The following is a 136515-nucleotide window of genomic DNA, read 5'->3' as shown; positions in this document are numbered from 1 at the left end:
ACTAAACAGCCTGCTGCAGCACGACTTAAAACAAAAAACTCCCAACGAAAATACAAAAAAAAAAATCTGAAAGGGGGGGTGGGGGGGCTTTATTGAGGTTGCTGGTTTCGGCAGTGCAACCCCTTTTTTATGTGTGAGAAGGGTTCTCTGTCATTTTGTCCCCACCGACACCACCAGAGTGGCTTGTAATAAAACAGGCTTCTATTCTGAGATCCTCTGTAATAGTGGCCTCCTTTAGCTATTACTTCTCATGTTAGAGCCATGTCTTTCTTAGAACCCTTGTCTGGGTGAGGGGTATAGTGAAACAGGTGGCAGATGGATAGAGGGAGGGAGGGAGGGAGGGAGGAAGGGAGGGAGGGAGGGAGGGGAGGGAGGGAGGAGGGAGGGAGGGAGGGAGGGAGGGAGGGAGGGAGGGAGGGAGGGAGGGAGGAGGGAGGGAGGGAGGGAGGGAGGGAGCAGTCATGGCAGTCAAATGTAAACCTCAACTTGAATAAAGCCAAAACAGACACCACTGACTGAGCATTAAGCCTATTGTATGGGTGTTAGATTATGAGCCAAAAAAAAACACGTTTCGAGCCAAGGTCTTCAATGTTGGCAACAACTTTTTAATGACTAATGAATTACAATTCACTAAATATAACCTTTACTGATATGACATCTCTGACCAAAAAGTTCACATACAAAGATCCCTTTGCCCTCAGTCATTTTGTTTCCCTGAAACAGAACGTCTGTATTGTTTAAATGTCCTCTTAATTGGACCTGTTGGTCTGTCTGTCTCTCCTACGTTCAGCCCTTACTTCAGAGTTTGTAAGGGAGCAGGACATTCCAGTGGTGCAGTGCGGTCACTCGCCCCACTCAATAAACCACAGGCTTATTTTCTCCAAACAGGGTTGAAAAAAAAAGGTATTCGGCCCCAAATAGCACCCTATTCCCTATATTCTACAATACACTATAATGCACTACATAGGGAACAGAGTCCCATTTGTGTCGCAGACCCAAGTAAATAAGACGCACTCTTGTTGCATGACAGAATCTCTCCCAACACAAGACTTGTCCTTTAATACCCAGAGCCTTTCATGTGGCTTCTCCACGATTACACGAGGGAAAGGGAAACCACATGGCCCGGGACGCTGTCTATTATATACTGACTGTACAGTGGGTGTATGTTTAACTCTATGTGTTTTCTTGGGAATGCTTGTAGCAGGACATGCAGCAAAACTTTAAATTGAAATGACACATCTTAATTTGTCAACAACCTCCAGGGGGGGAGAATACAGTGACTGCAGATGAACAAACGTATTGTAATCGATTCACAGGATTTTAATCTATGAAACAGTCTATGAACGGGTCTATAAACAGTCTATGAAACAGTCTATGAACGGTCTATGAAACATTGACACGCACACCCTTTCTACCTCTGTCCACATAGCATCCTCTCCTCTCCGTCTCTCCTCTCTGTCTCTCTTCTCTGTCTCTCCTCTCCGTCTCTCCTCTTCACTCTCTTCTCTGTCTGTCTTCTCCTCTCCTCTGTCTCTCCACTCTCCTCTGTCTCTCCTCTCTGTCTCTCCTCTTCACTCTCTTCTCTGTCTGTCTTCTCCTCTCCTCTGTCTCTCCACTCTCCTCTGTCTCTCCTCTCTGTCTCTCCTCTTCACTCTCGTCTCTGTCTCTCCGTCTCTCCTCACTGCCTCTCCTCTCCTCACTGTCTCTCCTCTCCTATACACTAATTTCTGTCTCTCCTTCCAGGTAGCAAGACGCTGAGGCTAGGTGTAGGGCCGGTGTAGAAAGCTAGTGGGCACCAGAGTAGAGTTGAGCCCGGACTGAAGTGCCACCCCATGGTCAAAGTGTTCCCATTCGACTGCCCACTAAATCCGGTCTGCCACGCATGGTTTGTCAGACACTGGAAAGTTAAAAAAGAGGAGTCTAAATGAAGTGCCCTCTCATTCCAGCATTTCATGGTTTGGTTAAAAGCAGGGTGCCAGATGATTCACATTTTATAAGCCCTCTCTTGCGGTCGGCTGCGTCACCCTGGCGCTTAGACTCGCGGTGCCGTTCACTCTCACACCTCCCCCTCTCCTCTCCCCTCTCCTCTCCTCTGCTCTCCCCCTCCTCCTCTGCTCTCCCCCTCTCCTCTGCTCTCCCCTTCTTCTCTCCCCTCTCCTCTGCTCTCCCCCTCTCCTCTGCTCTCCCCCTCTCCTCTCCCCTCTCCTCTGCTCTCCCCCTCTCCTCTGCTCTCCCCTCTCCTCTGCTCTCCCCCTCTCCTCTGCTCTCCCCTCTCCTCCCCCTCTCCTCTGCTCTCCCCTCTCCTCTCCCCTCTCCTCTGCTCTCCCCCTCTCCTCTCCCCTCTCCTCTGCTCTCCCCCTCTCCTCTCCCCTCTCCTCTGCTCTCCCCCTCTCCTCTGCTCTCCCCTCTCCTCTCCCCTCTCCTCTGCTCTCCCCTCTCCTCTGCTCTCCCCCTCTCCTCTGCTCTCCCCCTCTCCTCTCCCCTCTCCTCTGCTCTCCCCTCTCCTCTCCCCTCTCCTCTGCTCTCCCCCTCTCCTCTCCCCTCTCCTCTGCTCTCCCCTCTCCTCTGCTCTCCCCCTCTCCTCTGCTCTCCCCCTCTCCTCTCCCCTCTCCTCTGCTCTCCCCCTCTCCTCTCCCCCTCTCCTCTGCTCTCCCCCTCTCCTCTGCTCTCCCCTCTGCTCTCCCCCTCTCCTCTCCCCTCTCCTCTGCTCTCCCCCTCTCCTCTGCTCTCCCCTCTGCTCTCCCCCTCTCCTCTGCTCTCCCCCTCTCCTCTCCCCTCTCCTCTGCTCTCCCCCTCTCCTCTGCTCTCCCCTTCTTCTCTGCTCTCCCCTTCTCCTCTGCTCTCCCCATCTCAGACTTTACCGTTCACTCTCCCAACCTCTCCTCCTCCCCCTCCTCCTCTCCCTCTTCCTCTCCTTCTATCTCTCTCTCTCTCTTCTCCCCCTATCTGAGCTGCTTGGGGTTAAGACACAGTTTTTTGAGGAAGAGATTAAAAAAATCAAGAGGATCCAAATGGAAATCAAGTAAAGAGAACGACAACAACAGAGAAAGCCTGGATATGATGTAGCCTGGGTGACAACAACAGAGAAAGCCTGGATATGATGTAGCCTGGGTGACAACAACAGAGAAAGCCTGGATATGATGTAGCCTGGGTGACAACAACAGAGAAAGCCTGGATATGATGTAGCCTGGGTGACAACAACAGAGAAAGCCTGGATATGATGTAGCCTGGGTGACAACAACAGAGAAAGCCTGGATATGATGTAGCCTGGGTGACAACAACAGAGAAAGCCTGGATATGATGTAGCCTGGGTGACAACAACAGAGAAAGCCTGGATATGATGTAGCCTGGGTGACAACAACAGAGAAAGCCTGGATATGATGTAGCCTGGGTGACAACAACAGAGAAAGCCTGGATATGATGTAGCCTGGGTGACAACAACAGAGAAAGCCTGGATATGATGTAGCCTGGGTGACAACAACAGAGAAAGCCTGGATATGATGTAGCCTGGGTGACAACAACAGAGAAAGCCTGGATATGATGTAGCCTGGGTGACAACAACAGAGAAAGCCTGGATATGATGTAGCCTGGGTGACAACAACAGAGAAAGCCTGGATATGATGTAGCCTGGGTGACAACAACAGAGAAAGCCTGGATATGATGTAGCCTGGGTGACAACAACAGAGAAAGCCTGGATATGATGTAGCCTGGGTGACAACAACAGAGAAAGCCTGGATATGATGTAGCCTGGGTGACAACAACAGAGAAAGCCTGGATATGATGTAGCCTGGGTGACAGTCTGTTTTTGTTTTCTCTCTTGCAATTGTCTCCTTAAGGAGTTTGTAAGGGAGCAGAAACAGTCTGGCACCCAGGCTACACCGTATCGAGGCTCTCTCTGTTGTTGGCACCCAGGCTAGATATGAACGGGTGTATGACCGTATGATGGTCATTTCCATCGCAGCACAGGAGGGATGGAAACAAGACTAAAATACACCAAACCAAACCCCAAGCCTCTACTACATTCATCCCAGCAGTCCACACTCTATCTGAGACAGTCAGGAGAATAAGAGTAAATGGTAAAAAAAGAGAGAGTGAGAGGACAGAGAAAAAGAAAGAGAGAGAGAGAAAGAGAGAGAAAAGGGAAAATAAAGTTTATGGAATGACATTCCACTAAATGGAGTTGACAGCCAGTGGCATTCTGACCGCTGTCCTTTATTATTTCCTCATCATGGCTTTCACACACACACACACACACACACACACACACACACACACACACACACACACAGGGCCGCCGTGGGCCAGGAAAAACACCATGCTCCGCAGGACAGGGAGACTCCTGGGTAAAGCACATATCTGGGCGAGGTGAGACTGGACATCACAGATGCAGTAAAGAGGTCAGTGGAACTCGACCAAAACAAAGGAATTGCCATGGAAACGCGTGGAACTCTCCTCATTGCCCCCCAAGCAAAATTAGCCTACATTTAGGATATAGTTTAAATGTGTATTTCACACTATGTTGAGGTAAAAATCGGAGTATAATGCTTGTATGGATGTTAATCCCAACACACGTTCATGTCATCGTTACCAGTTAAAAAAACACAACATTCACTACCAACACCAATTTCTGTATGCTAGCTATGCTAACCACCTTATACGAATGGGAGTTAGCGTTTAGCAGAGTCACTTCTTCTAAACCTGAAAAAGGACAACTTCATATTATGCAGTGAAAACAGACAAATATATTCAATTTGGACTTAAGTAACCACGTTGTGGGTCTGTTACAATACATATGTAATGACGGATTTGACGAACATCCACTGTAAATTAAGATTTGTTGAATGTGTGCCAATCTGGTCAATGTAACATCTGAGCATGGGTATGGGAGATTTAGTTTGGACAGTCACAGCGAGGCAGATGAATCTAAATGTTGGGCTGTACTGCCCCCTCTGGTTGGTCCCTCACAGTGCCATGTATTTAGAGATTTGGGACGTTGAGGTTTCTGCGTTATGATGCATTTACATGACACTACAACATTATTTGGCAGCCGTGTTATCACCTCATTAACAACACCAGGGGAATATTTAAACAATGCTATGTGACTAAATGTCTTAGAATAAGAACAATATTTTATTATTTAAAAATTAAAAACTAATCTGAGTATATGTCTCTGGTTCTTTATAAGACGCTTTTTTATTTTCCAACGGTAACTACATAACTACACAAAAAATACACATCGGTCAACAATAAAAACATTTAAAAAATTAAAAATTAAAAAATAGATTGAAATTCAGAATGATTTAATTGGCCATCTGAAACAAATTATATTTGCATAATTTCATTATGTGAGCCATCGTGTTATATGAGCATATTATGTTTCTGACTGTCTGAATTATAGCTGTTTACCACAGCATTCTATGGTCAGACATCTGAAGACATAACTGGAACCAGAGGATGGATAGTGCACTATATAGGGAATAGGGTGCCATTTCAGCCTGAACAGACCTGGTCAAATGTAGTGCACTATATAGGGAATAGGGTGCCATTTCAGCCTGAACAGACCTGGTCAAATGTAGTGCACTATATAGGGAATAGGGTGCAATGGCCTATAACCTGCCTTGCCACTCACTCCTAGAGGAACGTGTGTGTTTGTGTGTATGTGTGTGTACGTGTGTGTGTGTGTGCAGTGAGAGGAAGTATCGTGACCAGCCTGAGGTCAGCAGGAAGAATGGGAAGTATGCTATGCTGAGCTGCTGGTCAGACATAGGGCTTTAGGTTTTCCAGCAACTTAGCACGCCTCCCAAACGGCACCCTATTTCCTACATAGTACACTACTTCTGACCAGAGTCCTATGGGGCAGAGCCTTAAAGTAGTGCACTACGTAGGGAATAGGGTGCCATTTGGAACATATACTTACTGTGGTCCAGACCTCATCCCTCCCATCTCTCTCCTTCCATCTCCCCCCTCAAACCAGTCCTGCTATAAAATGCTTCCTTACTAAATACTGCTCCACCCTTCTCTTAAAACTGAGTGCATAAAAAAAAACCTACAACCCCCACACCACAGAGGAAATAAAACACTCCTTCTCTCCTTGTTAAACCAGCTGAAGGGGAAACCAGTCCCCCTGTTCATTCCACTTGTTCAGGTCCCATGGTTTACACTTTAGAACAGTACGACTAGTATCAAAACCATGAAAAGAATGGCGGAGAACTGGAGGTTGATCAACAAGGTTATTAAGGGCATGAGACAGAGGTTATTTTGTGAATGGGTTACTAGTCAACAAGGTTATTAAGGGCATGAGACAGAGGTTATTTTGTGAATGGGTTACTAGTCAACAAGGTTATTAAGGGCATGAGACAGAGGTTATTTTGTGAATGGGTTACTAGTCAACAAGGTTATTAAGGGCATGAGACAGAGGTTATTTTGTGAATGGGTTACTAGTCAACAAGGTTATTAAGGGCATGAGACAGAGGTTATTTTGTGAATGGGTTACTAGTCAACAAGGTTATTAAGGGCATGAGACAGAGGTTATTTTGTGAATGGGTTACTAGTCAACAAGGTTATTAAGGGCATGAGACAGAGGTTATTTTGTGAATGGGTTACTAGTCAACAAGGTTATTAAGGGCATGAGACAGAGGTTATTTTGTGAATGGGTTACTAGTCAACAAGGTTATTAAGGGCATGAGACAGAGGTTATTTTGTGAATGGGTTACTAGTCAACAAGGTTATTAAGGGCATGAGACAGAGGTTATTTTGTGAATGGGTTACTAGTCAACAAGGTTATTAAGGGCATGAGATAGAGGTTATTTTGTGAATGGGTTACTAGTCGATGATTGAGAGGTCTCCAGAAAAGCCATACGAGAAGACATTTTCCCCTGAAAATAACATAAGGCCTATTGAATATAAACAATGCAGTCAAATTGTGTATTTAACAAGGTGATAGCTGTCATGCTGTATAGCAACTTTGGGATTCTGGCTATATGATTCTGAATTAGAGCAATAGATTAGAAGTCCTGGATGAATATATGACTTGTTGGCAACTGAAGGACCTTTATTTTGAAAGTGGACTTTTATTCCCGCGCTTCCTGAGCTGTTGTCGTGTGATTTATCACATAGAAATATAACGATAAATTACCACTAGATGGAGCTCTAATTCAAATTCAAACTTGACTTTTAATTTTTTTTAACTATGGCTTAATCTCTCGTGGACAGATTCACGTGTAAACGGCAATAAAGTGAACTTTCAAAAGAAATTTACTTCTGGGTAACCGAGATTAGTATGGCTTGACACCAACTAGAGTAGACTACAGTGTCACTGTCGAAATGTTTTACAAAAGTAGCTGTCTAACTAGTTGGCTACAACAAGTACAGAAGAGAATATTTCCTTAGCCAATTCCAGCTAGCTAGATAATTACATTGTGTAGCCTTCCATTCCAATTGTGTTGCTGCAAACCTCATTTTGTAGATACTTTAAATTGATTTGGACATTCAGTTTACGGGACATTGGAACTCAATAGATGCTGGTGTTGGCAATTGATGTTATTCTTCAATAACACAAACTCCAAAGCAAATCAGGGGGAGAAAAATACGTTTATTTGAGAAGGACAAATCAAGATGTTATGCTAGGAGGTAGATGCTCAGATGTTCAAGTCTCCCCTGTCCTCAGCTTTTCTCCACCGAACAAAGGAACAGGATGCTTCATTACCCCCCACCCTAGTCTGGGGTTGACCAATCAGAAGTCCTTGCAGTACAACTGGCTAATGGACCAAATAACAAGTATCCTGCTCCAGACTCAATGTACAGAACGTAGCACATGTAGCTCTTGAGTTTAGGAGTGACATTCCACAGATTCTAACAGCTGTTGAACTGAAACCCAACTCTTATTTACAATTCCCTATTGACCATTAGTACTCTCGTCCTCTGCGTTGTGTATTTATCTTCAAAATATTCTTATACTAGTCAGCCTGAAGTAAACATTGATAAAGGTAAGATATAAAGCATATAGGCTCTATAAAATCTGTGATGCATGCTGAAACAGTTATTTTCAACTTTTTTCCCCTCAAAAAACCTTCCCAATTAAATGTTGAATGCAAAGTAGGCCTGAATTATATCATGATGATTTGTATCAATCGGGTGCACATTTGTTTTGCATACTCTGTCATCACATGAGCAGTACAGAAACACTGCTAGCTACCACAAAAGTTACCTGTTTCAGGAAACTAGGCGAATATTGCGGGCCACTATTTCACAGGAGAGCGGTTTGAACCGCAAACTTATTTTTTTAAACTCAAAATGGGTTTCTTGAAATTTTGGTGCTTCGGCCTCATCAAGCAGCGCTTCAGAAACACTAGAGTGAACACGTTGTCTGAGATTTCTGGTGTTGTGAAGGACTGCACTGTGACAGGGTTGGTTGGACTGGAGGATGGTACACAGCTGGTGGAATGCTATGGCTAGCAACAACACCTGACTCCATACTTCAGGCTGCCACAGATCAAGTAGTACCAGCACTTCAGGTGAATATCATTTTCATTGCATTGTATGAGGTTATTGTTCTTATCTAAACTTGGGAGGTGAATTGATGTTGTGCAAGGTTGTAATGGCTTCTCAATTTCTTTTGCTATTTCCTGTTTTACAGCTTCGATGCTCTGGAGCCTGGTGTTGTTGTTGCCAAGGAGAATTACTTTCCCATTGTTCCTCAAAAATGTAGTGTATGATACACCATTTTGTAGTTCTGAGTCTATACTTTCATTCAATGTAAAAAAAAACACCACTATTTTAAATTTTGCTACATAAGACCGATTGGAGCCGGTGGGTCACAAATAAACTGTGACTAAAACTTGGCTGGGACATGCTTTCAACGGTGCTCTCCAACACCTGACACCAATATAGTGGATTAGGCTTGGAGGGGTTACCCGGACTGGGACTCAAATCCTGGTCCCTGTGACTGTCATTCCAAAACCATTATACTGTCACAATCCTCGCAATATGAGCCATGATACAATTCCTACCAAGTGGGTTAACCCTATTGGCACGATGCATAGGGTGCTTGCCTTTCATGACAATGACCCGGTTTCACTTCCTTGTCCTGCCGTTCGCTACATTGGTTGTCGGAGGTGGGACTACCAAAAGGCTAAAACATCTCTTGGTGAGGTCGCTAGGTGTTGTACAAAGGTTGTTTAGTATTATTACAAGGGGCACAACTTTTATTTTATATTACGAATATTTTTTTATATTTTTTTTACTGGCTTACCTCACAACAACAACAACAAAAAATGGCCTTTGGGAAAATGCAATTATCCCACCTAGACTTGTTTACTTCACCACAATGCAATGAATAATTGAGTTAATGTTTTCAAGTGAGGACAATTTTACTCTGGGCTGTAAGGGCTTGTCAGTAAGCATTTCACGGTAAGGTCTACACTTGTTGTATTAGGCGCGTGTGACAAATTAGGTTTGATTTGATTTTGAAACTGCAGTGAAAATGTCCTTTGATTAATGCCGCTAAAGCCCTGTTATCTGAATCTTTCATTCCAATAATTCCATGTGCATCAGTTGTAGTTCGATTCTTTACAGATTATAAGGTCTAGAAAGACCCAGTACGGGACCGTCTGGATGGACTTTTTACTTCTGATACTGATGCGCTGTCTGTGGCCAATCATCATTTTCCCAAGTCGTCCTATATAGTGTGTCCATAGGCCTATATGTTTCCAGCAGGCCCAGTTATTATTCAGGAAAGCTTAACGTGCGTTCTGCCTCCTTCCCGATCTGATCAGCTATTCCTCGAACCGAATGTTTCAATAATCGCCTAAATATTTTTCATTTCAATTTAAAAAAAAATGTATTACCTTTTATGTGTGGCATAAACACAACCCGTCACAATGCTTTAATCTGATTAGACTACTTCTGTAAGGGCCGGGGATGAGAAGCAGGTACGGGGAGTTGAACATATAATCAGAAACAGACATAAAACAAGACAGGAACAGCGTCAGCACACGGGTATACAAGGACATAAGACAATCAATGTCTGTCTGAAGCAGGGCAGGGAACAGACAGATATAGGGAAGGTAATGACAGAGGTGATTGAGTCCAGGTGAATCCAGTAATTGCTGATGTACGTGATGGGGGAAGGCAGGTGTGCGTAATGATGATGGCAGGAGTGCGTAATGATGATGGCATGAGTGTGTAATGATGGTGACAGGAGTGCGTAATGATGGTGACAGGAGTGCGTAATGATGGTGACAGGAGTGCGTAATGATGGTGACAGGAGTGCGTAATGCTGGGGAGCCTGGCGCTCTCGAGCGCCGGGGGGGGGGGGGTGAGAGTGGGAGCAGGCGTGATGACTTCAAAAGTCCCCTCTAGGCTACCTGAGCATGTTCATCCACTCCGCTGTAATATAATTCCAGCATCCAAACTGGAAAAGCACCGGACATTTGATGAATGGAAAGAGTCATCTGTTACAACACACCGAAAAGTTTCATGACATTCGGAGATTGTCAAACCACGTCTTCAATACTGAGTAGGGAGGAATGTATTTTTTGTTTGTCGAGATTGACATACTCTATTTGATTGTGGCGTTGGAAACACAAACTATGATGAATCACTCGAAGTCGGTAATCAGTATGTTTTGTTTATTGGTTGTGTGGTGTATTGGCACAGAAACCTGTTGGTGGAAATATTACTTGCATAATATGATGAACCACCCTTGCTGTCTTTGCCTGGCCCGGCTCCCCTCTCTCCACTGGGATTCTCTACCTCTGACACTATTTTGGGACATCAAGTCTCTGGCTTGCTAGTGCTCTCCCATGCCGTCCCTAAGGGGTTGCGTCACATCTTGCCAGGCTTTTTTTTGTTGCTATACTCAACTTGAGTGGGTTGCCACTGACATTATCATCCTGTCCGGTCTTGTGCCCCCTCGGGCTCGTGTGGTGGGGGAGATCTTCATTGGTTATACTCCGCCTTGTCTCAGGGTAGAAAATTGGTCTGTTGATATCCCTGTGGTAGTGTGCTTTGGCAAAGTGGGTGGGGTTTTATCCTGCCTGGTTGGCCCTATCTGGCGGTATCGTTGTCCTCCAACCTCTCCCTGTCTCAGCCTCCAGTATCTATGCAGCAATAGTCTATGTGCCGGGGTGTATGGTCTATCTGATGTATTTCTCCTGTTATGTCTGGTGTATTTCTCCTGTTATATCTGGAGTATTTCTCCTGTCTTCTCTGGTGTCCTGTGAGATCTTAATTATGCTCCCTGTAATTCTCTCCTCCCAGAGGACCTGAGCCCTAGGACCATACCTCAGACCTACCTGGTCTGATGACTCCTGGCTGTCCCATCCCCAGTCCACCTGGTTGTGCTGCTGCTCCAGTTTCAACTGTTCAGCCTGCTGCTCAGAACTCTTGATTCAACATGCAGACAGCTGAGCATAAAACTCTTGATTCATCATGCAGCTAGCTGAGCATAGAACTCTTGATTCATCATGCAGACAGCTGAGCATAAAATTCTTGATTCATCATGCAGACAGCTGAGCATAAAAAAACTCTTGATTCATCATGCAGATAGCTGAGCATAAAAAACACTGTAGAGAAACCAAATTTAGACATTGTATATTATTTCCATTTCACGTCATGCTGTTCATAGATGTACATTTCTCGTAGTTACTTATCCTGGCAAACGGGAGTGGGTTTGGACGGTAAATCTCGGTATCTCCGTTCTCTAACAGTGTGAGCTGATTGCAGATATTGCTACAGCAGATATTGCTACAGAGACATCATTAGTGTATTTTCTAATACAGATTTTAGTTCTGGGTTTCCAAGAATAAACCACTTCATATGCATCAAGAAATATAATCTTTATATGATCATGACTTTTTTTTTATGTAACGGGAACATAATCTAACAGGGAATAAAATGATCAGAACACATTTTTATTAAACGTGCTATTAAAATGTCCCTTGCTGTAAGACTCAATCATGGACACTTACTGACAGTTGTGACTGCTTTGCGTGATGTACTGTTGTCTCTACCTTCTTGCCCATTTGTGTTGTTGTCTGTGCCCAACAATGTTTGTACCCTGTTTTGTGCTGCTACCATGTTGTGCTGGTGCCATGTTGTTGTCATGTTGTGTTGCTACGATGCTGTATTTTTGTCTTTAGGTCTCTCTTTATGTAGTGTTGTCTCTCTTGTCGTGATGTGTGTTTTGTCCTATATTTTTGTATTTTATTATATTTTTAATCCCCTGTCCCCGCAGGAGGCCTTTTGGTAGGCCGTCATTGTAAATAGAATTTGTTCTTAACTGACTTGCCTAGTTAAATAAAGGTTAAATTAAAAAAATATATATATAAATAAGCCCGTCTCTTATGTCCTGTGCAGGATGGTGTGGCCTAGGTGGGCTCCAGTGCAGTCACTAACGTCTCTACTGTCAGCATCAACACCACTAACGCCATGCCCATCGTGTCCCCGCCCTCCTTCACTGCCACTGGTCTAGTGCTCTTCAACATCAACCCTCACTTCCTGGATACCGACCCTAACAGCAGGCATGGGGCTGAGTACAGGGTCTGCGTCTGAACATTTTATTGGTTGTCAAATCTTTGCTTCCTCAATCCACAATTCCTCTCAAACGCACAATCGGAATAGAAGAGCTAAGGTCCGCATCTCGGGAACTCCTCCTCCAATGAGCTTTCAGAAGAAGGGCATTGTAAATTATGGGCTAAATTGACATGACATATCCCGTCTGAATTTCATCTCTCACCTGGTGAGTATGAGAGAAAGCTGGGATATATTATTGACCATTATGTATTGATAACTGATTAACTGACAGATGGAAGCTGAGAAATGAAAACTAAAATTGTAGCCTAAATCTATCATTGCTATGTTATGGATTGAGATATCAGCTGATGTATATTTGATTTGATCAGTGATTGTTGTAAATTCTGTCATGTATTGACTGGTATATTGTATTGATTGTTGTCTCGGGGTCTGAGCGAGGGCTCCATGCTGATGGTGGAGACCAGGCTTCTCTACTGGGCACTTGCAAGGCATGACTGTTCGCCACGTACATGGAGCCTAAACAGGTACACGCACGCACGCACGCACGCACGCACGCACGCACGCACGCACGCACGCAGCACACACACACACACACACACACACACACACACACACACACACACACACACACACACACACACACACACACACACACACACCATTTTCTGCATGCATTTTCATGTCTATTTAAAAGGAAAACTCTAACCAAAAACAATATTTTTTGGTATTGGTTTCATCAGTCCGTTGTTGATATAGCCCCAAAAGCCCCAATATTTTCAAGACCGTATAACTTTCAAAATACAGAAATGGAGACGGTATGATGCATTTTGCCTCACATGATGCTGCGTAGTGACCCACGACCCAACCTATCCATATTCAGACAGAACATCCCAATCAGGGATCCACACTAACATTTTCCCCTGGTACCAATAAGCTTTTTCAGTTGGTGGCATCAGCCCATGAATTGGTCGCACCCAATAGAACAAAAAATGAGTCCTATCAAATATCTCAGTTGTAGAATAGTTGCTATTGAGCTCAAAATTGAGAGTTCAGAAATACAAATTATACCTACAGAAAGCTGATAACCATCCAACCTTTATGTCGGATAAAAAAAATGTCACAACAGGCCAAATGTCGACAAAACAAAATACGTTAGATAAGGTGAGATCTTTTTGTGTTGGTAAAATGTGTTACGCGAGAAATTGCAGTGCAAATGCTTTTATGCGCAAATATATATACAGTACATTCGTAAAGTATTCAGACCCCTTGACTTTTTCCAAATTTTGTTACATTACAGCCTTATTCGAAAATTATTATTTTTCCTCATCAATCTAAACACAACATCCCATAATGACATCACTATACCCCATAATGACATCACAATACCCCATAATGACAATGTGAAAACAGGTTTTTAGAAATGTTTGCAAATTTATGAAATATAAAAAACTGAAATACGGTATTTTGCTCTGACATGCACTGTCAACTGTCAGACCTTAAATTGACAGATGTGTGCCTTTCCAAATCATGTCCAATCAATTTAATGTAGCACAGGTGGACTCCAATCAGGTTGTAGAAACATCTCAAGGATGATCAATGGAAACAGGATGCACCTGAGCTCAATTTCAAGTCTCATCGTAAAAGGGTGTGTTTATTTTTAATACATTTGCAAACATTTCTAAAAACCTGTTTTTGCTTTGTCATTATTGGATACTTGATGAGGAAAAACATGTATTTAATCCATTTTATAATAAGGCTGTAACGTAACAAAATGTGGAAAAAGGGAAGGGTCTGAATACTTTCCGAATGCACTGTATATAGTGTATTTATGTCTGTAATGTCTCTTTCGTTATGTGTCATACCCCAGACAGACTAGCTGTCGTCATGGTCCGTGCAATTGGGATCTTTGGGACGTCCCTACCCCTTTGAAGTTAACATTTAAAATGGTACGGGTAGGGCTTGTTAGTGTTTAGGGTAGGGACGTCCCTAGGATCCCACATAGCTCTGACCCATCCGCTAATGGGGATCCTAATCAAATACAAATCAAATCATATATATAGTTGACTGAGTATGAAGCTAATGAAAAATCAGATGTCATCCCCCATTTCACTACTTTTATTTCATTTAGTATTCAGTTCCCTGCTCTTCGTTCTGTCTGTCTGCAGCCTAAACACTAGCCTATGCACCAAGTTTATCTGATAACGTTATCAGTTCCGTAAAAGGTTCAGGTCAGTTTTCAGTTCCGTAAAGGTTCAGGTCAGTTTTCAGTTCCGTAAAAGGTTCAGTTCCGTAAAGGTTCAGTTCCGTAAAAGGTTCAGGTTAGTTCCGTAAAGGTTCAGTTCCGTAAAGGTTCAGTTCCGTAAAAGGTTCAGGTTAGTTCCGTAAAGGTTCAGTTCCGTAAAAGGTTCAGGTTAGTTCCGTAAAGGTTCAGTTCCGTAAAAGGTTCAGGTTAGTTCCGTAAAGGTTCAGTTCCGTAAAAGGTTCAGGTTCAGTTCCGTAAAAGGTTCAGGTTCAGTTCCGTAAAAGGTTCAGGTTCAGTTCCGTAAAGGTTCAGTTCCGTAAAGGTTCAGTTCCGTAAAAGGTTCAGGTTAGTTCCGTAAAGGTTCAGTTCCATAAAGGTTCAGTTCCGTAAAGGTTCAGGAAAGTTATCAGTTCCGTAAAGGTTCAGTTCCGTAAAAGGTTCAGGTCAGTTATTAGTTCAGATAAATGGCAGATTTTCTCAGACAGCTAAGGTGTGTTAATAAAACAGGATCAAATGTGTATATTTAAACATTTCATTTATGAAAGAATAAGCTCAACCAGAAACATGTTTGTTTCTTGTGGGAAAAGAATACATAATTATCACCATTTTAAAAAATACAACCCAAAGTGAAATATGACCGAGGATGGAAGAGGTGGAAGTCTGAATAGTGGACCGGTCTCCCAGTCCATTCTCTGCTCACAGTGAAGTGTAGCCTGCCACGGAACATCAAACTAAATGAAGATACATAATCAAACCAACAAGTGAGAAGAAACAGGTGTGAAGTAGTGAATAAGTGTTTGATTGGTTAGTGTGACTCCTGTGTTACTGTTTGATTGGTTAGTGTGACCCCTGTGTTACTGTTTGATTGGTTAGTGTGACCCCTGTGTTACTGTTTGATTGGTTAGTGTGACCCCTGTGTTACTGTTTGATTGGTTAGTGTGACCCCTGTGTTACTGTTTGATTGGTTAGTGTGACTGTTTGATTGGTTAGTGTGACTCCTGTGTTACTGTTTGATTGGTTAGTGTGACCCCTGTGTTACTGTTTGATTGGTTAGTGTGACCCCTGTGTTACTGTTTGATTGGTTAGTGTGACCCCTGTGTTACTGTTTGATTGGTTAGTGTGACACCTGTGTTACTGTTTGATTGGTTAGTGTGACCCCTGTGTTACTGCTTGATTGGTTAGTGTGACCCCTGTGTTACTGTTTGATTGGTTAGTGTGACCCCTGTGTTACTGTGACTCTAATATGAACAACAAATGTGATGATCACCCAATATCAGTAAAATCATTCTTGGAAGACATTTTATACAAAACATTTACACAGAGACTTGCGATTTGTCGTACACCTACACACGTAGGAAAATAACATATTACAGTTGAAAACCCTAGTTATATATTAACCGCAATACATTTTTATAGAGCAGAAACAACACATCAATTCATTATTCATCAAAGAATTCATATGAATATACAACCCGTCCCAGAGTATGCCCTGCTATCAACACCTTGCAGTAGCCATACAAAATTATTTTAACACCAATCATGCCGTGTCTTTAAAGATCTTACATTATTATTATTAATAACTATCCCTCTGAGTTACACCACATATCATAATTGCTGTCTCATATTCACATTGTTGCAGCAATTAATTGAACTGAAAGTCTAGTGCACTAAGGCTACGTCTATACAGGTAGCCCAATTCTGATCTTTTGATCAACCACATCAGATCTTTTCACATCAGATGTTTTTCCAGAGCCGATCTGATTGATCCAAAAAGATCAGAATTGGGCTGCCTATGTCGACACAGCTTCTAAGACGCAGAAAAATAAACAGAAGAATAAAAAGGAGAGAGAGAAGAGAGAGAGAGAGAGAGAGAGAAAGAGAGAAGAGAGAATCTGGAAGTCAAAGATTATATACAACAGCACTTAATCAAACCACTATTTTTCACTCCTCTCATCCATAATCGTACAGGAAGTGTCGTCCAGACGCAGCTATATACAGCCAGGTGCCCAGGAGGAGTACTGGTACGGCTGATCCTACATCACCACACTTATTCTGAGATGCTTTGTAAACAGATACAGGACCAGGGCCCCGTATCCACAAAGCATCTCAGAAAAGGTCATAGGAATCCTATTACAACCTGGTTTAAGAACAAAAAACTCCCAGCTCAGAGTAGGTTTTAGGATGTTAAAGACACTGGTCTAGCCATAAATCAACTCAGAAAGTTTATCTCAGCTGGTAATCACGACAGTTAGAGGTTCTGCACAAGGAAAAAGATGGTGCTGACATTGACATGGTTGCAAATGACGGGGGAATTAACCAATAGCGATGAGGCATCGGCCGCTGTGAACTCCACAGCACTCTTCAGACAACCACGGTGAATGTAACTACATCAAATGTTGCAAGGGTAAAACGTTTATCATTTTCATCTGACAATCACTTGACTAATATGTTGGTAAACATAACCCTTTTTACATTATTTTTTTTTTTTTTTTTTACAAATTCAGATATTTTGGATAATGAGATGCATGTGTGCATATTGCAATCATACAGTATGATGGTTGTTAAAATACATATAATGTTACTATCAACACACTGGTCACTCCCAACAATTCTAAACCGCTTTGGCACATTATAGGCATCACGTCACTTGCCGATAATGTTTCCTAACACGTTTGAAAGGTCTATCATTAATCAGCAAACACATTGCCCCTAGATGCTGTCAGCGCCATCTTTAGTTTTTTTAACAACGTGATACGGCGCTCCAAAGGGATGAACTTGAAATAACATGTTGTAGCTGAATGAAATATTCAGAGGAAAAATGTGATTCTTTATTAGCCTAGTGCAGGGCTGCCCAACCCTCTTCCTGGAGATCTACTGTCCTGTAGGTTATCGGTCCAACCCTCTTCCTGAAGATCTACCGTCCTGTAGGTTATCAGTCCAACCCTCTTCCTGGAGATCTACCGTCCTGTAGGTTATCAGTCCAACCCTCTTCCTGGAGATCTACTGTCATGTAGGTTATCAGTCCATCCCTCTTCCTGGAGATCTACTGTCATGTAGGTTATCAGTCCAACCCTCTTCCTGGAGATCTACTGTCATGTAGGTTATCAGTCCAACCCTCTTCCTGGAGATCTACTGTCCTGTAGGTTATCAGTCCATCCCTAATTTAGCGTATCTGATTCAGCTAGTTAAGGTCTTGTTGAGCAGCTAATTAGTCGAATCAGGTGTGTTAAATTAGGGTTGGACTGATAACCTACAGGACAGTAGATCTCCAGGAAGAGGGTTGGACTGATAACCTACAGGACAGTAGATCTCCAGGAAGAGGATTGGACTGAAAACCTACAGGACAGTAGATCTCCAGGAAGAGGGATGGACTGATAACCTACAGGACAGTAGATCTCCAGGAAGAGGGTTGGACTGAAAACCTACAGGACAGTAGATCTCCAGGAAGAGGGTTGGACTGATAACCTACAGGACAGTAGATCTCCAGGAAGAGGGTTGGACTGAAAACCTACAGGACGGTAGATCTCCAGGAAGAGGGTTGGACTGATAACCTACATGACAGTAGATCTCCAGGAAGAGGATTGGACTGATAACCTACAGGACGGTAGATCTCCAGGAAGAGGATTGGACTGATAACCTACAGGACAGTAGATCTCCAGGAAGAGGGTTGGACTGAAAACCTACAGGACGGTAGATCTCCAGGAAGAGGGTTGGACTGTAAACCTACAGGACGGTAGATCTCCAGGAAGAGGGTTGGACTGATAACCTACATGACAGTAGATCTCCAGGAAGAGGGTTGGACTGATAACCTACAGGACGGTAGATCTCCAGGAAGAGGGTTGGGCTGAAAACCTACAGGACGGTAGATCTCCAGGAAGAGGGTTGGGCAGCCCTGGCCTGTTGGCTATAGTTATTTAGTCATATCATGTGAATTAGGCCTCTTGTGAAATCGTTGTCAATAGCGACACATGTAAGTCTAGATTATTTATGGGTTGATCATAGAAATAGTTAAACATTCTTTCAACTCAAAAGCAATTGACTGTCTATGGTGCAGGAAACTGTCTATGGTGCAGGAACCTGTCTATGGTGCAGGAACCACTGACTAAGCTGCCTTTTTCTATTATCAAGACACCAACTGGTAACTGGTTAAGACAGCTCATGAGGTCTCCTAAATATCTGCTGGCTAGATGGGACTTTTTTTTGATTTGCGAAATGTTCTACTCGTAAGATGCTGTGTGGATGCGGGTCCTGGTGTTGCATTGAAGCCTGGATACCTCCAGGGGTTGCTGGAGGTCTCAGGCTTCATTGTTCCTGTCACCGTTCTCCTGCGGTGCCAGCTGTTCCTTCTCCGTGTTGTCCTCCTGAGGGGGGCGTACACGCTTGAAGAAACCCAGCTGGAGGGAGGGGAGGGGAGGGAGGCACAGACAATTAGGATCCTACATCCTCTAATTCTACTAATCACTTATTCAACTTCTATAGCGCTTTTTATTACAGAAGGAATCTCAAAGCGCTGTTATCTGAACAGGCAGATACAGTCTACAAAAGGCCTATCACAACTGCTTAGAAATCCATCCACTCCTTGTCAGGACTTGACAGGTTAAAACAAGAAGGTTCAAAAATGACAATTTCTCTCTCTCAAAAAAAAAACATTTCAAGAAATTACAAAATCATTTGTAAACCCTGTTTGTAAGCTTTTAAATGATATCAATCTCAACCGTTTTATATTTTCCAGTGACGTAAACACTCAACCGTTTTATATTTTCCAGTGACGTAAACACTCAACCGTTTTATATTTTCCAGTGACGTAAACACTCAACCGTTTTATATTTTCCAGTGATGTAAACATGGATGTCTCATGGTACTTTGGGATGTGCAAAAATCAACTTTGAGCCCCTTTATCTCATGAATGTTTTGGCATTCAGGTCCAAAACAAATCACTTTCTGAGCACTTCTACAATGGACAAATACGTTTGGAAGGTTTTCGTTCAAATCGAAAGGTGTGCTGTCAAAAAAATGGATTGAATTCAAAATGGATTTACCCTACAGTGTTTCTAGCTTATGCCTAATTTTCAACACAGGCCACTAGATGGACTTTAATGGAAACAAGAGAGGATAGGAGGCAAGGGAAGGAAAGGTTTAACTCACCTTATACATGATGAAGATAAGTAGAGCCAGCAACAGTAGTCCAGCCAGCACAGCCAGGGCCACCACCCAGCCAGGGACAGGTTCAGGATCAACTTTCACCCAGATCACTGACATACTCACCTGAAAGACACATCACAGGGTTTTACAGCAGAACACATCTCTATTCATCCAATACACAGAGACAATGGAAATGACTTATTTGCTGTGGTAGTAGTCAGCCATAAAGAACCATATAGGATCCTATGGACTCTGGTCAAAACTAGTGGACTATATAGAGACTAGGGTTCCATTTCAGAGGCAGGACCTGGTTCATCTCCATGATGCCTTCATGTGACTCACCGTAATAGCGTTGGAGGGCAGTTCAGACACCAGGTTCTTGTTATAAGGCATCTCTATGACGCTGAAGGAAGCGGAGGATCTCACGGTGAACGATCGGTTCTGGCTCTCAGTCTGGATGAAAGAAACACATCATCACAGCTCGATTTTATTACATCAAAAGGTAGCCAACATACTAGGCTTTTCTTTAAGTTATGGCCCATATAGCTAGCCTGGTGGTGCCAGATGTATTTAAGTTATGGCCCATATAGCTAGCCTGGTGGTGCCAGATGTATTTAAGTTATGGCCCATATAGCTAGCCTGGTGGTGCCAGATGTATTTAAGTTATGGCCCATATAGCTAGCCTGGTGGTGCCAGATGTATTTAAGTTATGGCCCATATAGCTAGCCTGGTGGTGCCAGATGTATTTAAGTTATGGCCCATATAGCTAGCCTGGTGGTGCCAGATGTATTTAAGTTATGGCCCATATAGCTAGCCTGGTGGTGCCAGATGTATTTAAGTTATGGCCCATATAGCTAGCCTGGTGGTGCCAGATGTATTTAAGTTATGGCCCATATAGCTAGCCTGGTGGTGCCAGATGTATTTAAGTTATGGCCCATATAGCTAGCCTGGTGGTGCCAGATTTATTTAAGTTATGGCCCATATAGCTATCCTCAAACAGAGGTGGAGGAGTGCAAGGTCTCTAACATCCACCAGCTCCATGATGTCGTCATGGAGGAGTGGAAGAGGACTCCAGTGGCAACCTGTGAAGCTCTGGTGAACTCCATGCCCAAGAGGGTTAAGGCAGTGCTGGAAAATGATGGTGGCCACGCAAAATATTGACACTTTGGGCCCAATTTGGACATTTTCACTTAGGGGTGTACTCACTTTAGTTGCCAGCGGTTTAGACATTAATGGCTGTGTGTTGAGTTATTTTGAGGGGACAGCAAATTTACACTGTTAAACAAGCTGTACACTCACTACTTTACATTGTAGCAAAGTGTCATTTCTTCAGTGTTGTCACATGAAAAGATATACTCAAATATTTACAAAAATGTGAAGGGTGTACTCACTTTTGTGAGATACTGTATGTACATTTCTGACCCACTGGAATTGTGATTAAGTGAAATAACCTGTCTGTAAACAATTGTTGGAAAAATTACTTGTGTCATGCCAACTTGCCAAAACGATAGTTTGTTAACAAGAAATGTGTGGAGTGGTTGAAAAATGAGATTTAATGACTCCAGCCTAAGTGGTGCCAGATTTATTAAAGTTATGGCCCATATAGCTAGTCTGGTGGTGACAGATTTATTTAAGTTATTTCCCATATAGCTAGTCTGGTGGTGCCAAATCTATTTGAGTTATGGCCCATATAGCTAGTCTGGTGGTGCCAAATCTATTTGAGTTATGGCCCATATAGCTAGTCTGTTGGTGCCAAATCTATTTGAGTTATGGCCCATATAGCTAGCCTGGTGGTGCCAAATCTATTTGAGTTATGGCCCATATAGCTAGTCTGTTGGTGCCAAATCTATTTGAGTTATGGCCCATATAGCTAGCCTGGTGGTGCCAGATCTATTTGTGCAGATCTAGTGTGGTGCGTCAATAGCGAGCTTACCAAGCATACACTATCCTTCAACCAGGTGTACCAGGCTCTTGCTCATTAGGGCACACCAGTGGCGACCCATCATTCAGGGCATTTTGGGTTGCCTGTTGTGCATGTTATTTTGGCATTAATACGTGTCGCATATCAGTTTGCAAACAATGTAAACAAAAAAACCCTAAAAATAATTATAATTGAGTTAATAAACCCTCCATACAAACATGGTCTCTTTTTGTCTCTCTTAATGCAGGTGTTTCAGCCTAGCTCAGTGCTTTCTGTGGTATTGGGGCAGCCAGTGGAAAATACGGAGCGTAAGGGTTAGTAATGTCCTCTTGTTGCGCCGTGATTGGCTCAGTGTTCTGTCACTCATGGGGACTACGTCACTGCCAAATCTAAGGGTAGACCTTGAAAATTCAAGCCCCTTGGGTGCTGCCATAGAGTTACATTAGAAGTGCCCATCCAAGAAGGCTTAAGGTCATTGGCCACAGATAAAATTATCAAATCACGTTATATCTACAGTAGCTTTGATTGGACTGATCATGTCAACAGCATACTTTCAAAATCTTAGCTAGCTAAGCTAGCAGTCATCATCATGAATCAAGTCGACAATCTACTGGCAAATCCTTTTTAGTTCTTGTAATATGAAGAGAAATAATGAAGAGAAATTATAGATAAAACATATTGGTGCTCATTGGCCATAAACATTACACAACAAGTTGGAAATCGCAAATTCAACAATGAGTGGTTTGGAAGGAATCTGTGGCTAACTGAAGATCACTGACGTCATCATGATTCGAACTTGTTTTTTTGCCGAGTTCCCAGTTTTGAAAGCACCATAAATCCAGAGAATGACAGACTTTGATGACAAAAAGGACCGTCGCGCCACCTTCCTGTTCAAGTGAGCACAGCACAACAAGGTGAGTCCAAAAATGTGTTGTACACAGCTGCATAAATTATATAATATGCCAGGTAGATGTGTATACTGTCGATAAGAAAGTAATACTAAGTGTATGTTGTGTAGTAAGCTGTTAGTAGCCCATGTGCCTCACCCTAATAATTTGGTCTATTTACCCCTCTTAATTTCACCTACTGTTCTGACTTGGTGGTGCACATGTAGCGTATAACCTGTTTTAGAGAAATGTAATCATAGAATATTGTAAGAGCTTTCATTGTCTGCTTGTATGCCCCCTTTATTTATCCTACGGTTCTGACTTGGTGTACAGGGAGAACACTGTAAGAACGGCCCATGTTCTGAATTCTGTCGCTGTACATTTGAAAAGTGCTGAACAAATAGTTATATTGACTATGTCCATCCTAGCTCGCTCATTAATATCTTAATCGAAATAACGGATTTCCTCTTATCTGCCTGTCATCCCTTTATGCCATAGTTTGTACATCTCAATTGTCTGTAGAAGCCATATTTGTTTAAGCAAGTCAGCCATATCAGCTATGTTTTTTTAAAGGCAGTAAATGAGTCTGAATGAACTGTTTCGCTGCCAGACAAGGCTCCGCTGATAGCCAGGTGTAGCAGTGGTAAGGTGTTGGGACTGCTGTTCGGACTCTGCTGTTGTGACAGCTTTATGTAGATCCTAACAGTTTGTGGGCACCGATTGTCACTGTTATAGTGCAATTCATGTATTGTTTAGTGTTGTGTTGTGTAGTGGCTTTGCTGGCATGCATCCCCTCCAAAAAATGTTGGTTTGCCCCACCAAGATTTACATGCTAAAATCGCCACTGGGGCACACTGTAGCAACATGTCTTGAAATGGAAATCAGAAACTGCATTTCTCATTGGACAGATAGTACCTCCAATGTTTCAGTCCCGTTTGGTGCCTAATGAACACAACCCTGCTGTATGCTTCAACTACAGTATGTGGGACGTCACATCTGGCGGAAGGTGAGTGGACGTACGAGACAGCACAGCACAAACACATCTGGGACCACCAGGCTAGTATATAACCTCTAGGGCCCTCAAACTAAACTCCATACCTCGAAGCCAGTTCCACTGCGTTTTTTCCCCCCATTGTTCCCCTCTAATCAGGGAGTGATTTAGAGGGTGCAATTAATTATCAGGTAGAAAAGAAAACCAGCAGGCTCCAGACCTCGTACATTAAGAGTTGCTAATCCCTGCTCTAGGGGATAACAAACAGGAGTCTCACCTTGAGGAAGGTGGCCACCCCCAGCCTGGAGTGGATGTAGAGGGTAGTACTCTGACCTCTCTCCAGACGGCCCACCTGACACCGGATCTTCAGGCACTGGGCTTTCGAACAGTCCTGAGTGAGGAGACACACATTCAGAGTGACATTAAACACACACACACACACACACACACACACACACACACACACACACACACACACACACACACACACACACACACACACACACACACACACACACACACACACACACACACACACACACACACACACACAAAATCCATATGGCTAATGCTATCTGTATGATTGCATTAGTACTGTAGCCAACAGAGTTAACGATTCAGGAAGTACATTTCAGACTTGCAAGTTTACTTCCTGAATCAACTGAACTGAAATGGAATTGACCCGAAACCCTGGTATAAATGACAGTACAGCATTAGCCAGGTAATCACGCCATTACCAGAGTTTCCAGGTCTCCCTCCATCTCTTTCTTCGCCAGCTCTCTGCGGTGAACATGGTTCCTGTCCCTCCCCTCTGTATTGTCTCCACTGGTGGAAGCTGAACCATTTGTCTCTCCTGACAGAGGATTCTAGAATGGACAGAGAGAGAGAGGAGAATCCCTTCAATAACTTAGATTATTATGTCACCAATAGCAACGTAGGCTCTATCTATTAACAATCTGTTCCCTCATTGTCTCCCTCCTGTTCATTTGAACTGACAGAAAATGCTGACTGGTGTAACAACGCAGTGGCAGCTTAGTTTATCGCCAGGCTGACGTCCACCTGGGCGCCTGGCTGACGTCCACCTGGTCGCCTGGCTGACGTCCACCTGGTCGCCAGGATAACGTTCACCTGGTCGCCAGGCTGACGTCCACCTGGTCGCCAGGATAACGTTCACCTGGTCGCCAGGATGACGTTCACCTGGTCGCCAGGCTGACGTCCACCTGGTCGCCTGGCTGACGTCCACATGGGCGCCTGGCTGACGTCCACCTGGTCGCCTGGCTGACGTCCACCTGGTCGCCAGGATAACGTTCACCTGGTCGCCAGGCTGACGTCCACCTGGTCGCCAGGATAACGTTCACCTGGTCGCCAGGATGACGTTCACCTGGTCGCCAGGCTGACGTCCACCTGGTCGCCTGGCTGACGTCCACCTGGTCACCAGGATAACGTTCACCTGGTCGCCAGGCTGACGTCCACCTGGTCGCCTGGCTGACGTCCACCTGGTCGCCAGGCTGACGTCCACCTGGTCGCCTGGATGACGTCCACCTGGTCGCCAGGCTGACGTCCACCTGGTCGCCAGGATAACGTTCACCTGGTCACTTCTTTCAGATCAGTGCAATAAACGGGAGGAGCAAAGGAGAGGACAGACTGTTTTCAGACAATTGGAAAAAGAGCCAGTGTCTAGTCTGAATGGAAGTCTGAACGGAAGGGAAAGAATATCACATACTGAGACATTGAGTGGGTTGATCTCCATGTCTGTGCTGCAGTTCATTCCTCCGTCCACCTCTAGTTTAGTGATGTAGAGTAGAGAGCCGTTGTTGAACCTGTAGGGCCACTCGATGTCCAGCATGGCCTTGCTGAAGGTACTGGGACCTCTGTTACGCAACTGGAATAAGACAGATTGTAGTTACCGGTACTGCTCCAGCCTTCAGTGACTTATAATGGTGATTAATGGTATTATGTGAAAGGTCAGCTATGTCCGTTTTTACATTTATCAGTTGAGGGTCTAATGTCACGACACGGCGGGCCTAATGTCACGACACGGCGGGCCTAATGTCACGACACGGCGGGCCTAATGTCACGACACGGCGGGCCTAATGTCACAACGCGGCGGGCCTAATGTCACGACGCGGCGGGCCTAATGTCACGACGCGGCGGGCCTAATGTCACGACGCGGCGGGTCTAATGTCACGACGAGGCGGGCCTAATGTCACGACGCGGCGGGTCTAATGTCACGACGCGGTGGGCCTAATGTCACGACGCGGTGGGCCTAATGTCACGACGCGGAGGGCCTAATGTCACGACGCGGCGGGCCTAATGTCACGACGCGGCGGGCCTAATGTCACGACGCGGCGGGCCTAATGTCACGACGCGGTGGGCCTAATGTCACGACACGGCGGGCCTAATGTCACCACACGGCGGGCCTAATGTCACGACGCGGTGGGCCTAATGTCACGACGCGGTCGGTCTAACGTCATGAAATGGAACCCAATATAGTGCATTATTTTTGACCAGCCTATTTAGGGAATAGGGTGCCATTTGACCAGCCTATATAGGGAAAATGGTGCCATTTCAGACACTGTCATGGTTGACCTCATAGATGTGCAGTATTTGTGGACCGATGTCGTCTCCTACGACAGGTTTCTCTTTGCGCTTCCAGTTAGCGATGGGCAGGAAAACCTGGTCAGGAAGCGCCACCCTACAGCAGAGGGAAGGGGGGAGGGGGAGATTGGGGTTCAACGACTGGGCTATACATATTTATAAAGTACATTCTACATTTCTTCACATTCTGTGACCGTGAATCAGTAAAGTCATTACTATATCAGAGATGGTAGGGGTACATTAGTACTGTCTTTGCTACTAAACCATTTATCAATAATACAAACATTCCATCAAACTAAACCCTTCTGTACCAAACCCTCAGGTCTGAGGCACAGACAGACAAAGCTGAAGGTCCCACCTGGGATTTGAGCCGGCAGATATTTACTAATTACCTGCAAATTATAATATAAATGCAATCTGTTGGTGACCTCCCACCTGCCCATTAGGGTAGGATAAGGTGCAGGAGAATATACTAAAAAAGTGAAGAAGAATTCTTTGCACACTTCAATTAGATGATATTTCTGTACTTAACGGCTAAGCTTTTGTTCAGTAATGGCCTTCATTGGAGAAGAAGACATGTCAACATTACCCTCTGATATCCACATTGGCCAGAACAGCCAGCTTTGTGATGCTGGAGGCCAGACTGCTGGTGCTGTTGAACTGGTTGGAACTGAAAGACAATATTATATTATTAACTTATAAAAAAATAAAAAAAGACCAGATCGTGAAAACATCAGATAAGCAGTGTACACAGTACAGGTTGATGCTAAAACACAAAATGTCCACAGGGTGGAACCATTGCATTGTATTATAACTTTTGTCCATGATTTGAACAGGCTGCTAAAGCCTCATCATTTTGTTTTTTTTTTTAAACCTCCAGACAATTCCACCACAAGACACATGGGCTCTCAACTATATTCTAAACAATTTAACAATGACTTTGATCAACAGAATATGGTTTGTAGAGAGGACCAGCGTGACCTTGGGTTAGCGGGAGACTAAACGAGAGGTTTTCCTTCATAACAACAAAGCCAGACAAAGGATACAGCTACTCTGTCATTTACATGCTCCTTTCAATCCAACCAGGGAAAACAGAAATACCATGTTTTAGGACGCATCCCAAACTTATTCCCTATGTAGTGCACTACATTTGCTCTGGTCAAAGCGGTTCACTATAGGAAGTAGGGTGCAGTTTGGAACACGACTTTAGTCTCACTGTCTGTTACTACAGAGTCAAGATGTGTGTGGAGAAAGTACAGGGAGTCTCTTCTCTAAAATGATTTTAGTTAAATTAGGTCCTAACTTCATGACCATTCGACAATGTGTGAGACACCATTTCATTCCTTTTTATTTATACAGGTTAGGTTCATTAAGATGTAAAAGTCTCGCGAGAGAGACTTGTATACATACCCAGTTGTTTGAAAATAAATCTCAGGAAAAGTAATTTTATTTCCAAAAGCCATACCTATAAGAATGACTGTATTCTGAACCTGTTTTTTTTTGTTACCAGCTCATTACCTCTGTATCTGCAGGTCAAACTGAACCCGTTTTTATTGTTACCAGCTCCTTACCTCTGTATCTGCAGGTCAAACTGAAGCCGTTTTTATTGTTACCAGCTTCTTACCTCTGTATCTGCAGGTCAAACTGAAGCCGTTTTTTTTGTTACCAGCTCATTACCTCTGTATCTGCAGGTCAAACTGAACCCGTTTTTATTGTTACCAGCTCCTTACCTCTGTATCTGCAGGTCAAACTGAAGCCGTTTTTATTGTTACCAGCTCATTACCTCTGTATCTGCAGGTCAAACTGAAGCCGTTTTTATTGTTACCAGCTCATTACCTCTGTATCTGCAGGTCAAACTGAAGCCGTTTTTATTGTTACCAGCTCATTACCTCTGTATCTGCAGGTCAAACTGAAGCCGTTTTTATTGTTACCAGCTCATTACCTCTGTATCTGCAGGTCAAACTGAAGCCGTTTTTATTGTTACCAGCTCATTACCTCTGTATCTGCAGGTCAAACTGAAGCTGTTTTTATTGTTACCAGCTCATTACCTCTGTATCTGCAGGTCAAACTGAAGCCGTTTTTATTGTTACCAGCTCATTACCTCTGTATCTGCAGGTCAAACTGAAGCCGTTTTTATTGTTACCAGCTCATTACCTCTGTATCTGCAGGTCAAACTGAAGCCGTTTTTATTGTTACCAGCTCATTACCTCTGTATCTGCAGGTCAAACTGAACCCGTTTTTATTGTTACCAGCTCCTTACCTCTGTATCTGCAGGTCAAACTGAAGCCGTTTTTATTGTTACCAGCTCATTACCTCTGTATCTGCAGGTCAAACTGAAGCCGTTTTTTTTGTTACCAGCTCCTTACCTCTGTATCTGCAGGTCAAACTTAACAAACGTGTCCTGCTCCGAGAGCTGATGAACACTGAAACGGAGTCCGGCCAGCACCTGAAGACGACATCACACCAGAGCATCGGGATCATCACCATTCTGATTGTTAAATCTCGTAACTCTTATACAGGCAGCACAATTCTGAAACGTTTTCCAAAAATTGTTTGACTTTTGACCAATCAGATCTGATTTTTTTTAAAATATTTTTTGCCAATAAATGATCAGATTTGTGGCAGCCTGTGTAAACTGATCAGAATCATAAAACATCTTTATTCACATGTACCAGGAATTTGAACTGGGGAAATGGTGCTGACTAGGTGTCTAGTCAACACCAACATAGAAATAGAATCCCTAGAACAGACATCCCCCATTCAGGTCAACGGGACGGATACCATCTGCACGCTCCATCCACTCACTTTAATTCCTCCTTTCATGGGGTTCCCCAGGTCACACACCACCACCCTGGTCTGGTTCTCTGTCTTGTAGGCACAGGACAATCTAGACAGAGTCTGCAAGGGAGAAACCGACAAAATGCATGATACTATGTTATGTTGATAGCTAGTCACTTTAACTATACCTACATGTACATATTACCTCAATTACCTCGACTAACCTGTGGCCGCGCACATTGACTCTGTACCGTAACACCCTGTATATAGCCTCCACATTGACTCTGTACCGTAATACCCTGTATATAGCCTCCACATTGACTCTGTACTGTAATACCCTGTATATAGCCTCCACATTGACTCTGTACCGGTACCCCCTGTATATAGCCTCCACATTGACTCTGTACCGTAATACCCTGTATATAGCCTCCACATTGACTCTGTACCGTAATACCCTGTATATAGCCTCCACATTGACTCTGTACCGTAACTCAATACTAGGAAGGTGTTCCTAATGTGTAATTTACACTGAGTGAAGCTGATGTTAGCTGGTTGGTTAAGTTTCCACCTGACATGGCAGAAAAATCGATTCCATGTTTATATATTCCCATAGACACAGTATGTGTACAGTGCCTGTTAGATATTGGGAGCATCCTGGGATGTGCTTTTGTACGTTATCGCTGTAAGAGAACGTGTTAGCTAGCATGCTCTAATAGTATGTTATCGCTGTAAGAGAACAAGTTAGCTAGCATGCTCTATTTGTACGTTATCGCTGTAAGAGAACGAGTTATCTTGCATGCTCTAATAGTATGTTATCGCTGTAAGAGAACGAGTTAACTAGTATTCTCTAATAGTATGTTATCGCTATAAGAGAACGAGTTAGCTAGCATTCTCTATTTGTAATGGTCGCATTAGCTCCCACTTGCTAATTCAGTTATTTCCCTGCTAAAAGACGAATCACGAATCTACAGCCATCGATATATACTGTTGTCCTGCACATCTAATCTGCTTCCTTGTGTCTATTTTCAGAATAAACACCAATCAACTGAGATCACTGGCTGGACAGTACTTTGGTTTAAAAACACAATGCAAGAGAGTTACGAAGTACGATCACATCTGTTACACCTGGTGCCCGAGACCAGTCTAGTTGTCTTCACTGGCCTCTATTTTATTTTACCTCACTGTTGCGTACGACCCCGGTGAAGTCAGCCTGGGGAGGAAGGAAGACATGTAGCTCTGCCTCGTACGCCCCCTCTCCTCTGTTCTCCGCCGTCACCTCCAGGGTCAAGGGGTTATCATCTCCTATGTAGATCTGCTTCTGGTCACTGGGGAGGTCAGAGATCAGATTAACAGAATGATCTGCTTCTGGTCACTGGGGAGGTCAGAGATCAGATTAACAGAATGATCTGCTTCTGGTCACTGGGGAGGTCAGAGATCAGATTAACAGAATGATCTGCTTCTGGTCACTGGGGAGGTCAGAGATCAGATTAACAGAATGATCTGCTTCTGGTCACTGGGGAGGTCAGAGATCAGATTAACAGAATGATCTGCTTCTGGTCACTGGGGAGGTCAGAGATCAGATTAACAGAATGATCTGCTTCTGGTCACTGGGGAGGTCAGAGATCAGATTAACAGAATGATCTGCTTCTGGTCACTGGGGAGGTCAGATTAACAGAATGATCTGCTTCTGGTCACTGGGGAGGTCAGAGATCAGATTAACAGAATGATCTGCTTCTGGTCACTGGGGAGGTCAGAGATCAGATTAACAGAATGATCTGCTTCTGGTCACTGGGGAGGTCAGAGATCAGATTAACAGAATGATCTGCTTCTGGTCACTGGGGAGGTCAGAGATCAGATTAACAGAATGATCTGCTTCTGGTCACTGGGGAGGTCAGATTAACAGAATGATCTGCTTCTGGTCACTGGGGAGGTCAGAGATCAGATTAACAGAATGATCTGCTTCTGGTCACTGGGGAGGTCAGAGATCAGATTAACAGAATGATCTGCTTCTGGTCACTGGGGAGATCAGAGATTAGTTTGACAGAATGATCTGCTTCTGGTCACTGGGGAGGTCAGAGATCAGATTGACAGAATGGAGTTAGACTATGGGAAAGTTTCCATAATTTTTCTATGCCAAAATTCCTAGGTTTGTCAGAAATCCTGGTCGGAGGATTGCCTCCCTGGTTATGCTCGCCTGATTATGGGAATCCTCCAACTAGGATTTCAGAAAACCCTGGGACGATTTCTGGGATTTTCTAACGTTACTCAGTCAGGAAAATCTCCTTCTGGTCACTGGTAGTAGAAAGAAAACGAATGGAAAAGTTAGGACCATCTCACTGATGCCTGATTCACACTAGATGGTCAACCAGAACCTTACTGTGCTGGCTGGCTACATCACTTTGTCTTTTCCAGCATGGTTTCAACAACAACGGTGGATGTGTAACCAGACCAAAACAGCTTGACTTGGCTAGCTATGGTAGGAATTAATGAATGTGGCATGAGATCCTGGAAGAGGAGGTAACTTAACAAGTGACAGACCACTCACCTCACTACAGACAGCTTGAGGTCTGGCTTGCAGATGTTGTCATCTCCACAGTCCAGTAGGACATGTGCCTGAAAAACATTGTCACAAGCAGACAGTTTGTTTACCCAACAAACCTGACACACCCTCCTACTAACCATGTGACCAACCTCTCCTACTCACCATGTGACCCACCTCTCCTAATCACCATGTGACCCACCTCTCCTACTCACCATGTGACCCACCTCTCCTAACCATGTGACCATGTGACCCACCTCTCCTAACCATGTGACCCAACTCTCCTAACCATGTGACGCCCCTCTCCTACTAACCATGTGACCCACCTCTCCTACTCACCATGTGACCCACCTCTCCTACTCACCATGTGACCCACCTCTCCTAATCACCATGTGACCCACCCCTCCTACTCACCATGTGACCCACCTCTCCTACTCACCATGTGACTCACCTCTCCTAACCATGTGACCATGTGACCCACCTCTCCTAACCATGTGACCCCCCTCTCCTACTAACCATGTGACCCACCTCTCCTAACCATGTGACCCCCCTCTCCTACTAACCATGTGACCCACCTCTCCTACTCACCATGTGACCCCCCTCTCCTACTAACCATGTGACCCACCTCTCCTACTCACCATGTGACCCACCTCTCCTACTCACCATGTGACCCACCTCTCCTAACCATGTGACCCACCTCTCCTAACCATGTGACCCACCTCTCCTAACCATGTGACCCACCTCTCCTAACCATGTGACCCACCTCTCCTACTCACTATGTGTTACTCTGTACCTGATCACAATAGTTACTGTCCTTCCCAAATGGCTCCCTACTCCCTATATGGCACGCTAGTTTTGACCAGAGCCCTGTGCACGATATAGGGAATAGGGTGCCATTTGGGACGTATACTCAGTTAAAGACATATGTGTACTTGTTTGGAGATGTTGGTGGAGGTAGTCTGCTCCAGGATAGGCAGTAGGCCGGTCTTATCTGCAGCTTGCTGATAGTCCAGACTGAACTCCATGAACACAGAGATGGGAGTGATCTTATCCCGGAACTCAGAGTCCTCCTGCAGAGCAGAGAAAGGCTTGGGTTTAGGGATGAGCATTTGAAATATTACACAACTATTCTATTGATTACACAACCTGTAATATCAACTGGTTATATTATATCATATGGAACACCATCTGTAATATCAACTGGTTATATTATATCATATAGAACACCATCTGTAATATCAACTGGTTATATTATATCATATGGAACACCATCTGTAATATCAACTGGTTATATTATATCATATGGAACACCATCTGTAATATCAACTGGTTATATTATATCATATAGAACACCATCTGTAATATCAACTGGTTATATTATATCATATGGGACACCATCTGTAATATCAACTGGTTATATTATATCATATGGGACACCATCTGTAATATCAACTGGTTATATTATATCATATGGAACACCATCTGTAATATCAACTGGTTATATTATATCATATAGAACACCATCTGTATTATCAACTGGTTATATTATATCATATGGGACACCATCTGTAATATCAACTGGTTATATTATATCATATGGAACACCATCTGTAATATCAACTGGTTATATTATATCAACTGGTTATATTATATCATATGGAACACCATCTGTAATATCAACTGGTTATATTATATCATATGGAACACCATCTGTAATATCAACTGGTTATATTATATCATATGGAACACCATCTGTAATATCAACTGGTTATATTATATCATATGGGACACCATCTGTAATATCAACTGGTTATATTATATCATATGGGACACCATCTGTAATATCAACTGGTTATATTATATCATATGGGACACCATCTGTAATATCAACTGGTTATATTATATCATATGGAACACCATCTGTAATATCAACTGGTTATATTATATCATATGGAACACCATCTGTAATATCAACTGGTTATATTATATCATATAGAACACCATCTGTAATATCAACTGGTTATATTATATCATATAGAACACCATCTGTAATATCAACTGGTTATATTATATCATATGGAACACCATCTGTAATATCAACTGGTTATATTATATCATATGGGACACCATCTGTAATATCAACTGGTTATATTATATCAACTGGTTATATTATATCATATAGAACACCATCTGTAATATCAACTGGTTATATTATATCATATAGAACACCATCTGTAATATCAACTGGTTATATTATATCATATGGAACACCATCTGTAATATCAACTGGTTATATTATATCATATAGAACACCATCTGTAATATCAACTGGTTATATTATATCATATAGAAACCATCTGTAATATCAACTGGTTATATTATATCATATGGAACACCATCTGTAATATCAACTGGTTATATTATATCATATAGAACACCATCTGTAATATCAACTGGTTATATTATATCATATAGAACACCATCTGTAATATCAACTGGTTATATTATATCATATAGAACACCATCTGTAATATCAACTGGTTATATTATATCATATGGAACACCATCTGTAATATCAACTGGTTATATTATATCAACTGGTTATATTATATCATATAGAACACCATCTGTAATATCAACTGGTTATATTATATCATATGGAACACCATCTGTAATATCAACTGGTTATATTATATCATATAGAACACCATCTGTAATATCAACTGGTTATATTATATCATATGGGACACCATCTGTAATATCAACTGGTTATATTATATCATATGGGACACCATCTGTAATATCAACTGGTTATATTATATCATATAGAACACCATCTGTAATATCAACTGGTTATATTATATCATATGGGACACCATCTGTAATATCAACTGGTTATATTATATCATATGGAACACCATCTGTAATATCAACTGGTTATATTATATCATATAGAACACCATCTGTAATATCAACTGGTTATATTATATCATATGGAACACCATCTGTAATATCAACTGGTTATATTATATCATATAGAACACCATCTGTAATATCAACTGGTTATATTATATCATATGGAACACCATCTGTAATATCAACTGGTTATATTATATCATATGGGACACCATCTGTAATATCAACTGGTTATATTATATCATATAGAACACCATCTGTATTATCAACTGGTTATATTATATCATATGGAACACCATCTGTAATATCAACTGGTTATATTATATCAACTGGTTATATTATATCATATGGAACACCATCTGTAATATCATATGGAACACCATCTGTAATATCAACTGGTTATATTATATCATATGGAACACCATCTGTAATATCAACTGGTTATATTATATCATATAGAACACCATCTGTAATATCAACTGGTTATATTATATCAACTGGTTATATTATATCATATGGGACACCATCTGTAATATCAACTGGTTATATTATATCATATAGAACACCATCTGTAATATCAACTGGTTATATTATATCAACTGGTTATATTATATCATATGGGACACCATCTGTAATATCAACTGGTTATATTATATCATATAGAACACCACCTGTAATATCAACTGGTTATATTATATCATATAGAACACCATCTGTATTATCAACTGGTTATATTATATCATATGGGACACCATCTGTAATATCAACTGGTTATATTATATCATATAGAACACCATCTGTAATATCAACTGGTTATATTATATCATATAGAACACCATCTGTATTATCAACTGGTTATATTATATCATATGGAACACCATCTGTAATATCAACTGGTTATATTATATCATATGGAACACCATCTGTAATATCAACTGGTTATATTATATCATATGGAACACCATCTGTAATATCAACTGGTTATATTATATCATATAGAACACCATCTGTATTATCAACTGGTTATATTATATCATATGGGACACCATCTGTAATATCAACTGGTTATATTATATCATATAGAACACCATCTGTAATATCAACTGGTTATATTATATCATATAGAACACCATCTGTATTATCAACTGGTTATATTATATCATATGGGACACCATCTGTAATATCAACTGGTTATATTATATCATATAGAACACCATCTGTAATATCAACTGGTTATATTATATCATATAGAACACCATCTGTAATATCAACTGGTTATATTATATCATATGGAACACCATCATAGCCTTGTTTTGTTAATTTAACAGACAAGACACACTTATTTCCTGAGCCCTTATCACAGTCAAGACACACATATTTTATATGTAAAAATAAATAAAATAACATCATGTAATATATCAAAATAAAATAGAACAATATTTGTCCATCTCGTATCTGGAACAGTTACTCTCAGAGTGATCATTTGAAACGGATCGGCAATTTGGCGAGTTGAAAGACAATTTCTTCAGGGTTACAAACCAAAATAAAATAAAAAATGTATAAAGATGTTTAATTTAGTTTATTCGGCGTGTTCTTTGGATTTTTCTAAAATTCTGCCCCAACAGACAGTGAATCACGTGGCCGTGGCTTGCTATATAAACCAGGCACAGGCATTAAGGAATTCAACTGGACAACTGAGGAGTGGAAAAACATCGCCTGGTCCGACGAACCACAGGTCCTGATGCGTCATGCTGATGGCAGAGTCAGGATTTGGCGTAAGCAGCATGAGTCCATGGACCCATCCTGTCTGGTGTCAACGATACAGGCTGGTGGTGGGGGTGGTGTAATGGTGTGAGGAATATTTTCCTGGTGCACGTTAGGTCCCTTGATACCAATTGAGCAACAAATGTTTTCGACAACTTGTAGAATCCATGCCCTGAAGAATTCAGGCTGTCCTGGAGGCAAAGGTGGGTCTGAACCCCCAGTCCATATACAATTTGTGATAAAACGGTCAGAATTTGGCAAGGAATGTAGCTTGTGTATAACATCAGTTAGATTGTTTTCATGGGCATTTATTTCTGTTGGCCTACGGGAGTTTGTGTGCGCACATTGGGCATGCGTGTATAAAGGCAGCGATAGGAACACAGTTGAGTGAGTTAGACATGTATGGGAAAGGAAATTTAAGGATAAGAACTGTGTGATGCTTGGCTTAGTTTCTTTTATTTGTTGTGCGCCGCAAATGCACATGTACAAAAGGAACACTAGAGTCAAAGCAAATTAGCATTGTCTTTAAGAAAGCATTAACAACAACAAAAAATGGGCAGCCACAGATTGGGCAGCCACAAAGCACATTCCAACAAATAGCTTAGAATATCTCTCTGGTTAAAGTATGAATACTCATGATCATCCCTAGTAGGGTTTAGTAAACAGTAAGCAAAGCAGTGAAGTTGTAAACATAGGAGTCATGCCCGACCAGAACCCTACTGTCCTGTCACATTGTGCTCTCCAGTATGGTTAGAGGAACTAGGGGCTATGCCAGGCCAACATAGTACAGCTCGCCTTGGCTCAGCTCAGCACTGTGTAAAGGGTATTAGAGTGCTCAACACATTCCATGAACACATGCACACAGGACAATAAAACAGTGTATTGCTCAGCATCACTCACTAAAAGGAAGACCTAGTGCAGAGGTGTCAATCTCATTCCATGGAGTGCCTAGTGTCTTACTGGTTTTTGGTTTTTCCTTTCAGTGAAGACCTAGACAACTAGGTGAGGGGTGAATTCCTTACTAATCAGTGACCTAAATTCAATCAAGGACAAGGGAGGAGTGAAAAACCCGCAGACACTGGGGCCCTCCGTGGAATGAGTTTGACACCAGTGGCCTAGAGCAATACTTAACAACAGTAACTCACTATGAGGAAGGCTTCTTGCTCCTCGCAGGCCGGTCCTTGGCCGTTGCTGACAGTCATGTTTTTCGTGTACTGGGACGTTTTGCTGTGGAGGAACAGAACTCTCTTTGTCGCCCCCTTGTGTTTGAGTCTATCCAGGACAAGGTAAACCTGGAACTCTGACAAGTACACAGGCAGACGGTAAACATTAGGCCTGGTTAGTGACTAAAACAGTCACTGACAGCTAGTTTTACACTCATGGCACTAGTGTGATATAAGCAATGCTTTCAGGGGAAATACTAATTTTCCCGAAAGACAAATCAAATTTGTCACATGCTTCGTATCAACAGCTGTAGACTAACAGTGAAATACTTACAGGTCCTTCCCAACAATGCAGAGATAAATAAAATAGAGAAATAATAGAAATGTAATAATACAAGTAATATTAAATACACAATGAGTAACGATAACTTGGCTCTATATACATGGGGCACCAGTACCAAGTGGACGTGCAGGAGTATGAGGTAATTATGGTAGATATGTACATATAACTAGGAATAAAGTGACTAGGAAACAGGATAGATAATAAACACTAGCAGTAGCTTATGTGAGTCAAAAACGTTTGTGCAAAAAGGGTCAATGCAGATAGTCAAGGTAGCTATTTGGTTAAAGGGATACTTTGGGATGTTGGCAATGAGGCCCTTTATTCACTTCCCCAGAGTCTCTAACTGGCTGCACTGCTAGCCTGAAGCTATGATCTAACAGGCCGCAGGGCTAGCCTGAAGCTATGATCTAACAGGCTGCACTGCTAGCTTGAAGCTATGATCTAACAGGCTGCACTGCTAGCCTGAAGCTATGATCTAACAGGCCGCAGGGCTAGCCTGAAGCTATGATCTAACAGGCCGTACTGCTAGCCTGAAGCTATGATCTAACAGGCCGCAGGGCTAGCCTGAAGCTATGATCTAACTGGCTGCACTGCTAGCCTGAAGCTATGATCTAACAGGCCGCAGGGCCAGGCTGAAGTTATGATCTAACAGGCCGTACTGCTAGCCTGAAGCTATGATCTAACAGGCTGCACTGCTAGCCTGAAGCTATGATCTAACAGGCCGCAGGGCCAGGCTGAAGTTATGATCTAACAGGCCGTACTGCTAGCCTGAAGCTATGATCTAACAGGCTGAACTGCTAGCCTGAAGCTATGATCTAACTGGCTGCACTGCTAGCCTGAAGCTATGATCTAACAGGCCGCAGGGCCAGGCTGAAGTTATGATCTAACAGGCCGTACTGCTAGCCTGAAGCTATGATCTAACAGGCTGCACTGCTAGCCTGAAGCTATGATCTAACAGGCCGCAGGGCCAGGCTGAAGTTATGATCTAACAGGCCGTACTGCTAGCCTGAAGCTATGATCTAACAGGCTGCACTGCTAGCCTGAAGCTATGATCTAACAGGCTGCACTGCTAGCCTGAAGCTATGATCTAACAGGCCGCAGGGCCAGGCTGAAGCTATGATCTAAAAGCCTGTACTGCTAGCCTGAAGCTATGATCTAACAGGCCGCACTGCTAGCCTGAAGCTATGATCTAACAGGCCGCACTGCTAGCCTGAAGCTATGATCTAACAGGCTGCACTGCTAGCCTGAAGCTATGATCTAACAGGCTGAAATGCTAGCCTGAAGCTATGATCTAACAGGCTGCACTGCTAGCCTGAAGCTATGATCTAACAGGCTGCACTGCTACCCTGAAGCTATGATCTAACAGGCTGCACTGCTAGCCTGAAGCTATGATCTAACAGGCTGCACTGCTAGCCTGAAGCTATGATCTAACAGGCTGCACTGCTAGCCTGAAGCTATGATCTAACAGGCTGCACTGCTAGCCTGAAGCTATGATCTAACAGGCTGCACTGCTAGCCTGAAGCTATGATCTAACAGGCTGAACTGCTAGCCTGAAGCTATGATCTAACAGGCTGCACTGCTAGCCTGAAGCTATGATCTAACAGGCTGCACTGCTAGCCTGAAGCTATGATCTAACAAGCTGTACTGCTAGCCTGAAGCTATGATCTAACAGGCTGCACTGCTAGCCTGAAGCTATGATCTAACAGGCCGCAGGGCTAGCCTGAAGCTATGATCTAACAGGCTGAACTGCTAGCCTGAAGCTATGATCTAACAGGCTGAACTGCTAGCCTGAAGCTATGATCTAACAGGCCGCAGGGCTAGCCTGAAGCTATGATCTAACAGGCTGAACTGCTAGCCTGAAGCTATGATCTAACAGGCTGAACTGCTATCCTGAATCTATGATCTAACAGGCTGAACTGCTAGCCTGAAGCTATGATCTAACAGGCTGCACTGCTAGCCTGAAGCTATGATCTAACAGGCTGAACTGCTAGCCTGAAGCTATGATCTAACAGGATGCACTGCTAGCCTGAAGCTATGATCTAACAGGCTGCACTGCTAGCCTGAAGCTATGATCTAACAGGCTGCACTGCTAGCCTGAAGCTATGATCTAACAAGCTGTACTGCTAGCCTGAAGCTATGATCTAACAGGCTGCACTGCTAGCCTGAAGCTATGATCTAACAGGCCGCAGGGCTAGCCTGAAGCTATGATCTAACAGGATGCACTGCTAGCCTGAAGCTATGATCTAACAGGCTGCACTGCTAGCCTGAAGCTATGATCTAACAGGCTGCACTGCTAGCCTGAAGCTATGATCTAACAGGCTGCACTGCTAGCCTGAAGCTATGATCTAACAAGCTGTACTGCTAGCCTGAAGCTATGATCTAACAGGCTGCACTGCTAGCCTGAAGCTATGATCTAACAGGCCGCAGGGCTAGCCTGAAGCTATGATCTAACAGGCTGAACTGCTAGCCTGAAGCTATGATCTAACAGGCTGGGTACAGCCAGACATGATGTCTCTACAGAAACTCAGAGGTGAGATGTGGTGCTATAGCTACTCTATGCATCCTACATGGCATCTTATAGTGCACTACCCGTTATAGTGCACTACTTTTGACCAGGTTCCACAGGGCTCTGGTCAAAAGTAGTGCACCATGTTGGGAATAAAGGGTGTCCTTTTGGGACATAGGCACTATTTCATAGAAGTAGAAGGACAGACAGCTGTGTTTTGTGCTCTAACAGGAGTTCTCTGATAGAACAGCTTGTCGACAGGAGAGAAGCAAACGCTGTGCTTTAACACTATATCTCAGAGTAGCATTTGTTGAGTTGCAGAGCCCCGTAGGGATCCAATGTAGCGTAGAGTACTAGTAGTAGAAGATATCCTTCAGATACTTACTCAGTGAGGCTGGTGCACCTCTTCCACTCGCTTTGAGACAGTACTTCACTTTGAAACTGAGGGGAGAACAAGATATGACCAAAAACGAATCAGATTGAACTCTAAAACACAGGCTATAGTTTTCTCTAGCACCGAACAGTAACTAGATAAACATGTTGCATGTTCTGACATCAGCTTTGTCTGTCTGACAGATAGACATGACGTTACCAGAGAGGAAGTCTGTTTGACAGATAGACATGACGTTACCAGACAGGAAGTCTGTCTGACAGATAGACAGGACGTTACCAGAGAGGAAGTCTGTCTGACAGTCCAAAAATCACTGTCTTGAAGACACCACCACCCCCCCCACACTGTTCATAACATTTTGGCTCCTCAATGCAGTCCCTGATATGGACCATGTATCACACACAGACATCAATATTTTCTCTATTTAAAAAGTGAACATTAATTATATTACTCACCAGGACACTTTAGTGTCACTGTCAGGCAGCTTGCAGCTCCTTTCCTCTGGGTTGAGGATCTGAGGGCTGATGTCCAGGGTGGTGTTAACACTGATGACAGGCCGGGCCCTGGGGGTGGGGGGGGTCAGAAGTCAGGCCATATGCCATATACAGAATAGTGAGCACAGGGGGGGGGGGGGGGTACCTCATGTCAACATCAGAGAGCTCCAATAGATCTCATTGTGTTGAGGTCAGACCTCACCAGCGACCGGTCGACAATCTGACACCGTACAGGGAGGAGCGTTGATTAAGCTTTTCAATAAAACCAGAGCAATCTGGTGTTTTATGTATTATTATCTTATTGTTGGAAGTCCTCTAGCAGCACAGGTCTCTGCTCTCACAGCCAGTCAGCCAGCGTGAGGAAAAAACTCACTCATCTATATGTGGGTTAGCATTGCTTTCCAGAGGCCATCGGTCACGACCACAACAACAGAGCTTAGCTATAGGCTCAATTCACCAGTTGATACTTTAGAGTTGTACAGTATTGCATGTCAAATCTATACTGTATATGTCTGTGTTGTGGAACGCCTGTATAATATGTACGTTATATTAAGACTTAATGTGGACTTTGTTCACCAAACACATTCACTTTTTAAATGAGAAACCGTTATTAAGGCTTAATGTGCCACTAATTGCATACAAATCATGTGGGATACTTTACATTAAACAGAAACACCTTGGATGGTTCAGGTGGGATGGATCATGAAGTACAGTACATTGAAGGCATGTGGAACATCAAAGGAAACCACAGTACTACTGTACCTGTATAGAATGGCTTTGTCTGCACCAAATACACCAACTATTAAGTCTGTGGTAGAGAAGGGAGAGAGAGAGGTAGAGAAGGGAGAGAGAGAGAGAGGTAGAGAAGGAGAGAGAGAGAGGTAGAGAAGGGGGAGGGGAGAGAGAGAGAAGGGGGAGAGAGGTAGAGAAGAGGGAGGGGGAGAGAGGGAGAGAGAGGTCGAGAGGGAGGGGGAGAGGTAGAGGTAGAGAAGGGAGCGAGAGAGGTAGAGAAGGGGGAGAGGTAGAGAAGGGGGAGAGAGAGATGTAGAGAAGGGGGAGAGAGAGAGAGTTAGAGAAGGGGAGAGAGAGAGAGTTAGAGAAGCGGGAGAGAGAGAGGTAGAGAAGGGGGGGAGAGAGAGTTAGAGAAGGAGGGAGAGAGAGAGTTAGAGAAGCGGGAGAGAGTGTTAGAGAAGGGGGAGGGGGAGAGCGAGGTAGAGAAGGGGGAGAGCGAGGTAGAGAAGGGGGGAGAGCAAGGTAGAGAAGGGGGGAGAGCGAGGTAGAGAAGGGGGGAGAGAGATGTAGAGAAGGGTGGAGAGAGATGTAGAGAAGGGTGGAGAGAGATGTAGAGAAGGGGGGAGAGAGAGGTAGAGAAGGGGGGAGAGAGATGTAGAGAAAGGGGAGAGAGAGGTAGAGAGAGGTAGAAGGGAGAGAGCGAGGAAGAGAAGGGGGAGAGAGAGGTAGAGAAGGGGGAGAGAGAGGTAGAGAGAGGTAGAGAAGGGAGAGAGCGAGGTAGAGAAGGGAGAGAGAGAGGTAGAGAGAGGTAGAGAAGGGGGGAGAGAGGTAGAGAAGGGGGGAGAGGATAGAAACACATCAGTATAATGACAGCAGGTTTACCAAGCAACAAACAAATCCTTTTTTTTTTTTGCTAAGTAAGGGCCAATCGGTAAGCATTCAGGAACCACAAACCCAGGAAAAAACTAGCAGAGCTGGACTATGGTTTTTCAACAACACTCCAACCTCCCGTAAGGAAGCCTCGGTATCCATTCTAGTATCAAACTACCAGGGTATCCATTCTAGTATCAAACTACCTGGGTATCCATTCTAGTATCAAACTACCTGGGTATCCATTCTAGTATCAAACTACCTGGGTATCCATTCTAGTATCAAACTACCTGGGTATCCATTCTAGTATCAAACTACCTGGGTATCCATTCTAGTATCAAACTACCTGGGTATCCATTCTAGTATCAAACTACCAGGGTATCCATTCTAGTATCAAACTACCTGGGTATCCATTCTAGTATCAAACTACCTGGGTATCCATCCTAGTATCAAACTACCAGGGTACCCATTCTAGTATCAAACTACGTGGGTATCCATTCTAGTATCAAACTACCTGGGTATCCATTCTAGTATCAAACTACCTGGGTATCCATTCTAGTATCAAACTACCTGGGTACCCATTCTAGTATCAAACTACCTGGGTATCCATTCTAGTATCAAACTACCTGGGTATGCATTCTAGTATCAATCTACCTGGGTATCCATTCTAGTTTCAAACTACCTGGGTATCCATTTTAGTATCAAACTACCTGGGTATCCATTCTAGTATGAAACTACCTGGGTATCCATTCTAGTATCAAAATACCTGGGTATCCATTCTAGTATGAAAATACCGGGGTGTATGATCTAGTATGAAAATACCTGGGTATCCATTCTAGTATCAAACTACCTGGGTATCCATTCTAGTATCAAACTACCTGGGTATCCATTCTAGTATCAAACTACCTGGGTATCCATTCTAGTATGAAAATACCTGGGTATCATTCTAGTATCAAACTACCTGGGTATCCATTCTAGTATCAAACTACCTGGGTATCCATTCTAGTATCAAACTACCTGGGTATCCATTCTAGTATCAAACTACCTGGGTATCCATTCTAGTATCAAACTACCTGGGTATCCATTCTAGTATCAAACTACCTGGGTATCCATTCTAGTATCAAACTACCTGGGTAACCATTCTAGTATCAAACTACCTGGGTATCCATTCTGGTCAATATCGGTGGCTCCGTGCAGGGAGTATCCAAAGCTGGGGGGCATGTAGGAGGAGGCCCACCTCCCCTCTAGGACCTGAGAAGGCACTAGGTCAGGCCCTGCAGCCCTCCCATTGTGGATGTACACTAGGCCACGGTGCTTCGGCCCGCCGTAGGGTGCAGCTATGGCAATGTCTGGAACACAGAAACATTACATGAAGAGGGAGATCATCAACAAACCTTAATGATGGTTTGGTCAATGTCTTCAAACCAGAGGATCTCCCTGAATAGTATGAGGTATCTTTCCCCCAAAAAGCCACAAAGCTATCTTAAAGGGTCCAGGAATCCTGGTTGGAGCATTCCCAGTTGGGCGACAGGCTTCTTTCCTCATGAATCCAGGAGTTGTCCAACCGGGATTTCTATAAAAAAACCTGTGAACTTTCGGAAAGTTTCTGTTATTTTGCTAAAGAACCAGGCAGCCTGTAGTTGCCTTGCGCATACCGCTGAGGCCTCGCACATACCGCTAAGGCCTCGCGCATACCGCTGAGGCCTCGTATACATACCGCTAAGGCCTCGCACATACCGCTAAGGCCTCGTACATACCGCTAAGGCCTCATATACATACCGCTAAGGCCTCGTACATACCGTTAAGGCCTCATACATACCGCTAAGGCCTCATATACATACCGCTAAGGCCTCGCGCATACCGCTGAGGCCTCGTATACATACCGCTAAGGCCTCGCACATACCGCTAAGGCCTCGTACATACCGTTAAGGCCTCGTACATACCGCTAAGGCCTCGCGCATACCGCTGAGGCCTCATATACATACCGCTAAGGCCTCGTACATACCGTTAAGGCCTCATACATACCGCTAAGGCCACGTACATATCGCTAAGGCCTCGTATATACCGCTAAGGCCTCGCACATACCGCTAAGGCCTCGCACATACCGCTAAGGCCTCGCACATACCGCTAAGGCCTCGCACATACCGCTAAGGCCACGTACATACCGCTAAGGCCACGTACATATCGCTAAGGCCTCGTATATACCGCTAAGGCCTCGCACATACCGCTAAGGCCTCGCACATACCGCTAAGGCCTCATACATACCGCTAAGGCCTCCTACATACCGTTGAAGCCATCCATATCCAGGTCCCCCAGTGTGGCGATAGAACTGCCGAAGCGTGAGTAGATCTCTGTCCCACTCAGTGTGATGGGTGTGTGGAAGGAGAAGCCTCCCTTCCCCAGGAACACAGACACCTGGCCCACCTCCCTCAGCTTCCCATCACTACCACGGTCCATGAACAGAGGGGCCCCCACAAACAGATCCACCAGCCTAAGGAGAGACAGAGGGAGACATACAGTCAGGGCCATAACTATTTGACCATTGACCAAGTTATTATTATTTTAGCTGTCTACCACAGCATATTGGAGTTGAAATTAAATAATGATTATGAGGTTAAAGTGCAGACTTTCAGCTTTAATTGGAGGGTATTTACATCCAAATCGGGTGAACGGTGTAGGAATTACAGCACTTTTTACATGTGCCCCCCCCCCTTTTAAGGGACCAAAAGTAATTGAACAATTGTCTGCTCAGCTACTCCATGGCCAGTTGTGTGTTATTCCCTCATTAGTTCATTTACAAGTAAGCAGATTAAATGTCTAGAGTTGATTTCAAGTGTAGTGTTCGCATTTGGAATGTGTTGCTGTTAACCCTCAAAATGAAGTCCAAAGAGCTGTCACTGCCAGTGAAGCAAGCCATCATTAGGCTGGCAAATCTAAAAAAATATATATACATAAAAAAGATAGTAAAAAACATTAGGTGTGGCCAAATCAACTATTTGGTACATTCCTAAAAAGACAGAACGCACTGGTGAGCTCCGGAACACCAAAAGGCCTGGAACACCAGGGTGGATGACAGAAGAATTCTTTCCCTGGTGAATAAAAACCCCTTCACAACAGTTGGCCAGATCAAGAACACCCTCCAGGAGGTAGGCGTATCTGTGTCAGGCAATAATCAACAGCCGACTTCACCAGAGTAAACACAGACGGTTTACCACAAGATGTAAACCATTGGTAAGCCTCAAAAACAGAAAGACCAGATTAGAGTTTGCCCCCCAAAAAAAACAAATCTAAAAAAGCCTGTACAGTTCTGGAACAACATCCTATGGTCAGATGAGACAAAGATCAAGTTGTACCAGAATGAAGGGAAGAGAAGAGTATGGAGAAGGGAAGGAACTGCTCATGATCCGAAGCATACCACTTCATCTGTGAAGCACGGTGGAGGTTTCCTATTTTATTATTTCATTTAACCTTTATTAAACTAGGCAAGTCAGCTAAGAACATATTCTTATTTACAATGACGGCCTACCCCTGCTAAACCCGGACAACGCTGGGCCAGTTGTGCGCCACCCTATGGGACTCCCAATCACGGCCGGGTTGTGATACAGCCTGGACTCTAACCACGGTCTGTAGTGATGCCTCTAGCACTGAGATGCAGTGCCTTAGACCGCTGCGCCACACGGGAGGTAGTGTTATGGCATGGATATGTATGGCTGCCAATGAAACTGGTTCCCTTTGTATTTAGTGATGATGTGACTGCTGACAAAAGCAGCATGGATGAATTCTGAAGTGTTTAGGGCTATATTATTATCTGCTGAGATTCAGCCAAATGCTTCAAAACTCATTGGACGGCGCTTCACAGTTCAGATGGACAATGACCCTAAGCGTACTGCGAAAGCAACCCAATACTTTTTTAATCGCAAATAAGTGGAATGTTCTGCAATGGCCAAGTCAATCACCTGACCTGAATCCAATTGAGCATGCATTTCACTTTGCTGAAGGCAAAACGCCCCAAGAACAAGCAGGAACTGAAGGCCGCTGCAGTAAAGGCCTGGCAGAGCATCACCAGGGAAGAAACCCAGCTTCAGGCAAAGGATTTGCAACCAAGTATCAAAATTCATAATTTAAATCATGCTTATGTTAGTTTGTTCAATTACTTTTGAGCCCCTAAAACTGTGTGGGGGGGGGGGGGGGCTATGTATAAAAATGGTTGTAATTCCTACACGGTTCATACAATGATTTGGATGGGGGAAAAAAACTTAAATTAAAGATGAAAGTCTACATTTAAAAGCACATCTTGATTGTTTCCTTTCAAATCAATTGTGGTGGCGTTCAATGGAGATCCTCCATTGAAACTACATTTTAGTCCAGGAATAAGGTTAGTCTATGCTCGGGAAACCAACCCTTTGTTCTGTTACAATTTATTTAGGGTTTAATGGACCTGACCTACAGATAATATTCCCTAATGTTAAAGTGATCTATTACCCACTGTAAATGATATAACCCTGGGGTTCTCAAAGTGGGGTCCGTGGACTAACAACAACATATTAAACATATTTTGGCCAAGGGATCCATGGAATATGTTTAGAGGGTGTAATACAATACAATATAATATTATTTTCCTAGAATTTTTTATTCCTGGGCAACTTGGGCCTGGGAGGCTCACAGGGATAATGATATCCACCAATTATACATTTCTCAACTCAATACTACTTGTTTTCCACCCAAAGTTTTTGTTTGATGTATTTTTACATAAATACACTGTAATTTAAGCTTTTTCTGGCAAAATGTGTGGTATTGCAGGATATTAGCTTTTAAGCTGCAACAACAACAAAAAATCTGTCCCATGACAAATGTGTAAAATTGCAGGAAATTTGCTTGAAAACTGCAATATGTTAATCTCCCATGCCAAGAGGCAGGCCTTTAAAATGTCCCTTTCCAGGGCCCGAGACTTGTTTCATCCAGCCATGCATTGCTGAACTCACAGTAAAACTCCTTTTATGCTATTTGAATCCCACTCAAGATGTGTTCTGAATTTGCTATCACAAAAGAGGATCCCCGGGCCACAAAACAAAGTTTGAGAACTCCTGAAATAACCTTCAAAAAAATTTGCCAAGATATTCAACTGCATCTGAAAGCAGTCAGGAGTCTGGAGAGGCTGTATCATTACCCGTCTACGGTCACGACTGTGTCTTCATCTAGAGATTAATTAGCTAGCTCTGCTACCGGATGAGAACATCTATCGCCTTGAGCTGATCCCAACAGTTTGTATAAGTCAGGCCCTCTATTTACCATGAACAAACATCCTCCAGGAGCAACGCGTGTTGACTAAACCGAAGAAAACAAACAAAACAGGGAGTGGCTACCTGAACTTGTCCAATAAGAAACGCTTGCTTTCCTTTTGCACCAATGAACACGACCCTGGATAGACTGTAAAGAGGTCACAAACTACTAAGATAGAGCACAGGTCCCAAATGGTAACCTGTGCCCTACGTAGTGCACTACCATTGACCAGGGTCCATAGGGCTCTGCCCTACATAGTGCACAACTTTTAACCAGGGTCCATAGGGCTCTGCCCTATGTAGTGCACTATATAAGGGATTAGGGTGACATTTGGGACATGGCAGTCAGTGTACCCATCATTACTTACCCATCGTTATTGATGTCGGTCGCTGCCACAGAATGGCCAAAGTAGGCAGCCATCTGAGGAAACAGGGAGAAATACAATGTTCTGTATATTCACCATCACCCCACAGAGAACAATACAGTGCTGAATAAGGTTTACTACAGTTCTACAGGGACCAATAAGGTTTACTACAGTTCCACAGGGACCAATAAGGTTTACTACAGTTCTACAGGGACCAATAAGGTGCTGAATAAGGTTTACTACAGTTCCACAGGGACCAATAAGGTTTACTACAGTTCTACAGGGACCAATAAGGTGCTGAATAAGGTTTACTACAGTTCCACAGGGACCAATAAGGTTTACTACAGTTCTACAGGGACCAATAAGGTGCTGAATAAGGTTTACTACAGTTCCACAGGGACCAATAAGGTTTACTACAGTTCTACAGGGACCAATACGGTGCTGAATAAGATTTACTACAGTTCCACAGGGACCAATAAGGTTTACTACAGTTCTACAGGGACCAATAAGGTGCTGAATAAGGTTTACTACAGTTCTACAGGGACCAATAAGGTTTACTACAGTTCCACAGGGACCAATACGGTGCTGAATAAGGTTTACTACAGTTCTACAGGGACCAATAAGGTTTACTACAGTTCTACAGGGACCAATACGGCGCTGAATAAGGTTTACTACAGTTCTACGGGACCAATAAGGTTTACTACAGTTCTACAGGGACCAATAAGGTTTACTACAGTTCTACAGGGACCAATAAGGTGCTGAATAAGGTTTACTACAGTTCTACAGGGACCAATAAGGTTTACTACAGTTCTACAGAGACCAATAAGGTTTACTACAGTTCCACAGGGACCAATACGGTGCTGAATAAGGTTTACTACAGTTCCACAGGGACCAATAAGGTTTACTACAGTTCTACAGGGACCAATAAGGTTTACTACAGTTCCACAGGGACCAATAAGGTTTACTACAGTTCCACAGGGACCAATACGGTGCTGAATAAGGTTTACTACAGTTCCACAGGGACCAATAAGGTTTACTACAGTTCTACAGGGACCAATACGGCGCTGAATAAGGTTTACTACAGTTCTACAGGGACCAATAAGGTTTACTACAGTTCTACAGGGACCAATACGGCGCTGAATAAGGTTTACTACAGTTCTACAGGGACCAATAAGGTTTACTACAGTTCTACAGGGACCAATACGGCGCTGAATAAGGTTTACTACAGTTCTACAGGGACCAATACGGTGCTGAATAAGGTTTACTACAGTTCTACAGGGACCAATACGGCGCTGAATAAGGTTTACTACAGTTCTACAGGGACCAATAAGGTTTACTACAGTTCTACAGGGACCAATACGGCGCTGAATAAGGTTTACTACAGTTCTACAGGGACCAATACGGCGCTGAATAAGGTTTACTAGTTCTACAGGGACCAATACGGCGCTGAATAAGGTTTACTAGTTCTACAGGGACCAATACGGCACTGAATAAGGTTTACTACAGTTCTACAGGGACCAACACGGTCTGTGTGGACCGTAACGGAGATTCCAAGAGGAACCCTCAAAACAAATCATATAAATTATGTCAACATTCCTTTCATCCTGCTGGCTCAGAGTCGGTATGCACCCACGCACGCAAGCACACACGCACATTCATGTAAAACCACTACCATCTTATACCGTACCTGTGTTCCTGTGAAGTTCAGGACAGACTGCATATTTCTCCCATTGAAGATGTTCACCTACATGGCAAGAGAAAATAACTGACTCGTTTTTCCACCCATAACGACTTACACACTTGACTCTACGTAATAATAGTGAAACTAGTTGATCTAGTCTGTGTGTGTTTTAGCCATCACAATAATAGTTGCCTATAGCACACACAGCATAGATGCAGTAAAGAGATAAATTGAACTGACCAAAACAATGGAAATGCCATGGCAACGCCACTCACGCCCCCCGCCCCTTAAAAATTAGCCTACATTTAAGCTATTGTTTAAATGTGTATTTCACACTATTTGAGGTAAAAATCTGAGTGTAATGCTTGTATGGATGTCAACCCCAACACATGTTTATGTCATCGTCACTAATCAACTGAATTACATTTCAAAATGGCTTCAAGTACCACCACCGATTTCTATATGGCTAGCTATGCTACCAGCGTATATGAACAGAAGTTAGCATTTAGCCGTTATTTTTTATAAACTGAAAATAACTATATCTATATATATCTATTATACAGCGAAATAGATCTAAATTCTGATTTTAGTAACCACATCGTGGGCCAGTTAGAATACAAAAATCATGACGAATATGACGAATATCCACATTGTAAAATCAGAATGTTTGAATATGCGCCAATGATGGAGTCCTTGTTCTTCCCTCACGGTCTGTGTGCCGTCGACCTCTAACACATGTATAAGTACAGCTTTCAAAAATATTTCAGCTCAATGTCGGGAAAGCATTCAGAACCCTTCACTTTGTAGCAAATGTATAGAATAAAAAATTATTTAAAAAACTGAAATTTCACATTTACTTAAGTATTCAAACCCTTTGCTCAGTACTTTGTTGAAGCACCTTTGGAAGTGATTACAGCCGCGAGTCTTCTTGGGTATGACGCTACAAGCTTGGCACACCTGTATTTGGGTAGTTTTTCACATTCTTCTCTGCAGATCCTCTCAAGCACTGTCAGGTTGGATAGGGAGCGTCGTTGCACAGCTATTTTCAGGTCTCTCCAGAGATGTTCGATCGGGTTCAAGTCCGGGCTCTGGCTGGGCCACTCAAGGACATTCAGAGACTTGTCCTGAAGCCACTCCTGCGTTGTCTTGGCTGTGTGCTTAGGGTTGTTGTCTTGTTGGAAGGTGAACCTTCGCCCCAGTCTGAGGTCCTGAGCGCTCTGGAGCAGGTTTTCATCAAGGATCTCTCTGTACTTTGCTCCGTTCATCTTTCCCTCGATCCTGACTAGTCTCCCAGTCCCTCCCGCTGAGAAACATCCCCACAGCATGACGCTGCCACCACCATGCTTCACCGTAGGGATGGTGCCAGGTTGCCTCCAGATGTGACGCTTGGCATTTCGGCCCAAGAGTTCAATCTTGTTTCTCATGGTCTGAGAGTCTTTAGGTGCCTCTTGGCAAATGCCAAGCGGGCTGTCATGTGCCTTTTACTGAGGAGTGGCTTCCGTCTGGCCACTATCATAAAGGCCTGATTGGTCCCGTGTAGCTCAGTTGGTAGAGCATGGTGTTTGCAACGCCACGGTTGTGGGTTCGATTCCCACGGGGGACCAGTACGGAGAAGAAAAAAATGTATGAAATGTATGCATTCACTACTGTAAGTCGCTCTGGATAAGAGCGTCTGCTAAATGACGTAAATGTAATTGTAAATGTGGAGTGCTACAGAGGAACTCTGTCAAGGTAATTATCGGGTTCCTGGTCACCTCCCTGACCAAGGCTCTTCTTCCCCGGTTGCTCAGTTTGGCCGGCCGGGCGGCTAGCTGTAGGAAGAGTCTTTGTGGTTCCAAAATTCTTCCATTTAAGAATGATGGAGGTGTTCTGTGTTCTTGGGGTCCTTCAATGCTGCAGAAATATTTTGGTACCCTTCCCCAGATCTGTGTCTCGACACAATCTTGTCTCGGAGCTCTACGGACAATTCCTTCGACGTCAAGGCTTGGTTTTTGTTGACATGCACTGTCAACTGTGGGACCTTATATAGACAGGTGTGTGCCTTTCCAAATCATGTGCAATCAATTGAATTTACCACAGGTGGACTCCAATCCAGTTGTAGAAACATCTCAAGTATAATCAAAGGAAACAGGATGCACCTGAGCTCAATTTCAAGTCTCATCGTAAAGGGTCTGAATACTTATGTAAATAAGTATTTTTTTTTGTATTTTATACATTTGCAAACATTTCTAAAAACCTGTTTTCGCTTTGTCATTATGGGGTATTGAGCATAGATTGTAGATTTTTTTATTTATTTAATCAATTTTAGAATAAAACATAACAAAATGTGGAAAAATGTAAGGGGTCTGAATACTTTCTGAATGCACTGTAAATAAAGGTTAAATGAAGGTTCATCTCTCGTTGACAGACTACGTAAATATTGAGCATCTGACAAAAATACGCACAATTTTGGTTCTGGGTTAACGAAGATTAAATGAAAGCTAAATAATAAATAAATAAATAATTGTTATATACAAAATTCTGTTTGTATATATGAGCTCATAATACTTACATAGCCCAGAGCTTTGTCTCCCCTGGGTACCCCGGTAATGTAATCTGTACAACAGAAGAGAAATAACAGAAATAAGGTTAGAATGAGATCACCATTGAACTGTTCTATATAGAATGTTAAAGATAGATCACCATTGAACTGTTCTATATAGAATGTTAGAATGAGATCACCATTGAACTGTTCTATATAAAATGTTAAAGATAGATCACCATTGAACTGTTCTATATAGAATGTTAGAATGAGATCACCATTGAACTGTTCTATATAGAATGTTAAAAATAGATCACCATTGAACTGTTCTATATAGAATGTTAGAATGAGATCACCATTGAACTGTTCTATATAGAATGTTAAAAATAGATCACCATTGAACTGTTCTATATAGAATGTTAAAGATAGATCACCATTGAACTGTTCTATATAGAATGTTAAAAATAGATCACCATTGAACTGTTCTATATAGAATGTTAGAATGAGATCACCATTGAACTGTTCTATATAGAATGTTAGAATGAGATCACCATTGAACTGTTCTATATAGAATGTTAGAATGAGATCACCATTGAACTGTTCTATATAGAATGTTAAAAATAGATCACCATTGAACTGTTCTATATAGAATGTTAAAAATAGATCACCATTGAACTGTTCTATATAGAATGTTAAAGATAGATCACCATTGAACTGTTCTATATAGAATGTTAAAGATAGATCACCATTGAACTGTTCTATATAGAATGTTAAAAATAGATCACCATTGAACTGTTCTATATAGAATGTTAAAGATAGATCACCATTGAACTGTTCTATATAGAATGTTAGAATGAGATCACCATTGAACTGTTCTATATAGAATGTTAAAAATAGATCACCATTGAACTGTTCTATATAGAATGTTAGAATGAGATCACCATTGAACTGTTCTATATAGAATGTTAAAAATAGATCACCATTGAACTGTTCTATATAGAATGTTAAAAATAGATCACCATTGAACTGTTCTATATAGAATGTTAAAAATAGATCACCATTGAACTGTTCTATATAGAATGTTAGAATGAGATCACCATTGAACTGTTCTATATAGAATGTTAGAATGAGATCACCATTGAACTGTTCTATATAGAATGTTAAAAATAGATCACCATTGAGCTGTTCTATATAGAATGTTAGAATGAGATCACCATTGAACTGTTCTATATAGAATGTTAGAATGAGATCACCATTGAACTGTTCTATATAGAATGTTAGAATGAGATCACCATTGAACTGTTCTATATAGAATGTTAAAAATAGATCACCATTGAAATGTTCTATATAGAATGTTAAAAATAGATCACCATTGAACTGTTCTATATAGAATGTTAGAATGAGATCACCATTGAACTGTTCTATATAGAATGTTAAAAATAGATCACCATTGAACTGTTCTATATAGAATGTTAAAAATAGATCACCATTGAGCTGTTCTATATAGAATGTTAGAATGAGATCACCATTGAACTGTTCTATATAGAATGTTAGAATGAGATCACCATTGAACTGTTCTATATAGAATGTTAAAAATAGATCACCATTGAACTGTTCTATATAGAATGTTAAAAATAGATCACCATTGAACTGTTCTATATAGAATGTTAAAAATAGATCACCATTGAACTGTTCTATATAGAATGTTAAAAATAGATCACCATTGAACTGTTCTATATAGAATGTTAAAAATAGATCACCATTGAACTGTTCTATATAGAATGTTAGAATGAGATCACCATTGAACTGTTCTATATAGAATGTTAGAATGAGATCACCATTGAACTGTTCTATATAGAATGCTAGAATGAGATCACCATTGAACTGTTCTATATAGAATGTTAAAAATAGATCACCATTGAACTGTTCTATATAGAATGTTAAAGATAGATCACCATTGAACTGTTCTATATAGAATGTTAAAAATAGATCACCATTGAACTGTTCTATATAGAATGTTAGAATGAGATCACCATTGAACTGTTCTATATAGAATGTTAAAAATAGATCACCATTGAACTGTTCTATATAGAATGTTAAAAATAGATCACCATTGAACTGTTCTATATAGAATGTTAAAAATAGATCACCATTGAACTGTTCTATATAGAATGTTAAAGATAGATCACCATTGAACTGTTCTATATAGAATGTTAAAAATAGATCACCATTGAACTGTTCTATATAGAATGTTAGAATGAGATCACCATTGAACTGTTCTATATAGAATGTTAGAATGAGATCACCATTGAACTGTTCTATATAGAATGTTAGAATGAGATCACCATTGAACTGTTCTATATAGAATGTTCAAAATAGATCACCATTGAACTGTTCTATATAGAATGTTACTGTACCAAACCCAGAGATTACAGTATGGATCATCCCACTTTTACAAGAGACAAAATAACATGAGTAGGTGAAAGGCCATGTATGCAGTACTAAACAGAGGAAGGAGTGTAGATGGAGACAGAAGAGACATCAGTAGATGGGAACAGTTTGATGGCCAAGTCTTACCATCTTCTCCATCAGCATTGAAGTCACCGACAGTCACAGAATAACCTGGAAGTAAACATAAAATAAACACCAAACAACCCAGACGATATGGTGCCAGAGGAGTAGAGTACCATTGACGTACTACATTCTACAACAGATCATGCACAGTTTAAGAACATTGCTAAATCATCTGCCACAAAACCCTAAGAGCTCATTAAATTCTTTAACGATAGTTATGAGCCTCTTACAGAGCCAAAACAAGAGCTTCAACACCACTTGAGAAAATGCTAATCAAAATGAACAAACATATAATTATCCAGAAAATGAATATGCCCCACACGGCACTCTATTCCCTATGGGCCCTGGTTAAAAGTAGAGCACTATAGAGGGAATAGGAGGCCGTTTGGGACTCAAGACAACAGGACTTACCTAAATAGCTGTCATCGTACTGAGCACTGGCAGACTTAGTGGTCAGCTGGTTACTGTAAGGAGTGTGATATTGTCTATTGAACCTGGTGATGATCTCAGAAATATCATCACTTATCAGCTGACCTGTGGAAATAACATAGAGCGTCTGCCATATATCACCTTATGTTATTAACAACACGAGGGGTTTCTAGTCCTTAATGACAAAAGGTTATTAAAGCAGGGTCAAGGGGTGAGAGAGGGTTTGTGTAGGTCTAAATTGTGCTTCTGCTTACATTTTTCACAACACAAAAAAATGCTTCAAGGTTCACAGAATGTGAGAATCTAATATATACCGAGTGTACAAAACATTAGGAACACCTTCTACTATTGAGTTGCAGGCTGGCATGGCACCCATACAAATGTTCAAGGTTTTTCAATTCCACCCCTCCCTATTCAAATTCACTCAGTGCCTACCCAGCATAGCAGCAGCCAATGAGCCGCCCCATTACGAACAACTTTGACAGCTTTAAAAAAGGGCTGTATTTGCTCATTTGACTCACAACAGGATGTTACAACTAGCAGCACACCCAAAGGAAAACAACATCTCAGCATTTTCCCTGGGTCAGAGAATCTGTCACAGAATTAAGAGACCACCCAGCTAACAATTCTAGTGAGAGAGAAATGTTTTGTAATGTTACACGGTTCCCATGTTCTCAGAGTACAAGATATTAAATGTCCTAGACACATTTCGTGGGAATGTTGCAAGAACATTCCTGTGTCCAGTTTCCTGAGGGTTAGGAGACAATTCCATCAATGTCCCACCAAACATACACAGAACATGGCTGCTTTGTTCTCAGAACATAAGATATTAATGTTATAGACACATTGCAAGAACATTCCTGTGTCCAGTTGTCAGGACGTCACCTGATGGTCCCAGAGAAAACATCTTGTTACTGTTGCCAAGCCCATCAAGACCCTGATTGGTCAACCACTGTTACCAAGCCCATCAAGGCCCTGATTGGTCAACCACTGTAACTGTTGCCAAGCCCATCAAGGCCCTGATTGGTGAACCACTGTAACTGTTGCCAAGCCCATCAAGGCCCTGATTGGTGAACCACTCTAACTGTTGCCAAGCCCATCAAGGCCCTGATTGGTGAACCACTGTAACTGTTGCCAAGCCCATCAAGGCCCTGATTGGTCAACCATTGTTAACTGTTGCCAAGCCCATCAAGGCTGTGGTGGCCATCAAGACCCTGATTGGTGAACCACTGTAACTGTTGCCAAGCCCATCAAGGCCCTGATTGGTCAACCACTGTAACTGTTGCCAAGCCCATCAAGGCCCTGATTGGTCAACCATTGTTAACTGTTGCCCAGCCCATCAAGGCCCTGATTGGTGAACCACTGTTACTGTTGCCAAGCCCATCAAGGCCCTGATTGGTGAACCACTGTTACTGTTGCCCAGCCCATCAAGGCCCTGATTGGTGAACCACTGTTACTGTTGCCCAGCCCATCAATGCCCTGATTGGTGAACCACTGTTACTGTTGCCAAGCCCATCAAGGCCCTGATTGGTTGGTGAACTTCTTGGTTCACGGCATTCAGATCTACGTCGACATGTCCATCTCAGTTATCAGTTCATTCGAATATTCGAGAGCTTGGGACAATCAAGCATTTTTTTTGGTTATTTACATTTACATTTAAGTCATTTAGCAGACGCTCTTATCCAGAGCGACTTATTGACATCAGCCTTGTTCTGTACAATGTTCTCTCCCTATATAGCAATCTAAATACCACCAATTCATGTTGTTAAGTTCAGAAGAATAGAAGATAATAAGGCAGAGATGCAAAGAAAAAGCCATATCTCAGACTGGCCAATAAAAATAAATGACTAATATGGGCAAAAGAACACAGACACTGGACAGAGGAACTCTGCCTAGAAGGCCAGCATCCTGGAGTCTCCTCTTCACTGTTGACGTTGAGACTGGTGTTTTGCAGGTACTATTTAATGAAGCTGCCAGTTGAGGACTTGTGAGGTGTCTGTTTCTCAAACTAGACACTAATGTACTTGTCCTCTTGCTCGGTTGTGCACCGGGGCCTCCCACTCCTCTTTCTATTCTAGTTAGAGCCAGTTTGCGCTGTTCTGTGAAGGGAGTAGTACACAGCGTTGTATGGGATCTTCAGTTTTTGGGGGAATTTCTCACATGGACTAGCCTTCATTTCTCAGAACAAGAATAGACTGATGGGTTTCAGAAGAAAGGTCTTTGTTTATGGCCATTTTGAGACTGTAATCGAACCCACAAATGCTGATGCTCCAGATACTCAACTAGTCTAAAGAAGGCCAGTTTTATTACTTCTTTAATCAGGACAACAGTTTTCATCTGTGCTAACATAATTGCAAAAGGGTTTTCTAATGATCAGTTAGCCTTTTAAAATGATAAACTTGGATTAGCTAACACAACATGGCATTGGAACACAGGAATGATGGTTGCTGATAGTGGGCCTCTGTACGTCTATATAGATATTCCATTAAAAAAAAAATCAGCCATTTACAGTTTCAATAGTCATTTACAACATTAACAATGTCTACATTGCATTTCTGATCAATTTTAAGTTATTTTAATGGACAAACAAATTTGCTTTTCTTTCAAAAACAAGGACATTTCTAAGTGACCCCACACTTTTGAACGGTAGTGTAGAAGTCTAGGAAGCTGAGCATCTCAAAGATACAGTTGAAGTCAGAAGTTTACAGACACCTAAATAAAATATATTTAAACTCAGTTTTTCACAATTCCTGACATTTAATCCTAGTAAAAATTCCCTGTCTTGGGTCAGTTAAGATCACCACTTTATTTTAAGAATGTGAAATGTTAGAATAATAGTACAGAGAATGATTTATTTCAGCTTTTATTTCTTTCATCACATTCCCAGTGGGTCAGAAATTTACATACACTCAATTAGTATTGGGTAGCATTGCCTTTAAATTGTTTAACTTGGGTCAAACTTTTCATGTAGCCTTCCACAAGCTTCCCACAATAAGTTGGGTGAATTTTGGCCCATTCCTCCTGACAGAGCTGGTGTAACTGAGTCAGGTTTGTAGGCCTCCTTGCTCGCACACGCTTTTTCAGTTCTGCCCACACATTTTCTACAGAATTGAGGTCAGGGCTTTGTGATGGCCACTCCAATACCAAGCCATTTTGCCACAACTTTGGGTCATTGTCCATTTGGAAGATTCATTTGCGACCAAGCTTTAACTTCCTGACTGATGTCTTGAGATGTTGCTTCAATATATCCACATAATTCTCCTTCCTCATGATGCCATCTATTTTGTGAAGTGCACCAGTCCCTCCTACAGCAAAGCACCCACACAACATGATGCTGCCAACCCCGTGCTTCACGGTTGGGATGGTGTTCTTCGGCTTGCAAGCCTCCCCCTTTTTCCTCCAAACATAACGATGGTCATTATGGCGAACAGTTCTATTTTTGCTTCATCTGACCAGAGGACATTTCTCCAAAAAGTACGATCTTTGTCCCCATGTGCATTTGCAAATCATAGTCTGACTTTTTTATGGCGGTTTTGGAGCAGTGGCTTCTTTCTTGCTGAGCGGCCTTTCAGGTTATGTCGACATAGGACTCATTTTACTGTGGATATTGATAGTTTTTACCTGTTTCCTCCAGCATCTTCACAAGGTCCTTTGCTGTTGTTCTGGGATTGATTTGCACTTTTCGCACCAAAGTACGTTCATCTCTAGGAGACAGAACTCGTCTCCTTCCTGAGCGGTATGACGGCTGCGTGGTCCCATGGTGTTTATACTTGCGTACTATTATTTGTACAGATGAACGTGGTACCTTCAGGCGTTTGGAAATTGCTCCCAAGGATGAACCAGACTTGTGGAGGTCTGCAATTTTTGTCTGATTTCTTTTGATTTTCCCATGATGTCAAGCAAATAGGCACTGAGTTTGAAGGTAGGTCTTGAAATACATCCACAGGTACACCTCCAATTGACTCAAATTATGTCAATTAGCTTATCAGAAGCTTCTAAAGCCATGACACCATTTTCTGGAATTCTCCAAGCTGTTTAAAGGCACAGTCAACTTAGTGTATGTAAACTTCTGACCCACTAGTAGATGTCCTAACCAACTTACCAAAACTATAGTTTATTAACAAGAAATTTGTGGAGTGGTTGAAAAAGAGTTTTAATGACTTCAACCTAAGTGTATGAAAACTTCAGACTTCAACTGTAACTCTATCGTCTTCCTGAAATCAACACCACATACTGTTATACCATGTTGAACCACATACTGTTATGCCATGTTGAACCACATACTGTTATGCCATGTTGAACCACATACTGTTATGCCATGTTGAACCACATACTGTTATACCATGTTGAACCACATACTGTTATACCATGTTGAACCACATACTGTTATGCCATGTTGAACCACATACTGTTATACCATGTTGAACCACATACTGTTATGCCATGTTGAACCACATACTGTTATACCATGTTGAACCACATACTGTTATACCATGTTGAACCACATACTGTTATGCCATGTTGAACCACATACTGTTATGCCATGTTGAACCACATACTGTTATGCCATGTTGAACCACATACTGTTATACCATGTTGAACCACATACTGTTATGCCATGTTGAACCACATACTGTTATGCCATGTTGAACCACATACTGTTATACCATGTTGAACCACATACTGTTATACCATGTTGAACCACATACTGTTATGCCATGTTGAACCACATACTGTTATGCCATGTTGAACCACATACTGTTATGCCATGTTGAACCACATACTGTTATGCCATGTTGAACCACATACTGTTATACCATGTTGAACCACATACTGTTATACCATGTTGAACCATGTATTCATGATACAGCACTTCCTTAACCATGTATGTATGTTTGGTGGGACGTTGATGGAATATTCTCCTAACCCCTCAGAAAACTGGACACGTGAATGTTCTTGTAACGTTCCCATGAAACGTGTCTAGAACATTTAATATCATATGTTCTGAGAACATAGCAACCACGTTCTTGGTAAGTTCTATTTGACATTAAGGGAATGGTCTCTGGGAAACATTCCTTGCACATCACAGGAACATATTCCTATGAGACTCTTAAGGGAATGTTCTCTAAAGTTGTGGGAGCGTTTGTTGTTAGCTGGGCAGTCACTCCTGCAAGCCAGTGTCATGATCTCACAGACTACTGCTCACTTGTCAGCCTAAGAGCTGCATTGACCACAGCTAAATTTAGGCAGTCAAAGCATTACTGCATTGACAACAGCTATAGTTAGGCAGTCAAAGCATTACTGCATTGACAACAACTATAGTTAGGGAGTCAAAGCATTACTGCATTGACAACAACTATAGTTAGGGAGTCAAAGCATTACTGCATTGACAACAGCTATAGTTAGGCAGTTAAAGCATTACTGCATTGACAACAGCTATAGTTAGGCAGTTAAAGCATTACTGCATTGACAACAGCTATAGTTAGGGAGTCAACGCATTACTGCATTGACAACATCTATAGTTAGGCAATCAAAGCATCACCACAAATTCCCTGAATCACTACATGCCTCATCTCAGAGGAGAGCCACACAGAGCACAGTGTGTCTGATAATACCCTGGAATAACAGACCTGCTCAGTAAATATATAGAATTACACATCACTTACCTTGACCTGCTCAGTAAATATATAGAATTACACATCACTTACCTTGCCAGTAGAAACTACCAGGGCCTCCAACAACCACCCTGTTATTCTGTTGGAGAGAGAGAGAGAGAGAGAGAGAGAGGAGAGAGAGAGAGAGCCAGAGAGAGAGAGAGAGAGCCAGAGAGAGAGAGAGAGAGCCAGAGAGAGAGAGAGAGAGAGAGAGAGAGAGAGAGAGAGAGAGAGAGAGAGAGAGAGAGAGCCGAGAGAGAGAGAGAGCCAGAGAGAGAGAGAGAGAGAGAGAGAGAGAGAGAGAGAGAGAGAGAGAGAGAGAGAGAGAGAGAGAGAGAGAGAGAGAGAGAGAGAGAGAGAGAGAGAGAGAGCCAGAGAGAGAGAGAGAGAGAAAGAAAAAAACAAAATCGAAAAAGATAAAATAAAGAAAAACAAATGTAAAAAGAAAGAAAGAAAGAAAGAAAGAAAGAAAGAAAGAAAGAAAGGGAGAGGAATAAGTTATGTTATTCTGAAAGAAGAAACCAAGACAATAAGATCTGAAATGGAATCCAAGCACCGGAGAATAATAGTTTATAATAATGTTTTTATTTATCTATTGTTGTATGGAACACTGCAAAGTATGCACCTTGACAAGAGGACACAATACACAATACGCACCTTGACAAAGAGGACACAGTACACAATACGCACCTTGACAAAGAGGACACAATACACAATACGCACCTTGACAAAGTCAATACTGAATCCAGCCTGACAGAAGCCTTGTCCCTCTGGAGAGTTGGCTTCTGTTCAGAGTAACACAAACACAGAACGATTTAATAATCTCTCAATGGTAGACCAGGTGGGGTTATCTCAATCTGCAGTTATTGATATAAACAGATATAGAGCCAGTTTCCCAGACAAGATCTAATCCCAGACTACAATGCACTTTTTAATGAAGAATCTCTAGGCTTAATTTGCTGGGTCGAGAGAAAAAAATTAAATAATTCTCAGTCACTTACTAGATCGGCAAGGAGAGTATTCCACGACTTCTACTCCTTTCTTCAGGAAACATGTTCCAACAGGCTCTCTCTCTGACACGCTGTACGTGCTCCACTGGTAGAGAGGAGCACAGGCCTGAGAGAGACATAACACCTCATGAGTACAGTCAACTACAGCAAGGCCAATCAACAGTCACAGAGACTCAATAGACTAGTGGGTAATATCTCATTACAGACTGTTCGCTAGCTAGCGCGCACAAGATTAGGTTCTGGATTCCAAGATAAGGACATGACCGTCCCCAGGATGTGTTAAAAAATTTAAAATACAACGATATACAATCAATACAACAACAGAAATTAGTGTGTGTTAGAGCAGCATTTCCCAAACTCGGCCCTGACAGAGAATTTAATGTTCATTTCTCTACCATAAGCCGCCTCCAACGTCGTTTTAGAGAATTTGAAAGTCAACCAACCAGCCTCACAACCACAGACATTGTGTAACCACGCCAGCCCAGGACATCCACATCCAGCTTCTTCACCTGCCGAATCGTCTGAGACCAGCCACCCGGACAGAGGACGAAAGTGAGGAATATTTATGTCTGTAATAAAGCCCTTTTGTGGGGAGAAAAACCACTCCAACACCACTCCAGCCGACGGTTGGCATTGCGCATGGTGATCTTAAGCTTGTGTGCGGCTGCTCAGCCATGGAAACCCATTTCATGAAGCTCCCGACTAACAGTTCTTAGTAAGTTCGGTAGTGAGTGTTACAACTGAGGACAGATGATTTTTACACGCTTCAGCACTCACTGGTCCCGTTCTGTGACGTTGTGTGGCCTACCACTTCGCGACTGAGCCGTTGTTGCACTCCTAGACGTTTCCACTTCACAATAACAGCATTTACAGTTGACCGGGGGCAGCTCTAGCAAGGCAGAAATTTGATGAACTGACTTGTTGGAAAGGTGGCATCCTATGGCGGTGCCACGTTGAGTCACTGAGCTCTTCAGTACGGGCCATTCTAATGCCAATGTTTGTCTATTGCAAGGCTATGTGCTCGATTGTATACACCTGTTAGCAACGAGTGTGGCTGAAATTGCCAAATCCACTAATTTGAAGAGGTGTTTACGAACTGTACTTTTGTATGTGTGTGTGTAATGTTGGGTTGAAGCTACGGACCCTGAAGCTTGGCTCTCTCATTCATCTCGGGCTTTTGGGAGGGAAGGTGGACAATGAGCCTGTCGTAGAGGATGTAAGCAATGTTCTCATGCTCTCTGTCAGCTTGAGAGCTGGGATAAATTATTTCCGCCACTGGCACACAGCTTCAGAGAAATCCTTGTTGAGGAAGATGTTGGTTCCTCTCAAATTCTTGGCTCTCTCCAGAACAGCCATCTTGTCCTTAAACCTCAGGAACTTGACCACTATCGGCCTGGGTCTGTCACCTGGGCTAGTGACAGGTTTTCCAGACCTGTGGGCGTGGCTCCACCTGAATCTTCCTCTGATCCATCTGCAGCTTTTCACTGATAATTTTTCTTCCTTTCTCCTCATACTCCGTCCAGTTCTCATGAGAAGTCTCTGGTATGTCATCCACAACGATGTTATTCCTCCTGGATTGTCCCTCTAGATCCGGCTTTCCCATAAACTGGGTCCTGGGGTCTCACCTTGGTGCACGTTTGAGTTTTTTGCTGATTCAAATCATCATAGCTTGATGATGAGCTGGTTATTTTGAATCAGCTGTATAGTGCTAGGGGGTAAAAAACTAAAACGTACACCCAGGAGGGGCCCCAGGACCGAGTTTATGGGAAACCCGGATCTAGATAGTCTGTTTTCCCAGTCTTTTGTAATACTGATTCACAGACAGTGCTGATGTCATCTCATGTCATCTCTAGTTTGTTGCCCTCTTGCTACAAGTCTCTTTCAGGACAACCACGTCTCCCTGGGGAGAACTGCAAACTGCTATTAAGGTCTTGGACAGTCTCTGGTCAGCTCGTCCATTCTTTTGTTAGTTGAATCAAATCAGTACTTGGACAAATCTCTTTAAAATATGTTCCGGTTGTTGTAACAACTGCTAGTAAAACCCTTTTTAGTTATTTTAAAAGATCCTTCACCTGTGATAGAGAAACACTGCCCTTGCCATAACTCCCACCTTTGGATTGGGATGCCATGGTATCAATGTAGGCTAACGCTGATACTCCACACATTTCCAGATAAGGGGTAGGTTGCAGGGCAGATTTAAACATCAACAAAAAGCAGGGATTTAGACAATCTGCTGTCCCAGCCACAAGGGCTAACCGCACCGCGGGCTGTGTTCAAGCCGTCAAGGAAAACTTGCTAGATTGATAGCTAGGTAGCAGCTACGCTAGCTGCTACGCCAAGCAGCTCTTAAAACTTTTCGTTAGCAAGATCCCTGGATAGATATCCACGTCGCGGGATCCAAATTCAAAAAGGTAAGTAAGCAAACTTTTTCAATATAACTCTTTCTCAGAGACTTTCAAAACAAACAAAACGGGCTCTCCATCATTCAACACGTGATCCAACCATGGAGATAAGGTCCCTTTCTATTGTGTTATTGACTGTACTCTTGTTTATTCCATGTGTAACTCTGTGTTGTTGTTTGTGTCGCACTGCTTTGCTTTATCTTGGTCAGGTCGCAGTTGTAAATGAGAACTTGTTCTCAACTAGCTTACCTGGTTAAATAAAGGAGAAATAAATCAAATAAAAAAATGACACTCACCAGGATGTGTTCCCCATGTGACCGTACCGTGGCTCCAAACCACTGGTTGGACTTAAACTCCATCTGGAGCCCCTCGTTATTCTTACGATCATCTGTGAGGGAGAAATCATTGTGGTTTTAAATGAAGAAACACCATCACTTTAGGGGTGCCTGCTTGAAAGAACCTCTACTCTGTGTTTTCATTATGGCACAACTTTCTTTTTTTTTAAATGTACCCCTGTTAAACAAGCATTTATTCTTGTCAAGTCAAGGTACTCCTTCCCTGTTTCAGTCCCTTTTCTTCCATTTGCTGCCTAATGAACATGACCCAGTTTAGGCTGAAAACAACGTTGAATTGCATAGAATTCTTTTGGATTAGGAAAGTTTCCTCTCACGACCTCTACAAACCAGAATGCTATATAAAATTATACTTTACCGGTTGTCCGTGTGGTTGGTCCTTTTGCAGGTAGGAATGTGAGACAAAATGTCCACAGAGTAGTTTTATCAACCCGACCATCAGTATGCTGGTCTGTACATCGTTTTGTATTTCTGGTTTTCATTTTCAATACTGATGACAAACACTTGCACAATATGGCCGAGCCGAACCAAACAGAAAACACTTCCAGCTGATTGTGAGGAAACATGCTTCGATCGACTACATTCGGCAATTGCGTCAACAGATTGAAAATACAAGCGACAGAACCTACCGGCACCGCAAAAAGTCGGGTTAAACAACACTTTCCTGTGGATACTCTATCTCCACCTCCTGCCAAAAGGACCAACAACATGTACAACCGGTAAAGTATAACTTTATATAGCATTCTGTCTTGTAGAGACTATTGTCTTTTTTTTACAGCTACTTCTTCTGGACAGATAATAATGGAGTTACCATGGTAACCGATAAAGGAACAAGGTTGAATCCTATTACACAGGTTCAGACACCTGCCACATATGGCAGGGGTCTACAGTCCATTACGGATTAGAAAGGAAGACCCAACCGTGACCTGCCCAACAATGCCTCTCTACCAGATGAACTCAATACATTTTATCCATGTTTCAACAAAAAAACAACACAGAGCCGTGCATGAGGGCCCCTGCTGACCCAGAGGACTGGGTGATCTCGCTCTCCAAGGCCGACCTGAGTAAGGTTTTTAATCAGGTCAACACTCGTAAAAGCCTCATGGCCGGACGGTATTTCAGGGCATGTTTTCAGAGCATGCTCAGAACAGCTGGCAGATATATACACAGTCATTTCCAACCTATCCTTGTCCCAGTCTGTAATCCCCACATCTCAAGATGACCACCATCATTCCTGTTCCTAAGAACTCTGAGGCCTTATACCACAATGACTAACCACCCTGTATCATTCACATCTGTAATCATGAAGTGCTTTGAGAGGCTGGTTATGGCAACACATTAACTCCATCATCCCAGACACCCTTGAGACCCACTCTAATTTGAATACCGCACCAACAGATCCATAGATGACGCAATCTCAATTGCACTCAACACTGCCCTCACCCACCTAGATAAGAGGAATGCCTATGTGAGAATGCTGTTCATCGACTACAGCTCAGCGTTCAACACCATTGTCCATCTCCAAGATTGTCACCAAGCTTAGGACTCTGGGTCTGAACACCTCCCTCTGCAACTGGATCCTGGGCTTCCTGACGGCCGACCCCAGGTGGTGAGGAGTAGGCAAGGAGCTGATCGTGGACAATAGGAAACGGGGGGGGGGGCGAGCACACCTCCATCCACATCGACGGGGCTGTAGTGGAGCTTCAAGTTCCTTGGTGTCCAAATCACACACACAAAAAGACCTCAGGAGGTGGAAAAAGTTTGGCATGGGCCCTCAAATCCTGAAAAGGTTCTACAGCTGTACCTTTGAAAGCATATTGACTGCCGCACAGCAAGAGGTACCAGTGCATCAAGTCTGACACCAACAGACTCTTGAACAGCTTCTATCCCCAAGCAATACGACTGATTAAATAACTAACAAAATAGCTACACGGACCGAGTTCACCTTGTTTTTTTTATTGATCTTTTATTTCAGTATTTTGAACTGTCTCTATGCACACTCACAGGGCCCTACACACTCACACAAACACTCACTCCATCATCTGATCACTCACACATAATATGCACATAAATGTATACTGACTCTACAAACCCACTCACATACAAGCTGCTGCTGCTACTGTGTTTAACTTACATCCTGTTGTCTAGTCTCCTTACCCCAATACATATCTACCTCCATCACACCAGTATCCCTGTCCCCTTACCCCAATACATATCTACCTCCATCACTCCAGTATCCCTGTCACCTTACCCCAATACATATCTACCTCCATCACACCAGTATCCCTGTCCCCTTACCCCAATACATATTTACCTCCATCACACCAGTATCCCTGTCCCCTTACCCCTATACATATCTACCTCCATCACTCCAGTATCCCTGTCAACTTACCCCTATACATATCTACCTCCATCACTCCAGTATCCCTGTCCCCTTACCCCTATACATATCTACCTCCATCACTCCAGTATCCCTGTCCCCTTACCCCTATACATATCTACCTCCATCACTCCAGTATCCCTGTCCCCTATACATATCTACCTCTATCACTCCAGTATCCCTGTCCCCTATACATATCTACCTCCATCACTCCAGTATCCCTGTCCCCTTCCCCCTATACATATCTACCTCCATCACTCCAGTATCCCTGTCCCCTATACATATCTACCTCTATCACTCCAGTATCCCTGTCCCCTATACATATCTACCTCCATCACACCAGTATCCCTGTCCCCTTACCCCTATACATATCTACCTCCATCACTCCAGTATCCCTGTCCCCTTACCCCAATACATATCTACCTCCATCACTCCAGTATCCCTGTCCCCTTACCCCTATCTACCTCCATCACTCCAGTATCCCTGTCCCCTTACCCCTATACATATCTACCTCCATCACTCCAGTATCCCTGTCCCCTTACCCCGATACATATCTACCTCCATCACTCCGTGTATCCCTGTCCCCTTACCCCTATACATATCTACCTCCATCACTCCAGTATCCCTGTCCCCTTACCCCGATACATATCTACCTCCATCACTCCAGTATCCCTGTCCCCTTACCCCTATACATATCTACCTCCATCACTCCAGTATCCCTGTCCCCTTACCCCAATACATATCTACCTCCATCACTCCAGTATCCCTGTCCCCTTACCCCAATACATATCTACCTCCATCACTCCAGTATCCCTGTCCCCTTACCCCTATACATATCTACCTCCATCACTCCAGTATCCCTGCACATTGTTAATATGGTATTGGAACTGACTTAAATATTTGCTGTATATAGTATGCTTACTTAGTGTATTTCATATTCTTATTTCTCATGTTTTTTTCTAGTAATATATTGTTACTGATTATTGCAATGTTGGATTTGCAAAAAAGGCATTTCACTGTACTTGTCTATGTGACATTAAAACTTGAAAACAGTCTGATGTTTAGGCAAGACACCGAGTACCCACATAACAAATGGACTGGTTGATGTTTGGTATTCCTGAAGGGAGCAGCAGTGATGAGTTTTCATCAGAGCCTGGAGATTAAACTATATTTTCCCAAGAGGAAATGACTCACAACCAACACCCATTAATACACCGTCTAGCCAATGCAATCTCTGACACACATGTTACTCAATGAGGAGGGACATCCATGAGGCAATGTTTCCCCCTAGTGTAATAGAGTCGGTTATGTTTCCACCTAGTGTAATAGAGTCGGTTATGTTTCCACCTAGTGTAATAGAGTCGGTTATGTTTCCACCTAGTGTAATAGAGTCGGTTACGTTTCCACCTAGTGTAATAGAGTCGGTTATGTTTCCACCTAGTGTAATAGAGTCGGTTATGTTTCCACCTAGTGTAATAGAGTCGGTTATGTTTCCACCTAGTGTAATAGAGTCGGTTATGTTTCCACCTAGTGTAATAGAGTCGGTTATGTTTCCCCCTAGTGTAATAGAGTCGGTTATGTTTCCCCCTAGTGTAATAGAGTCGGTTATGTTTCCCCTAGTGTAATAGAGTCGGTTATGTTTCCCCTAGTGTAATAGAGTCGGTTATGTTTCCCCCTAGCGTAATAGAGTCGGTTATGTTTCCACATAGTGTAATAGAGTCGGTTATGTTTCCCCCTAGTGTAATAGAGTCGGTTATGTTTCCCCCTAGTGTAATAGAGTCGGTTACGTTTCCCCCTAGCGTAATAGAGTCGGTTACGTTTCCCCCTAGCGTAAGAGAGTCGGTTACGTTTCCCCCTAGTGTAATAGAGTCGGTTATGTTTCCACCTAGTGTAATAGAGTCGGTTATGTTTCCCCTAGTGTAATACAGTCGGTTATGTTTCCACCTAGTGTAAGAGAGTCGGTTACGTTTCCCCCTAGTGTAATAGAGTCGGTTATGTTTCCCCCTAGTGTAAGAGAGTCGGTTACGTTTCCCCCTAGTGTAATAGAGTCGGTTATGTTTCCACCTAGTGTAATAGAGTCGGTTATGTTTCCACCTAGTGTAATAGAGTCGGTTATGTTTCCACCTAGTGTAATAGAGTCGGTTATGTTTCCACCTAGTGTAATAGAGTCGGTTATGTTTCCACCTAGTGTAATAGAGTCGGGTTATGTTTCCCCTAGTGTAATAGAGTCGGTTATGTTTCCACCTAGTGTAATAGAGTCGGTTATGTTTCCCCTAGTGTAATAGAATTGGTTATGTTTCCCCTAGTGTAATAGAGTCGGTTATGTTTCCCCCTAGTGTAATAGAGTCGGTTATGTTTCCACCTAGTGTAATAGAGTCGGTTATGTTTCCCCTAGTGTAATAGAGTCGGTTATGTTTCCCCTAGTGTAATAGAGTCGGTTATGTTTCCACCTAGTGTAATAGAGTCGGTTATGTTTCCCCCTAGTGTAATAGAGTCGGTTATGTTTCCCCCTAGTGTAATAGAGTCGGTTATGTTTCCCCCTAGTGTAATAGAGTCGGTTATGTTTCCCCCTAGTGTAATAGAGTCGGTTATGTTTCCCCTAGTGTAATAGAGTCGGTTATGTTTCCCCCTAGTGTAATAGAGTCGGTTATGTTTCCCCTAGTGTAATAGAGTCGGTTATGTTTCCACCTAGTGTAATAGAGTCGGTTATGTTTCCCCCTAGTGTAATAGAGTCGGTTATGTTTCCCCCTAGTGTAATAGAGTCGGTTATGTTTCCCCCTAGTGTAATAGAGTCGGTTATGTTTCCACCTAGTGTAATAGAGTCGGTTACGTTTCCACCTAGTGTAATAGAGTCGGTTATGTTTCCACCTAGTGTAATAGAGTCGGTTATGTTTCCACCTAGTGTAATAGAGTCGGTTATGTTTCCCCCCTAGTGTAATAGAGTCGGTTATGTTTCCACCTAGTGTAATAGAGTCGGTTATGTTTCCACCTAGTGTAATAGAGTCGGTTATGTTTCCCCCTAGTGTAATAGAGTCGGTTATGTTTCCCCTAGTGTAATAGAGTCGGTTATGTTTCCACCTAGTGTAATAGAGTCGGTTATGTTTCCCCCTAGTGTAATAGAGTCGGTTATGTTTCCCCCTAGTGTAATAGAGTCGGTTATGTTTCCACTTGCCACTGCAGAAATCGGAAAACATTCAGACCCTTTGGCTTTTTCCCCACCCCAAAAAATGTACGTTACAGCCTTATTCTAAAATGTATTAAATACAATGTTTTTCCTCAATCTACAAACAACACTCCATAATGATGAAGCAAAAACAGGTTTTTAGAAATGTTTGCTAATTTATTACAAATTAAAAAAAACGGAAATATCTTATTTACATAAGTATTCAGACGCTTTGCTATGAGACTCAAAATAGAGCTCAGGTGCATCCTGTTTCCATTAATCATCCTTGAGATGTTTCTACAACTTGATTGGAGTCCACCTGTGGTAAATTCAATTGATTGGACATGATTTGGAAAGGCACACATCTGTCTATATAAGGTCCACAGTTGACAGTGCATGTCAGAGCAAAAACCAAGTCATGAGGTCTAAGGAATTGTCCGTTGCGCTCCGAGACAGGATTGTGTCGAGGCACAGCCGGCCGCGACCAGGAGACCCATGAGGTGGCATGCAATTGGTCCAGCATCGTCCGGATTAGGGGAGGGTTTGGTCGGCCGGGATTTCCTTGTCCCATCGCGCACTAGAGACTCTTTGTGGCAGGCCGGATGCGTGCACGCTGACTTCCGTCGCCAGTTGTACGGTGTTTCCTCCGAAACATTTGTGCCGCTGGCTTCCGGGTTAAGTGAGCAGTGTGTGAAGAAGCAGTGCAACTTGGCGGTGTCGTGTTTTGGAAGACGCATGGCTTTCGACCTTCGACCTCTCCCGAATCCGTACGGGAGTTGTAGCGATGGGACAAGACTGTAACTACCAATTGGATATCACAGAATTGGGGAGAAAAAGTGGTAAAAAATGTTGTTTTTTTTAAATATATATAATTGCAACATTTTTGGGGTGTTATGTACAAATCTGTCGTTCTGCCCCTGAACAGGCAGTTAACCCACTGTTTCTACGCCGTCATCGAAAATAAGAATTTGTTCTTAACTGACTTGCCTAGTTAAATAAAGGTCAAATAAATAAAAATAAAATTGGCTACACTTTCAGATAGGAGGAGATAGTGAACATCAATACTTCCCAGTCTGATATTAACATGAAAACGGTTGGTCACATTCTGAAATAGTGGGGGGGTCCGGTGGCATGCACCCCTGTGAGATTTTGTTTGTAGAACGACTGAGAAAGTCACTTCTGGTGACTTTTTAATAGGACATTCTACTTCCAAATTATCGGCTACCAAACTTCGGCTTGCCTCTCGAAGTCTACGCCCCTTCATCAGTGATTGTCAACTGTAGGGGTGACCAGAGTTCCTACTTCTTCTCGATTCAGCCGGAAACTCTATGGAGTCAACATTGCGAACAACAGCAATGACAACTTTGAGCATTGCTCGGGCCAATGGGTATAGAAGTAAGCAAGACGGAAAGCAACATACCGTCTTCACCAGAGGTATTTGGTTGTATTTTCTATTGTAGTCGAGGAAAAGACTAGCCATGTTTGCTAACAACAGCTAGCCAGCTAGCTACTTGTCTGGTTAGTTAGCCTAGCAGCATACTCATGCAGAGATTAAGCAAGCCACCCAACTAAAGATCTTTACAACTTTTTGATCAAAATTTATTTTGTCAGAGAAAGCTTTCCACATTGCTAACACCGAAGTCAAAGTGTGGTATCAAGGTCCAGCTAGCTAAAATGTTGCGAACTTTGGTTTAGCTAGGTTGAGTAGCTAGGCCCGGCCTACTCAACTCTGCTCGACTGTTTGCAATATTACAGTCCATTGTAGGCTTAATTATAGGGTTCATTATATTTGATATGTTGTTCATTGATCGTTTTGGATATATGTACTAAAACAGCACTATACTTTTTAATTTTTCAAGGCACAAACATCAGTGAATGGGGACAGCACCAGGTTTTGTTCTCTGCATCCCAGCGCCGCCTCGTCACTGGCCCAAAAGCGCCGCCTCGTCACTAGCCCAAAAGCGCCGCCTCGTCACTGGCCCAAAAGCGCCGCCTGGTCGTCCGGCCAGATATTTGACACTTTAATGATATTTAATTGACACGTGTTATTAACACGTCTCCTCTTAGCAGACACTGTTGTATTGTGGTTCACTTTCAGAGCCCAGATGGTTTCTTTTTTTTGTGTGCTGAAAAAAAAAGCTCTGCATCTTCATCTCAATACAAAGTGTTTCATTGCATTCTATTTGAACATCTCGCGCTGACAACGTACCCAGAGAGCTGTGTGTCACAGTACCCAGAGAGCTGTGTGTCACAGTACCCAGAGAGCTGTGTGTCACAGTACCCAGAGAGCTGTGTGTCACAGTACCCAGAGAGCTGTGTGTCACAGTACCCAGAGAGCTGTGTGTCACAGACTTTACAGGCTGGCTTCTACTGGTGGTGTAGTTCCAATCCAAATGAATGCACACAGACGTCATAGAATCAACTTTCATTTTATTAACAAGATTAAAAATCTACATTTTGGTACAAAGTACTTTGGTTCACAGTGCACACAAAGAAGAACTGTATGCATCCATCAAGTGTTATGTGTGTGTGAGCAGTGGAAAACAAAGGCCTATTCTGATTAGCTGGCCTTGGGTTGAGTTGTCCTCTCCTAACCATGTCTTCCTGCCATGGCACACGTCCAGGGGGGAGAGGATGAAGTCCCTGAGCTTATTTCTTGTTTTGCTTGCAAGCTGTGTCACCCTGGCACTTGGAGATGGTTGTCCCCTGCCACAAACCCTCCTCCACTCTCCAGGTTGGTAGTTGCCAGAAGGGAGGGGAGTGTCAGCAAAAAGCGTGAGGGGCACGTATCTTGCGTTTGGCTCATGAGCTTCATCCGTGGAGGACAGGTAGTTGTGGAGGGCCACACAGGTCTTCACAATGTCATTAGCCTTTTCAGCAGTGGTACACACGATTGGCCGAACAACAATCCTAATCCTTGCAGTCGTGACGCCAAATGCATTTTCTATGACTCTCCGACAACGAGAGTGGCGGTAGTATTAGGTAAGTCCAGGTTCATTGAGATGGACACCTGTGAATGAGAGGTGACAAGATAATATATGTCAGATATAAAATATAAACCTATTTTTGGTCAACAACAACAACCAAAACACCATATCATTTTCCAGGAAGCATATTCCAAAAGCCATGATAAAAATGTAATTGCTCATATACAGTGCCTTCAGAAAGTATTCATCCCCATTGACTTATTCCATAGTGTTACAGCCTGAATTAAAAAAAATGTATAAAAATGTATATTTGTTTCTAACCCATACAATACCCACACAATACCCCATAATGACATCACAATACCCCATAATGACATCACAATACCCCATAATGACAAAGTGAAAACATGTTTGTAGAAATGTTTGCAAATTTATTGAAAACGACATACAGAAATATCTCATTTACATAAGTATTCACACCCCTGAGACAATACTTTGTAGAAATCACTTTTGGCAGCGATTACTGTTGTGAGTCTTAGTGGGTAAGTCTCTAAGAGCTTTCCACACCTGGATTATGCAACATTTGTCAATTATTCTTTTCAAAATTCTTCAAGCTCTGCCAAATTGATCATTGATCATTGCTAGGCAACCATTTTCAGGTCTTGCTATTGTCACATTCCTCTTCGTCAGAAGATATGTTGAAATCGCTGTCGGACAAAGTGGACCAATATGCAGCGGATTGCGTGCTCATCATCATTTATTTTAAATGTGACCACGAGGAAAAAACAATAAACAAAACTCATGACAGGAACAGTGTAGCAGGCTAAACAACAGCATTACTAACATACAACTACCCACCATACAAAACAAACATACCCCTGCCACGCCCTGACCAAATAATACAAATAATCCTCTATACTGGTCAGGACGTGACAGCTATAGATTTTCAAGCAGATTTATGTCAAAACTGTAACTTTGACATTATGGGGTATTGTGTGTAGATCAGTGACACAATCTCAATTTAATCAGGCTGTAACAATAAAATATGGAACAAGTCAAGGGGTGTGAATAATTGATGAAGGCACTGTAGATGTGTATGCAGTAACAAGGGAAATAAGACACAGGAAAAAGGTTAAACTGATTCCAACATTGTATTATCAACATACCTGGGTAAGGGTGCATCCGGGTTTGATGTAAGGGGAAAAGTTCATCTCTCAGGACAACATGGACTTGGTGTTGGGCATACGGTGTTGGGCATACCTGGCAGGACAGCTGGTGGTGGTAAATCGAGAATCTTCTGCCGTAATTTGGAACAAAAATAACTCTTAAAACAGTCCACCAGCAATCTCTAGGCCGTATGCCCTTATATCCATCCTCCGTATCTTGCCTACTATTTATGTCTTGCTGGGTAAAGCATATCTAGTAGGGAAATACGTGAATTTCCTTGCCAGTCAAGTGTCTCTCTGTGTACACTATGTTATTCTCCTACGCGTGTCTTTGTGTTCAGTTCTCCTAGCCGAATTTGGCTCGGTGCTAGCCGAACTGAAGCACGATGACTCCTTAAGGTCGTGGCGAGTGCGTGGTAGTGGTGCGTGGCCAATGGCATGGTATCTGACTGAACATTTTAGAGATCTTCTTCTTGGCCGCAGAGACAACATTTTGCTCTTTTTAAAGCAAATTTTCTGCAATTCAACACATTTTGCCTCGGCTTATTTCGTGTTCTTATGCCATCTGAATGACTAACAAAATCAGATGGGGTGGGGTTATGACATTTTTATGCGTTTTAGATTTAGTATTTTCGTTTGTATTTCTGTGTTTTCCCTTTTGTTCTCAAAGAGGATCTGACTTGAAAAAAAAAAACACAGAAAAAGTCCCAGTTTTTTTTCTCTTCCAAATTTCACAATATGATGCATTCATTATATTGCTGCAAAACGCATCATCGTACTGTGAAACATCTGCCGTCTCTACATGGGTGAGGCAAGTGAGACTACGGTTAACATGTCTATAACGTTGTCTTAATATGGGGTGTGTCATGTTGATGTGGAAATTATCCATCTTTATCACAAAACACAAATCACCTGATATGACAAGCCAATGTAAAGCCTGTTGAAATATTCTGTTAGCTGCAATGTTGCACATTTGCTGGTAACGAAATACCACTGGTGCTTGTTCAGGCAGAGTTGAAGTGGTTTCCTGCCTGGTGCCTACAGGGCTAATAATGTGGAGGGTGACCTCAGACCTAGGAACGTGCTGAGACAGCATGAAGACAGAAAACACCTGGTTGTTGCAACAAGCTGAACCTTCCATAGTGTCTCACATCACAGACTATTACTAAAATGGTAACTAAACACCAACTCAAGTAGACCAGATTAGACTGTGGATGCAGAGATTATAGTTAGTTTACAAGCATAAAACAGTTAATAACAATAATATGGTGAAGGAGCAGAAGAAGATATTGTTTTCTGATAATCACAGCCTTTATAAAGAAGATAGTGTTTCATGATAATCACGATAATCACAGCCTTTATAAAGAAGATACTGTTTTCTGATAATCACAGCCTTTATAAAGAAGATACTGTTTCCTGATAATCACAGCCTTTATAAAGAAGATACTGTTTCATGATAATCACAGCCTTTATAAAGAAGATACTGTTTCATGATAATCACAGCCTTTATAAAGAAGATACTGTTTCATGATAATCACAGCCTTTATAAAGAAGATACTGTTTCATGATAAACACAGCCTTTATAAAGAAGATACTGTTTCATGATAATCACGATAATCACAGCCTTTATAAAGAAGATACTGTTTTCTGATAATCACAGCCTTTATAAAGAAGATACTGTTTCATGATAATCACAGCCTTTATAAAGAAGATACTGTTTCATGATAATCACAGCCTTTATAAAGAAGATACTGTTTCATGATAATCACAGCCTTTATAAAGAAGATACTGTTTCATGATAATCACAGCCTTTATAAAGAAGATACTGTTTCATGATAATCACAGCCTTTATAAAGAAGATACTGTTTCATGATAATCACAGCCTTTATAAAGAAGATACTGTTTTCTGATAATCACAGCCTTTATAAAGAAGATACTGTTTCATGATAATCACAGCCTTTATAAAGAAGATACTGTTTCATGATAATCACAGCCTTTATAAAGAAGATACTGTTTCATGATAATCACAGGCTTTATAAAGAAGATACTGTTTCATGATAAACAGAGACACTAGAAACAAAGTCAACTCCATAGTGGCACGCATGGTTAAACTGCTTGGTGATTGTACGGGGAATGATTAAGCCTACTGATTCAGTTCAACTTTTTATTTCAAATAACTTCAGAGAATGGAATGTGATATTCATTGTTATACTACATTGGAACCAAATGTATTGTGTGAAGGTTTGTGCAGATAGAATGAGAGAGAGAGTTGCATTCTGACATATTCGGGAGGATACTTACTAACCTTCAGAGCATACCATCTAGCCAACCACAAAGCTCTGTTCTTGTGTAACCCTGAGTAGAGAAACAGTCTTAGGAACAACAACTAACCCTCCTGGCTAGCCCTACAGCAAAACACATAGAAACATTAACCCTCCTAGCTAGCCCTACAGCAAAACACATAGGAACATTAACCCTCCTGGCTAGCCCTACAGCAAAACACATAGGAACATTAACCCTCCTGGCTAGCCCTACAGCAAAACACATAGGAACATCTAACCCTCCTGGCTAGCCCTACAGCAAAACACATAGGAACATTAACCCTCCTGGCTAGCCCTACAGCAAAACACATAGGAACATTAACCCTCCTAGCTAGCCCTACAGCAAAACACATAGGAACAACTAACCCTCCTGGCTAGCCCTACAGCAAAACACATAGGAACATCTAACCCTCCTGGCTAGCCCTACAGCAAAACACATAGGAACATCTAACCCTCCTGGCTGGCCCTACAGCAAAACACATAGGAACATCTAACCCTCCTAGCTAGCCCTACAGCAAAACACATAGGAACATTAACCCTCCTGGCTAGCCCTACAGCAAAACACATAGGAACATCTAACCCTCCTGGCTGGCCCTACAGCAAAACACATAGGAACATCTAACCCTCCTAGCTAGCCCTACAGCAAAACACATAGGAACATCTAACCCTCCTGGCTAGCCCTACAGCAAAACACATAGGAACATCTAACCCTCCTGGCTAGCCCTACAGCAAAACACATAGGAACATCTAACCCTCCTGGCTGGCCCTACAGCAAAACACATAGGAACATTAACCCTCCTGGCTAGCCCTACAGCAAAACACATAGGAACATTAACCCTCCTGGCTAGCCCTACAGCAAAACACATAGGAACATTAACCCTCCTGGCTAGCCCTACAGCAAAACACATAGGAACATCTAACCCTCCTGGCTAGCCCTACAGCAAAACACATAGGAACAACTAACCCTCCTGGCTAGCCCTACAGCAAAACACATAGGAACATCTAACCCTCCTGGCTAGCCCTACAGCAAAACAAATAGGAACAACTAACCCTCCTAGCTAGCCCTACAGCAAAACACATAGGAACATCTAACCCTCCTGGCTAGCCCTACAGCAAAACACATAGGAACATCTAACCCTCCTGGCTAGCCCTACAGCAAAACACATAGGAACAACTAACCCTCCTAGCTAGCCCTACAGCAAAACACATAGGAACATCTAACCCTCCTGGCTAGCCCTACAGCAAAACACATAGGAACATCTAACCCTCCTGGCTAGCCCTACAGCAAAACACATAGGAACATCTAACCCTCCTGGCTAGCCCTACAGCAAAACACATAGGAACAACTAACCCTCCTGGCTAGCCCTACAGCAAAACACATAGGAACATCTAACCCTCCTGGCTAGCCCTACAGCAAAACAAATAGGAACAACTAACCCTCCTAGCTAGCCCTACAGCAAAACACATAGGAACATCTAACCCTCCTGGCTAGCCCTACAGCAAAACACATAGGAACATCTAACCCCCCTGGCTAGCCCTACAGCAAAACACATAGGAACATTAACCCTCCTGGCTAGCCCTACAGCAAAACACATAGGAACAACTAACCCTCCTAGCTAGCCCTACAGCAAAACACATAGGAACATCTAACCCTCCTGGCTAGCCCTACAGCAAAACACATAGGAACATCTAACCCTCCTGGCTAGCCCTACAGCAAAACACATAGGAACATTAACCCTCCTGGCTAGCCCTACAGCAAAACACATAGGAACAACTAACCCTCCTGGCCTAAATCAAAACTCCTCCATGTTATGTACTAAAGCAACAGTCTTAAGAGCAACAACCCAGCTCCTCCTTAACCTTGACTCGCGCAACAGTCACAGTCCCAACACCCCCACCCCTCCTCTACAGCCCTGACTGCACCTGGTCAAACATCACATCCACCCATGGGCCATCTACAAGTATAGTTATTATGAGACTCTAGTCTGCTGTAAATCTGTCACTTTAGTCTGTCTAAATCATTTGGAGTAATTATTTTTAGTTTACCAGGTAAGTTGAGAACATATTCTCATTTACAGCAACGACCTGAGGAACAGTTACAGGGGAAAGGAGGGGGGATGAATGAGCCAATGGGAAGCTGGGGATGATTAGGTGACTGTGATGGTATGAGGGCCAGATTGGGAATTTAGCCAGGACCCCGGGGTTAACACCCCTACTCTTACAATATGTACCATGGGTTCTTTAGTCACCACAGAGTCAGGACACCAGGGTTAACACCCCTACTCTACAATATGTACCATGGGTTCTTTAGTCACCACAGAGAGTCAGGACACCAGGGTTAACACCCCTACTCTACAATATGTACCATGGGTTCTTTAGTCACCACAGAGTCAGGACACCAGGGTTAACACCCCTACTCTACAATATGTACCATGGGTTCTTTAGTCACCACAGAGAGTCAGGACACCAGGGTTAACACCCCTACTCTACAATATGTACCATGGGTTCTTTAGTCACCACAGAGAGTCAGGACACCAGGGTTAACACCCCTACTCTTACAATATGTACCATGGGTTCTTTAGTCACCACAGAGAGTCAGGACACATGTTGTTTTTTTTTAGACCAGAGGAAAGAGTGCCTCCTACTGGCCCTCCAACACCACTTCCAGCATCATCTGGTCTCCCATCCAGGGACCGACCAGGACCAACCCTGTTTAGCTTCAGAGGCCAGACAGCAGCGGGATACGGCGTGGTATGCAGCTGGAATTAGAGAGCGCTCTCAATTTGTTTAGACTTCCCTTGTTCTGTTTTTTAAGGTTTGCCTGTCCACCATGAGTAGACTGACAGAGCTGGGAAAACAAGGACTGACAGAGCTGGGAAAACAAGGACTGACAGAGCTGGGAAAACAAGGACTGACAGAGCTGGGAAAACAAGGACTGACAGAGCTGGGAAAACAAGGACTGACAGAGCTGGGAAAACAAGGACTGACAGAGCTGGGAAAACAAGGACTGACAGAGCTGGGAAAACAAGGACTGACAGAGCTGGGAAAACAAGGACTGACAGAGCTGGGAAAACAAGGACTGACAGAGCTGGGAAAACAAGGACTGACAGAGCTGGGAAAACAAGGACTGACAGAGCTGGGAAAACAAGGACTGACTGGGACAGTGGATGAAATAACAGATCAGGAGGAAGACTTTCAGGACACGTGGTAAGACAGCTAGTTCGGTAATGGCCATGTAGGAGAAAACCCCCTGAGCACACACTAACTAATTACAGTCATTCCCCCCTGGCCCTTGGCTGCTTGGACACAAACACTCACCTAGACCACTGACTGAAGACAGCCTCCCCTCACAGTCTGCACAAACACTCACCTAGACCACTGACTGAAGACAGCCTCCCCTCACAGTCTGCACAAACACTCACCTAGACCACTGACTGAAGACAGCCTCCCCTCACAGTCTGCACAAACACTCACCTAGACCACTGACTGAAGACAGCCTCCCCTCACAGTCTGCACAAACACTCACCTAGACCACTGACTGAAGACAGCCTCCCCTCACAGTCTGCACAAACACTCACCTAGACCACTGACTGAAGACAGCCTCCCCTCGCAGTCTGCACAAACAGATCAGCCATCACAAAGACACCCATTGTGGCAATGTCGTCACTTCCCGTATAATTACGAGGCCAGGTCACTGAAGCACTGACTGGCAAACCATCAGAAATGGCAGCAACGGTAGGAATAATATGGGGAAAAAAACATTACATGGAAATATATCTGCATGTAGCTTTGAACCTGTTTCCAAGTCACACAGAATAGTGTGGTTCAGACTTTCCCAACAGACTAGTGTGGTGCAGACTTTCCCAACAGACTAGTGTGGTGCAGACTTTCCCAACAGACTAGTGTGGTGCAGACTTTCCCAACAGACTAGTGTGGTTCAGACTTTCCCAACAGACTAGTGTGGTTCAGACTTTCCCAACAGACTAGTGTGGTGCAGACTTTAATACTCATTTGGCTCCTGGAACTCAATTAGTCTGTCTATTTTCTGTCTATATAAGGAAAAATATGTTGTTCTGCAGTTGCCTATTAATCACAATAAACAAACCAATGTAACTTCTTACCGATGAACCAAATGTAACTTCTATTGATAGAGAACGGTGTAAATAGCACAGGAGGTAGAGATGGAGGCCATTGGTTTGGATGGGGACTTGGAGCCCAGAGAGAGATGGAGGACATTGGTTTGGATGGGGACTTGGAGCCCAGAGAGAGAGAGGGAGGCCATTGGTTTGGATGGGGACTTGGAGACCAGAGAGAGAGGGAGGACATTGGTTTGGATGGGGACTTGGAGCCCAAAGAGAGGGAGGAAGGTCATTGGTTTGGATGGGGACTTGGAGCCAAGAGAGAGAGAGGGAGAACATTGGTATGGATGGGGACTTGGAGACCAGAGAGAGAGAGGGAGGCCATTGGTTTGGATGGGGACTTGGAGCCCAGAGAGAGAGAGGAAGGCCATTGGTTTGGATGGGGACTTGGAGCCCAGAGAGAGAGGGAGGCCATTGGTTTGGATGGGGACTTGGAGCCCAGAGAGAGAGGAAGGCCATTGGTTTGGATGGGGACTTGGAGCCCAGAGAGAGAGGGAGGCCATTGGTTTGGATGGGGACTTGGAGCCCAGAGAGAGAGGAAGGCCATTGGTTTGGATGGGGACGGAGCCCAGAGAGAGAGGGAGGCCATTGGTTTGGATGGGGACGGAGCCCAGAGAGAGAGGAAGGCCATTGGTTTGGATGGGGACTTGGAGCCCAGAGAGAGAGGAAGGCCATTGGTTTGGATGGGGACTGGAGCCCGAGAGAGAGGAAGGTCATTGGTTTGGATGGGGACTGGAGCCCAGAGAGAGAGGGAGGCCATTGGTATGGATGGGGACTTGGAGCCCAGAGAGAGAGGAAGGCCATTGGTTTGGATGGGGACGGAGCCCAGAGAGAGAGGAAGGCCATTGGTTTGGATGGGGACGGAGCCCAGAGAGAGAGGGAGGCCATTGGTTTGGATGGGGACTTGGAGCCCAGAGAGAGAGGAAGGCCATTGGTTTGGATGGGGACGGAGCCCAGAGAGAGAGGAAGGCCATTGGTTTGGATGGGGACTTGGAGCCCAGAGAGAGAGGAAGGCCATTGGTTTGGATGGGGAGGGAGGTCATCCACATGGTTGTGGTTGGGTTTCTGAGAGGATCTTTGGCTCATTGTACCGCCTTACAGTGCATCCTAAAAGGCACCCTATTCCCTACATAGTGCACTTATTTTGACCAAAGCCCTTTGATGCACTATCTAGGGAATAGGGTGCCATTTTGTACAAGCCCTTAGTCTAACTTTGGGCTGCCTACCTCTGTACCTCTTACAGACACAGAATGTCAATGAGATCTGGGACAGAATAAACTGCAAAATAGGCTTATGTCTCCCAAAATAGCTTAATTACAGTGGCTGTCTGAATGAGCGTTTGTCATTGACGGGGCTTGGCTTTGTATTGTGTGTTTTTGTTAAGTTTGTGCTGAGTCAAACTCCTAAAATGCAGGGAAGTGCCGTAGTGTAGATATTACTAAACACCTTGACACATATCTGTGTGTAATGGATGATTCAACAAGGGAAATGACTAATGTCGTCTGTTATTCTGCAGAGCAGACAGTCCTTTAAAGGTGATGGAAGTCTTTCTATCACCCCTCCCCGCTATCTCTTTCTGTCTCTGTCTCTCTCAAACTTAACATTGAGCATGTTGGCACATCTCCAATATAGGCGTCCTACATTCCTGGATGAGTCCTAACATGAGACAACATTTGCCTGTGCTTACTGAACTGTTGTCCTCGTGTCCTCCTATGGAAAGACACATATCTGACTGACATACATTTGATGAAATGTCCAAAACCCCCACACTGATGAAAATGACCCTTGACTGAGTCTATTGATCTTCACTTTGGATATCAACTCATAGTGTTCCCTCCCTGTTTGATACAATACAGATATAGATACCAGACAACGTCAGAAATCGATGAACGGGATACTAAAGTAATAGGACCTTCTGTACTCACCAGTATTGTCAAACTGTACTTGGGTACAGTCACTAGTCTTCTGCCATGGGCAGGTATAGACTGCCCCTCGCTCCACCACTGTGGAAGCTGAGGAGGTGTTGGCTCTGGGAGCTCCTATAAGAATGTTTGACCTGAAGAAGAGAAATGTGCTTAAATAAATAAATAAATAAATACAAGAAAACATGCATCACCAGACTTCCTCACCAGACTTCCTCTTCTACTGGAGCCTACAAGGGTCAACAACAAGACTGTCACATGATACATAGAATAAATACTCTACATGACCAAAAGTATGTGGACGCCTGCTCGTTGAACATCTCATTCCAAAATCATGGGCGTTAATATGGAGTCGGTCCCCTCATTTACTGCTATAACAGCCTCCACTCTTCTGGGAAGGCTTTCCACTAGATGTTGGAACATTGCTGCGGAGACTTGCTTACATTCAGCCACAAGAGTATTAGTGAGGTCAGGCACTGATGTTGGGCAATTAGGCCTGGCTCACAGTCGGCATTTCAATTCATCCCCAATTTGTTTTATGGGGTTGAGGTCAGGGCTCTGTGCAGGCACAGATTTCTGCATGGACCTCGCTTTGCGCACAGGGGAATTGTCATGCTGAAACAGTTAAGAGCCTACCCCAAACTGGTGACACAAATTTGGAAGCACAGAATCGTCTAGAATGTCATTGTATGCTGTAGCATTAAGATTTACCTTCACTGGAACTAAGGGGCCCGAACCATGAAAAACAACCCTAGACCATTATTCTTCCTCCACCAAACTTTACAGTTGCCAATATGCAGTCGGGCAGGTAGCATTCTCCTGGCATCCGACAAACCCAGATTCGTTCGTGGGGCTCCAGAGAACACTTCCACAGTTCCAGAGTCCAATGGCGCTGAGCATCACACCACTCCAGCCGACACTTGGCATTACGCATGGTGATCTTAGGATTGTGTTCGGCTGCTCGGCCATAGAACCCCATTTCATGAAGCTCCGGACGAACAGTTCTTATGCTAACGTTGCTTCCAGAGGCAGTTTGGAACTCGGCAGTGAGTGTTGCAACCGAGGACAGACGATTTTTTTACACGCTACAGCACTTGGCTGGTCCCGTTCTGTGGCCTACCACTTTGCGGCTGAGCCGTTGTTGCTCCTAGACGTTTCCACTTCACAATAACAGCACTGACAGTTGACCGGGTCAACTATAGCAGGGCTGAAATTTTACAAACTGACTTGTTGGAAAGGTCACATCCTATGACGGTGCCACGTTGAAAGTCACTGAGATCTTCAGTACGGGCCATTCTACTGTGAGTGTTTGTCTATGGAGATTGCATGGCTATGTGCTCGATTGTATACATGCAAGTCTGTCCCTGCTCCTGTCCATCTCTTTCTTTCACAGTCCCTTCAGTTGCCCTTAAGTCCTGTTAGTTTGGCTGCTAAGGCTACCTAAGTTATCCCTCACCAATCATATCCCTACCATTCCCAACCAAATCAAAGTTCTTGGAAATGTGCATTTGGACAGTGTACCGACCCACTCCAGTAAGAGTGTTCTCCGGAAGGGGGGACGCTTCGTGACGACTTTTTATTGTCGATAGTAACACTAAATGTCTGAATGTTACGCGTGAATTCGAAATAACCACAACAATATGATTCCATGTCATTCAGATTTACCAAAAGTCATATAAACATCTTAGAATAATTGAAACAGCTGTGTGTGTGTGTGTGTGTGTGGTGGTGACTATCAAGAGTACAGTGATGAGCCTCAACATCATGTTCTAACAGGACAGATCAGTTCTAAGTATATAGCAGGTGAGGGCCCAGACGGTGAGGGCTCACCAGCCAACCGTTTTAACATGGTCCTTCAGGCGGAAAACCGGATTTAGTGACCAACGGGCGTTTTTTTTTTTACATTGTCCGAAATTTCTCCGGATTCAGCACCAATCATTTTTACAATACACCTGTCAGCAACGGGTGTGCTTGAGACACCCTAATCCACTTATACATATTATATAGAAAATATACAAAACTATGTATTGTATTTCAAATAACATAATTCTATGTCATTCAATAAACAAAATAAAAGTAGAAAACATTTAGTTCTAAAAAACCTGACATCCCAAACATTATTATATAAAACTCAGTCTTACTGCTTGGCATCTGGCTGGAAGAAATCCACTGAAAATCCAAAATAACTTCCTTCAGGTCCAGAGAATACATAGGGCTTGTCAATATCCAGATTAAAACAAGTTGTCCATTGTAAACAAGGCAGGATCAAAGCCAAAGATATACAAAGTGTGCCAAGTCGTTCCATCTTGAAGTCCTCAGTGGAGTAGCTAGTCTTAATAACTGAGTATGTGTGGAGATAATACACTACTGTGATGACTTCCCCTTTCTCTTTGTAGTCGTTCTAATGACGATACAGCGACGTCCCACACACCATGTGCATGTTAACTCCAACCACTTCAGCAAAACCCCTCACGGATACAAACTTTTACTTCTTCTTCTTCTTTCCGGTGAAAAGATTCCAGTTGGAATCAGTGCGTGTCCTTAAATCCACGCTTCAAGCGATACAATGTAACAAATGTGTGTAAATGGCAACACTACCTCAGTAGCCAACAGCGATGTTTTGTGTTTAGTAGTCTTAAAACCAACTGTACAGGAAGTGCTCGCGTTGTTCCCCATTTAAAAAAAAAGGACTTCCGCAATGTTTCACACTATCCCAACAGCAGTTCTATTGCCTCACCGCCCGCTCCATAGCCATGTATGGAGCTACTGTGTAACAACTGTACTGTACTGGTTTACGACGAAATGTTTCACTTGGAAACACAGAGGCATCGAGTGTTTGGAGATTTTGGAGCCTAATAATCTCGCTCTGGAAATATCACGTGACACTTTTGGAATCAACTCCTCATCTGTGTCATTAGGAAGGGTCAATGAGGGGATTTTGATTACACACTATAGCACACACAGGCAGTATTAAACAAAAAAAGATAACAAAATATTTAACCTTTTATTTAACTAGGCAAGTCAGAAATTGTTATTTACAATGAAGGCCTACCAAAAGGCAAAAGGCCTCCTGCGATGACGGGGGCCTGGGATTAAAAATAAAAATATAGGACAAAATACACATCACGACAAGAGATACACCACAACACTGGGCCAGGGTTGGGGCTCAACCCTGGCCCAGCCAAACTACCTGTGTGCCCCCCAAAAAAATGTCTTGGGGCTGCCTCTCAGGCTTCCATGCTAGTCGTGTTCCAATATAACAGTCCCGGTCCTCTCCAGCCTTCCTCCATGGTCCCTCTCCGGCTAAAATCTCCTCCCAAGTCCACGACTCAAAATAACTCCTCTCTAGCTCCTTACCCCGCTGCTTGGTCCGTTGGTGGTGGGAAGTTCTGTAACGGTCGTCGTATGAAATGGACCAAGGCGCAGCGGGTTGAGTGCTCATTTTAACTTTTAATTAGAACACTGAAAACACAAAACAAGAAAACGCACAAACGCACAGCAGTGCAATAACAACTTCCCACAAACCACTTGTGAAAAAAGGGCTACCTAAGTATGACTCCCAATCAGCAACAACGATGTACAGCTGTTCCTGATTGAGAGCCATACCAGGCCAACAAAGAAATACACAACCTAGAAAATCATAGAAATACAAAACCAGAACAATACCCCTAAACCCCGGAACACATAAAACAAACACTCCTCTTACATAAGACATATCCCAACAAACCCCGAACCACATAAAACAAACACCCCCTGCCACGTCCTGACCAAACTACAATAACCAATAACCCCTTATACTGGTCAGGACGTGACAGTACCCCAAAGGTGCAGACCCCGGATGCACCTCACAAAAACAACCCCCAAACAAAAATAATCCCAAAACTACATGGGAGGGAAGGGAGGGTGGCCACCGTCACCGACGGTGCTTCTGCAACACCCCCCCTTCCCAATACTCCCCCCTACGGAGGTGGCTCAGGAGCGGGACGCAGACCCCGCTCCACCCCTGGCTCAACACACTCACATAACGTCTCTAGAGCGAGGTCCCTCTCCGTCGACCCCAGACTGGGGACCCTCGCAACGGGTGACTCTGGCTGCGTCGTACTGTAGGGCGACTCTGGCTGCGTCGTACTGTAGGGGCGACTCTGGCTGCGTCGTACTGTAGGGCGACTCTGGCTGCGTCGTACTGTAGGGCGACTCTGGCTGCGTCGGACTGTAGGGCGACTCTGGCTGCGCCGGCTCCGGACTGTAGGGCGACTCTGGCTGCGCCGGCTCCGGACTGTAGGGCGACTCTGGCTGCGCCGGCTCCGGACTGTAGGGCGACTCTGGCTGCGCCGGTTCCGGACTGTAGGGCGACTCTGGCTGCGCCGGTTCCGGACTGTAGGGCGACTCTGGCTGCGCCGGTTCTGGACTGTAGGGCGACTCTCGCTGCGCATCCGGACTATGGGCCGTCTCTGCCTGCTCCGGACTGTGGGCCGTCTCTGCAGGCTCCGGACTGTGGGCCGTCTCTGCAGGCTCCGGACTGTGGGCCGTCTCTGCAGGCTCCGGACTGTGGGCCGTCTCTGCAGGCTCCAAACTGTGGGCCATCTCTAGACGGGGTACTGTCGCCGGACGCTCTGGACGGGGCACTGTTGCCAGACACTCTGGACGGGGCACTGTTGCCGGACACTCTGTACGAGGCACTGTTGCCGGAAGCTCTGGACGAGGCACTGTTGCTGGAAGCTCTGGACGGGGCACTGTTGCCGGACACTCTGTACGAGGCACTGTCGCCGGAAGCTCTGGACGAGGCACTGTCGCTGGAAGCTCTGGACGAGGCACTGTCGCCGGAAGCTCTGGATGGGTTACTGTCGCCGGAAGCTCTGGACGGGGACTGCGCACTGAAGGCCTGGTGCGTGGGGCTGGATTAGGAGGCGCCAGCCTAAGGACATGCACCACAGGGCTAGTGCGAGGAGCAGGAGCAGGACGAGCTGGACTGGGCTGACGCACTGAAGGCCTGGTGCGTGGGGCTGGTAGTGGAGGTACCAGACTGGAGACACGCACCCCAAGGCAAGTGCGAGGAGCTGGAACAGGATACACTGGGCCGTGGAGGCGCACTGGCGGTCTCGAGCGCAGGACTGGCACCACCCCTACTGGCTGGGTGCCCGCTTCCCCCTGGCAAATGCGGGATGCTGGCACTGAGCACACTGGCCTGTGAATGCTCGGCGTCGACGCCGTGCGCATCACCCCATAACACGGGGCCTGACCAGTATCATGCTGCCTCCGGTAAGCATGGGGAGTTGGCTTGGGACTCAACCCTGGCCCAGCCAAACTACCCGTGTGCCCCCCATTTTTTATTTATTGTGGCTGCCTCTCAGGCTTCCATGCTAGTCGTGTTCCAATATAACAGTCCCGGTCCTCTCCAGCCTTCCTCCATGGTCCCTCCCCGGCTAAAATCTCCTCCCAAGTCCACAACTCAAAATAACTCCTCTCTAGCTCCTTACCCCGCTGCTTGGTCCGTTGGTGGTGGGAAGTTCTGTAACGGTCGTCGTATGAAATGGACCAAGGCGCAGCGGGTTGAGTGCTCATTTTAACTTTTAATTAGAACACTGAAAACACAAAACAAGAAACCCAGCACAAACAGGTAACACAGCAGTGCAATAACAACTTCCCACAAACCACTTGTGAAAAAGGGCTACCTAAGTATGACTCCCAATCAGCAACAACGATGTACAGCTGTTCCTGATTGAGAGCCATACCAGGCCAACAAAGAAATACACAACCTAGAAAATCATAGAAATACAAAACCAGAACAATACCCCTAAACCCCGGAACACATAAAACAAACACTCCTCTTACATAAGACATATCCCAACAAACCCCGAACCACATAAAACAAACACCCCCTGCCACGTCCTGACCAAACTACAATAACCAATAACCCCTTATACTGGTCAGGACGTGACAGTACCCCCCCCCCCCCCAAAGGTGCAGACCCCGGATGCACCTCACAAAAACAACCCCCAAACAAAAATAATCCCAAAACTACATGGGAGGGAAGGGAGGGTGGCCACCGTCACCGACGGTGCTTCTGCAACACCCCCCCTTCCCAATACTCCCCCCTACGGAGGTGGCTCAGGAGCGGGACGCAGACCCCGCTCCACCCCTGGCTCAACACACTGACATAACGTCTCTAGAGCGAGGTCCCTCTCCGTCGACCCCAGACTGGGGACCCTCGCAACGGGCGACTCTGGCTGCGTCGTACTGTAGGGCGACTCTGGCTGCGTCGTACTGTAGGGCGACTCTGGCTGCGTCGTACTGTAGGGCGACTCTGGCTGCGTCGTACTGTAGGGCGACTCTGGCTGCGTCGTACTGTAGGGCGACTCTGGCTGCGTCGTACTGTAGGGCGACTCTGGCTGCGCCGGCTCCAGACTGTAGGGCGACTCTGGCTGCGCCGGCTCCGGACTGTAGGGCGACTCTGGCTGCGCCGGCTCCGGACTGTAGGGCGACTCTGGCTGCGCCGGTTCCGGACTGTAGGGCGACTCTGGCTGCGCCGGTTCCGGACTGTAGGGCGACTCTGGCTGCGCCGGTTCTGGACTGTAGGGCGACTCTCGCTGGCTCCGGACTATGGGCCGTCTCTGCCTGCTCCGGACTGTGGGCCGTCTCTGCAGGCTCCGGACTGTGGGCCGTCTCTGCAGGCTCCGGACTGTGGTCCGTCTCTGCAGGCTCCGGACTGTGGGCCGTCTCTGCAGGCTCCGGACTGTGGGCCGTCTCTGCAGGCTCCAAACTGTGGGCCATCTCTAGACGGGGTGCTGTCGCCGGACGCTCTGGACGGGGCACTGTTGCCAGACACTCTGGACGGGGCACTGTTGCCGGACACTCTGTACGAGGCACTGTTGCCGGAAGCTCTGGACGAGGCACTGTTGCTGGAAGCTCTGGACGGGGCACTGTTGCCGGACACTCTGTACGAGGCACTGTCGCCGGAAGCTCTGGACGAGGCACTGTCGCTGGAAGCTCTGGACGAGGCACTGTCGCCGGAAGCTCTGGATGGGTTACTGTCGCCGGAAGCTCTGGACGGGGACTGCGCACTGAAAGCCTGATGCGTGGGGCTGGATTAGGAGGCGCCAGCCTAAGGACATGCACCACAGGGCTAGTGCGAGGAGCGGGAACAGGATGTACTGGACTGGGCTGACGCACTGGAGGCCTGGTGCGTGGGGCTGGTAGTGGAGGTACCAGACTGGAGACACGCACCCCAAGGCTAGTGCGAGGAGCGGGAACAGGATGTACTGGACTGGGCTGACGCACTGGAGGTCTCGAGCGCAGGACTGGCACCACCCCTACTGGCTGGGTGCCCGCTTCCCCCTGGCAAATGCGGGATGCTGGCACTGAGCACACTGGCCTGTGAATGCTCGGCGTCGACGCCGTGCGCATCACCCCATAACACGGGGCCTGACCAGTATCATGCTGCCTCCGGTAAGCATGGGGAGTTGGCTTGGGACTCAACCCTGGCCCAGCCAAACTACCCGTGTGCCCCCCATTTTTTATTTATTGTGGCTGCCTCTCAGGCTTCCATGCTAGTCGTGTTCCAATATAACAGTCCCGGTCCTCTCCAGCCTTCCTCCATGGTCCCTCCCCGGCTAAAATGTCCTCCCAAGTCCACAACTCAAAATAACTCCTCTCTAGCTCCTTACCCCGCTGCTTGGTCCGTTGGTGGTGGGAAGTTCTGTAACGGTCGTCGTATGAAATGGATCAAGGCGCAGCGGGTTGAGTGCTCATTTTAACTTTTAATTAGAACACTGAAAACACAAAACAAGAAACCGCACGAACGCACAGTAATACAGGCTAACACAGCAGTGCAAAAACAACTTCCCACAAACCACTTGTGAAAAAAGGGCTACCTAAGTATGACTCCCAATCAGCAACAACGATGTACAGCTGTTCCTGATTGAGAGCCATACCAGGCCAACAAAGAAATACACAACCTAGAAAATCATAGAAATACAAAACCAGAACAATACCCCTAAACCCCGGAACACATAAAACAAACACCCCTCTTACATAAGACATATCCCAACAAACCCCGAACCACATAAAACAAACACCCCCTGCCACGTCCTGACCAAACTACAATAACCAATAACCCTTTATACTGGTCAAGACGTGACACCTAACTACTTATATTGCAACTATAAGTGTCCCCCCCCCCCCCATCCTAAGGGTTAATTACTATTACATATAGAATATAGAGCCAAAATATGATAAGTGTTTAAATATTAGGCTACATATAATTCAATAGAAGAAACTAGAGAGAGAAGGAGAGAGAGAGACTGCCAGTAACTTAATGTTTTGGCTGTAGCCAATGGTAACATTAAGGAACTGGGAGTCTCTCTCGCTCTGTTTTTTTAATCTATTGAATTCAATATTACAACCTTCTGTGTTTGTCGAAGAACGATGCCGAGGGAGACTTTTGTCGTGCCCTCTTCACGACTGTCTTGGTGTGTTTGGACCATGCTAGTTTGTTGGTGATGTGGACGCCAAGGAACTTGAACCTCTCAACCTGCTCCACTACAGCCCAATGAGAATGGGGGCGTACTCAAACCTCCTTTTACTGTAGTCCACAATCATCTCTTTTGTCTTGATCACGTTGAGGGAGAGGTTGTTGTCCTGGCACCACACGGCCAGGTCTCTGACCTCCTCCCTATAGGCTGTTTCATCGTTGTTGATGATCAGGCCTACCACTGTTGTGTCATCAGCAAACTTAATGATGGTGTTGGAGTCGTGCCTGGCCGTGCAGTCATGAGTGAACAGGGAGTACAGGAGGGGACTGAGCACGTACCCCTGAGGGGCCCACGTGTTGAGGATCAGCGTGGTGGATGTGTTGTTACCTACCCTCACCACCTGGGGACGGCCCGTAAGGAAGTCCCAGATCCAGTTGCAGAGGGAGGTGTTCTGTCCCAGGGTCCTCAGCTTATTGATGAGCTTTGAGGGCACTATGGTGTTGAACGCTGAGCATACTCACATAGGTGTTCCTTTTGTCCAGGTGGGAAAGGGTAGTGTGGTGTGCAAAAGAGATTGCATCATCTGTGGATCTGTTAGGGCGGTACGTAAATTGGAGTGGGTCTAGGGTTTCTGGGATAATGGTTTTGATGTGAGCCATGACCAGCCTTTCAAAGCACTTCATGGCTACAGACGTGAGTGCTACGGGTCGGTAGACCCTCTGGACATTCTACCCCTTCTGCTGCTACCCCTATGGACATTCTACCCCTTCTGCTGCTACCCCTATGGACATACTACCCCTTCTGCTGCTACCCCTATGGATATTCTACCCCTTCTGCTGCTACCCCTATGGATATTCTACCCCTTCTGCTGCTACCCCTATGGACATTCTACCCCTTCTGCTGCTACCCCTATGGATATTCTACCCCTTCTGCTGCTACCCCTATGGACATCCTACCCCTTCTGCTGCTACCCCTATGGATATTCTACCCCTTCTGCTACTACCCCTATGGACATTCTACCCCTTCTGCTGCTACCCCTATGGATATTCTACCCCTTCTCCTACTACCCCTATGGACATTCTACCCCTTCTGCTACTACCCCTATGGATATTCTACCCCTTCTGCTACTACCCCTATGGACATTCTACCACTTCTGCTGCTACCCCTATGGATATTCTACCCCTTCTGCTACTACCCCTATGGATATTCTACCCCTTCTGCTGCTACCCCTATGGATATTCTACCCCTTCTGCTGCTACCCCTATGGACATTCTACCCCTTCTGCTGCTACCCCTATGGATATTCTACCCCTTCTGCTGCTACCCCTATGGATATTCTACCCCTTCTGCTGCTACCCCTATGGATATTCTACCCCTTCTGCTGCTACCCCTATGGATATTCTACCCCTTCGGCTGCAACCCCTATGGATATTCTACCCCTTCTGCTGCTACCCCTCTGGACATTCTCCTACCCCCTCCCCGTTGCTCCCTGTATGGACATTCATTCAGGTACTTTTGTGACCCACTGTCTCTTTTCAGTCTTATGTTCCAATATTTGAAATAGTGGATTTTACATCGTATACATCGTTCACAGTCTTAGACCTTACATCCATCTCTTAAAGAATTCACATTGGAACACATGCGAATGTAGCCATGTTCTAAAGCAGTGAGTTAGTGTGTAAAAAAACAAACAGATTTCAACAATAAAATACTTTATTAACTTCAAGTGCTAAAAATAGTTGCTTACATTTAGGAAACACTTAAAAGACTTAAAAAAAACACACACAAGTTAAAAACAATATATAGACCTAGGCCCATATCATAAGATCCTTTGAGTAACTTTGGTTCAGGTTATGAGCCTTGTCTGGCAGCGAAACAGTTCATACAGCCTCATTAACTGCCTTTAAAAAAACATAGCTGATATGGCTGACTTGCTTAAACAAATGTGGTTTCTAATGACAATTGAGACGTACAAACTATGGCATAAGGGGACGACAAGTGGATAAGAGGCAATGCGTAATTTTGATTGAGCGAGCTAGAACGGACATAGTCAATATAGCTAAATATAGCAACAGAATTCAGAACATGGGCCGTTCTTACAGTGTTCTCCCTGTACACCAAGTCAGAACCGTAGGATAAATAAAGGGGGCACATAAGCAGACAATGAAAGTTCTTACAATATTCAATGATTACATTTGTCTAAAACAGGCTATAGGCTACATGTGCACCACCAAGTCAGAACAGTAGGCTAAGTTATGAGGGGGAAAGCAACCAAATTATTAGGGTGAGGCACATGGGCTACAAACAGCATATTAAACAACATACAGTTAGGTATTTTCCATCTTGTTGTGTAATGTTTATGTCCAATGGCCGATGAGCACCAATACGTTTTATCTATAATTTCTCTTCATATGCCAAGGATTGAAAAGGATTTGACAGTAGATTTGACGTGATTCATGATGATGACTTAGCTTAGCTAGCTAAGATTTTGAAAGTATGATGTTGACATGATCAGTCTAATCAAAGCTACGGTAGATATAATGTGATTTGACGTAATTTTATCTGTGGCCAATGACCCTAAGCCTTCTTGGATGGGCACTTCTAATGTAACTCTATGGCAGCACCTAAAGGGGCTTGAATTTTTGAGCTCTCCCCATAGATTTTGCGGTGATGTAGTGTCCCCATGAATGACAGAACACTGAGCCAATCACAACAGAACTAGAGAACATGACCAACCCTTACGCTCTGTATTTTCTGCTGGCGGCCCCACCACCACAGAAAGCACTGAGCTAGGCTGAAACACCTGCATTTTGGAGCTGCCTTACTCATAAAAGACAAAAAGAGACCATGTTTGATGCTATTAACTAAATTACTATTATTTGTTTTACATTGTTTTCAAGCTGATATGTGACACGTATTTAGTGCCAAAATAACATGCAAAACAGGCAACAAAAAAAGTATCATTATTATAATAATTATTTTAGCGAAACAGGTGGTGCTCAATGACGCGTCACCCTGAATGACGAGTCGCCCTGAATGACGGGTCGCCCTGAATGACGGGTCGCCCTGAATGACGGGTCGCCCTTAATGACGGGTCGCCACTGCAGCTAGCTGTCTTAACTTTGCTTCATCCCGCAACAAGCCATCTGTAAACAATGGCTCGTGGTGGGACGAAGCAAGCTATAACGGTACCTGTGTGCAACTGTGTAGCTAGTTAGCTAATATAGCGAGCAATAGCTAGCGATGAAAACAACTTTTTGATACTGTTGAGAAAATAACGCATGTACATGGTAGCTATCTTAAATGTAGTGAATCACGGCAGACTGAAACACTTTTAAAATAATCCTTCCCAGTCAGCTTCAAGCAGCCCAGACTGCTTTAGCCACAGAAGACAGAGCTGTGTCTATACCAGTAGCTGTATTCAGGATAACACTGGTATTTGAAAGCTGGAGCTAACTTTGCAATTAGTCCATGATGAAAATATTAGTAAATCCTATGGATATTTCAGATATCTGCGGTAAGAGAGAAGGATGTGCCATTTGACAGAAAAGCCTTGAGTGACAGAATGGTGTCGTACACATTCTTGTGAATGACCCAGCCCCCTCATTATCTCAACAAATCATGACTAGGCAAGATTCAGTATTTTCTCCATGTCTAAATATCTTCATGATTTGAAATTGTATTTATATTTCCAGATACGTTCGAGTTTGATATTAAGGCATGCATGAGAACACCAGCTGTTCCAGACGACTGTGTGGTCACGCTCTCCTTAGCCGATGTGAGGAAGACCTTTAAACAGGTCAATATTCACAAGGCCGCAGGGCCAGACGGATTACCAGGACGTGTATTCAGAACATGCACAGACAAACTGGCAAGTGTCTTCACTGACATTTTCAACCTCTCCCTGACCCAGTCTGTAATACACATACAGTACTTGAATGAGACGAGGGAAATTCAATTCAATCTCTGTAGTACAAAGTATATTCATTTTCCCCTCAAATAGCACTCCAGACTATTTTTGGACACAGTGGGCACAAAGGTAGTTAGTTAGAGCCTGTTTTGTAATAGCTGTGAGTCATTTGACTAAAGCCTGTCTAAATCCACCAAATCCTTGCTGCTTGACAATTATAGATGACTAACGCCGGGGATATTTCACTCATATTTGGCCATGTCTGAGTCTCATACAACCTCACTCTAAATAGTGTACTACTTTTAGCCAGGGCCAAAGAGCACCCTACTCATTACATAGTGCACTACTTTTGACCTGAACAGACCCCTAAAGGCAGGAGTATTGGGGGAGGGATGGAGGGATGCTAGAAGTAACGGAGGGAGGGATGGAGGAGGTTAGAAGTAATGGAGGGAGGGATGGAGGGAGGGATGGATGGATGGATGGAGGGATGGAGAGAGGGATGGAGGGAGGGATGGAGGAGGTTAGAAGTAATGGAGGGAGGGATGGAGGGATGGAGGGAGGGATGGATGGATGGAGGGATGGAGAGAGGGATGGAGGGAGGGATGGAGAGAGGGATGGATGGAGGGAGGGATGGAGGGAGGGAGGGATGGAAGGAGGGATGGAGAGAGGGATGGAGAGAGGGATGGAGGAAGGGATGGAGGAAGGGATGGAGAGAGGGATGGATGGAGGGATGGAGAGAGGGATGGATGGAGGGGGTTAGAAGTTATGGAGGGAGGGATGGAGGGTGGGATGGAGGGATGGATGGAGGGGGTTAGAAATAATGGAGGGATGGAGGGGTTAGAAGTAATGGAGGGATGGAGGGAGGGATAGAGGGAGGGATGGAGGGATAGATGGAGGGGGTTAGAAATAATGGAGGGATGGAGGGGGTTAGAAGTAATGGAGAGATGGAGGGAGGGTTGGAGGGGGTTAGAAGTAATGGAGGGATGGAGGGATAGAGGGGGTTAGAAGTAATGGAGGGATGGAGGGGGTTAGAAGTAATGTATGGATGGAGGGGTTTAGAAATAATGGAGGGATGGAGGAGGTTAGTAGTAATGAAGGTTAAGGATCAGGTACAGTAGGTTAAATGGTTTATGTGTTGTGCTTGGCAGACACTGCCCTCTGCTTGTATAGATGATTGAATTACAATATTGGAGAAATATTTAACACCATATACAGTCTCCGTACAGAATATAGGAGGTTAACATCATATACAGTCTCTGTACAGAATATAGGAGGTTAACATCATATACAGTCTCTGTACAGAATATAGGAGGTTAACATCATATACAGTCTCTGTACAGAATATAGGAGGTTAACATCATATACAGTCTCTGTACAGAATATAGGAGTTTAACATCATATACAGTCTCTGTACAGAATATAGGAGGTTAACATCATATACAGTCTCTGTACAGAATATAGGAGGTTAACATCATGTACAGTCTCTGTACAGAATATAGGAGGTTAACATCATATACAGTCTCTGTACAGAATATAGGAGGTTAACATCATATACAGTCTCTGTACAGAATATAGGAGGTTATGACAACAGAAGGCCCAGTGTTATTTATGAATAGCAGAAAGGAGATTTGTACCTTTCTTCAGGATTATTAGTAGATTTGTCTCAGTGGTTTCTTATGTGCGGAATGTACTTTTAGTCATGAAGTTATTTGTTAAATGTAATAATTTAGAAAGGCTTATTCTTTCCTGAATACATTGTTGCAGGCAGCGTTCAGAGTATGACTGACCGAGCGAGCCTCAGCCCAGCCAACGACTACAGTATTTACAGATTAAAGGAGTGAGGCCTTCTCGTTTTCATTGAAAAAACAATCTGTCTTTTGTATTGTGGACCAGGGCAGTCATGCTTGTGGCTTTCTGGTTTTTGTGACCATGTGACGCAGCATGAATGTGTTCATTGTTTGAGTCCCAAATGGCATTCTACTCCCTAAATAGTGCACTACTTTTGACCAGAGCCCTATGGAACCTAGTCAAAATTAAGGGCCTGGTCAGAAGCGTTGCACTATTTTGGGACGTAGACTAATGATTGTGTTGGTATCTGACTGACTGCCTGGCTACATGGGCACATTTACTAATAAGACTACTGGCCCATTTCAAAGGGCATAATCATAGGACATTGGATAGACGTCCGGGGGTAATGATGCCAAGCCCTACCATAGGATAGATGCCCGGGGGTAATGATGCAAAGCCCTACCATAGGATAGATTCCCGGGGGTAATGATGCCAAGCCCTACCATAGGATAGATGCCCGGGGCTAATGATGCAAAGCCCTACCATAGGATAGATTCCCGGGGGTAATGATGCCAAGCCCTACCATAGGATAGATGCCCGGGGGTAATGATGCCAAGCCCCATCAAAACAAGATGGCCAACTATCAACTACTGTATAGGCTAAAATGTAAAACCAAACATAAAATAATGTCCGTCTCGTTCTCAAAAGTGAATAAATGACAGACAATATAAAACAAAACATTTTAGAGGTTATATCTGCAATTTACAATTCATCTTAGTATATTAGTGAGAAGAAAGTTAAAACCATATAGTACACAAAGATAGACTAACGCAAGTATTTCAGAAATCACCTCAGCTCCTCTCTGTCACCTTAACCACTGAGCACACACTGGTTAAATCAACGTTGTTTCCATGTCATTTCAATGAAATGACGCAGAACAAACGTAGAATAGAGGTTGAATTGACATCTGTTGCCCAGTCGATAGATAACACCTCAGCTCATCTCACTGTTCTCCTTTAAATCCTCAGTGTAAAAGTCAAACCAGAGTTAGAGGTGGCATGTAAATGGCATTCATTCATCCTTACATCAGCTTCTCTCTATGGATTGGTCATCCAGCTCAAATCAAACTTGATTTATTATCCTCAATAGACAAATCACAGCTACAGTGCTAACTGTTCACCCAGAGGTCTTGTTTTACAGAGTCATTCTCCTGTCTGGCTGTCACCATGTCTTCTAGAACCTGATTTACACAGTTATTCCCCGGTCTGGCTTTCACTGTCTTCTAGAACCTGATTTACAGTTATTCCCCTGTCTGGTTTTCACTGTCTTCTAGAACCTGATTTACAGTTATTCCCCTGTCTGGTTTTCACTGTCTTCTAGAACCTGATTTACAGTCATTCCCCGGTCTGGCTGTCACTATGTCTTCTAGAACCTGATTTACAGTTATTCCCCTGTCTGGTTTTCACTGTCTTCTAGAACCTGATTTACAGTCATTCCCCTGTCTGGTTTTCACTGTCTGCTAGAACCTGATTTACAGTCATTCCCCGGTCTGGCTGTCACTATGTCTTCTAGAACCTGATTTACAGTCATTCCCCGGTCTGGCTATCACTATGTCTTCTAGAATCTGTTTTCTGGAATCCTCTAGAATTCAGACCTGTCGTGAGTGAGTCTGTTTTGAATTAGTCAACAACACACATATTCATTCAACATTCTATACATTTTCATCCTGATACAGGTATATGGATTATTTAAACCCAATGAGATCTCTGTAAGCATGAATGGCACAAAGACACATTTCAAAGAGGAGGAAACTCAGTATTAACCCGAAATATTACAAACAGATAGTGCTACTGTATACAATTAAATTAAGCTGCCAGAAAAGCCAGTATTTATGAAACACCTAGTCGACAATTTTAGGCCATGACTACAATTTATTAACAGCAAATCAAAATCACCAGGAGTAAAATACCTTGCTTTAAATTAATACAAATACTCATGAATCGATAGAACCAACTCAATAAATATTTAAGTTTTGAAGCCATTCCCACTTCTTTAGATCATGTTTAAAAGCCGTATGGAGGAAAAGACATGGCAGATCGACATACGTAAAATAAGAATGAGAATCTCCTGTTTAACTGTGATTACAGAGGGGCAGACAAACCAGATGCATGTAAAACACTCATTTGTAAAAGTTGCCAACATCTATTCCTCTAATAAATTCTGCTGGAAAAAATGATATTTTGTCTTTCAGATGGCAGACAGGGAACAAAGAGGGTTCTGCGATATTCCCCTTGCCCAGACTATTATTGTAATTGTTTGGACATAGTCATTCACTTCAAGCCTTGTGTACCATTGTACATGGAATTCAAAAGGTCTCGAGTGTTGAGCTCCTTCTCTAACTCATCCAGATCCTCTCCTGTGAACAGGTTCAAGTCTACATGGACCTCTTTCTGTGTCCCTGTCCTTCTCCGTGTCCTCCTCTCCCTCCTTTGTACACTTCCGTTCTCCTCCACTCCTCCTGAAGCCTCACTTCTCAAGTTTATTTTCAGCAGGGAGAGGCAGAGTAGAGCAGGCCATGAGCCAACAATATCAGCGGATGAAGAGATCATTGAAACCAGCAGACCCCCCCCCCCCCTCCCCTGCACATTACTACGCCTAGTCAGATAAAATGATTACAACAGGAAATGGTATTAGATTAGACCGTTTTTACTGTTCGTATATCATCTAGCTCCTCTAACATGCTCATCAGGAGACAGTAAGTGACGTGATTGGAAGCCAACAGTTCCTTATTTCAGTTCCTTATTTCAAAAGTAGTACAGTTTTTCAGAGAAAAACTTTATTGGACTGATATCCTGTAGAAAAGGTAATCAAGACGGATTATACAAGTGTGCTCACCATCAGTGTCCTTAACTGGCCGAGGTCTGGTCTGCTGATGCCACTGTGATCCCATCATTATCCACCCCTTTAGGAACAAACATGGCCACATCAATGTTCTGGAAGTCTCCAGCATGTACTAGCTAAGACAGGGAAGCACATATAAATATCTTAATAGTAACAGACGTATTACATCCAAAATATAATTCAATAGGCCTATAGTCAAAAACACATCCAAAATACTGTACCATTCAATAGGCCTACAGTCAAAAACACAACCAAAATACTGTATCATTCAATAGGCCTATAGTCAAGACAAAAAACACATGCCATAACAGACATAACAACAACAATAGGATACGCTCTTCTTTATAACCTCGGTTTTCATTCCACATGGCATGATATTGATACATGGCATGATATTGATACATGGCATGATATTGATACATGGCATGATATTGATACATGGCATGACATTGATAGTAAATTTACCTCATGAATGTCACCATCACCATCATCATCACACTTGGAATATTTTGTATCGTCTGCCTCTTCGTCATCATCACCCTTGGCATATTTAGTATCGTCTGCCTCTTCATCATCATCCACCAGGTCAGAGCGGAACTCAAACACGACCCCTCACTTGGAAAAGAGCGAGACATTTTCATGCCATATAGGCTGTCGCTACAGACAATGTTCAGGTCTGGACATTTCATTCCAAGAGCTTTGTAAACACCTTCTAGGAAACATTTCTTTTAATCTGGTAGCTGAACTCACCACAAGTGACCTTCCAGGTGAGAAGTCATCCGTCTTTCTCTCCATGTCCCGCTCATCCTTAGCGATCCTCTCCTGTCTCTTCCTCTTCTTCTTTCAGGCTAGGAAAGTTTGCAGGGTGATGCGGGTGATGTTTGGACCCAGGGCTGATCGCGAGTGTTAGTGTTATTGTTGTTGGTGGACATTTATGAATAAGCATGAATAAACTATTTATAAACTATTAATAAGCCTTTTACATGCATTTATAAAGGCTTATTCATGAAACTTGTTATAATAAAGAGTTAACTACAGTCAATTTCATTTCACAACTCTTCCTCCATTACATTAGGAATGATCATAGAAACAGAATGACATAGATTCTATTTCTATGGTAATGCTCATAGAAACAGAATGACAGATTCTACTTCCATGGTAATGATCATAGAAACAGAATGTCAGATTCTATTTCTTTGGTAATGATCATTACATTTACATTTTAGTGATTTAGCAGACGCTCTTATCCAGAGCGACTTACAGTAGTGAATGCATACATTTCATGCATGTTTTTTTAGTACTGGCCCCCATGGGAATCAAACCCACAACCCTGGCATTGCACACACCATGCTGACGTTGCAAACACCATGCTCTACCAACTGAGCCACAGGGAAGAATCGTAGAAACAGAATGTCATAGATTCTATTTCTATGGAAATAATCATAGAAACAGGATGAAATAGATTATATTTCTATGGTAATGTTCATAGAAACAGAATGTCATAGATTCTATTTCTATGGTAATGATTGTAGAAACAGAATGTCATAGATTCTATTTCTGTGGGAATGATCATAGAAACAGAATGACAGATTCTATATCGATGGGAATGATCATAGAAACAGAATGAAATAGATTATATTTCTATGGTAATGATCATAGAAACAGAACGTCACAGATTATATTTCTGTAGGAATGATCATAGAAACAGAATGACATAGATTATATTTCTATGGGAATGATCATAGAAACAGAATGAAATAGATTATATTTCTATGGTAATGATCATAGAAACAGAACGTCACAGATTCTATTTCTGTAGGAATGATCATAGAAACAGAATGACATAGATTATATTTCTATGGGAATGATCATAGAAACAGAATGTCATAGATTCTATTTCTGTGGGAATGATCATAGAAACAGAATGACAGATTCTATATCGATGGGAATGATCATAGAAACAGAATGAAATAGATTATATTTCTATGGTAATGATCATAGAAACAGAACGTCACAGATTATATTTCTGTAGGAATGATCATAGAAACAGAATGACATAGATTATATTTCTATGGTAATGATCATAGAAACAGAATGACATAGATTATATTTCTATGGTAATGATCATAGAAACAGAACGTCACAGATTATATTTCTGTAGGAATGATCATAGAAACAGAATGACATAGATTATATTTCTATGGTAATGATCATAGAAACAGAACGTCACAGATTATATTTCTGTAGGAATGATCATAGAAACAGAATGACATAGATTATATTTCTATGGGAATGATCATAGAAACAAAATTACATATGTTCTATTTCTGTGGGAATGATCAACCTACCTCATTCTCGATCAGCTCCTCCAGTGAGACCTCTTTCTCCAGATTCTCTTCCTTCTTCTTGATGAATCTGGCAGGAAGAGGATGGAGGTACATACAGTTGATTCCTCCCCCCGGACAGACCCAGAACCAACCATACTTGTTGTTTTCTATGGCACATAGGAAGTACTTACACACCTATGGGGGAAACGCAATACTTCAGTCAACTGGCTAAATATCCCCTACGAGAGCAAACAAGCGTTTAAAAAAAAAAGTATTGTTACAATATTTGCATTTCACCTTTATTTATCCAGTAAGTCCCATTAAGGACAGAATACTTATTTTACATGCAAGACCGGTAATACACAAGACCGGTAAGTCTCCGTTTACGTTTGAGTTCTGGTTGAATTTGGTGACCAATATGCCTTGTATACTGTTTTTTAGGATAGTTATCATTGTTTTATAGCCCCATATACCACCCACCACTGCGACCTGTATACTCTCGTCGGCTGGCCCTCGCTACATATTCATCGCCAGGCCCACTGGCTCCAGGTCATCTATAAGTCTTTGCTAGGTAAAGCTCCGCCTTATCGCAGCTCACTGGTCACCATAACAACACCCACCCATAGCACGTGCTCCAGCAGGTATATCTCTCTGGTCACCCCCAAAGCCAACACCTCCTTTGTCCGCCTTTCCTTCCAGTTCTCTGCTGCCAATGACTGGAACGAATTGCAGAAATCACTGAAGTTGGAGACATATCTCCCTAACTAACTTTAAACATTAGCTTTCTGAGCAGCTTACCGATCACTGCAGCTGTACATAGCCCATCTGTAAATAGCCCATCCAACTACCGACCTCATCCCCATATTGTTTTATTTACTTTTTTTGCTCTTTTGCACACCAGTATTTCTACTTGCATATCATCATCTGCACATCTATCACTCCAGTGTTAATTTGCTAAATTGTAATTACTTCACTACTATGGCGTATTTATTGCCTTACCTCCTCACGCCATTTGCACACCCTGTATATAGACTTTTTATCTATTGTGTTATTGACTGTATGTTTGTTAATTCCATGTGTAACTCTGTGTTGTTGTTTGTGTCGCACTGCTTTGCTTTATCTTGGCCAGGTCGCAGTTGTAAATGAGAACTTATTCTCAACTGGCCTACCTGGTTAACTAAATAAATAAATATTACAATATGTAAAAAACATTGTAGCAATGGTATGCAATAAGCATGTATCAAGCAATGTTACAATATTTAGCCTACCAGTAATTTGTAAGTTGATACGTACAATCTGGTTTTTTTTATTTTTGTCTTTCGTCTTCTTTGCCAGTCCATGTTTCTTGTTTACGACTTCCTCAAGCTTCTTTCTCATCCCAGTTATCCATGGTATCTACACAACAGCCGATTCATGTACATTTATCACCACAAACGTGATGATATAGTCCACAACAACAGACCTATGATTAGAAGGTTGCGAGAATACAGTGTTACCTTTTTCCAGGTCTTCATCTCTCCAATTTCGACGTACAGACTGAGCTTTTCACATTTCCTCTCAAGTGTCAGGTCGTGGGAGAACTTGCATTTATCCCCTTTAGTACACTGGCCTTGCTTCAAGAAAACACCGAGCACTGATTTGGGACCTGACCTGACAACAAGAATTAGGAGACATGGGGAAGAAGAATTGTGTGGCTCAGTTGGTAGAGCATGGTGTTTGCAACGTCAGGGTTGTGTGTTCGATTCCCACTGGGGACCAGTACGGAAAAAAAATGTATGCATTCACTACTGTAAGTCATTCTGGATAAGAGTGTCTGCTAAATGACTAAAATGTAAATGTAAGAATTAGGAGACATGGGGAAGAAAAAAAACATTGCAATACTCACTCTAAATGTAGTGTTGATTTGAATATAATGAGAGGCAGTTATTACACCATTTTATATTTCGGGGTGGGCCTAGTATGTATAGATGTGGAAAATAAGCAATTGGAAAATTAAAGAACAGGACACATTTTTTACAACCCTGCCTCCATCCTATTCGCTCTATCATAAGTAATCCAGTAACTTTTGACCGGCTTGAAAAAGCTTGTTCAACTCTTCCAGCTCCTTCTTCTTGTCAATCGTTTAATTCTTATCACCTTCAGCAGCTGCAACCTGGAGACTTTACACACACAGACACACATTGTTGACTTGCTACAAGTGCATTATTATACTATAAGAGGTGAGTTGGGGGTTGCACAGACTGGACCACAGACACAACAAAAACCTATTGGCTTCTGTTATAATCTCCACCCGGCGCAGCCAGAAGAGGACTGGCCACCCCCTCATAGCCGGGTTCCCTCTCTAGGTTTCTTCCTAAGGTTCTGGCCTTTCTAGGGAGTTTTTCCTAGCCACCGTGCTTCTACACCTGCATTGCTTGCTGTTTGGTGGTTTTCGGCTGGGTTTCTGTTCAGCACTTTGTGACATCAGCTGATGTAAGAAGGGCTTTATAAATAAATGTGATTGATTGTCTAGGATCTGTCTAGAAATATTGTGGTCCTCCTTTGTTAGTTCTTCATACCCTCCTGTACAAACATGTATAGTACATGTATAGTACACATACACATGCACCTGTCTTGCGATCTGCCGTCCATACTTGACTTGTGGTCCCGTGTTGCTCAGTTGGTAGAGCATGGTGTTTGCAACGCCAGGGTTGTGGGTTCGATTCCCACGGGGGACCAGTACGGGGGGAAAAAATGTATGAAATGTATGCATTCACTACTGTAAGTCGCTCTGGATAAGAGCGTCTGCTAAAATGTAATGAGTGACAGTTTTGATGAACTTGTTCCTGATCCGCACTCCTTCTGACAGCTTCTGCTGGGTCATGTCTAGATGGGATACAGGCTTTTATCCTCACTCTTTCACCTCAATAATCTTTTCCATCTTCTTCCTTTCATTTTTTTTTACTACCTGCTGTTGGAGCCGGTTTCTTTGGTGTCAATAAATGAATCCAAGCTCTGCTAATGTGATGGTGTTATTGTTAGGGCTTTTGTCAAAATGTACTTTTCGTAGCAGGTTTAGGAGAACATAGGCATCGGTTTAGAATAATTAAGGCTAGTAGGTTAGTATAATTAGGTTAAGGTTAGGAAAATGGTTAAGGTTAGCTAAAATCCCCCCAAAATCTACTTTTGATGTCAATTTGATAAAACCTGTATCATATCTAGACATAACCCAGCAAAAGCTGTCAGATGGTTTCCACTAGTTATCCCAGCCACAAAGTCAAAATAGTCAAAATATCGTAAAAATGTATAATATTTTTGTTGTTGTTGCCTTTTGTTCTTAATTTAAGGTTTGGGTTAGGCATAAGGTTAGCAGTTTGGTTAAGGTTAGGGTTGGGGTTAGGTTTAAAATCAGATTTTAAGAAGATTAAATGGTAGAAATAGGGGTACTTCGTATCTCTGCACATTGATCTGGTACCGGTACTCCCTGTACGTAGCTCTACATAATGGCGCTGGAGGGGATGGCTGCTGTTTTACGGGCTCCGAACCAACTGTGCTATTTTGTTAGGTTTTTTTTGCATTGTTTGTAACTCATTTTGTACATAATGTTTCTGCTACCGTCTCTTATGACCGAGAAGAGCTTTTGGACATCAGAACAGTGATTACTCACGTCAAACTGGACGAAGATTTTTACTTTAATGAGTTCGACGCGAAGGATATAGGCCCAAATCCGCGTCATCAGCTTGAAGAAAAGACGGAGGAAAATGGGGAAGAGGGCAGCGTGTAAGAATTTGCCGACGAGTAGGTTAACCACCACTTCCCTCCGTATTATTGGCCAACGGGACATTAAAAACTGTAATATCTTATGTTTCACCGAGACCTTGCTAAATGAAGACACGGATAACATAGAGCTGGCTGGCTTCTCCGTGCATCAACAGGACAGAGCAGCTATGTCTGGTAAGACGAGTGCGTCTATTTGTCAATAACTGCTGGTGTCTAATATTAAAGAAGTCTCAAGACAAACGCTCGGCTGAAGTAGAAAACCTATGATAAGCTGTAGACAACATTATCTACAAAGAGAGTTCTCATCAATATTATTCGTTGTCATCTATTTACCACCACAAATCACTCAACAAGCTGTATAAGGCCATAAGCAAACAAGAAGATGCTCATCCAGAAGTGGCGCTCATAGTGGCCGAAGACTTTAATGCAGGAAAACTTAAATCCGTTTTACATCATTTCTACCAGCTTGTCACATGTTGACCAGAAGAAAAAAAAACTCTAGACCACCTTTACTTCACACACAGAGACGCATGCAAAGTTCTCCCTCGCCCTCCGTTTGGTAAATCTGACCAATATTCTATCCTCCTGATTCCTGCTTACAAGCAAAATCTAAAGCAGGAAGTACCAGTGACTCGCTCAATATGGAAGTGGTCAGATGAAGCAGATGCTATGCTACAGGACAGTTTTGCTAGCACAGACTGGAATATGTTCTGGGATTCATCCAATGGCATTGAGGAGAAAACCACCTCAGTCACCGGCTTCATCAATAAGTGCATCGATGACGTCATCCCCACAGTGACCGTACGTACATTTCCTAACCAGAAGCCATGGATTACAGGCAACATCCGCACTGAGCTAAAGGCTAGAGCTGCCGCTTTCAGGGAGTGGGAGACTAATCCGGATGCTTATATGAAATCCCACTATGCCCTCAGACAAACCATCAAACAGGCATATCATCAATACAGAACTGAGATTGAATCCTACTACACCAGCTCTGAACCTCGTTGGCTGTGGCAGGGCTGGAAAAATACTATGAACTACAAAGGGAACCCCAGCCGCGAGCTACCTAGTGACACGAGCCTACCAGATGAGCCAAATGCGTTTTATGCTCGCTTCGAGGCAAGCATCCCTGAGGCATGCATGCGAGCACCAGTTGTTCCGGACGACTGTTTGATCACTCTCTCTGTAGCCGATGTGAGCAAGACCTTTAAAAAGGTTAACATTCACAAAGCCTCTGGGCCAGACGGATTACCAGGACATGTACTCAAAGCATATACACTGTTCTTTCCGCTACTGCACAGCAAGCGGTATCGGAGTGCTAAGTCTAGGACCAAAAGGCTCCTTAAAAGCTTTTACCCCCAATCCATAAGACTGGTGAACAATTAATCAAATGGCCACATGGACTATTTACATTGACCCCCCCTTTGTTTTTACACTGCTGCTACTCGCTGTTTATTATCTATATTATATAACAACAAAAAAATCACAAAGATATTTAGTAAATATTTTCTTAACTCTATTTCTTGAACTGCATTGTTGGTTAAGGGCTTGTAAGTAAGCATTTCACAGTAAAATGTGATTTTATTTTATTTTATTATCTTTTATTTTACTCCTCTTGTGTTTCTATTTTTTTTTAAACTCTGCACCGTTGGAAAGGCTCGAAAACAAGCATTTCACTGTGAAGTATACACCAGTTGTATTCGGCTTATGTGACACATCAAAAATTGATTTGATTTGTTTTATGACTTTGTGGCCGTGGTAACTAGTGACGACCCTGTCAGATGGAGTTGCATGCTCACACCGCAAAGTGGTCAGAAGGAAACGCAGTGTACGCTGGGTAGCTTAGTCTTTGGATTGAAATAAATGCCTACTGTAAATCATTTGTTTCCCCCCCATCACAGGAGGCTTCTGAGGGGAGAACGGCTCATAATAATAGCTGGAATGGAGCAAATGGAACGGCATCAAACACCTGGTTTGATGTATTTGAAACCATTCCACTAATTACGCTCCAGTCATGATCAATTAAGGTGTCACCAACCTCCCGTGGCCCCCACCCAACATTATGTAACATTGCACACTAAAATAGATTCATATTAGTACCATCATGGAATATTTGCACATGTTTGAAGTACATGTAATCAATACAAGTATTCCATCATATGACATTTCTTTAGGCCTACAACATCTAGGATAAATTCATGCTAGCATTAATAACAGTGTGCTATCATTTGGAAGTCATTAGGTTTAATAATATCCGCCTTAATGTGTTCCCCTTGCCTGGCTGATGGCTAGTGGCTAATGCCTAATCTCAAATGGACAGTGACACCCTGCTGTAGAGTCATCATTAACGTGGTGTAATTCACACACGGGTCCTATCAACTCCCTCCATCTACTGGACAGGGCTGAGGTACCTGATGACTTTCCTATACACCAGGCTAACTCCGCTACGGAGGGTTGATTATAATCTATTACACTGCCTGCATGTAGAGTTCGTAAAACGATATGCGTTAATGACAGACACAGATTGGCAAACCAGAGCCTGTCTGGCTCATAAGCGTATACACAGCAATGCATAAATGTATTATATTTTGACACATTTAAGCTTGTAACAAAGGGCTTTTCTCTCTTAAAATCCCCTTCCTTACATGAAAATCCATAGCCTTTCCCGTGTGGTCATATTGTTTAATTTAAAAGCAGCATGTCCATCTGTCCGTCCATCTGTCCATCCATCTGTCTGTTAACCAGAATTGACTTGGAGCTGAAGGCTTTGACTAATCGCCTGACTGAGTTATCTACAGTTCCTTTTGTGCGCTTGTTTCTTTAAATCACTCATTACCTGAACATATCTGTCAGCTGCAGCTTTCTCTTAGCTAATTGGAAAACAGCCACATGAAAACTTGGGACGGAGTGTCCATTGTCTTTGCTGGAGGATCAATGCTGAAGGTTTTTTTTTGCTCACACAATGCAAAACAAAAACAACAACAATATTTTGGACATGCCAAACACCTGAGCGATTTCCCAACACCTGAGGGATTTCCCAACACCTGAGGGATTTCAACACCTGAGGGTAAATGGAAATGATTCATATCCCGTAGCTGAACATGATGTATGGCAGGATAACAGCGAATTGTTTTGCTGTCCAGTGACCAGTTATCAGTGTCCAGGTCACCATTGCAATACGGCAGTCAAAATGTGTATGTGGTGAATGAAATGAGTCTGTTTGCTCTACCTGTTCTGCTGTAGGCCTACCTGTTCTGCTGTAGGCCTACCTGTTCTGCTGTAGGCCTACCTGTTCTGCTGTAGGCCTACCTGTTCTGCTGTAGGCCTACCTGTTCTGCTGTAGGCCTACCTTCTGCAGGCCTACTTGTTTTGCTGCTGGCCTACCTGTTCTGCTGTAGACATACTGTATCATGCTGAGCAGAACTTATGTCTGTCTCCAGGCAGTCCTTACAGTAACAAGCACTTAGCAGAGTTTACCAACCTGGCCCCTCTTAGGCATGACAGATGTGATGCTGCTGTCACTGATGTCTCTTCTCTCCCCGGCTGCCTAATCCACTTACCACACTCTGGAACAGCAGCATTTAGCCAGACACATGTTCCTCAGCTCAAATGCGTCTCAAAATGCACCCTATTCCCTATATAGTGCACTACCTTTCACCAGACTCTGGTCAACAGTAGAACGCTACTGTAAATAGAGAATAGGGTGCCATTTGGGATGAACCCTGTAAGGGAAAAGGTCAACACTCTTGAGCAAGAGGAAGTTACGGCACTGCACTGATAGAATGATATCGAATTTGTCTCCTCACTCGTTACAGTCTTCATGTGTTGGCAAATTGAATGAAGAGGGCTGTCATTTAAAGCCGCAATGTGTAACTTTTTAGGCTACCCAACCAAATACACATAGAAATGTGTGCTATAGATCTGCCATTCTCATTGAACGCAAGTCTAAAAAGCTGTAGATTGGTTTTATGTGCTCTATATCTATGCTTTAAGTTCTTAAGTTTCAATTATATGTCTTTTACTTTAGGTTTTGTACACTAGCTTCAAACAGCTGAAAATACAATTTTGGGGGGTTAATGAAAAGATATTTCACAGAGGTTTAGATGGTACAATGATTTTATTCACTTTACTTGCTTGTTTTATCACATAAACTGAAATTAGGCTAGCTATTAGAATTTAAGCAACCAGGAAATGACAGAAAGCCAGTTGAGGAAATGTTGTCAATATAGAAAGTCTTAGGGTTCTATGAATAATGTGGAAATTGAACTGGAAACTGTCCCTGTCATTTTTAATACACCTGTTTTGGCTTCGGCCCTTTTTAAATGTTTAATTAAATGTCTTTTTTTTACCTTTATTTAACTAGGCAAGTCAGTTAAAAACAAATTCTTATTTTCAATGATGGCCTGGGAATAGTAACTGCCTTGTTCAGCGGCAGAACGACATATTTTTCCTTGTCAGCTCTGGGATTCAATCTTGCAACCTTCCGGTTACTAGTTCAACGCTCTAACCACTAGGCTACCTGCCGCCCCTACACTCTAACCACTAGGCTACCTGCCGCCCCTACACTCTAACCACTAGGCTACCTGCCGCCCCTACACTCTAACCACTAGGCTACCTGCCGCCCCTACACTCTAACCACTAGGCTACCTGCCGCCCCTACACTCTAACCACTAGGCTACCTGCCGCCCCTACACTCTAACCACTAGGCTACCTGCCGCCCCTACACTCTAACCACTAGGCTACCTGCCGCCCCTACACTCTAACCACTAGGCTACCTGCCGCCCCTACACTCTAACCACTAGGCTACCTGCCGCCCCTACACTCTAACCACTAGGCTACCTGCCGCCCCTACACTCTAACCACTAGGCTACCTGCCGCCCCTACACTCTAACCACTAGGCTACCTGCCGCCCCTACACTCTAACCACTAGGCTACCTGCCGCCCCTACACTCTAACCACTAGGCTACCTGCCGCCCCTACACTCTAACCACTAGGCTACCTGCCGCCCTTTGACAGTTCTTCCATGTTATTTCACTTCTATAACCCCATTGAGGGCAGGAACTGCTCCACTTTCACACAGGCAATGACCAGAGTCCAGATCTTACAGTACATTTTCACCACTAGTAGTATACGGCACATCTTTTCATGCTTTAATGTACATATTGAGAGGGGATAGATGCCTTTGTGAAACAACTTGTTACTTTTTCCTGCTTGTTTACTTGTGTTTGGGGAGCGTTATCGGTGCAGCAGGCACACATGCGGATGAGTTCTGTTTAGTCAATTCCAAGGAAGCCTGCCTGTGGGCTGTTTGCTTACGTTTCAGTCTGCTAAGTCTTCAGAGCCCAACTCCAGCTCAGAGTGAAGGTACTCCCTGCTTCAACACCTTGGCAGCCGGTCTGGTTCTTCGGATGGAGCTCAGCAAGATGTCTAGCCTGATGCCTGGCGCCAGAATGGCACCTCCTCGCGTGGCTCTGTGTTTGTCTGTGGAGCAGTCCGGGCGTCTGTCTTATCTGCAGCAGCAGTCATGTTCAGTTTGCAGGGCTGAGCGTGAAGGGCAGGGGAGAGGGAGAGTGAGAGGGATAGTGGGAGGGGGAGAGAGGAAGAGGGAGAGAGAGAGACGGGGGGGAGAGGGAGGGTGGCAGAGGGAGAGGGAGGGTGGCAGAGGGAGAGGGATGGTGGCAGAGGGAGAGGGAGAGAGGAAGAGGGAGTGAGAGAGACAAGGGGGGGGAGAAGAGAGCGAGTTCTGCCGCAGCAACGTCTCCCTTTCTGCTCAGTGAGCACATTGAAGCTGACAGGTAGCTATCCCCACAGTGGGCTGGAAGCAGATGGCTTGAGGACGTAGCTCCCATCAGCAGAAAATCAGGAGCTCAGGCTGGTAGGCAGCACCTTGGCCTCTTGCTCTTTTACCACCACCGACCCTGCAATACTCATCTTTCTTTCTTTTTCAATATGTTTCTCTCTCTCTTTTTTTTTGTGACCAAGTTTTAAAATTAGTTTTGGCATTTTTTTTATAGCTGCTACAATATTAATATCAACTCATATATTCAGTTTATTTAACATTTACCCGTGAACTAAGATGATCATAGTGATCGAATGACAGGATATTTTTTTCAAATATACAACCGATAAATAAAAATAAACAAGAAGAGGTGTGCCTACACCTCCGACTCCTCATCCCATTCCCCCCCCCCACCCCCACCCTGCTTAGCAACACACGTGGGTTGTCAGTCCCTCCCCTCCATATCTCTATCTGCCCACCTGCCCCTCCACCCCCCACCACTTATCCACTAAATACCCCCCCCTTTACCCCCAAAACATTGAACGTTACTTGTCAACCAAGGATGTTTTGACAACCATCCTCCCACCCTTTTTTTGGTTGCTTCAGTGCTGCCTGCCAGTAGTTATCGTCTCTGATTGATTGACAGATTCAAGGACCTATCATCATCAAGTAACATACCGTAGTAGATGCAAAGCATTGAATATTTACATTCATGCACTTTCAAATTCATGTTGTTATTTTTTTCCCCCCGAAGCATTTAACTGCAGGGCACTCCCTCATCATATGAAGGAATGTGCCTACCTGATTTAGGGGGACACAGTGAACAGTAGGGAGAACAAATGGTTTACGTGACCAAAAAGTCAAAGTACTACAGCCTCACCATCGAGAGCATCCTGACGGGTTGCATTACCGCCTGGTATGGCAACTGCTCGGCATCTGACCGTAAGGCACTACAGAGGGTAGTGCGTACAGCCCAGTGCATCACTGGTGCCAAGCTTCCTGCCATCCAGGACCTACAGTATATACTAGGCGGTGTCAGAGGAAGGCCCAAAGATTGTCAAAGACTCCAGTCACACAAGTTATAGACTGTTCTCTCTGCTACCGCACGGCAAATGGACCAAAAGGCTCCTTAACAGCTTCTACCCCCAAGCCATAAGACTGCTTGTCATGTCTACTCTAGCTCCACCTCTCTGGGGCTCGTTGTCGCCCGTTTATTCATTATTACGCACACCTGCCACCATCGTTACGCGCACCAGTGCCTCATGACACTCACCTGGACTCCATCACCTACTTGATTATCTTCCCTATATATATCTGTCCCTCCCCTTGGTTCTTTCCTCAGGTGTTATTGACTCTGTTTCTGTGTTTTATGTCTGTACATTACTCGTGTTTCTTGGTTTGTTCCATGTTTATTTATTTATTAAATTAACTCCCTGTACCTGCTTCCTGATTATTAGCATACACGTTACACTGCTGAACAACTAATCAAATGGCCACCCGGACTATTTACATTTGTCTGCAAGTGTATCTTCCAGCAAGACAATAACCCCAAGAATACATCAAAATTCACAAAGAAATTGTTAATTGACCACAAAAACAACATTTTGCACCGGACTTGAACACCTGTTGGTTTAAATTGAAGATGGCAGTTTTTTTTTTGCATAAAATATAGCTCAGTTCTTCTTTGCTCTTTTATATCAAGGGTGCCAATAATTTTCAAACTTGACATTTTATTAATGCAGTCTGAAGCTGATCACATCCTTTTTATTTTGTTACAGCTCATTCGTTTTGATATCTACGATGTAAATAGGTTAAGCTACATTTAGTTTGTTTTCCTGGCGTCTGAGAGAGAGAGCTAAAATCCCTTTCTCTGGTAGGGGCGTCTAGCACTTGGGCACATGGAAGCTGAGAGAGAACATACCACTGCTAACATATTTCTCTGGCTTGTCAGAAACAAAGTCTGTGTCCCACAGGAGGCTGGTGAGAGGAGGACGGCTCATAATAATGGCTGGAATGGTATCAAACACATGAAAATCCATTTATTCCATTCCAGCCATTACTATGAGCCTGTCCTCCTTAATTAAGGTGCCACCGGCCACCTGTGCTGCGTACCTATATGAAGATGGGTGACTTGGCCTGAGGCATAATCAACAGGCCTCTGATTGGTCTCAATGTAATGTCCAACTTATTGTTTGCCTTCGGCATATTCTGTCCAGAGAGGGACTGAAACAGACTTTGACGTTATGAAATCAAATCAAATTGTATTTGTCACATGCTCCGAATACAACAGGTGTAGACCTTACAGTGAAATGCTTACTTACAAGCCCTTAACCAACAATGCAGTTTTAACCTGTTTGGGATAGGGGGCAGTATTTTCACGGCCGGACAAAAAAAAATCCCGATTTAATCTGGTTACTACTCCTGCCCAGAAACTAGAATATGCATATAATTAGTGGATTTGGATAGAAAACACTCTAAAGTTTCTAAAACTGTTTGAATGGTGTCTGTGAGTATAACAGAACTCATATGGCAGGCCAAAACCTGAGAAGATTCTATACAGGAAGTGCCCTGTCTGACAATTTGTTCTCCTTCTAGGGCATCTCTATCAAAAATACAGCATCTCTGCTGTAAAGTGACATTTTCTAAGGCTTTCATTGGCTCTCAGAAGGCGCCAGAAAGTGGAATGAGAGCTCTCCAGTCTCTGGGCGAAAAACAGCAGGGGTTTTTGTGAGTGGTCCTTCTGAGAACAATGACACTGGAGCGCGCCTGCACGAGACGACTTTTTCTTTCAGTGTTTGAACGAATACAATGTCGCCCGGTTGGAGTATTATCGCTATTTTACGAGAAAAATAGCATAAACATTTATTTTATATAGCGTTTGACATGCTTCGAAGTACGGTAATGGAGTATTTTGACATTTTTTGTCACGAAATGCGCCGGCGCGTCACCCTTCGGATAGTGACTTGAACGCACGAACAAAACGGAGCTATTTGGATATAACTATGGATTATTTCGAACCAAAACAACATTTGTTGTTGAAGTAGAAGTCCTGGGAGTGCATTCTGACGAAGAACAGCAAAGGTAATCCAATTTTTCTTACAGTAAATCTGAGTTTGGTGAGGGCCAAACTTGGTGGGTGTCAAATTAGCTAGCCATGATGGCCGGGCTATCTACTCAGAATATTGCAAAATGTGCTTTCACTGAAAAGCTATTTTAAAATCTGACACCGCGATTGCATAAAGGAGTTCTGTATCTATAATTCTTAAAATAATTGTTAGGTTTTTTGTCAACGTTTATCGTGAGTAATTTAATAAATTCACCGGAAGTTTTCGGTGGGTATGCTAGTTCTGAACATCACATGCTAATGTAAAAAGCTGGTTTTTGATTTAAATATGAACTTGATTGAACAAAACATGCATGTATTGTATAACATAATGTCCTAGGAGTGTCATCTGATGAAGATCATCAAAGGTTAGTGCTGCATTTAGCTGTGGTTTTGGTTTTTGTGACATATATGCTAGCTTGAAAAATGGCTGAGTGATTATTTCTGGCTGGGTACAATGCAAATAGTCCAGGTAGCCATTTGATTAGATGTTCTGGAGTCTTATGGCTTTGGGGTAGAAGCTGTTAAGAACCCTTTTGGACCTAGACTTGGCGCTCCGGTACCGTTTGCTGTGCGGTAGCAGAGCGAACAGTCTATGACTAGGGTGGCTGGAGTCTCCGGCAATTTTTAGGGCCTTTCTCTGACACCGCCTGGTATAGAGGTCCTGGATGGCAGGAAGCTTAGCCCCAGTAATGTACTGGGCCGTTCGTACTACCCTTTGTAGTGTCTTGCGGTCGGAGGCCGAGCAATTGCCATAACAGGCGGTGATGCAACCAGTCAGGATGCTCTCGATGGTGCAGCTGTAGAACTTTTTGAGGATCTGGGGACCCATGCCAAATCTTTTCAGTCTCCTGAGTGGTTAAAAGGTGTTGTCGTGAACCACTTCACGACTGTCTTGGTGTGTTTGGACCATGATAGTTTGTTGGTGATGTCGACACCAAGGAACTTGAAGATCTCAACCTTCTCCACGACAGCCCCGTCGATGGAAATGGGGGTGCGCTCGGTCCTCCTTTTCCTGTAGTCCACGATCAGCTCCTTTGTCTTGATCACGTTGAGGGAGAGGTTGTTATCCTGGCACCAGACTGCCAGGTCTCTGACCTCCTCCCCATAGGCTGTCTCATCGCTGTCAGTGATCAGGCCTACCATTGTTGTGTCTTCGGAAAACTTAATGATGGTGTTGGAGTCGTGCTTGGCCATGCAGTCACGGGTGAACAGCGAGTACAGGAGGGGACCGATGGGTCCCCGTGTTGTGGGTCAGTGTGGCAGATTTGTTGTTCCCTACCCTTACCAGCTGGGGGCAACCCGTCAGGAAGTCCAGTATCCAATTGCAGGTGGATGTGTTTAGTCCCAGGGTCCTTAGCTTAGTGATGAGCTTTGAGGGCACTATGGTGTTGAATGCTCAGCTGCAGTCAATGAATAGCATTCTCACGTAGGTGTGTTCCTTTTGTCCAGGTGGGAAAGGGCAGTGTGAAGTGCAATAGAGATTGCGTCATCTGTGAATCTGTTGGGGCGGTATGCAAATTGCCATGACCATCCTTTCAAAGCACTTCATGGCTACAGACGTGAGAACTACAGGTCGGTAGTCATTTAGGCAGGTTACCTTGGTGTTCTTGGGCACAGGGACTATGGTGGTCTACTTGAAAATTGTTGGTATTACAGACTCGGTCAGGGACAGGTTGAAAATGTCAGTGAAGGCACTTGCCAGTTGGTCAGCGCATGCTCGGAGAACACGTCCTGGTAATGCGTCTGGCCCTGCGGCATTATGAATGTTGACCTGTTTAAATGTCTTACTCATGTCGGCTACGGAGAGTGTGATCACACGGTTGCCCAGAACAGCTGGTGCTCTCATGCATGCTTCAGTGTTGCTTGCCTCGAAGCGCACATAGAAATCATTTAGCTCATCTGGTAGGCTCAAGTCACTCTGCAGCTTGCGGCTGTGCTTCCCTTTGTAGTCGATAATAGTTTGCAAGCCTTGCTTCATCCTATGAGCTTTGTAGCCGGTGTAGTACGATTCAATTTTAGTCCTGTAATGACGCTTTACATGTTTGATGGTTAGTCGGAAGGCATAGCAGGATTTGTTATAAGCGTCTGGGTTAGAGGCCCGCTTATTGAAAGCGGTAGCTCTACCCTTTAGCTCAGTGCGGATGTTGCCTGTAATCCATGGCTTCTGGTTGGGGTATGTGCATACGGTCACTGTGGGGATGATGTCATTGATACACCGTGAAGCATGGAAGAGAAGGTGTGATGGTTTAGGGGTGCTTTGCTGGTGACACTGTCTGATTTATTTAGAATTCAAGGGAACACTTAACCAGCATGGCTACCTGTAACGCCCTGGCCATAAAGAGGGGTTTTTGTTCTTTATTTTGGTTAGGCCAGGGTGTTACATTGGGTGGGCGTTCTGTGCATTTTTCTATGTTGGTTTGTTTCATTGATTTTGGCCGTGTGGCTTCCAATCAGGCACAGCTGTAGAGTGTTGTTGCTGATTGGGAGTCACACATAAGTGCCTGTTTTTCCGTTGGGGTTTTGTGGGTAATTGTTTCTGTTTAGTGTTTTGCACCTGACAGGACTGTTTGGCTGTCGGTTTTCTTGTTTTGTTTTGTATAGTGTTCTTTCTGTTATTAAATTAAATGATGAACACTAACTCCGCTGCGCCGTGGTCTACTCTCTCTCCCGACAGCCGTTACAGAATTACCCACCAAAAACGGAGCAGTGGAGGAAGGAGCAGCACAAGGAGGACTATAGGAAGCAGCGCGCTCGGGAAGTCATGGCATCCTGGTCGCTGGTGTTGGAGTCCAGGATTGACTGGACATGGGATCAATTATTTGACCACTGCAACAACCTTCCGAGGGAGAGCGACGGACACGGGAGGCAGCCCCAATAATTTTTTTTGGGGGGGCCCCCTGGGAGATTGGCGGAGTCAGGCGGTAGACCTGAGCCAACTCCCCGTGCTTACCGGAAGCAGCATGGTACTGGTAAGGCACCGTGTTATGCTGTGGAGCGCACGGTGTCCCCAGTACGCGTTCAAAGCCCGGTGCGCTACATACCAGCCCCCCGCAAGTGCCATGCGAGTGCAGGCATCGAGCCAGGACGGGTTGTGCCAGCTCAGCGCGTCTGGTCTCCAGTGCGCCTTTTCGGGCCAGGGTATCCTGCACCGGCTCTGCGCACTGTGTCTCCAGGGCGCTGGGAGGGTCCAGTTCGCCCAATGCCTGCTCTCCGCCCATGCCGGGCCAAAGTGGGCATTCAGCCTGGAGTATGGGTAAAGAGCGTAAAGTCTAGAACTCCAGTGCTCCCCCACAGCCCGGTTTATCCTGTGACTCCTCCTCGGACCAGGCCTCCAGTGGATCTCTCCAGCCTGGTCCGTCCTGTGCCACCTCCCAGGACTAGGCCTCCAGTGGGTCTCCCCATCCTGGTCCGTCCTGTGCCGCCTCCCAGGACTAGGCCTCCAGTGGGTCTCCCCATCCTGGTCCATCCTGTGCCGCCTCCCAGGACTAGGCCTCCAGTGGGTCTCCCCATCCTGGTCCATCCTGTGCCACCTCCCAGGACTAGGCCTCCAGTGGGTCTCACCAGTCCAGAGCCGCCAGAGCTGCCCGCCAGTCCGGAGCCGCCAGAGCTGCCCGACAATCCGGAGCAGCCAGAGCTGCCAGCCAGTCTGGAGCCGCCAGAGCTGCACGCCATCCGGAGCCGCCAGAGCTGCCCGCCAGTCCGGAGCCGCCAGAGCTGCCCACCAGTCCGGAGCCGCCAGAGCCCCCCGCCAGTCAGGAGCCGCCAGAGCCGCCTGCCAGTCAGGAGCCGCCAGAGCCGCCCGCCAGTCAGGAGCCGCCAGAGCCGCCCGCCAGTCAGGAGCTGCCCGCCAGTCAGGAGCCGCCAGAGCCACCCGCCAGTCAGGAGCCGCCAGAGCCGCCCGCCTGTCCGCAGCCGCCCGAGCCGCCCGCCTGTCCGGAGCCGCCCAAGCCGCCCGCCTGTCCGGAGCCGCCAGAGCTGCCCGCCAGTCAGGAGCCGCCAGAGCCATCCATCACCGCCCGCCAGCCGGGCACAACCAGGATCGCCGAGGGTGGAGCAGAGGCCACGTCCCGCACCTGAGCCACCGCCGTAAGAAGGCCCACCCGGACCCTTCCCTTCAGAGTCAGGTTTTGCGGTCGGAGTCTGCACCTTGGGGGGGGGGGGGGGGGGTACTGTAACGCCCTGGCCATAAAGAGGGGTTTTTGTTCTTTATTTTGGTTAGGCCAGGGTGTTACATTGGGTGGGCGTTCTGTGCATTTTTCTATGTTGGTTTGTTTCATTGATTTTGGCCGTGTAGCTTCCAATCAGGCACAGCTGTAGAGTGTGTTTGCTGATTGGGAGTCACACATAAGTGCCTGTTTTTCCGTTGGAGTTTTGTGGGTAATTGTTTCTGTTTAGTGTTTTGCACCTGACAGGACTGTTTGGCTGTCGGTTTTTTTACATTTTACATTTACATTTTAGTCATTTAGCAGACGCTCTTATCCAGAGCGACTTACAAATTGGTGCATTCACCTATAATATCCAGTGGAACAACCACTTTACAATAGTGCATCTAAATCTTTTAAGGGGGGGGGTTAGAAGGATTACTTTATCCTATCCCAGGTATTCCTTGAAGAGGTGGGGTTTCAGGTGTCTCCGGAAGGTGGTGATTGACTCCGCTGTCCTGGCGTCGTGAGGGAGCTTGTTCCACCATTGGGGTGCCAGAGCAGCGAACAGTTTTGACTGGGCTGAGCGGGAACTGTGCTTCCTCAGAGGTAGGGAGGCGAGCAGGCCAGAGGTGGATGAACGGAGTGCCCTTGTTTGGGTGTAGGGCCTGATCAGAGCCTGAAGGTACGGAGGTGCCGTTCCCCTCACAGCTTCGTAGGCAAGCACCATGGTCTTGTAGCGGATGCGAGCTTCGACTGGAAGCCAGTGGAGAGAGCGGAGGAGCGGGGTGACGTGAGAGAACTTGGGAAGGTTGAACACCAGACGGGCTGCGGCGTTCTGGATGAGTTGTAGGGGTTTAATGGCACAGGCAGGGAGCCCAGCCAACAGCGAGTTGCAGTAATCCAGACGGGAGATGACAAGTGCCTGGATTAGGACCTGCGCCGCTTCCTGTGTGAGGCAGGGTCGTACTCTGCGAATATTGTAGAGCATGAACCTACAGGATCGGGTCACCGCCTTGATGTTGGTGGAGAACGACAGGGTGTTGTCCAGGGTCACGCCAAGGCTCTTAGCACTCTGGGAGGAGGACACAAGGGAGTTGTCAACCGTGATGGCGAGATCATGGAACGGGCAGTCCTTCCCCGGGAGGAAGAGCAGCTCCGTCTTGCCGAGGTTCAGCTTGAGGTGGTGATCCGTCATCCACACTGATATGTCTGCCAGACATGCAGAGATGCGATTCGCCACCTGGTTGTCAGAAGGGGGAAAGGAGAAGATTAATTGTGTGTCATCTGCATAGCAATGATATGAGAGACCATGTGAGGATATGACAGAGCCAAGTGACTTGGTGTATAGCGAGAATAGGAGTGGGCCAAGAACAGAGCCCTGGGGGACACCAGTGGTGAGAGCACGTGGTGCGGAGACAGATTCTCGCCACGCCACCTGGTAGGAGCGACCTGTCAGGTAGGACGCAATCCAAGCGTGCGCGGTGCCGGAGATGCCCAGCTCGGAGAGGGTGGAGAGGAAGATCTGATGGTTCACGGTATCAAAGGCAGCAGATAGGTCTAGAAGGATGAGAGCAGAGGAGAGAGAGTTAGCTTTAGCAGTGCGGAGAGCCTCCGTGACACAGAGAAGAGCAGTCTCAGTTGAATGCCCAGTCTTGAAACCTGACTGATTAGGATCAACAAGGTCATTCTGAGAGAGATAGCAAGAGAGCTGGCCAAGCACGGCGCGTTCAAGAGTTTTGGAGAGAAAGGAAAGAAGGGATACTGGCCTGTAGTTGTTGACATCGGAGGGATCGAGTGTAGGTTTTTTTCAGAAGGGGTGCAACTCTCGCTCTCTTGAAGACGGAAGGGACGTAGCCAGCGGTCAAGGATGCGTTGATGAGCGAGGTGAGGTAGGGGAGAAGGTCTCCGGAAATGGTCTGGAGAAGAGAGGAGGGGATAGGGTCAAGTGGGCAGGTTGTTGGGCGGCCGGCCGTCACAAGACGCGAGAGTTCATCTGGAGAGAGAGGGGAGAAAGAGGTCAAAGCACAGGGTAGGGCAGTGTGAGCAGGACCAGCAGTGTCGTTTGACTTAGCAACGAGGATCGGATGTCGTCAACCTTCTTTTCAAAATGGTTGACGAAGTCATCCGCAGAGAGGGAGGAGGGGGGGAGGGGGAGGAGGATTCAGGAGGGAGGAGAAGGTAGCAAAGAGCTTCCTAGGGTTAGAGGCAGATGCTTGGAGTTTAGAGTGGTAGAAAGTGGCTTTAGCAGCAGAGACAGAAGAGGAAAATGTAGAGAGGAGGGAGTGAAAGGATGCCAGGTCCGCAGGGAGGCGAGTTTTCCTCCATTTCCGCTCGGCTGCCCGGAGCCCTGTTCTGTGAGCTCGCAGTGAGTCGTCGAGCCACGGAGCAGGAGGGGAGGACCGAGCCGGCCTGGAGGATAGGGGACAGAGGAAATCAAAGGATGCAGAGAGGGAGGAGAGGAGGGTTGAGGAGGCAGAATCAGGAGATAGGTTGGAGAAGGTTTGAGCAGAGGGAAGAGATGATAGGATGGAAGAGGAGAGAGTAGCGGGAGAGAGAGAGCGAAGGTTGGGACGGCGCAATAACCATCCGAGTAGGGGGAGAGTGAGAAGTGTTGGATGAGAGCGAGAGGGAAAAGGATACAAGGTAGTGGTCGGAGACTTGGAGGGGAGTTGCAATGAGATTAGTGGAAGAACAGCATCTAGTAAAGATGAGGTCAAGCGTATTGCCTGCCTTATGAGTAGGGGGGGAAGGTGAGAGGGTGAGGTCGAAAGAGGAGAGGAGTGGAAAGAAGGAGGCAGAGAGGAATGAGTCGAAGGTAGACGTGGGGAGGTTAAAGTCACCCAGAACTGTGAGAGGTGAGCCATCCTCAGGAAAGGAACTTATCAAGGCGTCAAGCTCATTGATGAACTCTCCAAGGGAACCTGGAGGGCGATAAATGATAAGGATGTTAAGCTTGAAAGGGCTGGTAACTGTGACAGCATGGAATTCAAATGAGGAGATAGACAGATGGGTCAGGGGAGAAAGAGAGAATGTCCACTTGGGAGAGATGAGGATTCCAGTGCCACCACCCCGCTGGCTCGATGCTCTAGGGGTATGCGAGAACACGTAGTCAGACGAGGAGAGAGCAGTAGGAGTAGCAGTGTTATCTGTGGTGATCCATGTTTCCGTCAGCGCCAGGAAGTCTAGGGACTGGAGGGTAGCATAGGCTGAGATGAACTCAGCCTTGTTGGCCGCAGACCGGCAGTTCCAGAGGCTGCCGGAGACCTGGAACTCCACGTGGGTCGTGCGCGCTGGGACCACCAGGTTAGAGCGGCAGCGGCCACGCGGTGTGGAGCGTTTGTATGGCCTGTGCAGAGGAGAGAGAACAGGGATAGGCAGACACATAGTAGACAAGCTACAGAAGAGGCTACGCTAATGCAAATGAGATTGGAGTGACAAGTGGACTACACGTCTCGAATGTTCAGGAAGTTAAGCTTACGTTGCAAAAATGTTATTGACTAAAATGATACAGTACTGCTGGCTGGTGGAGTAGGCTAGCTAGCAGTGGCTGCGTTGTTGACTTTGAACGTGTAGCTGGCTAGGTAACCTCGGTAGTTTCAGTACTACACCTTGTCATGATACAAAGCAACTTTGTAGCTAGCTAGCTAACATAACACTAATCAAGACGTTCCTTGTAGTGTATTTAGTTTCAACAATGCTGCTCGTCGGTAATAGTTGGCTAGGTTAGGAAAAATGGCGTCGCGGGGGACGGAAATAGCTGGCTAGCTAACCTCGATGGCTGGCTAGCTAACAATTATCAATTAACAATTATCAAGCTATGACAAAGACAACTAGGTAGCTCGCTAGGTAACACTGCACTAGTCAAATCGTTCCGTTGTGAAGTATTAGTAACTACAGCGCTGCTAGTCGGTAACGGATGGCTATCTGGCAGTGGGTTAATGATGACTAGGTGTGTTGAGTAAGTCTGGCGCCGCGTCGCGGCTGGCTAGCACACCTCGATAATACTCAAACTCAGACTACACAATTATCTTAGATACAGAGACAGCACAGACAACTATGTAGCTGGCTAACTAACACTAACACCACACTAATCAAGTCGTTGCGTTGTAATGTAATAGTTTCTGCGGTGCTGCTAGTCGGTAGAAGTTGGCTAGCTAACAGTGATGACTAGCTAGCTAGCAGCTAGCAGTGTTGACTACGTTAGGAGGACGAAGATAGCTAGCCTCGATAATTACTCAGTTACTCTAAACTACACAATTATCTTTGATACAAAGACGGCTATGTAGCTAGCTAAGAAGAATTGCTCAGATCAAACAAATCAAGCCGTTGTAATGTAGCGAAGTGGAATATTACCTGTGGAGCGAAGCGTGGTGCGACTGCTCGCTCCAAACCGGAAGTATAGTGTTCTTTCTGTTATTAAATTCAATGATGAACACTAACTCCGCTGCGCCTTGGTCTACTCTCTCTCCCGACAGCCGTTACACTACCACAGCATTCTGCAGCGATATGCCATCCCATCTGGTTTGAACTTAGTGGGACTTTCATTTGTTTTTCAACAGGAAAATGACCGAAAACACCTCCAGGCTGTGTAAGGGCTATTTGAGTAAGGAGAGTGATGGAGTGCTGCATCAGATGACCTGACCTCCACAATCACCTGACCTCAACCCAATTGAGATGGTTTGGGATGAGTTGGACTGCAGAGTGAAGGAAAAGCAGCTGACAAGTGCTCAGCATATGTGGGAACTCTTCAAGACTGTTGGAAAAGCATTCCTCATGAAGCTGGTTGAGAGAATGCCAAGAGTGTGCAAAGCTGTCATCAAAGCAAAGGGTGGCTACTTTGAAGAATCTCAAATATGAAATGTAATTTGATTTGTTTAACACTTTAGTGGTTACTACATGATTCCATATGTGCTATTTCATAGTTTTGATGCCTTCACTATTATTCTACAATGTAGGAAATATTAATAAAAATAAAGATAAACCCTTGAATGAGTAGGTGTGTCCAAACTTTTGACTTGTACTGTATATCAGACCGCGATTCAAATGCATGCATATTTCTTTTAACATGTATTTGTTACAAATAATGTGGCCAAATCAGTTATGATGTATTTGAAACTATTTCAAATAACTTCCTATAAATAGCCAAAACTAAAAATATACTTTCCAATGCCAATCCTTTCCAAATCCTTTCCAAATACATTCAAATATTACTTGTAAGAAAAAATATTCAAATACTTATTTTGAAAATGTCTTTGAAAGTAATTGAAATACCATAAATAATATTTGAAAACAGGTCTGATATATATTTATTGTCAACTTTTTTATTATTATTGTTATTATTATATTGTTATTATAATTTGTTCATGTTTTTGGTTCATGTGATTTCAATCTGTATCTGAAATGCAAACAGGTTATGTACCTTTGACCATGTTTTCATACCTCAGAAGTGTGATAGTCCCATGAGTTGTTTCATTGTAACCCTTCTTCAGTGGACTATGATATCAGCATACGAGCTTTTACTTAACAATGTCTGTTCTTGCAGTAAATTGACCTGTATATATATATATATATTACTATATTATAAATTGATGCATATATATGAATATATTATACATTGACCTATATACTATACATGATTGTGTTTTCATTAATTTGTTACAAATTATACTTTAAAAAAACGTGTGAAATATGTGACTTTGCTTTGTGTGCTCAGTAAATCAATAATACAGAGTAGGCTAGGCAGCCTGAGGAGCAAACAGCAGAGTCAACAGAATCCTGCAAAAGGCACCCTATTCCCTATTTAGTTCACTACTTTTGACCCTTTCCCATAAGGCCCTGGTCAAAAGTAGTGCACTATGTAGGGAATATGGTGCCATTTGGAACACAAGCCATAGTCACTAGGGCGTAATTAAATAGGCCCCACTCTAATCTGCTCCCCCTCTCTCCCCCCCTATCTGCAACTCTGATACTAATTACTGACTGAAAATATAATGGCATAAGCACGTCTCACTCCACTGACTCTATGGCTCTGCCTCTGGCTCTACATCGACGTGTAGCATCAGATTTCCTGCAGCACTCGCACAAATCCCATAACGTAGCTAAATGTGCCAGCTGCGGAACAGGAAGCCAATATCTGTTACGGAATGGAATTTCTAATGCCACGGTAACATGTCACAACATCACTGTTGGGTTTACATCCCAAATAGAATCATATTTCCCTTTTTAAGTGCAGTACTTTTGACCAGGATCCTATAGGACTCTAGTTATAAGTAGTGTGCACTATATAGGGAATAGGGCACCCTTTGGGATGCATACCTTGTTTCCCAGCAGCGGAGAAGCCACTGCAATTATTTGCTCGTGCAACATGTTACTTTACTATACAGGCCCTGGTGACAACATGTTATTTTACTATACAGGCCCTGGTGACGACATGTTACCTTACTATACAGGCCCTGGTGACGACATGTTATTTTACTATACAGGCCCTGGTGACGACATGTTACCTTATTATACAGGCCCTGATGACGACATGTTACTTTACTATACAGGCCCTGGTGATACAGGCCCTGGTGACGACATGTTACTTTACTATACAGGCCCTGGTGACGACATGTTACCTTATTATACAGGCCCTGGTGACGACATGTTATTTTACTATACAGGCCCTGGTGATGACATGTTACTTTACTATACAGGCCCTGGTGACGACATGTTACTTTACTATACAGGCCCTGGTGACGACATGTTACTTTACTATACAGGCCCTGGTGACAACATGTTATTTTACTATACAGGCCCTGGTGACAACATATTACTTTACTATACAGGCCCTGGTGACAACATATTACTTTACTATACAGGCCCTGGTGACGACATGTTACTTTACTATACAGGCCCTGGTGACGACATGTTACCTTACTATACAGGCCCTGGTGACGACATGTTACCTTACTATACAGGCCCTGGTGACAACATGTTACTTTACTATACAGGCCCTGGTGACGACATGTTAACGCGTCATTCAAACGAGGCTACAAAGAAAACGAATGGGACTTGTAGCGACTGTGTTGACTTCAAAATCTGTGTTGTGAACTACGCTTCTGTTCATGCGTTGATCGACATGGTAACGGCTCTATAGTATTGGAGAAAAGTAGAAAAAACGGACCCTCCGTTACATCGTGACGTGTCATGCCGTAACGTACAGCACGCGTAATGAAACTTTTCCTGTCTTACAATCTCTCCCCACCAGGTGTAGCACTTCTCTCATCGTTTAAAAACAAGAAATGGACAGTGACGGGGGTAAGGGGGGAGGGATACCTAGTCATTTTTTTGTGTCATCACTGTAAGCGATCATGACTTTCAAAGCCGCTGTTTACTTCTGAAGATCACTTTAGCACCGCCCTAAAAATCCCAATTCATATTCGACACAAACCTTCCAATAGGTATGTAATGACACATTATATAAACTCTTTATAGTGTTTTATTTACATTTTAGAGGCGATGAGGTGATAAGTTGGACAGATCGAGTGAAAAAAATTCAGTTTTCCTACACATCTCCTCTCTCCTTCTCACTACCACCCATTAGTTTAGCTTCCCCACCCGCCATTTTTAAAAAGACCCGAAGGTGCTCATTGCCTTCTTGAATAATGCAGAAATGGGCAGTGTGGAGGTCATGTCATTAATTTTGTTGGAAAGGGGAGAAATGGTGCTTTACAATGGTATTGACATTACAGTTGACCTGGAAGTATTACGTTTTTGGGGAGCTAAAATAAGGTCAATTATAAGGACCAAGTTTACGTTACTTTACTGTACAGATATAGTCCCCACACAAATCTAGGGTTGCTTTTTGTTCTGTATCTATGACCCAGTCGTTCATTCTAAGCTTTCCATTGCCTTACTGACTGGCAACGTTCTTCTCCCTTGCTTGCTAGCTAGCCAACTACGGCTAATTTACAGTCACGTCAATATGTGCAGCCAGAATAACAGCAAAGTAGCTGCATTTGCATTTGTTTAAACTGTTTTCTAGTTAAGATTTATTGTGGTACATCCATAACAATGAACTTATGATGCACGACTTTGCCTGGCAGAAAACATGTGCTCTCTTGTCAGGACACTGTTCAGACAAAAGAAAGACAATCCATGACATTCATTTGAGCTGATTTAAATAAATCAAACCATACATTCCCTTTGTTATCCACCACAGCTGACTTAAGTGATAATGCCAGAGAAGTCGATGTTTGTTGGATATATTGGAAAGGCTGTCTCCCTTGGGTCCAGATTATTCTTTGTGGCCTCGTTATATGCGAGAGTGGCATATCTGAGAGAGATAATGCTTTGTTATATTATTGTTTTCCTGTAGCCTAATTACAAGTGCAATTTAGAAATAAAACAAACATGCTATGAACAACATACCTTAGACCGTTCTCGTCTGTTTTTATGAGGAATGAGTTTGGCTTTAGTTGTCTGTTCCCCTCTTTCCCTCTTCGACCCAGATGTAACTGGAGGTCCAACCACACTTTCTGGACCAGACCCCTTTGGTGTACTGGGATTCAGAGCCTGGGAGTTTTGGAGCTGGGCCATGTCCTTATCGGTGATGGGAGGGTGGCTGTTTGTGATATCTTTTCCTTTCCTTCTTAGCTGTTTGATGTTGCCCAGAAATACATGATTCGAGGTGGAAAATTCAGTGTCCTTCATAATGCACCAGCTGCGACCAATGGGTGGGTCATTTAGAAACCAGTTGAGCCAACTACGGAGTGCCAGGTATATAATTATACTGTACTGCTCCCCCTTCCCATTTCATACATTAACATAAAACTGTCGGAGAAGGATGTTAAACACTTCCTTAGTGACAGTTTTTTGAAGTCAAAGACTTTCTTCTTTGCTAGCCAGCCCTCGAAGCATCGCACAGCCCAGTTTGTATTCTTAACTGTATTTTTTTGTTGCTGTGGCTTTTCTCTCAGACATTCAATACAGTATCCTCCAAATCTGCATGCCTGGGTATTATTGCCATTTCTTTTTCCCATTCATTTAGTCATCCCGCCCCCAAAAATATCTAAATAAATGTTCCAATCATCCATTTTAGTTTTCGCAAAACAAAGTATCAATTTAGCCAGTCAACTGAAAACAAATTGGGTATGTTGCTATGACAACCAGCTTAATTTGCTGTCTGTCTCGTTCGGACCCATTCACTTTATATAGGACGGTGGAGATCGCAATTTTATATTGAAACAATATTGAAAAGGTCGGGGAGAGACAGACAACAAGGTTTATACAAATCTCCGCTGTTGAAAACCAAATGTTAGTCTAAAAGAAATGTGAGATAATGTCTAGATGCTTTTTATAGTGGAGATCAAGTTTATAAATTACCTGGCTGGGCTGATGAGACAGTGGATTGCGCAGTCAGATGGAACAGAGTAAATAGGCATTTCAATGTCATAGATTTAGCCGGTGGTAACTTGTGAAATAGACACTGGTTGGAATGCAGTTTTAACCAATCAGCATTTAGGATTAGACCCACCCGTTGTATAAAGTTAGATAAAGGCTATACAGTTAGATCAATGCTATACAGTTAGATAAACCAGTGACACTATATTTAATGGACTGGTATAATGCCTACATACTGTAAGGCTGCCATGAACATGATATAACATGTAATGGCAGTTAATGACAACTCACATTATTACCACCATAAAAGTGGTATGATGATGCACTGAAACATGCTGAAACCAAACTACTAGTTACAATTGGGGAAAAAAATACCTTTGCACCTCCAGGTCAGCAGTAGCTTATTGTTTAGAGAGGTAGACCAGCGACCAGAAGGTTGCTGGTTCAAGCCCCGGACTGGGAAACACAAAAATAGGAATGGAACTGAAGTGGCAGCTAGAAGGCTGCTGGTCTCTGATCCCATGTACCATCTCCTGCTGTTGTGGCCTTGCCGTGGTGCCCTTGGGTAAGGCACTTAACCCCCCCCCCCCACCCCACCCACAATTGATCTCCATCCCGGAGACGCTGGTGTATGTCATGTTGGACTACAGACAGAGGGATTCAGTCAGTTGTGGTGCCTGTGTCTCTGTATCTTCCTCCTATTTAAAGTTTGTAGCTCTCTGCACTGTAATCAGGTTCTTTAATCTGTTTAAATCGCCCCTGACAACGGCTGCCTGACAGGGCGGATGTCAGACGCCTTTGGTTTAAGGCCCTTGATTTATCACACAGACCAGTAGTGGCACTTCTGCAATTTCCCCCGAGGCGATTCTTCAGATGAGTTGTCAGCTCCTCTCAGCCAGCCTCGTCCCGACACCCCAGACTAGCTGTCCTGCCCCACCACTCTCACATACTAACCCATCACAGTCAATATGGAGCACTTAACCCCCAAGTCCAAGATGGCACCCTATTCACTATGTAGTGCACATTCTTTTTGACCTGACTGCATAGGGCTCTTGCCAAAAGTAGTGCACTACATGGGGAATAGTGTGCCATTTGGGACACAACCCTGGGCTATCACATGCCTCTCTCTGTGACCACCACAACAAGCTTCACTGCTGAGATGAAGAAACCATTTTAACAACAAGCTTCACTGCTGAGATGAAGAAACCATTTTAACAACAAGCTTCACTGCTGAGATGAAGAAACCATTTAACAACAAGCTTCACTGCTGAGATGAAGAAACCATTTAACAACAAGCTTCACTGCTGAGATGAAGAAACCATTTAACAACAATCTTCACTGCTGAGATGAAGAAACCATTTTAACAAAAAGCTTCACTGCTGAGATGAAGAAACCATTTTAACAACTTCTCCAGTGTAATTCGATGGCAATCGGCAAACCAACAAGAGGTTTGAACCCCCACATGCATTGGAATATTTAATTTGCTGCTTGGTTCTGATTTCATTAGCGTGTTTTTGTTCGTAATCAAGATGCAGACAGAGGTACTTAGACAGTGTGTGAGTCCCAAATAGCACCCTATTCCCTTTACAGTCCACTAGCTTTGACCTGGACCCATAGCACCCTATTCCCTGTACAGTCCACTAGTTTAGTCCTGGGCCCATAGCACTGCAGTAGCGCATTATGAAGTGAATACAGTTCCATTTGAGACGCATCGTGTGGATTATAATCATACCAAGCAGAGACAAGAACACAGACCATCAGCTGTCAAATCATCAGGTGTACAGTATGCTGGAAGACCTTCAGCAGTGGTATACAGTATGCTGGAAGACCTTCAGCAGTGGTATACAGTATGCTGGAAGACCTTCAGCAGTGGTATACAGTATGTTTTCAGTATGCTGGAAGAGCTTCAGCAGTGGTATACAGTATGCTGGAAGAGCTTCAGCAGTGGTATACAGTATGCTGGAAGACCTTCAGCAGTGGTATACAGTATGCTGGAAGACCTTCAGCAGTGGTATGCAGTATGCTGGAAGACCTTCAGCAGTGGTATACAGTATGCTGGAAGAGCTTCAGCAGTGGTTTACAGTATGCTGGAAGACCTTCAGCAGTGGTATACAGTATGCTGGAAGACTTTCAGCAGTGGTATACAGTATGCTGGAAGACCTTCAGCAGTGGTATACAGTATGCTGGAAGACCTTCAGCAGTGGTATACAGTATGCTGGAAGACCTTCAGCAGTGGTATACAGTATGCTGGAAGACCTTCAGCAGTGGTTTACAGTATGCTGGAAGACCTTCAGCAGTGGTATACAGTATGCTGGAAGACCTTCAGCAGTGGTATACAGTATGCTGGAAGACCTTCAGCAGTGGTATACAGTATGCTGGAAGACCTTCAGCAGTGGTTTACAGTATGCTGGAAGATCTTCAGCAGTGGTATACAGTATGCTGGAAGACCTTCAGCAGTGGTATGCAGTATGCTGGAAGACCTTCAGCAGTGGTATGCAGTATGCTAGAAGACCTTCAGCAGTGGTATGCAGTATGCTGGAAGACCTTCAGCAGTGGTATGCAGTATGCTGGAAGACCTTCAGCAGTGGTATGCAGTATGCTGGAAGATCTTCAGCAGTGGCATACAGTATGCTGGAAGACCTTCAGCAGTGGTATACCATTTGCCATAAGTGGAGTATTACAAATGGACTGCGTACTGCCAACGGCATTCAGTGGGGTTAAAAATAGAATTTTGCAGCTGAGAGAGAGAGACAGAGAGAGCAAGACAGAGAGAGCGAGACAGAGAGAGCGAGACAGAGAGAGAGACAGAGGGAGAGCCCGAGATAGAGATAGAGAGAGAAGGTGAGAGAGAGAGAGCTAGCTGAGACAGAGAGAGCGAGAGAGGGGGGGGGGGTGAAGGGAGAGAGACAGAAATAGAGAGAGAGAGAGTGAGATGAGACACAGAGAGAGAGAGAGAGAGAGGGAGAGAGATGAGACAGAGAGAGAGAGACAACAAAGCCATCACCTATAGAGAGATGAACCTGGAGAAGAGTCCCCGAAACAAGCTGGTCCTGGGGCTCTGTTCACAAACACAAACACACCCCACAGAGCCCCAGGACAGCAACACAATTAGACCCAATCAAATCATGAGAAAACAAAAAGATAATTACTTGACACATTGGAAAGAATTAACAAAAAAACTGAGCAAACTAGAATGCTATTTGGCCCTAAACAGAGAGTACACAGTGGCAGAATACCTGACCACTGTGACTGACCCAAACTTAAGGAAAGCTTTGAATATGTACAGACTCAGTGAGCATAGCCTTGCTATTGAGAAAGGCCGCCGTAGGCAGACATGGCTCTCAAGAGAAGACAGGCTATGTGCACACTGCCCACAAAATGAGGTGGAAACTGACCTGCCCATCGTAACCTCCTGCCCAATGTATGACCATATTAGAGACACATATTTCCCTCATCTCTCTCCCTCAGATTACACAGATCCACAAAGATTTCGAAAACAAATCCGATTTTGATAAACTCCCATATCTACTGGGTGAAATACCACAGTGTGCCATCACCGCAGCAAGATTTGTGACCTGTTGCCACAAGAAAAGGTCAACCAGTGAAGAACAAACATCATTGTAAATACAACCCATATTTATGCTTATTTATTTTCCATTTTGTACATTAACCATTTGTACATCGTTACACCCCTGTATATATAAATTATATGACATTTGTAATGTCTTTATTCTTTTGGAACTTCCCTGTTAAATGTTTATTTCACTTTTTTATATTATCTACCTCACTTGCTTTGGCAATGTTAACATATGTTTCCCATGTCAATAAAGCCCCTTGAATAGAATTGAGAGAGGGAGAGAAAAAGACCCATAACAGATCTCCGGCTATCCAGAAGCATAATGTCATGAATTAAAAAGGGCTGCGTCTCAAATGGCACCCTATCCTCTATATAGTGCACTACGGGCTCTGGTCTAAAGTAGTGCACTACATAGGGAATAGGGTGCCAATTGGGACAGAGCCATGAGCTCCAAAGGGGAATATTATTTCTGCATTTTGATTTGGAGCGAGACAGAGAGAGAGAGAGAGAGAGAGAATGAGAGAGCGAGAGAGAGAGAGCTAGAGAAAGAGCGAGAGAGAGAGACAGAGCGAGAGAGACAGAGAGGGAGAGAGAGAGATGGGACAGAGAAAGAGAGAGAGAGAGAAAGAGGGAGAGAGTGTGTGCGAGAGAGAGATGAGACAGAGAGAAAGAGAAAGAGAGAGAGAGAAAGAGAGAGAGTGTGTGTGTGTGAGAGAGAGAGAGCGATGAGACAGAAAGAGAGCGAGAGAAAGAGAGAGAGAGACAGGAAGAGAGAGAGGAGACAGAGAGAGAGAGAGAGAGAGAGAGAGAGTGAGAGAGAGAGATAAGAAAGGCAGTCCTAATGGGAACACACTGTGTCATAGAAAGACAGAAAGCAACCCACATGTCTCTAATTAGCAGAGGCTCTGCCATGTCCATTTATAATGAGTGTTTCTTTCTGCATCACATTCTGGGGATGAAACAGACCTTTGTGATGTTGAAAGAAGCTTGTATCAGATGTCTGGGGATGAGCCCAAACTGCAGCCTATTCCCTGTATAGTGCACTACTTTTCACCAGAGCCCTGTGGGTCTTGGGGAAAAAGTAGTGCACTATTTAGGGAATAGAGTGCCATTTGGGACCTATCATTTGTCAACTGAAAGGCAGTGGATAATTAATGTGACTGGATCAATGTGTTTGGGTGCAGCTCCTCTGACACCGCATATCCTTATGGCGTTACAGTTTGATAGCCAGAAATAACAAGTGTTGGTGGAACTCTGTGTGTGTGTGTGTGTGTGTGTGTGTGTGTGTGTGTGTGTGTGTGTGTGTGTGTGTGTGTGTGTGTGTGTGTGTGTGTGTGTGTGTGTGTGTGTGTGTGTGTGTGTGTGTCGTGTGTCAAAAGTCTGGAAAAACATAGTAAGTTCTTTTGACACCAATCAGGCAGCAATTTGCCAATTTCAATATTGCTAATTCATCCAGAAAAGTCTGTGATTATTAAATGAAATACGACTTAGTTTTGACTGGGTGAATTTAAAGCAGGTTAACGAGCTCAGTGAAACCATTATTAGTCTAGGATACTATAAATAAAAAACAACTGCAGTTCTTAGTATTGAAAAGTGCTTTTAAAGTCTTTTAAAAAGATCTGCCATTGTATTCATAATCCACTGTCAAAATGACAGAATATACAATATATCCTGAGTTGAGAGATTATAACCCGAGGAATAGTCCTAATATTGAACTAGAATTTCCATTACGGTAACATTTCAAATATATAACCACCCATTATTTAAATCTACTGGAAATGATGAGCTAATATTTCACGTTTAGGTTAAATGTAGGGAATGGAAATGGATTGGGGAAAAGGAGTTAACACAGGCGTGACTGTCTAATTAATTTGATGATCACTTGACCTTTGGTTTGCTTAATTAATGGTTTGTTAATTAATCCGCTAATCAATTGATATAACTGTTTGTTGTTTAACGGGGGAAAGGAAGACATGTGGACGTGACACTGAAGCAAATTATAGAAAGATTGGCTACTCCTGGAAGGACACGGAGAGGACTTCCCGAAAATGAGTTCGCTGGAGGGGGGGTTATTGATGACCTGTGACCTCATGAGGCAATGGGCCTGTAAAGTACATAACTAGTAATTCAATAAGTAAGTAACCATTTGTTGTCAAAGTTGCGTCCCAAATGGCACCTTATTCCCTGTCGGCCCTGTTCCCTATCAGCCCTTTCCCCTATGGGCCCTGTTCCCTATGGGCCCTGGCCAAAAGGCACCCAAATCCCTAAAGGGCCCTGTTCCCTATGGGCCCTGGCCAAAAGGCACCCAAATCCCTAAAGGGCCCTGTTTCCTATTGGGTCCTGGTCAAAAGTGGGCTCCTGAGTGGCAAGGTGGTCTAAGGCACTGCATCTCAGCGCTAGAGATGTCACTATAGACACCCTGGTTTGAATCCAGGCTGTATCACAACCGGCCGTGATTGGGAGTCCCATAGGGCGGCGCACAATTGGCCCAGCGTCATCCGGGTTTGGCCGGTGTAGGCCGTCATTGTAAATAAGAATTTGTTCTTAATTAACTGATTTGCCTAGTTACCTGAAGGTTAAATAAAAATGTATAAACTAAATGTCGATTGGTCCTGAGTAATAACCTAACCCCATGTCCACAGTGGATTTGACCAATGACAAATCAACACATGGTATTTCAGCAGTGGTTAAAAAGTACTACTTGAGTAGTTTTTGGGGATATCTGTAATTTACTTTTCTATTTCTATTTTTGACTCTATTTTTACTTTTACTTCACAACATTTATAAAGAAAATAATGTACTTTTTACTCCATACATTTTCCCTGACACCTAAAAGTAATAGTTACATTTCCAACGCTTTGCAGAACAGAAAAATGGTCCAATTCACGCACTCATTAAGAGAACATCCCTGGTCATCCCTACTGCCTCTAATCTGGCAGACTCACTAAAAACGAATGCTTTGTTTTTAAATGATGTCTAAGTGTTGGGGTGTGCCCCTGGCTATCTGTAAATGATGTCTGAGTGTTGGAGTGTACCCCTGTCTATCTGTAAATGATGTCTGAGTGTTGGAGTGTACCCCTGGCTATCTGTAAATGATGTCTGAGTGTTGGAGTGTACCCCTGTCTATCTGTAAATGATGTCTGAGTGTTGGAGTGTGCCCCTGGCTATCTGTAAATTATGTCTGAGTGTTGGAGTGTACCCCTGTCTATCTGTAAATGATGTCTGAGTGTTGGAGTGTGCCCTGGCTATCTGTAAATGATGTCTGAGTGTTGGAGTGTACCACTGGCTATCTGCAAATGATATCTGAGTGTTGTAGTGTACCCCTGGCTATCTGTAAATGATGTCTGAGTGTTGGAGTGTGCCCCTGGCTATCTGTAAATGATGTCTGAGTGTTGGAGTGTACCCCTGGCTATCTGTAAATGATGTCTGAGTGTTGGAGTGTACCACTGGCTATCTGTAAATGATGTCTGAGTGTTGGAGTGTGCCACTGGCTATCTGTAAATAATGTCTGAGTGTTGGAGTGTACCCCTGGCTATCTGTAAATGATGTCTGAGTGTTGGAGTGTGCCCCTGGCTATCTCTAAATGATGTCTGAGTGTTGGAGTGTACCACTGGCTATCTGCAAATTATATCTGAGTGTTGTAGTGTACCCCTGGCTATCTGTAAATGATGTCTGAGTGTTGGAGTGTGCCCCTGGCTATCTGTAAATGATGTCTGAGTGTTGGAGTGTGCCCCTGGCTATCTGCAAATGATGTCTGAGTGTTGGAGTGTGCCCCTGGCTATCTGTAAATGATGTCTGAGTGTTGGAGTGTAGCACTGGCTATCTGCAAATGATATCTGAGTGTTGTAGTGTACCCCTGGCTATCTGTAAATGATGTCTCAGTGTTGGAGTGTGCCCCTGGCTATCTGTAAATGATGTCTGAGTGTTGGAGTGTACCCCTGGCTATCTGTAAATAATGTCTGAGTGTTGGAGTGTACCCCTGGCTATCTGTAAATGATGTCTGAGTGTTGGAGTGTGCCCCTGGCTATCTGTAAATAATGTCTGAGTGTTGGAGTGTACCCCTGGCTATCTGTAAATGATGTCTGAGTGTTGGAGTGTGCCCCTGGCTATCTGTAAATTATGTCTGAGTGTTGGAGTGTGCCCCTGGCTATCTGTAAATGATGTCTGAGGTTTGGAGTGTACCTCTGGATATCTGTAAATGATGTCTAAGTGTTGGAGTGTGCCTCTGGATATCCGTTTCATTAAAAAATATGAAAAATGGTGGTGTCTGGT

At 43.9% G+C, this 136515-nt stretch overlaps 1 protein-coding gene and 1 pseudogene across 1 annotated transcript; both read right to left on the bottom strand.

Moving 5' to 3' along the window:
• Positions 1–18720: 18720 nt before the first annotated feature.
• LOC106582518 (integrin alpha-V) lies at positions 18721–85792 on the bottom strand. The gene is made up of 30 exons (XM_014165693.2): positions 85239–85792; positions 83101–83231; positions 65023–65114; positions 62316–62430; positions 62038–62099; positions 61369–61414; positions 55643–55765; positions 55235–55279; positions 52688–52731; positions 50143–50199; positions 48459–48511; positions 45097–45302; positions 43969–44160; positions 41972–42017; positions 41171–41278; positions 40710–40765; positions 37458–37612; positions 32565–32702; positions 31639–31706; positions 30271–30418; positions 29121–29213; positions 28682–28761; positions 26905–26985; positions 26307–26412; positions 25441–25599; positions 24455–24583; positions 23995–24108; positions 20261–20371; positions 19922–20041; positions 18721–19170 (listed from the first exon to the last, which is right to left on the bottom strand). Exons 1-30 carry the CDS (start codon positions 85400–85402, stop codon positions 19072–19074), a joined length of 3141 nt encoding a protein of 1046 aa, XP_014021168.1. The 5' UTR covers positions 85403–85792; the 3' UTR covers positions 18721–19071.
• A 14379-nt stretch (positions 85793–100171) lies between these two features.
• LOC106582513 (zinc finger CCCH domain-containing protein 15-like) lies at positions 100172–105356 on the bottom strand (annotated as a pseudogene).
• Between the last annotated feature and the right edge of the window lie 31159 nt (positions 105357–136515).

This window comes from Salmo salar, chromosome ssa21, assembly GCF_905237065.1.
Source record: "Salmo salar chromosome ssa21, Ssal_v3.1, whole genome shotgun sequence".
NCBI lineage: Eukaryota > Metazoa > Chordata > Actinopteri > Salmoniformes > Salmonidae > Salmo > Salmo salar.
The sequence above is the reverse complement of the archived record's forward strand: the minus strand, read 5'-3'. Positions and strand labels throughout refer to the sequence as shown.

Bases quoted from the DNA above. Each gene is read 5' to 3' on its own strand.
- LOC106582518 (XM_014165693.2), bottom strand. From the start codon at position 85,402: ATGGAACGACTTGGCACACTTTGTATATCTTTGGCTTTGATCCTGCCT. The intron at 61,415-62,037 runs GTGCGTATTGTG...TCTCTCCAACAG, and splicing joins TCAGTATTGACTTTGTCAAG to AATAACAGGGTGGTTGTTGG. The intron at 42,018-43,968 runs GTAGTTTGATAC...TCTCTACCACAG, and splicing joins TGACCAGAATGGATACCCAG to ACTTAATAGTTGGTGTATTT.